We start from the raw sequence: 144,179 nt of genomic DNA on the forward strand, positions 1-144,179 counted from the left end.
AACAACACTTCCATCACCGGTTAATGTTGAGAAGGAGCTGCTTTTCTAATCTGCAACATGCAAACAAGGTTTTATATTTAGCTCTCCCTCCAATTTCATTTTTACTTCTCCTCATTCTGCTTCCACTATCAGCTTTCATGTAAAAACAAATTTGAATAAAAATCTTACTCCTTCTAAGTGGTTTGTGAATTAAGCTGAAAGCACTAATTAAATAAGGCCTTATGTGTGAGGCTTATACAGTGAGGTTGGAAACAATTAATATTCATGTAGTTAGCGTATAAGCTACAAATCCCTGATGACGAAGTGCAGTGGTCTTGTCACAACTGGCTGTTTGTGTGGAGAAACAAGCAGGAAAAAGAGCCACAGTCAGCATTTGCCACTTTATTCTAGTGATTACAAAACAAAACTCAAATTTTATACAGCTAGTTATGTATGTGTATAGAGAGAGAGTGGGTCAGATATTCAGATTTTCAACTCATTGGTTTCTACAGTAGCCCATCAGGATGAAAAAAAAATACAAATGAACCATTAAATACATTCTGTGTCTTTATAGATGAGTTACTAATCAGCCTATACATTTATAAATTATTACTATCATTAATTAAAAGTGCCTGAATTAAATATGGTTGAAAAATTAGGTTAGTATCATTAATATTATTATTTTTTACTTCTCTTTCCTTATTGTGTTTATAGAAGAGCCTGGGATTACATTGGTATAATGATTACATTTATGATGTATAATTGCATGAATAATTCATTGTTGTAGTTAAAAAACAAACGCCATCGAGAAATAGTACATTTTTCATGAGTGTCCCTGTGCAGCTAAAAGTAGAAGTTCAGGTCACCCTGGACTTTTAATCATAGATCTGCAAAATTTTAATCTATGTATTGTGCACTATATCTGAATAGGACAATGAAGCATCTGTAGATATGTAAATATAATATTACTCTGAGATGATGTTTCCATTGTGTTTCTTTTCACCAAAAGAAGGTTTATAGTGTACAGTATTGCTAGATGCAGTACATGCATGCTCCATCATCATTGGTTACAGCTAACATTTCTTAAAAGGGACAACGAGGAGTTTCTAATCGGTTATAAAAAAGTCTCACGTTAATGTGGATGAATCTCCGCTACCCACACTTGTTAATGGGCCCATTTTCGATAAATATATCATTCTGTCTCTATCGTTATTTTGTTACTATTAGTGGTGGCGGAGATGCTGGTCGAGCCGACCAGCGTTTCTTTACTTTCAGTTTCGCAACGAGTCATGAGAATAATGTAGCTGAATCGCCGTTTATGGTCGGAACTACGACGGTATGTGAACCTCTTTGAACCTCTGACTTTAATTATTGATGAATGAAAACATGAGTCTGTCTTGCGCCGGTCAAAAGAATTTTACGGTGTGCGCGGAGGCTCATAATTGTAGTGTGAAAACGCTTCGCTTTTCCAAAACTCCTCGTTGTCCCTTTAAAAAAAAAAAACAATAATAATACCTCACGGTGTCACCTCAAACCTTGCACCTTTTGTTTTTTTTAAGCCTTTGGGCACCGGATGCTAGATTTTAATTGGTGATGTTGGATGTCAAATATAAAAACTAGACTCTTACTGCTACTTAAATTTGGTTTTGAAAAATTGAAAGATTCAAACTTAGACAATTTCCACATTATTATTCGAGAACACAAAGAAAAATGTCTTAATTTTTTTTTTTCTTTAAACATTTACTAATAGTCTATAATTTTATACATACATGTATTTAAAAATGTTTTCCATGTCCACACTAACATTTGTTTCTGCCAAAATGAAAACAGTACATACAGTGTTTTTACCACTATAGTATGCTGAAAGTCTGCAGCTTGTGAAATATAAAATGTGTCAGTACGACTTGATCCTACAAGTCCAAGTGACCCTGCAGCTGAACTGCAGCACTATGGGTAGTGCATGTTAAGGCCAAGAGGCTGGTGGTACACAGCTGAGGCTGGAGGATACTTAGCTCGCTGCAAACATCACATGCCAAAGGCATCAGAAAAAGCCATTCACTACCACTAAGAGGTTCAATGGGAAGAAACAATAGCAGGCAAGAACCCCTGGACTTCCATTTGCCCTCTGCTTTCTGCAGCGTGTGTATAAGGAAGACCTGCATAGCAGCCAAAGTACTTCTGGCCACTGGGAGGATTTTTTTTTCAATATCACCTCCTGCAGAATATAATTAGGAAGGATGTCTATGATTTCTGCCATGGCTGCTGGGAGCCCCTCTTCCAGAAGCACCTGTACCTCCAAACCAAAGACCGTGCAGTTTGGCTCAGGCATGAGACCATGTAGCCTTGGAAATGAGCCTAGGGACAAACACACAAAAACATGGCATGCACATTTTCCTCTTTTTCACTTTTGTTACTCCAAATTAAGGGCTGGTAGTGAGGGAAGAAAATGCTAATATAAAAAATATATGTAAAGCCAAATGTGTGAATGTTGAATTTCCCAAAATAAGGCTGAGGCACTTTGGCACTTTAGCCCTCCATGTTTAACAGATTTGCATAATTGATCAACTTGACCTTACATTTCACCTTGACTTAGTGTTTAATGAATGATCTCATTGTGATTCTCTACCTTCAGGCTCGTTTTGCCAATATATGTTCACTGTAAACAGTGTTAGCCACGGTGCCTTTTCTACCTTGATACGGTTGGTTAAAATCACAATATTCATAAAAAATAATATCCACAATACTAACAAGCTAATGACCTTTGCTGATGGAATTTATCTATTATTGTCCGTATCTCTGACATAATATTTTGTAATGGAAAAGAAATGAAGATAAATCACTTGTGTGGTAATATAATATAATATAATATAATAGAGTAAGGAATAAGATACAATGACAGTGCATGGCAATCGCATCGCATCACACCAACTCTTTGAAAAACTCTTGTGTCATGGGATTTATTGACTCAAAGTGATCAGCCCAACTGAAATTAAATATCAGATATCAAACAACAATACAAAAGTATGGCACACTTTTAAATGGAAGTTAATTAGTTTTGAATATAAAGACTCACTCAGGAATCAAGGCCACATGAGGCCAGCCGACACAAAAACGACCATTCAATAGCAGCCATGCCTGGGATAGCTATTATCCAACTGGGCAGGAGAGATACACTAAATGGATTCCTGAAAAACATAACTGACTTGTGTGTAGCTCCACTCATCTATGAAATTAAGAATAAGCAATATAATGAAGGAGTTTTGTTTCCAAATTTATATTATGGCTTTTGTGTAGGCTATACACCACAGTGACCAACTCAGCATCAAGCGTATACAGAAAACTCATCTCAATTCACCTCAACACACAGTGGAGCTTTTGTTAGCTTAATACTTTACTGGCAAGCAGAAGAATACTGCTAACTTTAACTGCACATGTATGTATGCTTAATTGATAATGTAGTGAGGATTATAGTAGCTTTAAACTAACAAGCCCCCATTAGCAACACATTTTACACACTAACAATGTTAAGAAATAAATTGCATGGTCATCTACAGTAAAAGTCCTATATTCAACAATATTTAACTCTCACATTTGGCATTTCAGGAAATAAGGTGATTTGCTACAAGCTAACATAGCTTAGCTCAAAGACAGGAAATATAACCTAACCATCTCTTCAAAGAAAACAAAATCCACTCATCAGTGACTGTGTAATGTTTAGCAGACTATTTATCTGCCTTGGTCTGCAAGCAAGAAAGCAAATAAGCGAATTCACCCCAAACTTCAGACTTCTCAGTTTGATAAAGACTTGCAAGACGATTAGCTTGTTACGTCAGGTTTGTAGTTAGTGATAAAATAAAATACACCATGACTTTTAGATAAAGTACTGTATATTTTTCAAAAGGTGTGACAGGAGCCCTGTGAAGCTTCATAGTAAAGCGGCTGGTGGACAGGTATTAATATTTGCCTTTAACTTGGACTACAGAGGCACAATTCCTAACTCCTGTTTTCAGCCAGGATAATTTTTCATTTTCAGCAACACAGAGGCATCAGAGGTACAAAATGAGAGGCGACAAAGACTTATGCAGAGGTCTTTAATATATCAAAATCAAAGACATCCCAGGTGTTTTTTTTCCATACTTGCAGTCAGACATAGAATTGGAAAACATACAGGGCTTGAATACCAAATCTTTCTCCATACATTTCACAAATGGCCTTGAAAATCATAAGGACAAATTGACAATTTTTCTACCACATCCACTGCTGAAAAATAATGACACTACCCATTACATAATCTCACTTTTGTGCAGTATGTTCAGTCATACCTAGCAGCTCCTTTGCTATTATGGGCACTCAGAAAAGAGCAAAGAAAGAGAGGAGGCAGCAATCATGTCCATCAGCATATATATTCAACCATGCAAAGGGTAATCCTATTTTATATTGCTACTAGACCCAACACTGTGTGTATTTAGCACATACTGTAGACACACACACACACACACACACACACACACACACACATACATACATATAAATATATATTCCAAATATAATTAGGCATGTATCTATAATATTGTTGCCTAAATAGGCAAAAATAACCTTTGGCATGTTGAGTAAAATGAGTATAACTAAATGCTTCAGGGGTAACACACATATACAAAACGACATATGAGTGGATAAGGAGGTTTAGGTGACACAGGAAAAACCAGTGACCTGATATCGTTTTAGCTACATGCAATTTAGTCCCTACTGCAGTCACAGTTGGACCAATTTCATGCTCTTGTGATTGAACAAAATAGTTAATTGACTTAGCATTTCCAAAGATTCCCATCATTAGGAATCCAAAGAAATCCTGTCCTCTACCTGTACTACTGTACGCGTAATGAAATGAAGTTGTAGAGAATAGTCCTGGCACACAGCAGAACAGTAATGCCGCATGCAAACAAATTAACTGTCATGTACTTATGTTAATTAATTATCAAAAGGGCACTACATCCACACGGTACAATCAACCTGTCTCAGTGCCACAATGCTCCCAGCCGTGTGGCGGCTGCCTGCATGGGAGAGTCCAGCGACTTTGTGGTGAAAAGGTCAACCTGCCTCAGTCTCGGCGGGTGCCTGTGGCAGTCACACTGAAATGGAAATGTCCCAGCGCGAGGTGACAATTAATCTGACTGCTGTTAACAAGGTAAGTACATCAGATGTGCTGCATGCATCTGCTCAGAGGAACCTTTCTTCCTCCTCCTCCGCGTCCTCTTCTTCCTTCTTCTTTCTCCTCTTTTGCGATTCAGTCCAGATGGAGCTGTGACACTGTTTACCTCCTTTTTCAAAGCCAATTATTTTGTTCATCAGAATGTAACGTTGTGAGCTTTTTTTTTTCTTTTTCTTTTTTCCAGCTCCTTGTCACTGACTGAGCGCAATTAATTCAATGCAGAGGCCAACATTTTCCTCAAGACTCCTCTTTCTCTAAACTTAATTGGAAGCGTAAATGCTTTGTGAGATGGCACTGCAGTGTGCTGTCAGTAAATTGGTAAACTCAAGTTTGGCCCCGTGCGTTAGTGTGTGCGTTTATGTGTCTGTCTGGCCAGCTATTTGACTGTCTGTGAGCGTCTGAACCTTTGACCTGTCAATTCATACTTTTGTTTACCTCTCTTGACAAGACATCAAAATGAGTATTAGGGGGTGGAAGCAGCACGCAGTTTGAGTGAATACGAAACGCCGGTAATTGGGTCTTATTTCACAGCCAGACAACAGAGAGGGGGGATGCTTCGGTTTGCATGAGAATTACTACTACTGTTGATTTTGATGAGCATGTCTTTGACTGTTCAACCCTAGTAGATACAATATATAGCAGGTAGACAAACAACCAAATGCTGTCTGCAAGGGCACTGCAGGTAGAAAAAAAGAAAAGAAAAGGAGCATCTGACACCCAAGAGGAGTATCAGTCAGGGTTTGGGGATGTTCTCCACTGCCCCCATCATTTAACTCCAGTTGGGAAACAGTGACAAGCTCTACAACGCAAAGATAGATAAATAAAGCCTTACATGTAGTATGGCTAAAGGAAAATTACATATTACACATAGTACCCAACTGGTACCATATTTTGACTGTCTTGTCAACATATGGCTCCTTACCCAAAAATTTGGGGGATGATTTGGGTGTTCCCTACTGTAATGGTCACTTCAGCTTTAAACAGCTGTAGCCTTAAGGACAGATGATTTCAGACATTTATCAGATTTTCCTCCGCTGCCTCTGGAGCCACAAAAGGCTTTTTACAACTTTGACATTTTTTAGCCATCCCCAAAACCTGGAAACTTTGATGTGGAAAATCCAGTGATACCAAACAGTCATTTTTATTTTAACACTATTTATTTTCTACATAGTCCGCCATTCTCATACTTAAACATACAGCATACCATGCTTTCCCCAAGACCTACAGTATAAACAGACTTTGATGTGTAAACTTCCTCTTTAAGGAGTAAACCTAAAGCAGACAAAAAAACAACTGAAAAGACGTTGAAAACACGTTTTAAAGCTGGCATAGCTGCATTTTAACATCATGTTTTAGTCATGAATATGATAATAAACTCAGAATCCTACGTTCATCCTTTAAAGCACAGATATCAAACCAAAGCGTACATAACATAGAGTGAGTTGGACATAGCAGGTACATTTAATGAAGCATAACCTTCTAAATGTCAGGTTCCATTTAACATAAAAATGATCTTGTAGTTGCACAGTATAATACAACTCTCAAACTGGAAATATATCCCCTGAGACTTTTACTAATCAGCATGATGTAGGCTAATATAACCACTGCCAAGTTCCACATAAAAGGCTTTTCTCTATTTACCTGTCTTGAGGAAATGATTTTGGATCATGAATTAAGAGCTTATGTTTCGCCTCCCCAAATGCTGATCCATCAATCTCACTGTGACTTTGATGAAAGTGGCTCCTGATGTACAAATGAAAGTCAGACAGACAGTTCATCTAATGTAAAAGCTTGTACATGCCCTAACATCTGCTTTATTACCATGTAGATCCCATTTCATTGTATGCAATAAGCTGTAAATGTACGGAAACATTTTTTTAAGAGCTAGGGAGCTAAATAAATAAAAAAGGCACTGTCTTGTTATAATATGAACATCCTCTTGTTATAATGAGATGCTTTTATCTTGAGATCATGGGCAGTGAATCTCATAAGCCACAGCTGAAGGTTAGACAGAAAGGCAAAGATAGTAGAACATGCTGTCCCATAAAGAATAATGCAGCTCTCAAATTTCACTTTGCTTCTCTCTCTGATAGAGTAGACAAAGTCCTTTGTAATATCCGCATACTAATGACAGTCCCATTAAATATTATATTGCTTAGCGAGAACTCAGTCTCTTTGTGCGTCAGGGCTGCAAGTGATAAAGACTTGACTAGTTCATGAGTGGCCTCTTCCTTCTTTGTGTTGTATTGCATCTAAATCTGTAGTTTAAAACAGTAATGCAGCTCACTGTATGAAGGAAAGTGTTGCAATGTTTGGCAGCAGCTTTCTGAATCTTTTACAATGGATGTGAGGATTGGACACAGTGATGTTAATCCTTAAAGGGATAGTTCAACATTTTGGCAAATTGGCCCATTGCCATAATTGCTACAGTATAGTCATAGCAGTAGGTTTGTTACCTTTATTTGTCAATGCAAGCTATTTTTAGAACGGCGGAGCGAAGCAGCAGGCTGCTCAGAGCTACGCTAAGGAGGCTAAAGGAATTTCTTGGTTTCCCTCATCAAACTCATCAAATACAAAATCCCAAAACTCAAAAACGCTTTCGTGGACAAGTTGTGACCTGCACATTCACCACGCTATGAGATAATAACGGAACGTTACGAAACGGAGCCGTTTTCAAGGTAAATACAGAGTCTGCTTGCTGAAAAACTGTCCCTGAAGGCAACGCGCATCAGCGGTTTTGCATGAATTTACCTCTGAAACGGCTGTGTCTCGTAACGTTCCGTTATTATCTCATAGCGTGGTGAATGTTCAGCTCACAATTTGTCCACGACAGCGTTTTGGAGTTGTTCGGTTGTGTATTTGATGAGTTTGATGAGGGAAACCAAGAAATTCCCTTAGCCTCCATAGCGTAGCTCTGAGCAGCCTGCTGCTTCGCTCCGCCGTTCTAAAAATAGCTTACACCGACAATTAAAAGTAACGAACCAACTGCTATGACTATAGGGATTATGGCAATGGGCCAATTTGCCAAAATGTTGAACTATCCCTTTAAGCTTTCAGTCCAAGTTGACTTTTGCAACACCTGTAATGGCAAATATAGTTTAATATCTCACCAACCAGCTACTTTTTCAGAAGTACAACAGAAGAGCAACTGGTGTATCTCATCAGAGGGCAGCCAAACAGCTGTGTGACAAGTTGAGGAGAAGTTGGAGGTGTCGCCTGGATCTAACACCTCACTGCTGCTACTTCCATTACCTCTGATTTGCCGTCAGAAATGCCTAAAATATTCATGTCTTGTTATGTTGATGCATTTTTAATCATCAGTCACTGTCATAGCTAACCTCGGTGACAAGTCTGTGACTGCAGAAAATATTTCACCATGTTGAATTTCGAATTTTCTGAAGTTGTGGAAACTCAATCCAACTTGGCTCGGCTGTAGGACAGCTAAGTGCAGACAGTGAGGTTCCTATCAGTGACATAATATTAAAAAATGTTATGTGAATCCCCCATGTTTGTGGAGTCACCGCAAGGGCAAGTTCTGCAAGAAACAAGGAAAACTACTATAGTGAATGGCTAGGGTTGTTGTAGAAAAATGTAGACCATAAATAGTTAAAAAGTGAGGCTGAGCTCATGAAAAAGGAAACTGACTTTATGCATGAAAGGGAGTTTGCAGGGGAGGACTACTTCGGGACGACTGCTGCGTATGCTTTGAGAGAAAAAAGTTGTGTGGAGTCTTTTATGCCTCCAGAGGGAGCGGAGGGAAATCTGATAAGTTGCCTCAAGTGATGTCACTTCTGAAAACTACAAGAAGAAGAAAATGAAAAAAGATCTGGAGTTATTGGGGTTTAAAAAAGTGAGCATACCACACCCCCGCAGTCCGCTCCTCATCGCTGTGGAAGGCTACAGATTCCAAGCTACAGTATATTAGCTGCTACTTGCAAAAAACCCAGATCCCAGCTGAACGTTAAGCAAATGAACTGCATTGTATGTATATGCATATGTGCATGAGGTTTTGTGAAGGATTAAGAATGCAAAAAGACTCAAGAGGCAATCTCCAGTTACTGTATGTCTGCATTACAGAAGTACAATGCTAATGATGGAGTGCTCTTCAGGTGCTGTATAAGTATAACACTGGTTTAACACTGGTTTAACACTAATGACATTACCATGCTAACTTGCTAGCCCTAGCCTAACCCGTCTCGTAATACCTATGACTTTGTATCTCAGTAGATGATTGTCTCACTGTAGAGTCCAGCCCGCCCTCAGTCAAACATGAGGATAAAAAGATTAGGTATGTAGCAACAGCAAAATTTACACAGCTCATCTAACAACTTAGAACAAGCCATTTATTACCTAATTGAATAACATGTTATCTCTTACATTCAGTTGTTTTCAGACTGGTATGGTACTAGATGCCCTTTTTAGAATGATGGCATTTATGTCAGTAAGCCTTCCTCATGTCCCAACAGACCCCTGTGGGTCAGTCAGCTCGGACAGAGTGCAAGCACTGACAGGGACAAAGGGAAGAAGGAAAATGAAGGTGCCACATAAACACATGGGAGATGCACTGAATTGAGTCTGATCCTTAAAATGCATTGGTTGACATTTCTCTAAGTGACCCAGCCCACACAAGCACATTTCACTTTAAAATATGCATAATTGTGGGAAAAAAAGCCTCCCCTGCAATGATTTTTACTAAACCCATATTCCAGTGCTGATATTAGCAAACACAGAACACAAGAAAAAAAGCCTTTCAAGTATATTTTCATTTTGAATTATTTGATATAATCCTTCTACCTCAAGCTCTAGATTTGTAAATGTAACCCATTTATTGTAATGAGCATTAAATCCCCTTACAGTTATATGTGTGCACACTCCATTTATTTTTGATTAAAATATCTTGCATGATTTCTGCAGACTCCTTGTCAAAATGGTAATTAAAGAATACAAATCCTGTCATAGCTTTAATAAAGGAAATTAATTCAGTCCATAGGTTTTTTTTGTATGCATTGCCACACTGTCATGTGCATGACTTCATGTTGCAATGGACCTCAGCTGTGTTGGGAATAGTTGTCCTCCACATACACTATATAAACATGAGAGATACTGTAGTTAGTTAATAATTCCTCTGACTGAAGAATGTCACATAAAAGGCAGAAAAGAAGGGATAGTATATTGTTAAAATGAGTATATTCCTAATAAATTAATTAATTAATGTATTATTGAAGCTCATGGACATTGGTCCTTCTTATAGCAAATAAGAGTTATAGCCTTATTACTCCAATGAATTGCAATGAAAATCATAGTTTTCTAAGATTTCTTTCTCTCTCCTTCTCTCTTTTCCAGATTAGCGCATGTTGCACACAGTTTATAAATAATGTAATAACAAATATTGATTAATGCACCTTGAGAGGAAACACTTTGGATGTGTGGAAAGACCCAAAAGCCCACATGTTTTGAGCTCTGCCTCTGATTGGCTCTTTATGGCTAAAGGCAATGTGCAGTCCCTGCACGGTGCTATACTAATGGGGATTTCATACTAGGCAATGAATTATGATTCTGTTTAGCTTCATATCTTATTTAATTTGTAAAACTATCAATGGCAAACACACCGAGATTCAACTTAGGGGTAAAAAAAAAAAAATCTAATGGGAACTGTGTCTCTCTGTTGTGTCATTTGCTGTGCCCAGGCTGCTGATCAGTGACACCATGTCAGAGGGTTGACATGACTGATATTTCTTGTCTGATAGCCTATTCATAAAGGGCGTCCCCTTAACCTTGTGAGTTTCTCTCTGATGCAGCGTAGACAATAAGCAGCACAGACCTAAATCCTGAGTGTGTACATGACAGATACGCCCATGTTTACTGTCACGTATGTATAAATCATGTTGAGGGAGATATAAATACTTTATTCAGCTGTGTATCTTCCACATCATGCATTTAAAGTTCTGCAGCATTCAACTGGAAGAAAGGTTGAGTTTAGACCAAAGGGTTGTATTGGATTACATGGAATTATGCTGGCTCCGGCCTAATTGCATCATTTTCTTCATCACCTCTGCTCTGCCCACGCGAAGGAACCTATCTCTATCTATTTACGATCCAATTCTCAAGTCAGACCTCTGCAGCATTCTGAATCACCTCATTGACAGTGAGTTAGGTCATGAACACCCCCCGGCATCGATAATTACGGTCTGACATGCCCAACATGGCAACACGCTAACCGTCAAGTCAAGTTTGTAGGCACAGAAAGCGATGTGCTATGACACTGCTGACATGTCACACCGAATGAGATAGAGAAAACAGTGCGATACAGTGCGTTGCTGACGCGACTTAACAGTCTCTGATGGAGAAATGAAAGAAGAGGTAAACACACCCAGTGAAAAAGGTGCAAGATTTCGCTTCAAGGGAAGTTTGATCAGTGTTCCTGGATGCCCAGTGTATTCTTCAGAGACTGTAAAAGCATTTTTACATTGTGCCTCCCAAAGGCTTGGATGTGATCTGAAAAGTAAATTAAATTAGACAGTGCTTAAGGTGGAAACAGTGCACCAACTACAGTTATGATGAATGAATGGTGACAGTTGTCTCCAGCGCTGTGTGTTACATGAACTTGTACTGAATTTTGTCTGACAACTGCAGTCAGATGCTAATGCATCAATAACACATTATTACTTTCCTGTCTGGCGCAATCAGCAATAACCTACATTTCTCAGGTGTATTTATTTAGCAAATGAGAGAGTTTTTACATGAAATCATGTTGGTGCTGTGAAGCCCAACCGACCATTAAGACCTACCTGGATAAAACAAATACACAAACAAAACGATTAAATTGATTGTGTTACATGTCATGTCAGGATGTGTGTTGAGGGGGAGCACAGCGTTGGACAATATTAGCAGTGTGATCCAGCTGTTTGCTCTAAAAAATTGCTCCATATTCTTTGGCTTTGAGGTCCATGGACGGATCTGAACACTGTGTCTACACAAGAGGAGCTCAGGCACAGTGCTGAGTTGCAGTTTGATGCTGTTGTTTGGGCCTAGCTCTGATACTAACTTCATTGTTTGTTGTCGCCGATGTTGTGCACTTCCACATTTTAGCCCCATGGACAAAGCTGACTATTACATAGACTCTAGCTGTGCAAACAAATCAGTCACCAGTCAATATTCTGTTCACACCATTGTGTGCTCATACAATTTTTATTTTATTTTACTTTATTTTGTCGCTACCTGACAGATTGTGTTGTCCTCTACACATACAGTAGTGTTGTAGAGAGTAGTAGATAGTGGATAAGTGAACAATTTTCAATGCAATCAAATAATATTGTTCTGCTTTACACCCACAGTTCCAGTAACATGGACAAAGCTTTGTGATGTTCACACTATCCATACTACTGTGTTGGTTTCCACATAGCTGCTGTTTTCTCCTATAGTTTCAGCACCATGGACAGCGCCCGCCTTCCGTGTTCTGCATGACACTTGTTTCAGCACCTCAGGCTGAGCTGCCAGATGTTTAATAGTCTATACTGAATACTGTTGTTTTGTATTGTTTGTAACAAATTTCACTCTTTTGTGTCTTTGTAACACACTTCACTCTTTTATAAACACAAAACAATAAAGTATGTGCTGACAATGCACATAAACCACCACCTTGCGGAATTTATTTCAATTTCCTCAGCTGTGTACAGGGAATATTTATCAGTCCATTAAAATACATTTTATTTAAGCATGCTGACACCTTTTCTAGTGATTCAGATCAAAATCTGACATATATCAGTAATATATAACGTGTAACTGGGACACAGCTAGGTATTATTGATTGTTATAAGTTTCAGCACCACGGACAGCGCTTATCCACCGTGTGTCTCTTTGCTTGTCCTGGCGTTGTGTTTCAGCACCGTGGACAGAGCTGGGCTGGGTTGCGTTGTTTCTATTGCTGGTTCGAGATTTCAGCACCGCGGACAGCGCCGGCGTGATCTTAATGGTCTGATACTGCTGTTTGTTTTGCCCTGAATGTGCCACACTTCGCACTGCTACGAAGATGATGCCGTTTCTTGTGTGTGTGTGTGCGCGTGTGTGTCTTCATCCATGTGCTACCCGTTGACCAACCCCTCTGTAATCACCCTCCTGCCCCTTGATTCCTCCAGAGAACAGACACATGCAGTGTATAAAAGCCCGATGCTTCCCCTGAATGAAATGAAAGCACGTCTGGATCCCGGCGTGACGCTGACACCGAGTGAGCTCTGCATCTTTAAAACAGAAAAAAAAAAAGCCAAAGAAAAACACACAACCAGCTCAGTCATAACTGTGGGATGATAAGGACTACCTCTTTTTACTTTTGGAGAGAGCCAAGCCGTTAGGAGAGCATTCAGCGTCAGCTGTTCAACACTGGTCTCTTATTGCTGGAAGTCGAGGCTGAATCAGTCACATGACAGAACTGGAGGCAGAGATCTAGAGAAAAGGCACAGCATTTCGGCTTGCACCGCCATACTGTATTTTGAGCCATATCACATTTTTATTGCAACATTTTACTCCCGCTCGGTGAGTACATTTTCAATGGCTTTTTTTGTAAGCATTTTTTGTCTTTTTAATTGCCCCCCTTTTTTTATTTTTCCTCCTTTTGCTGGTGTTTGAATTGAGCATTGACATGGTGGTTTTGAGCGTTTTTCACATCCAGGCTTCAAGTTTTTAGCATGCAGTTATTCTGATGGAGAGTGCCAAGAGGGTGACGGGTGCGTTATCGGTCTTGAGAAAGCCTTTATACTTGCTTGCAGTTTTGTTTCGAGGGTCGAAACCAAGCAGCTTTTGTCAGTATTGAGATTTTTCAAACATTTATTGGTGGTTTTGAAACATCTTTATTTTTTATTTTTTGTTTCTGTCGACTTTTGCTGTTGCTATGCTTTGGTTTGCATTTTGCAGTGTTGTTTGTTGCCTTCGACTTTTGTGATTTTGATGTCGCGGTGAATCTCACCGGTCGAAACCTTGATTTTACTTTGTTCCTCTTTTCTTTGTGAGAGAGAAAAAGGAGTCATTTTTAAAAAAGAAAAGCCGTGACGTTTTAACGTGATACTTTTCTTGCAGCAGAGCTCACAGGTTTGTTGTTTTTGTGTTTCTCTCTTTTTTCGATTTCATTATACTTTTGCTGGTGGCAGTGTCAAGTATTTTTTGGATGTGATCGTTTTTGTTTTTTGTTTTTTGACTAGATGATGCTGGGTGGACGAGGGGAGTTTTGATTCTTGGGGGAGTTCAATGCGTTTTTGTTTTCTGTATCACCGAGGATGAACAGACATTTTCCCTCTTGCAGGTACATAATATAATATGAGTTTCTGTGTTTACAATAAAGACTAAGGTGACAGAATTATGCACCTGTGGCTGACGTGTTATTTTGTAAGGTGCTCATTAGAGAAGCCAATCTGTATCAATGTTATCTGAAGGTTACCTGATACCTGATGTGATCAATCTGTGCGTAATGCTTCAAAAAAAAAACAAAAAAAAAAACACAAGTAACGTGATCAACAATTGAAGAACAAAGGTTGGAAATCACACGCAGGTCGTTTGACCACAATGTTTCCTTTGTGGTGAGTTCAACAGTCTTCACACCTCTGCAACTGAGGACTAAATGTAAGTAGCTTCATTCAGGTCCCTGGGAATGGATGTACTCTAATGATCTCCCACAGATAAAGTATCCAAAACTCCTTCCATACATTCACGTGGATGGGCAGGGATAACTATTTGCTCTGCTGCAGTTAGCGCTTCTTTATACTACAAATTGGGCAAATCATAATAATTAGGATGGACCACAGTTTGCTCTACAGTGCTGGGGCAAAGCATCTTCCCCCTTCCCAAACTTAAGTGCCCTCCTCGTTGCTGAAATCGGCTTTCGTGGGCCTGGATTCATAAATACTCTTGGATTTGTCAAATCTGATTTTGCAGAAAATGAATAGAGCTAATGACAGGGCTCAAAACAGGGGCTTAGGGTGCATTAATCCTTCAAGAGGCAGGTTTAACTTCAGATTATTGGTGTGCTGCAGGATATGCAAACTAATAGATAACATGCAGCCTTAGAAAAGAGTGTGGTTTGCATCCTGTTATACTGTTTACTGTGTTTTGTAGCCTATATGCTGCTCTGTGCATTTTATGTTAGTAGTTTTTGAGCCACTTGTCTGCCAATGAATCTTCTCTATATTCGTCTTCAAGCCCACAACTCATCAGAGATTCACAAACCTTATTTGACTCATTCAGGACTGTTCCATGACTCAGTTCGGTATACTCTCATATTCCCATTGAAGGGAAAGAGTTGAGTTTGTGCATCAGATCCTGTCAGTTTGCTTCATTTTATCCATATGTGTTGAGTTTAACAGAACACAGCTTTTGTCAGAGTCGTACTGTAGGACTATAAAATATACAAGACTGGCCCATTAAGTCTGAGTATAGACTGTTAAGCCTCCAGTGCCATTAAACAGGCTGCCATGGAAGATCAGAGTCAGTGCGGTTTAATGTGGTGAAATGGAATATTGATAAATATTGAAGGCAGAAGTAGGTAGGCAAACTTACAGTTTTAATAGAAGGCAAACTGATTAGCGTAATTGCGGTAATACATTAAATCATGTATTGGAAAGCTGTTATCATGTATTGATTCCCCTGTCTCCTGTTAAATCTATGCAGGTCATAAAGCGGATGTCAGTGAAGAGCCACAGGGGAGGCTTGAATGCTTTTTAAGTTATACGACCATTTAGAAACAATGTGTGGAGTTCAATCAGGAAGGCGTCTCTTACTGCCTTTAACGGTCAGTGTTTAGTTGTGTCAATAGTCCCATAGAAACAGGTTAAAAAGGTTCAAGCACTGGTGTGTAACTTATTGAGAGTCAATCCAATAATTTGATTAAATTGTAAACCAAGTTGCCACTTTTTCCAGGCCTTTGTTTTTAGCTTCAGACCACAGCAGCTCAGAGTCTCTGTATGAGAATTCCAACTGCTGCCTCTCTCCTGTTCAGCTCTGCAGACAGAAGGACAAACATTTGCCTAATTCAATCAAACCCGGGCTGTAACAATAGTTTTTTTTAGCTGTGTAAATAGTCGTCTGTTGGTAACATTTCGGCACAAGCTCTAAAATCAATTCAATTACAAAAAAGACGTTAATCAAATCTTTTTTTTTCTTTTTTCCTGGAAACCTCAAAGCGCAGCCACACAACACGGCGACGTGGCTTCACGCCCCTCTTGGAGAGGAGGTGTTTCTGCCACAGTGTTAGCTCCTGGACCCCTCTCCTGCAGAGCATTATGATAGCTTCTATTACGTCCTGCGGTGTTGTGTCTCCCCTCCAGGCAGATTTTTTTTTTTTTTTCCCTGTTATCTGGGCCAAGCCAGAGCCACACAGGACACTTATGGAGAAATATGATAGCTCATGTGTGGCTATACCTCTGCTACCATGAATAAAACATCACAGGAATCACCAGTTGTATATGCATGCACTAAGCATGTGTTTATATGTCGGACGTATGCATCGGCATGCATGCTTGTCTGAATGCATACAGGACATGTATGTCACTGTGTTTGCACTAAGTTGGTGCTTTTATTAGAATTTGCATCCACTCCACTGAGACAGTATTTTAGGTTTCGGCATGACCGAGTCGGACAAATGGAAACATAATTAATATGTTGTGTACTGCATCTTTCATACACACGTTGCCTGTAATTATGCTGGGATGTTGTACTCAATGCCAGATACTTTAAACGCAGTAAGTTACATGGACACATGCAAGAAGCCCAGATGTGCTTTCTGTTTTATCTTTAATAAGCTTCTCCTTCATCTGGCTTGTTAAGATTCACTCTCAGCGTAGATGTAGTTTATAAAGCTCAATCAGAATGAATGTTTTTGCAGATTATCTGCGCTCCTGAGAAATTTCAGACCGTAGTCAAACTGTTGGAGTGTGAAAGAAGCTCTAAGTTATATAAGAAGCAATGGGAGAAGTGATGGAGTTTTAAGGGGTTCATAGGGTCTTTTATTCCGTAAATGTAGACACTAAGATGAAGGTTTCGGTGTAAAATGCTTTTTCATCACCTGATATCAACTGAAGACGTGGTAGCTGCAAAGTCAATCTAAAGTTTGCTGACATATTCACAAAAAAAAGTCATTCTTTTTTCAGACAGTGAAGGTCTCATCCATACACTGCAGCATGTGTCTTCAATTGTTCAATTCAAAACCACAGATTTATTCATTCATTCCATCACTCATGTATAACTATAATTCAAGGGTGAGGGATTTTTAGTTAGAACATAATGGAAAGATTCTTCAACAAAAGAAAAATGCTTCAATACACCCAATTAAAATCAATAATATGTGTGTGTCTGTGTGTGTGTATGTGCGTGCGTGCGTGTGTCAAAGCTTATTTTCTCCAAGTGCACAGGAAAAAAAAATCAAACTCAGAGCTTGTTTCATCTGGATGTTTCCAGTCTGACACTCCTTGCGCATCACATCGAATTGACCTGTAAAAGTGGCATTTACATCCTGTTCCACTCCCTCATTGAGGTGTCCTCCTCCTCCCTACTGCCCCCCCACCACCACCACCACCACCGCCACCACCTCTTCCTCCCCCTCTCTAACAGATAAACAGCTTACCTTTTGGCACGTCTCATTCCATGTAAAACAAGCGTTAAGCACTTTACTGTCCTTTTCTGAGCTGTTAATTTGATAAGTGAAGGGATCTCGCACTTCATATTCTGGGCAATTAAACCCATATCTGAAGAACGGGGTCAGGCTGAATGACTTTCCAGTGTCTATTATGGGAACCATTTGAGTTATAGTGCATCACTTAAATGAGCCTTCAGTGCTGACACGCTGAGACCTCCAATGTATTTTTAGAGTTTTGTATTCAGTTTCGCTTTAGTTGTATTTCATTAATTTTCGGTGTGAATTCTTTGTAACTTGACAATATGCTAATGAAGGCACCGTGGAGTAAATTAATATTGTTTAGTTGACCTTTGAATAAATATAGAAAACAAGACAGGCTGAGGGTGAAGTGTGTATTCGTGTGATTGTGTAAAGGAGGGACTCACAGCAGTGTCACTGCATTCCAAAAAACGGCCAATTAAGCTGCAATCACTTCCATTTTCTTTTCCTTATCAGGAGCAAACAAACTCTCAGAGGAATTACTTCTTCTATTTTTAGAAAGAAATAAGGTCCAAGCTGTGTGATAACAAGTGGCCCAGGTCCACAGAGAGACAGAGAGAGACAGGGAGAGATGGATCTCAGTTGCTCCACATGTCACGTTACCATGATCTTCTGGAGCTGTTTACTAAAAAGAAGAAAGTAGTGGAGTTTGTGTTGCTTCACTACTTCACTACAGCTCAGCCTGCAGATATCGATCCAGCCAACCTGATAGCTTCCAGGCTACGTCTTGTTCAGGTCGACTTAACATATTCAGTCCAATTTTCTAATCGCACTGTTCATCAAATTACATCCAGCAGCTGCATCGCGCAAGATCAAAACATTCAAAATTAGTTTTTTTTTCGGTAGATTACATATGGATTCATCTTTGCTGCTCCTCCCGATACACCCATGTGTTGTTTTTCTAGACAGGAATAAATCAAAATTCACACAATGAAGAAGCAGCGGCAGTCTCCCCACATCCACCGACCCCCCCACCTGCCCTCCCCCCCCTCACAGCTCCTGTTATTAAACTGTAATTTTAGAAAATGGTGAGTCTCATTGTGGGGACACAAGCTTGTTTCATCACACTTAACTTTTTGGCATATTAATCCATGTTTTTTCCATCTGCTCGCAGAGCGCCATCATTAGTTTAACCCTGAGGCAGGAAGATGACCGCGCTAAAGATGACTTTAGTTTTCTGCTCGTGTCTGTCTTGTCTGAAAATAATGGAAAGTCTCCACTCTGGTATACATATATATAAAATTATGGAAATGTGGCTGAAATGTTTCAGCGGAATGCAACAATGTTTTCCATAAAACATTATGAATATAATACATACACATACACAAACTGAGCACATACATACATGCATAAGAAATTGTTAGAGACAGAACAGGAGAATAAAACGAAGACAAATCACACTTTTACAGTGTTTGACCTTCAAAGGCAGATTCACCAGCAAGATTTTCTGTCACTTCTGACGTGTCTGTGCATTTTATTTTAATCCTACAGATAAGAAAACATTACCATAGTTGCCTGATACCTGGTTGCATCAGATTAACATATGAAAATGCCTTAAAGGTCTCCAGGAAATAGCAATTGCATGCAATCACGCTTTTTCAATAGCAGTGACTTCAGAAAAAGCATTCAGCAAAAAGCAGAACCTGAATGAAGCCATCAGAGAAGGCAAAATGATCAACTATTCAGAAAAGAGTGCAACTTTTTCACTACCAGCAGGGTGAGAAATTGTATTCACCTCAGTGAAATAATGAAAAAAAGCATCAGATATAGGCCCTGTAGCAGAGCAAACAATTGTGGCAAAGCATCTTCAAAGGGCACCATTGAAACCTAAAGGCATTATTAGAAAGGTAATTAACACCAAAGATACAAGATAACATAAGGTAGGTCTTATAGGTCAATTTGTAGAGTTTAAAATTCAGATTATACTTGAAACCAAAGAGAAAGACTCTCTTAACACTCTTAGTTGCCAAAGGCAACCTATAAGGCACGTTTAATTAATTTAACATTAAGATGCAAAAGCGAGCACTACTGGCAATTTAGAAATGACCAGGCATGAAGATAATAAGTGTAGGAACAGCATGCATGGAAAACATCTAATTGGGGAGATCATTTGTGTTTGCTGCTGGGTAATTCCTTGTGGCAATTAGTGCATGGGACTCTCCATGTGGCGTATTTATTGGTGAGATAGACTACGACCTGATCCATGCTTCCCAGACACATATCTAATGCGTCTAAGTGGCTGCGTGATGTTCGCTCAGTCCTGGGCAGGAAAGTTACAAACCAAATCCAGAAATAAAAAGAGGCAGAGGAGCGGCGTGAGGCCTTCCAGAGCAGGTGGCGAAGCCCTCCAGATGCTGCAGAGAAGCAGCGAAGCAGATAATGTCCTGCCTAGATTACCTCAGGGAACCCGATTACAGCGGAGCGTCCTCATCTGGGTCAGCTCCAAGCCGGTTCTGCAGGGATCAGCTGTTCTCGCCGTCGTCCTGCTGTCCTCAGCTGTCTCTCACCTGCTCGTGACCCGTTTGGTTGCAGCGACACAGTCTCAGCAGACGTGAGATACGCTCGCTGTACCTGCCGTATACAGCGACAGCCATATTTGCAAGTTTATAGACACCACAGCTATTGTTTTGAATACATTTGCATAAAGATGCTTCTCGCGAGGCGTGGAAGGATTGCTGAACAGGCCTATACCCCAAGAGGTCAGAGGGCCCATGGGCCACAGCCTTTCGTTTGAAGTGAGCGTGCATCTTTGTTGGCGGAAAGTCAATCAAACAACTACAAAGAGACAACAGGGCGACTACAAAGAGATGAAACTTTTGTTTCTTGTTCAGCGTGCATCATTTGTTGCTTCTCATCTCTTTCAATCTGGGTGCTATGTAGCAGCAGTGGGGGGCCTTTTATATGTTCGTGCCCTCGGGCGCATTGTCTCATTGTCTGTCCACGTTCACAAGGCAGTTCAAGACGGCAGTCAGAGGTTTAAAACTTAAATAGAGTCACATCATGTCAGCCGGCATAGTGGTGTTTACTGTGCAAAAAAGGAGACGTGCACAAAGGGAGTCAAGATCACTGAGACGTGTAAAAGCAACTGCATCTACACAATCTCTCATTTGAATAGTCAGTGTTAAATATGTATGTATGTATACAGTATATATGTATCTTCACATGAAGAAATAATCTGAATGGATTGATCAGATAGAAGGAGAAGTTACCGGAGACCGAGCAAAAGAGAGAGATTTCAACACAGAGGCATCTTGACTCACATACTCACGAGGTTCATGACCTCAATTTTCAGTGTCTGCCACTAGGAAAGCGCAGGTGCACTCAAGTAGAGACGGCTAGCTAGCTAGCTAGCTATTGAGTTTGTGTACCCCCGAGGGCAGAAACATGTCCACCGAGCAAACCTTTTATGTTTCTCTCAACAAACGGTTCACTCAGGGGTAGCGAGGGACTGTTGGTGATGGCAGAAATGTATTCCCCTCCACATTCAAACTTTGATTGAGCCTGACAGGGTATCCTTAACTGACTACAGCATATGGCCAGGCTTGGGGCTTTTCATTTGGGCAGTTATTAGGATATTTTAGGCCTTTGTAGATGTTTTGTGTTGCAGAAATGGGTAGAAACTATGCAGATGTTTGTCATTTTCTTCTTTTTTTATCACATCATCACAATCTCAGCTCCTGATTTATCCTTATGTGACATACAGTACAGTGAGGCCCAGGACATATGGGATAATCCTGACTGTGTATTTGTGTCTGAACTGGTTTGCTGGACTGAGATTAAGAATGGCAAATGTCTGTCTGATTATGGGCTACAGAAGTCCTCTGAGCTAAATCAGAGTTTAAGAAAAAACAAAAAACACACAAAAACATCTGTCTCGCTAAAATGTTGCCTGTGCTTATGGGTAAAAATAGAATTTCCATCGTTTAATTCCCCACTTAGCCTCAAAAAGCATCTTCTCCTGAAACATTAATAGCTTGTTGACATCGCACAGCAAGCCACAGTCTATCAGGTGGCGTGTGTAAATAAGGCTTCATTCTTCATATTGATTTTTTTCTCCAGGTTTTGACATCAGAGGAAATCAAGGAGCTCATTGCTTTGTGTTCTCGCAGATCCCAAGGGCTATCACGGCTTTTATTTCTGTTTCCATCCACTTTCTCTAATAAACATCACTCACAAACCCAACGCTCATCACTGGGGAAAGATGCAGCTTTTCACCTTGTTTATTGAGAATCTAAAAATATATGTAAAAACGAAACATAATACTGTATATATTTATCTTCAATTTATTATGAAGCACCTGACGTCTTGTAATATCCTGGTGTTGTAATATTGGAGGATTGATTTTGCTTAGTTATTAACTCCCCAGCCTCATAATGGTAATTTGTGTTTTACAGTTTTTTGTTTATTACTCATTTTGGCGACATTTTGGTGGTGCTGTAATTTTGAAGCATAGTTGAGAGTACACAGTTAAAAAAAAAAAGTTATTATTATTTTTATTAAAGTTAGATTCATAAAGAAGTAAGACCCAATCCAGTAATTCACATTTGAAGAAGAATGTAATTGGATCTATAATTTTGTTGTTTTTTATTGTATTTTTTTTTTTTGTCATTTGCTCGTATCCCATTAGTTGTCCCATTAGGTGACTTCTAAAATGGGCAGATACATTCCCCCAGGTCTGGAATCATGGCCAAAAACAACAACCAACAACAAGAGAATGAACAAATGAATTCACCCCCCCATATTCCCCTGTTTAGTTTGGTTTCAAGTTGATTAAATGCTAACTTTATTAGTAATGTAACGTATAGCATAGTGTGAAAACTTCTGTTTCCATGAATGCAACCTGATGAATGAATCAGACTCATTGCCTCATTTTAAACCCGAGCCCGGAGCAGCTGTGGGAATATGTTTTCAAAAATCAGCTCAGCATTTTTGAGACTGCACTCATATTTTTGAATGAGTTATACTAATTAGCTTATCTTGGCATAAAGACTGTAAATTGGAAACAGCTAACCTGTCTCTGTTCACAGGTGATACATTTCACTCACTAGCACCTCTAAGGCAAATGTGAAGTATGAAAACAACAATTTTTGGTTTTGTGGACTTTATACCAAGCAAAGCTAAGCAAATCTAAGTGGCCCTGTTTAGCCTGACAGATAGATATCATTATTGTCATCTAACTCTCCACATGAGTGTGATGATGAACTATTCTTTTTGGGGCATGTTGCCCCCACTACTTTGTTCACCTCACCCGCAAATCTACTTTAAAATACAAAATATTTCAAACAAAACATCTTGCAAAACGAAGTGAGTGTATTGAAAGAGGCATAGGAACTAAAGCAGATATTTTCTTGTTTGAATAGCCTACTACAGTAGATTACTGAAAAACGTGCATTAAAGGTCAAGTAATGTATCACAACATTACTTGAGAACCAAAATATCACACGCACTTTTCAGGGTCTATTTTCCAAAAGCCCAATACTGTTGTGACCAGATAAAAAAAAAGAAAGGCTTGTTCATATTTTATTTATTGTTTATATTTGTATTTATTATCTTTTTTTTTTTTTTTTTTAGCATTTTCATTTTCCAGTGTGACGGGGAACTGACTACAAAGAAAATCCATTTCTGTCGGCTCCTAACAAGTCATTGGCTGACAGTGAATATATTTATCACTGGTATGTAGATGTAAAGTCATGCGAGCCATGCGACAGCTCTGTACTGCAGGTAAAGCCACGTTTTTTGGTTGTATGTCTTGAATGAGCGAGACACCTGCTGGGGTCTCTCCTTATTTTACAATAAGAAATACACCTGTCAGTGACATCAGGGAATATAAACATAATTAAGTAATCAAGCAGACACATTACATATGTAAATGACATTAATTGCAGACATGGGTTTGAAATATTCATTCAAATTAGTCACATCATTTAGGCAAGGATCCTTTACCAGTGAGTGTAATCACTGAACTAATTAGGTCAGTCAATGCAAGTTGAAACAATTTGAAACGCAATTTCAGTTTCCAATTAATTCTTCACAAAGAGAATGAAACTAATATAGGATGCAAATGTGCAAAGCAATGGTTGGGACAAAAGAAAGAACAACAGCCCTGAGCAGACTGAAGCTATAGGAGAAATTTCACCATAAAAGCTGAAGCTCAGCTGTCATTATTTCTCACGAATTATGGGTCATGGTGTGCGTTTGCCGAGCGGACAGTCAGTATGGATTTTACACATATCTCAGAACACTGTTCAGCGCTGTAGAGCTGAATAGGGTCAGATGAAAGCCAAACACTCTTTCACCTTTCTCATACAAACCAAACCACCAAGGAGAGTTCCCAACCAGCTGGGGAGAGCACACACTAAACACATGCTGGCTTCTGGAAGGAAAACAACAAAACAAACAAATATATTTTCCAAACTTTGAAATGGAAATGTGAATAAGATACAGTATTTAGATTCTTTAGCATTCAAATAGCACCAAATTATTCTGTTTTAAACATATGCAGGGCATTGTAGGTGTTTGAGTTAGAAATGATTTATTTCTTATTTTTTTATATATTGCTTATAAATGCTAAATAGGGTTACTTGTGTTACCAGCTATACATATATAGTGAATAAGTGTTTTAACATAATTTCTAAAATGTTAATTAGTGCAGAAAATGATGTTTGGGTTTTCTTTTTTGCTGTATCTTATCAAGTTTGCAAGTTTACAATATTGTGAGCACGCTGATGAGGCTACAGTATGTGATGAGGGATGCTCTTAGTGCCAGCATGTAGACTTGGTAATAATGATGTGGCTACACAATAATGATCTGGATTTAAATAAACAAGTTTAGATGAATTCAGAAACATTTTATTCACACCAAGTCAGCAGCTACTGTATGTTGTGGATGGGTCAAAATTATTTGTATGTGTCATTTGTGTGTCCTGCTTGTGTCTAGCCAAACATAAAACGTACGGCTGTGTGTCTGACAGTTAGTCATAATAATAAAGGTCGAGGGGCCGTGAAAATCATGGGAGTTTCCCGAGAGAAACAACAAAGTGAGGAGGGTGCTGGGACTCCCAGGAAGGATGGTAACGTTGGCGCTTGGCAGCTATGCCTCAGTGGCCTCCTGCACTCTCTTTGCCCTCCGTTTCTTCACCTAGTTCCACCTCATTCTCAGTTTCCACCTGCCCATCTCTCCATCCACAGAGATCCCACCAGAAGCCTCCAGAGAGACGGGTGCTTTGTCCATTCATTCGGTAATTACATCCCGCTGCCAGGTCTTTGCAGGCTGATTATTTAGCTGTCTGTCTCTTTCTCTTTATCTACTGGCAAGAACCTTTCTTCCGTGTTAGCTGTGCTCCAGGACAGCGGCGCATCCCCAGATAAGACTCACATCCAGTAGCATCATCCTGACTGCGACGAACAATGAAAGGAGTTCAAAGTGATTGACCTGCCAGATTTTGGGGTTTACTTTAGCTGCCATCCATGGAGGGAAAAATAATCATCATTTTATCGCAAATGACAAATTAATCCAAACTGTTTAACTGCTTTGTATACAATGAATTTATTAGAGCACTACAGCGTGGGATGAATCTAAACAGCAGCATATGGAGGAATGCTTGTTGTTGAGCTAAAGCAATTAATCAAGCTCTGTAGCCTATACGATCATGATACAAATGTTTTCTATGGAAAGTTAGTTCTCAGACAAATGGGAAGAAAGGCCTTGGGGCATTACTTCTTGCCTTTTTCTATTTCTGTTGTTTATGTCTTTTATGTCACAGCATCACCAGCTGTTATTGCAGATGGGCACAAGGAGCAACCGGTTCAGCTCTATCCATTTCCTATGCACACACAAGCAGCTGCATATAGCCTCTCTCTCTGTGTCAGTGTCTGCCCATCTCACCCGTTCCCCTTGCTTCAGCCGACTCATCTAAGCTGATTCTCCCTTCCTCCCTTCCTTCCGTCCTTCCTTTGTGCAGGACCCCATCTTTCTTACCCTTTGATTTTGACACACAGATTCGCCAACATCAGCCTTCAAGCGAGGCTGTTAGCATCAAGTGGCGCTGAGAGGAGCGGTGTAGGTGCTACAGGAGGTGTTGAAGAGGTTTAAACGTGGCTTAGAGATTTAGCAAGGTGCAACGGCAATGGGGAGGGAATTGTCGGAGGTGATGCTGCTGCTATTCACAAATTGCCGGGATCATTGTTTAAAGAACACACGGTGTAACATGGGGTCTTTTATGCATATTCTTGCAAAGTAGTCACAGGTATTAAACATTCAGTTGTCCAAGCAATAACTAGCTACCAAACAGCTGCACTATATCAGACAGCCAGTGCATTAACCTGTCTTGTTATTCATGCTGTGGTAATAATGAGAAGCAGTGTGGGCACAACTGCACTGTGATGCAAACTCCACATGCATATCAGGAAAAATGAAAAAGAAATCACGTTAACAGCCAGACAGACAGTCTTACTGTGTAGCCAAAGTTGTTTTACTTTTACGGCGGCCATAGGTGGTGTCCAGTAAGTTCTGGCCTACACGTGTCTCAGCCGCTTGGCGTAAAGTGTGCGAGTGGGAGGACGCAGAGAAGGTCACCTTACTAATATTTGTTCTGGCTGCAGCCTCTCGGTGGAACAGAACAAATGCTCCACACTCAACAAAACTGAAGGAGTTTTTTAATCAATTTTAATTCAGAAGCTCTGCAAGATGTCTCTGAGCTGGCAGCTGATGGAAGGCCGTTGCATAAGGTTTAGATAAAGAGTGGAGAGGCTGGCCATGAGGATGAGACACATTGGTACAAGATGCAGCACAATCATTTGTTCTTTTTCACTCAAAGCAAAAATAATTCTAGTTCAGAGTTCTTTTAAAGGTGAAGTAAACTGTTGTGGCAATTCATTTTTCAAATCGACACAGCCTTGTTCTTCAAGAAGCTAAATAGTACTCTAGTGTATAGGCTCTTTTTTTTCAGAGACAAGCTGCCACTAGTAGAGGTTTAAAGGCCTTGTCTGATATAGTTTACTGTGGCTTTTATGTCAAGTTAGCTTTGCTTAGCTTAAAGCCTTGAAATGGGGTAAAGAGCTTGGCTTGGATATCTCTACAGACCACTAGCTTCTGTTACATTTGTTTGAGACATAGTTCTCTTCTTAAGCATCTGATTTTCTTTGGATTAAAGAACCCTAACCCTAACCCTTTTTACTAAACTTAACCAACTCTTTTCTTCATTGCCTAAACCCAACCAATGGTGGGACCAAAGGGCTGTGGGAACATAGGGCCTAATTTTCAGTGACAACAAAAGTTAGAAATGTGGGAACGTAAGGCTGTGGGAACATAGGAATGACCCCCAGTGGCTAACCCAAAGTGTTGAAGCTGGGTTTTTAAAACTAGATGTTAGATACATAAACACATGCTGAGCTATAATGGTGCTGGTCAACAGATGTTAATTATGGACAAAGCCGGGCTATCAGTTTCCATTTCCAGTCTTTGTGCCATGCTAAGCTAATCATCTCTGCTTGCTATTTAAAAATGTCCAATTATTATTAAAACTTTACAAAGGATAATGATGAGAACACAACATAATACTCCATATTAGTTCCAGGGAAAAAACAGTCCCTACATGTTACAGTAGCTACTGGAAAACAAACAAAGAGGCAGGAGTTTGGTGAAGTGAGAAAATATGTAAATGCAAATGGGACAGGAGGAGGAAAAGGTTGAAAACAATGATTCTTTTCTGATTTTCTTTTATGACTTATTTCATTAGATGTGGTGTTGAAAATCAACTGAAAAGCCCTTAAATGCAGGGGTTGTTAGGCTGGAGAGCACTGGGAAGGAATCATTCAGATCAACTGGAGGGTCATTACATTTTCTGAGTGCTATGTGGATACTGACTAGACAGTTCCTTTACCCAGGGCAGTGAAATATAGCCAAGAGCAAGTCCAAAAATATGCCACAGGGGTTTCTGGGATTGGGCCTGCCTTCCAGGTATAGAGCTGAACCTCACATCCACAGACATTACATTGAACATGTTGTATTTTAGTATTCATACAGCATGTCTTTTGTTTATTCTTGAATGTATTCTTTTTTAATTTAGTAGTTAGTTATGTAACACTATGAAATCTTTAAATAAAAAATAAAAATGAATTTAATTAATAAGTAACAGAGTTCAAGAATTTAACTGTGTATACAAAATACAACCAAAAGGACATGAAATTAATCCTGGAGGGTATATATCTGATTTCAGCGCAAGTCTGGTTTTTGTAATATTCATATCCTGTGGAAGGACTTTTTGTCTCTATGGGGAAGCTGAGCTGGACTCTCCTTTAAACTCATTTATTTGTATCTGTAAAAAAGGCTTTTCATTGAGCTGATGCGAACTATGTTTTCTCCAACTCTCCTTGTCGATACTGAATTTCTTCTCTTAGTAGAATATTAATTCTACTATGTTCCATGCTGCACCAGGATGGCGTCATTGTTTTCCAGCACTGCAAAAACTTGGTAACACTCAAATGTGCTGGTGAGTCATTTGAACAGAAGTTTAAGAGGCTAATAATGCAACACAAACTCACAGGCTTATGATCAGTTCACAAAACTTTGCACTTCACTCACTTCAAGAAAAGTGAGTCTGACAGCTATAAACTTTAGCTGTGATTAGATCTAAAATCGCAAAATCAATGACTATAAACTGTTCTTTCATCATAAGCCCAGTTTAATTACATCAATTTGTCAGTCTCACATCAGGTCAATAAAATTATCTACTGTAGTTCTCACATTTTTGAAGATGCTCCAGAAGTTTTATCTATCAGCACTGATCCTGATCTGAATCTGGCCGCTATAATTAAAAATCACAAACTGATAAATCCATGACATTTAGTTAAATTGTGTACCCCATTTTGTTGTTTTGAATTTGTACCTCTTTCATGTTTACAGTGCACCGCATAAAGAAGATTTCACAATCTGACTTTGAGTCACCTGGCTGTTGATTAGCACATTACTAGGGACAAAGTGTGTGACTCTGTGTGATTCAGGAGCCTCCTGTTCATTTCTTACAGACTAGAGAAGTAACTCTGCATCGACATGTGCTGATTCATGATAGTTGGTGCACACGCTGATCCACACTCATCTGCAGCAGCACATCTTGCTCATCTCAGTCATAAAATCCAACAAAATATCCCTTCACTCCTGGAGAGTGTGAAGGAATTTTCCTTCTTTTGTTAGTATCAGATCCATGAGTGTTAGAAGTCGGCCCTAAAAACTGTGAATGTCTGGGATAGCTGTGAAGATACTGATAGGGTCCAGCTGGCCTATACTCAGCCGGCAGTTGTCATAGCAACCAAGGTCGCAGTACGAACCCTATGCTCGTCAAGATATAATATACCGAGTCTCCAGATGGAGGAGTAAACAGTCATAATAAGAGAATAAAGTAAATGGTCAGTGCAGGGTCACAAGTCATTCAGTCGTCCCCTGGAGAGAATGTAGGTATTACGTACAATATCCAATTTTATATAATAGGCTCCAGTTATAACATATAATGTCTTTAGAAATCACGTCTTCCATATCTTTGTTCAACTCACGGTTGAAAAATCATGTTTGTGCTCGACACAAAAAGCTCCACTCTGTTATATAACTTTGAATGTTTGACCTCACACTGTGTAGCCTCATGTGCAGCATCGCCCGCCCCAAACCTCTCAAAACAGACAAAATGAGTATTCATTGTATGTGTACTGATGCATATTTTACCATTCTGATCAGAAATGACAATCCTGCAGCACATTTGTAACTTCTAGAGGAGCTCATTTCACCAACAAAACTGCCCCTGAAGTGAGGCACAAAAAAAAACAAATGTTATGCTGTTCTGAATCATGTTGTCTCATGTGGGAAATCAGCACATTAAAGACAGCAGAAATTCCTCATGTCAATTCTCAAGATGTTTTTTTCCAGGGCCTCGCTGCCTCCTGATGGTGATCTTTGCCAGAGTCATAGTAATGTGTCAGCATGTGCCATCATCTCATCCGGATGAATCTGTTCAAGACTCCCTTTTTTTGTACAGGATTTAGTTAGTTGTCTACTGCATATGCGCCGTCAGGAGAATTGTTTATTTATAGACTGGCCACCGCAGTGATTGTATTTTGAGTGATTCAATAAGTGCTGAGAAATTTGGAGAAACTTTGCAGGGCTTTGAGACATCAACCTCGGAAAAGGTCAGAAGAAATTAGGGGAGTGGGAGGGAAACTTAACCTTTTCCTGGGTTGACTGACAGAGAGACAGAAGTGGCTTGATTGCAGCCATTGTGTACTCTTGTGTTTGATGATAATTACACATCCTGTTGTTTGCGGCATAAATATTTCATGAGCTCCTATCGTGGTTTTAGAGACGATGAGGTTTTCACTGTCCTATGGCAGAAAATGGCCGTAATATATCTGCAAGGCTGTGTTGCTAAGTTTGTTACAGATAACTGATGACTTCCTCTGGATTTCGTGACCTTTTGCCGTGACTCTTGCCTACTTTTGTAATGTAGCTGTAGCCTGATGGAAATGATCAGCCTCTAGCAACTGCTGACTTCTTCCAGTGTGTGTCACTTATTGTTGTTGAGAGTTAGGGGAGAGGACCGATTGCAATTTCTTATGATTGCACATGATCAAAGCAGAGAGTTAACTAGACCTAGAGACTGGATCACATAGAAACAATTAGCCTATCTTTAATTCCAAATTAAAACCATTTGTACCTTACTTAACACTCAGAAATTGCATGTATCTTCTTTGTTTAGCATTTACACATATGTAAATATGATATTTTCTTCATGAGGGCCTGGACGTCATTGTTTCAACATGAACCGCAAGAATGTGTTACAGCTCATGATTTCTTATAAAACTACAACTTATTTGGTTTATATTTTATTTAATAAAAATGAAAAATAAATGAGTAACAATGTTTTACAGTAGTCAGTGATCTTTGGACCCATTCGGGCTAGTTGTTTCCCCTGCCTCCAGTCTTTACACTAAGCTAACATAAGCTAAGCTAATTAAATCCTGGCTCTTGCTCTATGTGAGTGCTGTTGATCCTCTTATGTAGGGCTTGCTGAGAGAGTGAATGAGCAGATTTACAAAATACAAAATACCACTCCTTTAACACCCAAACCTTTGGTCAATTTTAATTCAAGAAATACGTTATCATTGTAATGTCTGAGGCGTCTTGGATTTACACTGAAGGAAAAAGAAGAAGCAGTGGTTATGTGGAGTTATTTTATGTGCTGTGTTAATGCACTCAAGAGTAACTACTGTGATTTTACAGGCTGTGACATCTACAAAACTATTAATATGCTGTAACCAGGAAACAAGAAGTGACAGGAGATTACACAATCAAATCCAAAACCCAACCAAAAAGCAATTAGAAACACTTTTAAGTACAGATCACAATGGTTCATATGTCAAGGTGACTGTAAGATTTATTGTCATCTTGTCAAATATTAAACCTGTACTAGAATTCATATTGAAAACGTTGAAAAGCATGTTGAATGACTGTAGCATCATTTTACTTTCTAAACATTATTCACAAAGTCTGTAAACACGGGACGGTTGCACTCGGCTACTTACAGAAACCCTGAATCCAGGCTGGCAGCAGCATCAGTTTCTGCCTCCTCCTGTTGTTCAAACAGATTTTTTTTTTTTTTTTTTGCACCATCTACTTGAGATGTGTGTCTGCTAGACAGTATACTGTACAATGAATAGTAAACCTGACCCAGCAGCACAAAACCAGCAGACTTCAGCACTCATATTGATTACCAGTGGAGGGATAAAGAATGTAGCATCTGGGGACACAGTTGGGGTTTGATGAACATACCCCCTTCGGTCAATAGTGGGTAAATTCAGCTGAACATTAAGAATGTCTCTCTTTCTGATGCATTGTGCAGTTCAGCAGAGATACTGCTTTTCAAAACATCCCTGAGAAGAAGTGATTTCACTGCCATCCATTTTTTAAAAACCGTTAAAAACAGCGATACAGCGGCTTAAAAATGGCAGTTTATCCACTTTGATAGTCTGTTGTTTGACACTGAAGAAAAGCTGGTACAGAGCCAATTTAGCAGAGACACAGAGGAGGCTATAGCATGCTGATGACTCTTTAGGGCCCAGCTTTCTATATGTTTGATGTGTAAGCAGTGGCACCAGTGTTGTGTTAATGTTTGCAATGACCTGGTCAGTTAGTTTATATTCAGATCATGCCCTTGTTTCATTTTCACCAACAGAACTAGAATTACTGACCATTGTGTGTCTCTGTTAACCAGCCAAATTGAAATCAACATGTATGTTTGTAGGTTTGGTCAAAAATGTGTTTTGTCACAGTGACCTTGACCTTTGACCTTTTACCACCAAATCAGTCCATCCTTGAGTAGGCTAAGTGTTATACCACATTTAAAGAATGTGAAGGAGGTATTGAGCTATCAGTATCGAGATGGCAAAGTAACTTGTTTGTGATGTCACAGTGAACTTGACCTTTGACCTTCAACAACAAAAACCTAAGTAATCCTTCCTTAAAGTGAACTTAGCAACCCAAATGAACTTTTGTACCAAGTGTGAAGAAATTCAAGAGGGATTCTTTATAAATAATTTCCACAAGAACAGGATGGATGCACATGGATGGATGAACAACCAGAAAAAAAAGGTTAAAACAGAAAATATACAGAAATACAGGTTGATGTTCAGTATTTCCCCAACTAAATCCTAACTCTAACCCAATGACACACTTGAACAGTCCAATAATATACCATGACCTCAAAAACCTGTTTCAAACTCCAGTCTGGACGGCTCAGAACTGTTGCCAGTCACTTTTTATTGCAAATACTCAGCCAAGCCATACTTTAACATTGATTTTCACATAAAGTGATTCACTTTTTATGTTATTGATTACATCTGAGTTATACTGTATATTCACGTAATATCAATATGAAACCAAATATACTCTGATTAGATTTTTTTTTTTTAATATATAATGGCTGTTATTAAAGGCTGTATTGTGCATGAGCGACACACTTTATTGAGCTTATACAAGCATTGTGAATGAAATGAATAATAAGGATGTCTATATGCCCACTCTTGTCCCAGTTATGAGTCATCCTGTTCATAATAATACCCAGGTCAGAGCATGTTTACATGGGATATAAAGTGTCCTGTTTGTCTAGCCCTAATGATTAGTTTGATTGTCAGACACCCTCAGATGTAACTATTGTATCTGCACAGTCTGAGCTTTCTCAGTATTCAGAGATAAGCATGTTTTGGTTTGGATCTGCTTGAAAGAGGAGGGAAGGAAAGCTTAGACCAGGAGCTCAGCTCCTCTGAATCTAGTTTGAGAACAAACTAGGAGTGATGCAAACCTTCCATCACGAGGAAAAGCTAAAACCAAAAACAGAGGCACATATAAAAAGAGTTGAAAGCACACTGGGCCACAAACAAGGTCAGCAGAAAAAAAATAGATCCAAAACACATCTGAATTTCACACAAAACTGAAATCACACCTCCCTAATTCCCGTGCCTAATCGGCTTTCCTTTTTGAAAAGTATAAGTAAAGCAAAGGGAGTTTGGTCGTTTGCAATCCAACAACCAAGGCAATAAAGGCTGGATAATTTAAGACCTGCAAAGCAACGCTGCTGGTGTAGTGAATATTCCTGTAACCATTCCACTGCAAGCGAGAGTGAAATCTATCAGATGCAGACTCAGAGGAGCCATTTAAAGCCTGAGAAACATGAGAACTGAAAAAAACAGGAAACATTTTAATGCTAAAGAGGCCATATACTGTATGTCAACCTGCAGGCTGAATAGGTACTGCGACAATAATCTGCTGCTTACAGCTCTGTTACAACTCCCAACAACTGCCACAAAATCAATACCTTGGCATTTCTCCCACTCGCCTCCCGGCCTAGTCCATGCGACCGGGACGCAACCTGGAGATGTGACATCATATGGAAGAAGGCAAGAAAAGTGAGCAGGTGTCCTCCAACACATCGTCATCCAGCTGGGAGTCATGGGTCATGTCCTCCACTCATATAAACACAGAGGAGCCTATCTGCAGTGACAAATGACAGACTGATTGACTGCTGTCTAAATGATAAGCATCCTCTCACTTTTCTTTTATAGGCCCTTCATTGTGCCCAGGGGGAAAAGAACTAACATACAGAAAATACCATACATCAATCTATCTTGAAGATATTTATATATTAAATCAGCTTAAAGGGATAGTTCACCCAAAATTCAAATTTCACTCATTATCTACTCACCCTCATGTCGACTAAGAGCTGTGAGAATTTTCAGAGTCCTCCGTGCCTTCTCTGAGTTACGGGGGGGTCCGCGCAGCAGTGTTAGTCCATATAATGGTTGTGAATGGATACCACTTTTCTTCGTCCAAAAAGACACACCAAAAAACATCCAAATACCTCCATACTGCTCGTCTGTAATGTCCCTCTTGTATTGAAGCCCTGACATGAGAAATTGTTCTGAAAAAAATTAAATAAGTCTATATTTTAAGCTTGTTTGTAGCGGAAGCGCCCAGTGTCTCAGTTCACTGCTCATTCAGTGCAAATCCGGCGGAACAATTTTTTATGTCGGGGCTTCAATACAAGAGGGACATTACAGACGAGCAGTATGGAGGTATTTGGACGTGTTTTGGTGTGTCTTTTTGGACGAAGAAAAGTGGTATCCATTCACAACCATTATGTGGACAAATACTGCTGCACGGACCCCCCCGTAACTCAGAGAAGGCACGGAGGTCTCTGAAAATTCTCACAGCTCTTAGTCGACATGAGGGTGAGTAGATAATGAGTGAAGTTTGAATTTTGGGTGAACTATCCCTTTAAGGGACAACAAATTGCATGTCCTTAAACGCCTCTGAGATTCAGTTTTTGTGTGTTTCACTTTATATTTAAATGTTGCATTGGGGAAAAACTAAAACCAGAGCCAGAGTTAGTTAAAGGAATAAATGTATTCATAAGGAGGAAGTGGAGATGGAAGCAAATGAGGTTAACTGAGAGGAGAACCAGGGCAACTGGATGCTGTTAAATCAAAGATCCACATAAGATGACACTAGATCAACAAGAGGTTCAAACCAGCTCTCCAAACTAAAGCTAAAAGATAACAAAACCTCTGAATACATTTGAACCCAAAAGGAAAAAAAAGCCTGTGTAGTCAGTTCTGGTCTCTTCTGTGTCTTGCCCAGTCTGAAGTAACCAGTACCTCATGACGCAATATTCGCCAGTGTTCTTGCTTTGCTACTTGGCTTCTGTACAAATGGCATTGCGTTGATTGATGGGCTGGAAGTGCTGCTCCAATAACAGCGCAGCGAGCGAGGAAGGAGAGGATGCCTCCAGTGGCAGCAGCACCATCCTGCCTCAGAAAATGCCAAATATAGTCACCGACTCCGACTGTGTTAAATCCAAAGTGGTTAAACTAAAGAAAAACACTTTTTGTTATTTTATTCACAGGGTTCTGAAAGTGACATTCAATTTCAGTCAGAGTATCTTTCATCATCATACCCTCTTTCATCTCCTGTCTATTACACCCAAATAAACTTTCATCAATAAGCTCCCGGGTGAGTCATTAGTAGGAGGAGAAAGCCATTACATGTCTTCTGCATACTGAATAACACAGCTAGTGTTTTGTCATTAAAAGGTCCGTAACCAAGATGCACCATTACCCAGTGGATTCAGCGGGATACTCCATATTCTTAGTGAACGCGGTTGAGTCATTCCTGTGTTTCATTTAGTTGTTTCATAACCAAAACAAAAACATTCCACGTATCTTTATGCCAAAATGCTGCTCACATCTTCCAGGATGTAATCTGAACTGACAGCAATGTCAAAAAAGACACACTTGTTTCTGTCCCATTTTTTTTCTCACTTGTCTTGGACACAGTTGCTATGTGCCTTTAAAGTTTTACCCCACTGTAAAACCTTTACCCAAGTACCAGTACCCATTTCTGTTGTTGAAAAAAAAAAAACACTACCGCCAGTATCTTAGTGAGCTGGAATCAGACATACTTCAAGTCACTGCTGACAAAGTCACATTTGTTGCACTGTGTTTCCATGTGACATACATTGGAATCTGACAAGGTGCAGCTCCAAGTATCTTTTCTCTTCTCTTACCATTCATTAGAAGGCATCATATTGTTGTCACGGGAGAAAAAATCTCTTGCCGCAGTTTGTGCATGCTGTTGCTGTCTTTTGAAATAAACACCGTGCTGTTGTCATGAGTGATAGACTTGAAAATGTATGTCATGTAGCCAAGGACTTCAGATGACTAACTTGGAAGACAGACAATAGGCTGAGCCAGTAAGCAGTGAAAAAATATGCTGTATTTCAAAACTATGGTGAAGCATAAATAACTTAAACTCCATTATGCTCATGGTTAATTCTGCGCCAAGCTTTTAGCTGATAAAATACTATTTTAAAACTGGCATTAATAGGTGTGAATTAAAGGTACATTGCGTAAGTTCTCCTGTTATCTATTCACAAAAATCGATTATTTCGTTCAAAAGTCTGTTTTTCATTCATCAGTAATTACCCTCATCAACAAAGTGAAGTGTTCCTTTCAGCTCTGAATGAGCCGTTCATATCATTCATATCTCCATGGAGCGGGTAAGCTCGGTGCTGCTGCCATGTGGTGTCTCCATGTTTTTACGTTCAGTGGCAGCGTGACGGTAGGAAACCACGGAAACTCAGCGGAGACACCGGAGCTGTCGGCTCAGGTGGAGGTGGCGTCTGTGAAAAGTCACCGTGGTAACGCAGTGAGGAGGAATGGAGCGTTACACTGATGCTGCATTCACCTGCAGTCGGGCAGACGGCCGTCGCTAACAAACCAGATGTCATTTTAGTCACAGAAGTCCAGAGAAAGCAGGTAAAACGTGGGTGAGCTAAACAATACCACATCGCCATGACAACATATTGTCACGTGTATTGTTTTGCCTCGTGCTGACGGACCACTTGTTTACTGTACATAGAGGCTTGTTTAAGCGTTACCTGCAGCGGCTGTCGTCTGTCTGCCATCTAACCGATTTCACGTGAATGCAGCATGAAAAATACGACTGAGTTGCTTGTGATGAGTAATTCTTACACAATGTACCTTTAAGAAAAGAAAAAAAAAACATTTTTAATTGATAAAGTTGCAAAAAATGTTCCTCTGACCCCAAACAACTTGAGTAAATATTCTTACATTTGATAAACGGAAACTACTCAATATGTTGGTGGTGCAATAAGAAACTTAAACATGATTTTAATCCCAAAGCCAAAATTAACACACATGATTGGAACCGGTAGTCCCAACCCCAAATTTATGAACAGGTCTTTTTTTTAAGGCGCCCCATAAGAAGCTGGGGGGGTTGGATGGAAATATATATATAGTGAGTGGTGGAAATCACTGAACACATTATTATCAATAAAACCTGTTTGTTCTCCAAATCCTTTAAAAATATTTGTTTGTTTCTTTAAACTGGAGTTGTGGTGCTTAATCCTCCTAGAGAATGGACAGCAACATTATTTTTAATGACCTACTCTCCACTAGAAACCAGCCTTGAGCCTTCACATGTTAAGCTAAGCCAGCTATGATGATTACACACAAACTGTGCAGCGTGTGAGCCGACCCTAAAGCACTGCAGTCGGATGGAGCTGTTGGTATATAATGCAGAGGCTTGTGGACGGGTGCAGTGCAGTAGGTATCAGTAATGATTTAACGGAGAGGAAGGAGCAGAGGTGATGGAGGGAAAAACATCAGGCCTGTCTGTGCTGTACTTCCGAGCTCCTCGGAGAGATGTGAGGCAGTAAACACTAAGCCGCCTGCAGCTCTGTCACACATATTATTGGGTTAGCTATGAAGGGAACCCAGGCTTAATCCTCTTCAACTCTGCGAGGCAAAGAAGAGAATCAGCATGAACTGGTTATCATATGACATTGTTTATAGTTTTATTTAAGTGAATCTACAACTTTTTTGCGAGCGCACAAACGGCACCGTGATTTGATTTTATAGGTGATTTATTTTGTGGTGATTACAGGATTGCGTGGAGAGGCGGAAGACAGAATCCACAAGGGAGGCTTATTATTGTGTAATACTTGTTATTACTCCACCAGCACGACAAATTAACAGGATTCACTCTTCCATGAAAAAGCTGTTTATCTGTGTATTTTAAACTCCCCAGGGTTAGTATGGCGAGGCAAAACAAAAAAACAAAAAAGAAAAAAAAAAAAAAACGAATGTCTGTCATCAGTTTCCCCCACAATTCTTTGATCATTTTGTGACCTCTCTCCACTCCTCCTCCGCCCTCCACTGCTGCAGTAGTTTATTCACATGACAATTCATCCGGCGCTCTATCAGCATTAATAATACTATCTGACAGATATTGTATAAAGCTGAGTACGAGGTGTCACTCACAGCAACAAACAAGTGAGGAAATGGATGATGTGATAAGGGTTGAGAGAGAGATAGAGACAGAGGGATGAGGATCAAAGGTTTAGCAGTTCACTTCACCTTAAGTTATTTTAGTATCTGACAGATATAGAGCCCCTAATCCTCCTGGATAAGATTTCATGTGTCACCATTTTTTTCAACAGCGCAGGAAACAATTTTTATCATTATTTACAGATATATTTTTTATAAGGTGAAGCATCACTTCACCATCTTTATTCAGAGGTTGAGGCATGACGATGGCTTTCTTTTAAGGAGGGTGGGGTGAATGAGAAATAGTAGTCCCACCGAGTGATGACAGTTGTCAAAAGCAGCAGCCGATGGTGTTTCCATTTTAAAGTGGCCCCGTTCCCCCCCAGAGCGACGTTCCCCTCATAAAAACCCGTGCCATTCCAGCGTTGGAGTTCATCTCGGTTCATATTGCTCTTAAGAGGACGTGAGCATTCATCCACAGCTAGTGTGTCATTATGTGTGTGCGCATTTTTTTTTTTGCACAGTGCTTTAAGGCATACATGTCATACACTGTGGCTCCAAGAGGACATGAAGGGTTTCAGTAATTTTCACGGTCAGAAATCCCTTTTTTTATATATTCTAACACAGATGATTCTTCACTTAGATATAAATAAATTCTCGGAAATGATATTTAAACCTTTTTTTTAGCAACTTCTGAGCCTTATTTTTGTGACAGCAGTCATTCTTAGAGAGTGGCTGTCAAAATAAACAACAACCTTGAAATGCATATGATAATTCTGCGAACCGAACCACGCAGCTGAGATGGGTCTTATTTCTATTTTTTTTACCGCCACATCTATTTTTGTACTTTGTTTGTTTTCATCTCATGCAAGTGAAGTTTCTCCGGCTTGTGTAGACTTATGCATAAAGCCATATGGTGTGTGTGTTTCATTACTCTAAGAGGAAGAGAAGTGTGGAGGGCAGCAGACAGACTCCATAAGCCTCCGCCGCCACACAAAAGAAAACATGTGCTGTCAAACTGTCAAAACTTATACTTCAAGGATTGTGATCGGTCCTCCATGTGATGTTCTGGGCTGCTTTTATGTCTGCGATGTTTGTGCGCAAGTGCAAGTGTGAGTGTTGAGCGACTGCGGGTTCATCCATCTGTGTGTTTGCCAGACACATGTTCTTACATTTGTGTGTTTTATGAGTGCATCCACCTTTGAGCGTTTCTGTGCGTCTGGTGTACCCGACTGCTTCTTCTCTGACAAAACCTCACACTCAGATCTATCTTCCTGAAGTCTGCAACTCTCATACTGCATGTCAGTAGGCCTGATAAATGGAAATAAGCCAGGGCAAGAAAAAAAAAAAAAAAAAAAAGCAGAGTGCTACACTTCATGAAGCACGCTGAGGGCTTCATTGCCCAGGGAGGCCCTTGAGGGTTCCCTTGGGCTCCAACCGGCTTTAAAAATGTGCGACAGTGCTTTGCAATTACCGGTTGGAGTAAGTGAGCTGTGGTTTAGAATAGGTGGAATTAGCAGCAATTACTACCTGCCGCACTTGTTTGTGGTGCCTATCTGTAACGGACACAAAAAGAGAGTGTTAAGAGGGGGGTATCAGCCCCTTCATCATGCTCATCTCATTGTCCCTGCACATCTTAATACTGAATTATTTAGACGCCAAGCTAGGCTATTTTAAAGCATATGGCTGTCAGCAAATATTGAGACTGTTTTAATTGTACTTTACTGTTACACCACGAAATGCTGTGCAATTAAAAGGAAATGAAATGAGGTGGGCGTGATGAAGCGTGTATTTACAGACGGAGAGGGAGGCAGACATTTTTAATGGAGACACCACATGCAGCCAGCCAATTAAATAAAGCTGTTCAACACTCAATATCTGCTCTGTAAGGCTGTTAGTTTTTTGTTTTTTTGTTTTTTTTTTCAATCTCCTTTGGCATGACGTTACCATGTGTTTGTCTTTGGATTCATCATGTGTTTTTGGAGAGGATGAGATGTGTTGTACTCTGAGTAGTAACAGTGTTGTGGCTCTTTGAGATTCACACCTTTAATTCAGAGCCTTGTTGCTTCTTTGATTTTTAGTTATGATATACTTCACTCCATGGGGCTGCTTTTGCATGTACATTTTAAATTGAGGGAAATCAATTGAACACCTAGTTGTCTATCTATCTATCTACTGTGTACAAAACTGTCTGTCTGTCTGTCTGTCTGTCTGTCTGTCTACTATACACACATACCCAGCAGTATATTGATTCTACTCGTGTTATGAAAAGCTGCACCTAACTACAGAAAGCTGTACGCCTTGTACTGTGCTTGAACTTCTGACCTTATTACCTACAGTACGTGTAGGTATTCTGTATGTTTGTGTGAAGTAGGTCATGCTTGTTATCTCTGGCTGCCGGTGTTTGGGAGCGATGAATGAAGGGGAGGATGATAACTATAATGAAAGTGGACTGTATAAACCTCTCAGGTCAATATTTATGTCTCAGTTTGTGCACATGTTTCTTAGATGTAGAGCAATTTCATCAGAGGTCACTGCACAGTGACCTCATAGATTTTCTCTCTATAAATTACCAATAGTACCTATGGCCTGTATTTATTCAGCAATAGACAGTCAGTTATTTACCTCAATTTTCTCCTATTTTTCTTCTTTCTTATACTTTATTCCAAAGTATATAGTAACTTTATCTGTGACCAATGCAGTCCACCATTTGAGCATTGGAAATGTGTACCCATGCAGAATGGATTCTAAAGAAACTATACATTCCTACACTGTCATGCAGCAGACAAAAGATGTTTCATGTGCACATTTCACAGAAAATGGACTGCAAGCAAGAACCACCTGAAATCTTTGCTCACACAATTTTTTGACAATATACAGAGTTTGCAGATTTTCTTACATGGAAAAAAACTGTTAACGACCTTTAAAAAATTGTAGGTAACACATTGGCTCAAGTCCACATGGGCTACTTTCACACCAGGCAGATTCTGGCTGTTATCCTAAGGTGTTATATGCCATATTTTTCAATATGTATCATATTTTCTCTTTGTATTTGCCTGAATTGGTCCAGATGTGGCAGTGCGATGAGTAGGAAGTCGTAATGTGCATGGGCCAGACACAGGCAGAAGAACTGCCTTAATGCTTGCTAATTTATTTAGTTATGACAACTCTTCCAGGTCTTCAGATACCACCATTCCTAGACTAGTAAATATTTTTGCCTAGAAATTCAGAAAACAGTTCTTTATTCCCAGGAGAGCACAGCAAGTCTTCTTATACTGCATCTTAAGGCTTAAGTTATACTAATAATCAAACTTAATGAACAGATTTCATTCATCAAGTTCAAAGAAGAAGTTTGTAAAGTTATAAAGTTTTGTTGAACCGGTCTTGGAAATTCTTTACAAACAAGTCGCAGGGGAAATAAATATGGTAAGATCGGTTTAGGATAAGTTTTCCACAATGTTCTGTGTCGGATCCTCTTTAGTTTGTTTGGGTTTGTAGCGAACAGAGACAGACCTTGATCTTCTTTTGCTATTATCTACACAAAGAATGTGTTCCTGCACCTCATGGTCTGAATGCGTTATTTCAAACAGAAGTCCGGGACTTGTGTTATTAAGATACAAGTTCTCAATAAATATAACAAAGCATCGACCAGTAACTCACCATGACAAACGATTTGGGCCACTCTGAGGATTTCATTAGCTGCACCACTGTGGGGATAAAACGCAGAGACAGTCCTCATGACAACTTAAATAATTTGTCAGGGAATTATTTCAGTCTCTTCTGGCCAAAGGATACATCCAATGTCAATTAGTAGGAGGATAATGACTGGACAGGTGCAGGAAGAGAAACTGCAAAGTCCAGAAGTTAAGTAGATAACGATATTTTTCCCAAGGCCATTTTTCCCCTGATAATTTCTTGAGATTACTGCAATGCACAAGGCAGCAACGAGGTAAGATAGATCTACTGTAAGCTTCACAATGAATGGGATAAACCTCCAGGATCACCAATAATTTTCCAATTTACCTTAATGTCTGGCTTCAACCTCTAATGGTGTATCCATTTGACTGATTGGTTCTCTGGCAGTTGTAATTACTAAATGTCTTCAGCCAGGGGCTTTGTATTTCACACAGGCGAGGGACAGACTTTGTCTCAATTAGCTTTTGGTTTTATCTCCTCTCCCTTTCTCTGCACCTCACACCTCACTGCCGCTGACAAGGATGTTTGTACCTGCTATACACACAGCGGCACTATCAGTTCAATCCTTGGCATGACTTTGAAGATTAGTCACTGAACCATGAAGAAGCTTTTGAAGTGTTGGGGATTCTTTGAAGTTTGGGATGTGAGGTTTTTTTTTTTCTTTCTTTCTTTCTTTCTTCCACCCTGTCAATACGTTAGACAAAGTTTGCGCTACCTTTGAACATTTAGCGTGGCAATAAGAGGAGGGAGTAGTCACAGCCATGAACATTACATGATGGAGATTTGTATCATCAAAGTCCATCTGACGGCTGTTTCAAACTGATGTACTCATAGTACAGGTCCCTTCACACAGACCTGTCAGTGCTGCTTTCAGTCATTACGATCTCTTTCTTTGGAAGTGCCGCTGGAAAGGGAACCATGCGGATACTTTCCTGTGGTATATTTATCCATGGTAACCAGCTGTGTGCTTTTTTTTAAAGGAGAATTCCGGTCATTTTTGACCCCTAAATCGTTGTCCTGATGGGGGGAGCAAAAAACGCAACTAAAATTGATGCAGGCAAACCGGAGTTACACCATGGCTAGACAGCGCTAGCAATAGCCACAACGCTAAAGTATGGGGGCAATTTTTTCAACCACAACAAACACTCAAAAAACTATCAAATACATGACTCAAATCCTTATGACACACCGCTGAACTCATAAACTGTACAGTATAAACCGGTATAAACAGTATAAACTTTGTGTTTTTGCATGTAGTCACTCACCTCAGATAGACGAACTCTGACACGTCCTGGAAAGACATTACTATCCCATCGCAGAGCGCCTGCTCTCCCCGCCACAGAAACAAACACTTTTTCCTTGTTGTGATGATTTCTGATATATTCAGATATATTTTGGACATTACCACTGCACTGCTCCACCGTTTATTTTGTAAAGAAATCATCACAACAAGGAAAAAGTGTTTGTTTCTGTGGCGGGGAGAAGGCGCTCTGCGATCGAATAGTAATGTCTTTCCAGGACTTGTCAGAGTTAGACTGTCTGAGTTGAGTGACTATGCAAAAACACAAAGTTTATACTGTTTATACATATATATTTGATTGTTTTTTGAGTGTTTGTTGTGGTTGAAAAAATTGCCCCCATACTTTAGCGTTGTTGCTATCGCTAGCGCCGTCTAGCCATGGTGTGTCTCCAGTTTGCCTGCATCAATTTTAGTCGCGTTTTTTGCTCCCCCCAACACCAGGTGACCATCAGGACAACGATTTAGGGGTCAAAAATGACCGGAATTCTCCTTGAAGTTGCCCCCTTGACCAACAAGTTGCTTGAGCTGCTTCAATCTTGTAAAATGACTTAAATTTCAGTGGTTCTGAGATGTTAAATCTTCTCATATGGGAGGCGATGAATAAACTTCTCATCCATTTTGCACTTGGCAAGCGAAGTGATTATGAATAAAAATGAAACTGACATTGGAAACAGCAAAGCAGGAAAACCTGCCCAATGAAGCCCGATGGCCACATAAAGTGGAGCAATGGCCAAATTTTCTTGGCCAACTCTGCATGTGTAGGCTGAGTTTCTCTGGCTGCTTTACCTCAATATGAAATTAATGAATTTCTGCTGACTTGATTGATCGCGTCGCTCGCGGTGCGAACGTATGGTCGAGGCAGCTGCACTTCACAGCAGACAGCGAGCGAGGCCTCACACACTCTCTGTGCGGCCAAGTCACAGCGCCCTGCCGTAACCGCCAGCAACAGAAATATGTACACGCGCCTGAGGAGGGTGACGGACAAGCGTCTACTCATGAAGCGGTTCTGGCGCCAGGCGGTGCTACAGGCAAGGGCAACTGCTGCTGGACGAGGCCTCCGCTGACACACAGGTCATTTCAAGGCTGCAGATGGCCGACCAGCCCCTCTGTGCCGCACCACCGGAGAAGAGGCAGTGCCAAACATATCCTTGTTATAACCTCTTGGAACTTGGCTCTGAAACAGAACACGCAGCATTTATATGCATAGCCAACATTAAAGCCAAAGTGCATAAAACTGGAAAAAATTAGCCTATATTTTGATGACACCATACAGATAATACTCCTGATTTTCTGCATAGTAATTCCATAAACAAAACCTGTGAATTTTAAGGTCATTTAAATTCCACTGAGCTGCTGCCAAGCCTTTGAAGCCAAAAAATTGCCTGTCATCCTTTTACAATACAGGCTATTGAGCACAGTGTGGCTCACAGGGGTGTCCATAAATAATAAATATTCCTCTGCAAACTGTTAATTGTAGAGAGCTGAGAACAAGATTAAATGAAATGTCCACTTCTTTGACAAAAAAAAAAAAAATACTGCTGTTTGGGCACACGACTGCATTAGGTCGATACGTGGCTGTTTTCATTACAGTCAAATACATTTTTTAAGTGTACACCAGTGCTTCTAATGAAGAGTCGAGACTTTGTTTTACCTCTCCTGCAGAGTAGATGTTAACAAATGCTAATTTGCCCCCATTAAAAATTTGTCCCAGCTGCAGCTGCAACTTGCCGCACTAATGATGACACATCCAGATTTAATGAGGAGAGCAGAACGGTCAATGGCCAGATTCATTAGACCCACCATATCACAGCATACCTTTACAATATTTTGGCATATTTAAACATTTTGGTCTCACTTATGTCCCTGTGTATATTTCTTTTTACTAGTTTCTCCTGTTGGCTTTTATAGTTGGCTGATTCCTGTTGGTTGTAATTTAATTGCTTGAGCAGTGAGAAGAAGGTTGTGTGTGCAGTCCTCTTTATATTCTGGTTTGATGTGGCTGTGATCTGCATTTTTATGATAATGTATCACATGACTACTTGTATATTGACTAAGGTGCCTATGTATAGTGGCCAATCTTGACCCCTGACTATGGAGCTTTACAGTGTCTTCGAGGTCATTGTGGTTCCTTCACACATGCAACTTTGCTGTTTTGGTTGACTCTCACAACTGCATTCTGTGAAAGAAAACTCCTGAATGTCTGTTTCATAAGTTATTAAAGAAGCAAAGGTAAGCAGCAAGTTTGCAGCAGACTAATATTTCTGTTATTTCCATCTGTGCAGCAACATTTACCCACAAAAATCACTTCCTCTCAAGCAATTTTGTCCGCTATTGTGAGCTTTTATTATGAAACATGAAAGAAAGTCCCAGAGGTTATGTGACTCTGGGTAAACAAGCTTATTTTGGAATATTATCTACTCTTTAGAATGAATCATGTGGGATTATTAAAAGGTTTCTCCATTTAGATATTTAATCTTAAAAGGTCAGTCTCTGCTCATTTGACTATGGTAACTGTCAAACAACTAGCCTGCTAATTGTTGCTGGAGGACATCAGTCCTAGTTCTGCTCTGCAGCCTCAGTGAGTTTGGTGTAGCAACGCATGAACCAATTCCCCAACAAGAGCCTCCGTCACCAGCTGCAGCCCAACACAGTGGTGTTGAGAGGGAGCCATTGCTACTTGAGACCAGGGCCGTTGTATAGGGGAGAAAGGTGATGATAACTCTAGGGGCCCAGTGCCCAGTAGGGGCCACAAAAAACCCTGGTATTTTTGTATGAGAGTATTATTCTGCATAAGACCCTGACTAATACTCATAGTAATGCTGCATTAGCATCAAAACAAAGTAGGCTAAATAAAAAATGATAATACATACGTAGTCTAAGAAAAAAAGTGGAAAAGTCAGGGGCCCACTTTAGCATTCTTTCAGGGGCCCCAGAATTCCTAGCAACAGCCCTGCTAGAGACAACCCAGGGAGAGACTAGTCAGGGTTAGCTTGTTAGCAGCAACTGAACTTTGAAATTAAAACACAGCTGTACTGTCAAAATGAATACTTCATATGAAGTTAATAAACAGCATTGGCAGGTACACAAACGATTGTCATAGGTATTATTGCCAGATCTCTCACCCATATATGTGACTGGTGGCCACAGCACCACACATATGAACAGTAACAGAATAAATTCTAGTTGTGTTTTTCTAAATCAGTCCCTTACACTAGCCTTTGGTTATGTTCTTTCTCGCCATCTAATGGACTAGAAAAAAGTTGGCCTGGGGCCAAACTTACAAGCGGACCCCTGCAACAGAGACTCCTTGAAGCCTCCAATCTGCCCTGAAGATGTAGTGCTGCCCAGAGGCTGTATTATAACTTCTTGTCGTGTAAACGCAACAATGGCTGAAGCTTTTGTCAAATACAATCACCAGCACCTGCAGCCGGCGAGAAACCACATTTGACAGGAGAGGAAACTTATTAATAGCCCCTTTAAAGCTGTATCGGAGGGTGATTCAGATGAACATAACATTGTATCAGACTCAGGAAGAAGTTGGGGCTGCAGCTTCTCAAGTGAGTATTAACAGCAGTACAGATAATAACTTTACTCCAGTGATAAAGTAAATGGGATGGCCACGGAAGTTTAAAAAAAAAAAGTAAATGCATTTAGCATGCTAACTTAGTGCAGAGTGTATTAAAGTCTATTCATAGTTTATTCCAGGAGAGTGTGGTTAAGCATGTGTGCTAATATTTATGTTTTTTTCTTTTTGTAACTTCAACTCCACCACAAAATGAAAACCACCTGCATTTAAAACACCTGCCAACTCCATAAAACATATAGCTACTGTATTGCCATACTAACCAATAGTATATGAAGTAGTTACAGCCAGTGCCACCTGACCCTGTTTTGACTGTTGTTCTGCTGCCTCTACTAGAGTGAAGTGTTTCAACACATTTTTACAACAGCCCAAGTGTCTCTATTGTTGATTTTATTCTAAAAAAAAAAATCCTAAAGAGATTTGCTTGGTGTGCTTATAAACATATTTGAACGTCTGCCCTTCCACTTTGAGAAGATGGGAATATCCCACTGTATTGTGGAGAGAAAGCTTTTAAATATCCTGTGGCGCCGTGTTACATGGAGGAGAGGAAGCTTTCAAAACAATCATGCAGAGTGGGTTTTATATCATAAAACACCCTGGTGCTATCCTTACCAATCAAATTGGATTAAGAGCAGACAGAGATTGATCTATTCTGCGCTCGACAGCTCACTGTGTTTGACCAGATTAGTTTCAACTCTGTGCAGCTGTATACCACCACAGAAAGAAATGAAATCTTGTCATTGCAGGTGAAGTGTTCCCCTGTCCATCACAAACAGCCGACTCCCCCTGGACAATAACAAATTCCTCTCATACATCATCCCATGTCTGCCATGCCCCAGCACACAGGAGTTTCTCCCAATGCATATTACCCATTCCTCTGCGCTGCAGGTGAATGAAGGCCAAGTGAGAAATTGCTCCATTTGCATCTTAGCTAATTGTATCATTGCTGCAGGCTTCTTAATAGTCAATGAATTTTCTGAGACCAGAGTTTGGAAAAAATAAAAAACTGTTGGAGCTGCGAAGCAAAGCCACCATTTGTAGTGAAATGAGGTTTTCTGCAGGTAAGAGGAAAAGGCCCTGCTGAGAAAGGCTGTGGTATTGAAGTGAGATAAGATGTATGAGGTACACAGGGTATAGTCTTTCTCCCCAGACCATAAATACAGGAACCACCCAAGTAAAAAAGCATTCTCTAGAACATAACAAAAATACAGAGCATGAAGCGAATTTACCTTGATGTTTCTAAATGTTTTGCGCTAAAGTCACAGAAAGAAAAGAGTCTAACGAGGAGTCAGTAGATTAAGGAGACCTTCAGTTCTAATTCATTCAAAGAAACGCTCATTAACACTGTAAATGCACACTGGGAGGAAAGGAGAGTGACTAAAACTCAGGATTTGTGAATGAAGACACATTTCAGCTCTCTGACTAAACCAATTAACAAAAATATCAAAAGTTACTTGACTAAATTGTCATTATGACCAAGATCCGTCTGTTATTTTTCTCTTGGAACCCAGGACTTGGTTTTGTCCTGCTTTCCTCTAGGCCAGTAGTCTACAGTACATTGTTTTTATGAAGCTAAGAATAATTAGCTTAATGTTATGGTACCTCTTTTACATCACAATCTTTGATCTAAAAGTCAACTCAGATTTGATTTTATTATCCATCTAGACATATCTACGTACATAAAGTTGAATAAAACTTTTATTTGTCATTGCCTAAAAGCCCTGGATTTCAAATTTGACAGCTGTGTTGTTTTTTTAAGGAGCTGCATGGTTCCACTAGATTTGCTGCAGATTTTTCAGCGATTTATCAGGCTGTTCATTCTGCACCACATAAAATATGAATCTAGCAGATCAGCAGAGCAGCTCAGGCCTGGACAGGAAGTCAGGCAGAATCAAACATCCAGTCAATTTCCAAAGTAAAGAACCCAATCATGTGTGATATATGCTATATGTCATAACCAGCAACACCAGGTGAAAGGTTAGAGGATTTGCGCTATCACCAAAAAACACCAAAACAAGTGGGTTGGAGCATGTACAGCCATGCCTACAAAACCATGGACCAGGTGTAATCCACAGGAAATGGTGTTCAGTGTGTGCTCTCCATCAACAAGCTCGCTTCTTTGAATAATATACTCCCACTGCAAACACACACAGGCTGATATCATATCCAGTATTCCTCCAAACAGCATGGAAGGTGATTATCAAAGACACCACAAACAGTAGAGTTCCACGCTGGTGGGTATAGTAGACAAAAGAACACACCCCTCGTCGCTTCCTCACACCATTATAAATAAAAGGCACTGGCCTCTAGAGATTTTGTTCTTTTTCTATGCAAGTACTGTTCAGAGTGAATAATCCCCCTGACTTGTTAGTCATAAATAGTAATGTGTGAATGTCCTGTTCACTGTAACACAGCGCCTCAAGAACCCCTGGCTGGCAAAATTATTGTTCCTTTCCCTTCTCCAGACCATCTGCACCCTAGCTGTCTACTTACTGAGTTGAATTCCAGCCTGTGCGCCTTGACTCATAAAGCCAAAGGGCAGCAACTGATTGAAAATGTGGGGCGAAATTAGGTTTATGTCTGTCTGTCTTGAAGACTAAACTAATTTTTCAAGAGGCAGGTAGAGAAGTAGAGCATGCCATATGGTATACCGTTGCCTTAAAGCCATCCTGCTGCACGGTGATATTAAAATTAGATTCATGGAACTGTTCCTTTACCTTAAAATCAGACAAAATGTGACTGCAGTTTGTCATTGTGGGGCAGAATAGCTTAGGCGTCTGACAAAAGCACACAAATTTATGGCTGGCTACGCCACAGAAATGCTCTGCAGCTTACAATACAAATAGAGGCATTGATTTACAAATAGAGGGATGTTTTTTCTCTCTCAGTCATTTCCATTGCTTTCACAGGCACAGAGACACATTTTCAAGACAAGATATAAATGGAAGGAATTCATGACGCAGTTCTTCCACCTCTGCGGTACATGGCAGCAACACCGGTGGAAATAGGTGTATGGGGCTACCTTTCTCTGTTCTGTCTCAGTGAGCAGCATCTCCTCCAGCCTTTCCTCAGCCCCGTCAAGCTGCCTTGGCAACAATCAGAGCAGAGTGGCTGAGGCATGGCAAAGAGCAATGTACAGTGGTGGAGTGGTAGGAAATTACAAAAGGAATCAATTCAATGAGTTCCCTCCCTCCATGGAAAAATGTCTATAAATCAGGCAGGTGGCCAGGCCCAAACAACAACCATTTAAGAGCCTGTCTACAAAAGCACAATGCATTACAGAGCAAGGAGAGCTCAGTAATATGGCTTCTACTGCTCTACAGTAAATCCCCTATATTTTTCACTCTACCACTGTCCCAACAGAGCCTTCCTGTCAGCAGCACGACCTTGCTGCTTTTTCTGCTGACCTTATCCATATTTCTTTTTTTTACTGGTATGAGATCGGATGCTTTTTTTGTACCATATTAAAGACAGCAATGCCACAATGAGGACTTAACCGTCTTCTGCTCTTCACTGACAAAAAAAAGCACTGTAGAAGCTGTGATCATTTTAACCCTTACATACTGTTCATATGTGTTACCTTCACAGTATGGTTCGGGTCAATTTTGACCCGAACCAAGAATTCCCTCATAGTAAGTGTCTATATTGAATTTTAAACTACAGATCTATTTAGAATGTTTAAATAGCCTATGACACAAAAATGTATGTATGATTAAGTGTTTCAGAGGGCAGGGAGAGTGCATTTTTTAAGTTTTACAACACTCGTTTTTGCAGAAAAACATCTACTATTACACAGTATGACATCCTGTTCTACATAAGACATAAACACATCAAATCCATAATGATTTAAATATATTTCATTTAATTTTAAAATGGCATAAACATTGTGGAACTGTTGGAATTCATAATATGACCATGTTTAACCATTGCAACCATTAGGTGCTATATGTTATATGCTAAATTCTATATCATAAGAAATCATAATTATCAATATTAATTCAACATTTACCACTTAGAACACAAAAACATGAAATAATAACATGCTTATTATTTTTTTAAAAAGCACTCTCCCTGCTTTATATATAATATGGTTTTCTTTGGCATCATCTTCCTGCTCTGACACATCATCCACCAAATCACTATCAACCTCCTCCTTTTGGAAGAGCGGGTTTTGAACACCAGGTCATCATTTTTTCCTCTAAAAGCAGTTTGCAGACTGCGTTTCTGGGATGACGCCCCTTCTTTGTGCTTTTCCATGATTACAAATGTCAAGTCCTCAGAACAATTATTTTGCCAATTACGCTACCGGTGCCCATCACTTCCTGTGCTGTTTTCCCATGTTTCCCATCGTGACGCTATCACTTCATGGGATGTGAGGCTTAATGGGGGTTGTAAATAAACTAAGACGCAAGGTCAGCAGGAAAACCACTGATGGAATACATTAGTGTCCTGCTCTAAAGAAAACAACAGAGAAGACAACATGAAATATAACAGTAGAGAGCAGTAAAAGGCCTCCATGACTGTTACCCACTCCTGATTGATCTGCCAAGAGAGGCAATCTAACCCTTCTCCGCTGATTTGTCATGTTCCCCGTGACCTGTCCACAGACATGAGCGTGGCGTGGTGTGTCAGGTTGTGGGTTTAAACAACCATCATGCGGTCATTGTGGAGCTCATTTGAGTTCACACATGTATTTGTGTGTGTGTATCTCTGCCACATTAATTTTCAGTGTCTGCTGCTGATAAATGTCAAGGTCACTTGAGAGATGGTGAGCAGTAGTTTATCCCCCCCTCAGAGACAACACACACACACACACACACACACACACACACACACACACACACACACACACACACACAGATGCAGTACTGTAAACAGCAAACACATAACAGCCATGAATCATGGTGCACCTGTGGTGGGTGTGGAATAATTACAGGGGAGTCAATAGCATTAGACTTTTTAGATGATGTAATGTTAAAAACATGTGCTGCCAAGTGAAATAATATGGGTTTATCCATGAATGAGCAGCTGGATGTGTATATCTCTGCCCTGTAAATTAAAGGGCTGCTCCCATGTTTCTGGATGACTGGTCACTTTCCTCCTTCATCTACTGTAGGTGCAGCACAAAGTGACCTTACAGTGAAATGTAACCATCCCTCTATTTCAGCTTCACATGCTCTCACTGTATATTCGACATAATCGCATGCCATGCTATAATTAGCTGAACAAACCTGTTATAGCATAGCACTTCACACAGGGACTGCATCATGTAATTGCGAAGATGCCACAGCATAATAATAACATCATGTCAATGGCCTCTTGCAGTGGAAAATTAAGTTAGGAGTAAGGAAGAAAAAGACTTCCACTGATAAAATACGTAAGTGATTGTGTGTGTGCGCACACAATATTCCAGCAGCATCAGTGTTACCTTGGTTACTAATCCTGTTTACTGAGGATTGGATCCATTATTCAGGTTCTTCGTCTCAAAGCTGAATAGTTGTTATCACCATGTGTCAGGGACAGAGACTCAGAGGAGGCAAATATTGAATATTCAGTATTTTCTTCACAATATTTCACAGTATTTAATGCACTAAGTGTAATCCCTTTTGGAATATAAACTGTAATGAAAACCTGGATTTCTACAGCTATAAAAATGAAATCATGTGCTTTCACTAAAAAGAAAATCAATTTTAAAAAGCAATGAGACATGTGGGATGTATTCATCTCTGTACCTATCTTTCTATCTATGACAATTAATTGAATATAAAAAAAACTTAAAATTGCTCCGTAGTGCATCCTTTCCTTGGGTATGTATCACTGATTCTGCACCAAATCATCCTTCATAAAAAATAACATCCAAGTGATGAATGGGTCACTTAGAAATGATTTCAGGAGAGCTCTACAAAAGCTGAGGCTAATATGCGCTGATAACTTGACAGCACAAAAAGTCTGAATAAAACTGCAACATGAATTACAGCCTACGCATTCTGTGATCCGTGAAACGGCACACAAAGCATTAGGGATGCAACAATATGGGTATTGAGATAGCAAAAGCTTTTCCCACTGATAGCCACTGTATTTGGTTTCCTCACAAAACAGACAAAACTGCTGCAACATTCACATATTGTTGCTGTTTCTAATTCTCCCACTCAGCCATACAGTGGTAGCCTCTTAACCATGCAAAGAAAACCTGTCTTAGCAGTTGACTGGCCGGTACGAGAGAGTAAATCTTCACCTACTAAAGCCTTCATCAACAATAAGTGCATTTCCATTAAAGGTGACTGATTCTTATCTTGTGTTTTGTTAAGCCAAAAAGGGTTCAATGTTAGGCATAAAAAAATAAATAATAATAATAATAATAATAAAAAGAAACTTGTTAATATGAAATGCTATTTCATCACTTTTATGTCCTTTCCAGGAGTCCATTTGTTTTTATGTCAAATGCTTTTTCTTTCTTTATTTTACCAGTAACAGTTTTATTCCATGTCACATTTTATTTCATTCTTAGTTTTCACAACAACAGTTTGTCACCATTTTTTTGACCCCTCACTTTTAACGTTATCACACATGCCCAGCCTCTGAGTTTATGGACTGCAAGCTACAGTAGCAAACTACCTGTATCTGAATTACAATTCTCTGACTGAGACAGCTTTTAAAATCACAACACTGCTGAGGTAACACTTATTTAAACAGCTAATCCAAGTTTACAAACCACCATTGGTAGTTAGCAAGGTAGGTAATGGTGCGTTCCAGGCAGGAGTTTGAACCCGTAAGTCACGACTTCAAGTCACCAGTTACGAGTTTGTAGCGTTCCAGGCAAGTTACGAGTTACTAACTGGGAACTGGGAGTAGATCGATCTAGTAAGAGTTCACAGGTGGGAAGTTACGAGTTTGACCGTACGTTCCAACGGGTAACCATAGGAACAGGTCAGAAAAACACAAGTTACGGGTTGTCTGGAGCGTTCCAGGCAGGCTTTTTAACCCATAAGTCACGACTTCAAATCACCAGTTACAAGTTTGTAGCGTTCCAGGCAAGTTACGAGTTACTAACTGGGAACTGGGAGTAGATCAATCTAGTAAGAGTTCACAGGTGGGAAGTTACGAGTTTGACTGTACGTTCTAACGGGTAACCATAGGAACAGGTCGGAAAAACACGAGTTACGGGTTGCCTGGAACGCACCATAAGTAACAGATGGAGTCTCATAAGGGTCGCTTAGCAACCTTAAAAATGTTGAACTTTAAAAAATGGTGAGGTTTTAAGGCCGTTGGTTTTAACAATTAGCTGTTGAGCTTAACTGAAACTCAATGGTTCTCATTAAAAGTTTGGTTTTCAGGCTCTCCATTGATTGTTTTCAGTACACTACACACCCAATGAATCCTGGGATTGGCTGGACCACGAAGACTCCTAGATCCATCATTGTCCAGGAAAAGACGGTTACATTTGTGGCTGCATTTAAAGGACCCTTACAAATGGGACAGCCTAGTCATGCTGCAATTGGCCTTCAACAGCAGCTGCCCTGAATTAGAAAACAACAAAAGCTAGCTAATAAGGTAGCAGGCAGTTGATGAACCTGCTATAAGGCTGGGAACATGTGATAAAGCGAACAATAAAAATACCATTTCATGATATTGAGTTGTAAAATTAGATTTTGTTTATTCATTCATATGTTTATCTGTTTTGTAATGTCAGCAGAGTTAGCTGGAGTTGGCCTGTCCCAAATCCTCTAAAGTCCTCTCCTTCCCTCTGTCTGTGTCCCAGGAGGGAAACTGGAGGAGAATGACTGGTAAAACCCAGACAAGCAACGTGACCAACAAGAATGACCCGCGCTCCCTCAACTCCAGAGTCTTTATTGGCAACCTCAACACAGCCATTGTCAAGAAGACCGATATAGAGGTCATCTTCGCCAAGTACGGCAAGATAGTGGGTTGTTCTGTGCACAAGGGTTACGCCTTCGTACAGTACTTGAACGAGAGGAACGCTCGGGCGGCCGTAGCAGGAGAGAATTCCCGGATCATCGCTGGACAGCCTCTTGGTGAGTTTTTACTCGTCCTTGTGTTTTGTGAGAGATCTGTTTGTTGCTGGCACTGCAGATGCAATTAGGAACCGATGAAGAGCCAGTAAGATACAGTCTACACCCCACTTCCCCAAAACTTTCCTCTTGAAATACAGAATATTTCGTTAAAGCCTTTGCTTTGCTGGAGGAATGGATTGTCTCTCTTGGGAACACAAAATGCCTCGGGCATCTCTCAGACTTTTAGTTTAGAACCTCCCTTGGCTCCTAAATGCTGAAGTGTCTGTGTTTGTTGTCACGCTGTTTTGGAGAAAATCCCTGCAGAATCTGTTAACTGATCCACTAGTGAATGTAAGCACAGTTTGATGTGAACATTTACCAGGCTGCAACTTGCAAAAAGTATGTCAAAGTTCTTGTGACACACTACTACTACAGAGCAGAATGTGTTAAGTGGCATGGGATGCAGCTGCAATTTGCTGTGCAAGCATTGATTTTCTAGCGTGCCTGCTCTTTGTAATGGGTTGTTTTTGTGAATGTTGACTGTAAAATGTTTTTTATTCACATTTATTTTGCTCATGGTTTTGAGGCAAAATATTTCTGGGATCGGAAGATGTGATTCATAAAGTACTTTTGCAGACAATCTGTAGAAATTTAGAGAAAAATGCTGTTTATATACAGTAGGTCTTCCTGTCTTACCTTATGCCCCCAAAGCTAACAAACAAAATTTAATGTGAAAACAGGTTTGTCTATAGAGGGCATCGGGCCTCATCTTGTTAAAACATCTTACCAGAGGGAATGATTGTGAAGGCTCACCAGATCATGTTCTGAGATACTTCTGTTTTAAAACTTTACAGTGATGGTGATGGTACATGTTTTTGTTTCAACTAGGGGGCCGTGGTGCAGGTGTAGAGAGTGCAAATATCACTGGATGTCAGAATGTTGCAGAATGAAAAATATCATCATGAGATGATCAAAGAGAGAATGGATTATTATGTAAATGTTAGATATGTGCAAAGTTTGGCCTCTCAGCTTTGACCTCAACAATATCTCACATTCTGCACAGCGGGGATTAGAGAGTGACAACAACATCTTAGTCCATATGCAAACAAGGTGGACACAGCGGTGGAGGTTGAGGTGCTGTGGGACAGAATTTGTTTGGTGTCCCAAAGAGACAATGGGGGTGACAATGATAACATTTCCCTCTAATGAGTATACTAGACTCAAATGGATTATTATGGGAATGTAGACCATGGTTGATATTTGGCATCTAGGCTCTGACCTCTCTTGCCACATGGATAAATCAAGCTCAGAACAGCAGAAATTGGGAGCGTGACATTTATAACTTTGCCCCCTAAGGAAGCATTGACTCAGAGTGCTGGACTCTGGGTAGAGGAGGGTTCGGATGCTTATAGTTTTTTGACCAGGCAACAAAGCTCTTCCAATCGGGTGAATGTAGAGTACATACTGATTTGATCTTTGGTATCTAGGCCGTCTGACCTCATCGCTCACCAAGTTGCCCAGTGGGCTCAAGATGAATAACTTCCTGCCAACGGGATAGATGCAGAACTTAAAGGTGGACATCAGGATGGAGATAAAGGTGCAGCTGACTGGAACCTGTTTGAGTTTCACAACAACACATAGCTTAGCCAGGAGTTGAAATTGATTATAATGTGTGTCTAGCATATTTCCATATTTGGCATCTATAGGCTCTGACCTCATCGCTCCAGATGCTCATTTAACAAGCTCAGCACAGCAGGGATTAGGAACTAATGGTGGTGATGTCCCCCAAAGGGAGCGGAAACTTGGACCTTGCAGACCGAGTCTATATGGTCAAGATGGAGAAAGCAGTGTTTTGTTTCAACTTGAAATTATGGGCAAGGAAGTAAAGTGCAAATACCACAGTGTGACAGAATGTTACATTGTTAGAGCAGAGTAGAGCACGATGAAATTTCAGCCAGTAACATTTGGCATCTAAGCTTTGACCTCGTCCCACTCCACAGGGAGACACCAAGCTCGGTATTGAAGAGGGATGATAATAACTGTCCCCCCTCAGGGAATTTAGACTTGGAATCTATAGTTGGATGCTGGGATGGGGTGGAGGTGCAGACTTGAGTTGACTGCCAGGAATAGCTTGCTTTATTCACATTTCAGCCATCGTGTTGGTATGAATACAGTGTCTCCACTGGTATTTCAGCAGGACACGTATTTATCAGCTCAGGTCCTCCGGCTTGAAAAATGATCTTTCTAACCGCTCATGCACCCTGCCACACCGTTACACTGTTTCCTCAGGGCAGTTTTAGGGGTTAGGATTGGGACTGAAAGAGGAAAAAGTTTTATTCAAGATAATTAACACGAGTGAGTAAACAATTCCAGTTAAGAGGCATTAGCCAAAATTATATTGCCCACACTTGTAAGTGCTTTGTTGATTAACATTTGCTGGAACTAACATAATTAATATTTGAAAACTGAATACTTGAAAACAGGAAATGCAGAGCTGAATCAAAGGTTGTTGTGTCTCCTCTGACTCAACAGGAAAAGTTATTGCTGTACCTTTTTTTTAGACTGCATTTAGCCAACACAGACCTATGTGTGACTACTGCAAGCAGAGCTGAGCCAGTCAAATTCATTATTTTGGTATTGTCCAATGTTGTCTAAGTTCTGCCAATTAATATTTCATATGTTTTCCCATAAAATCCAAAGAACCATCAGCCTCCCTGATTTGTTTAGTGTGGTGACACAATTGCAATAAACAAAGGCTCTTTCTTTTGCCATACTTGCCAGATAATAAAATTAGTTTTAATGGAAAGGTTGTAATATCATTTCAACAATAGAATAGGGACATTCTGTATAATATTAAACTGGAGGAGATAGGTATAGTGGTAGGAGGTCAGCTGACATATGGCAAAAAGAAAAACATCAAATCAATTGTCCAACTTAGAGACCCATGTGGTTCCTTTAGTTTCCTATTGTTTAGGTGGCATTGGCTGCTTGCCACCTAAGCCACCTCAGACAGGCCTCTTGGCTGCACAATTAACATATGACATTCCCTCTAAAACTGATTTATTTTGGATTTGATTTAACTTTCTGCATGTGTATTGATGATTCAGTTTCTGCATCACAATGATAAACAAGTCCATGTAATGATGTGATCCCTGTTTGCCTGATTAATAGAGGCTAATGGCTTTTTGTACTTTGGGGCTTTCATTAGTTTGATATTTGGCATTATGGATGTGGTAATCAGCGAATCAGCAGGAAAACACATCAGTTATTAAAACCCAGTCACAGCCAGGTCCGGCGCTATCCGTGATTTATTTGTGACTGCAAATCATTTGACTCTTGACACGTGATGGCTTGATTTAGGTTGGGTAAAGCAAACATAATCTAAGGAATTTTCATTACTCTGCCATTTCAGCACATCCTTAATTGACAATTAAGGACACCCTCAATCTCATCCAACCGAGCTGATGCTTTTCATATTAACATGGCAGGGAAATGAATCAGCCACGAAATGACTCGGAGTTGAGGAATGACCTCCACAAAGGATCCGTCTTTCTGTTCTGAAACGTCTCATTAAAAGCGTTATTACCTTGCGAGCTGATTACGCAGAGATCGCACCTGTAGATAACACAATCTGGCTGTGTTACTTGAATAATTGCGTTCATACATGTCGCTGTTTCAACAATCGCTGCCTCTGTTTACTGAGCTCGTCCACCACCCACTTAAAAAAAAAAAAGAAGCAGAACATGTTGTGGAGGCAGAGGTAGGCTACGTTTGAAAAGCATGCTTCTCTGCTGGCTGTGGTCACTGGAAAGGAGGTCAGTGGAATAATCACATCACACTGCGACTGCACAGATCCACTTGAGCTGCTCAGACACACTGCTGATGACTAATCTGTGCACTCAATGATAAACAGGGGTCAGAGGTCACAGTCACAACACAAGATAAGACTATCAGTGTGTGTGTGGGTGGGGTGTGTGTGTTTGAAAAACAGCTGATGAACAAATGCAAAGATTTTATAATAACACAGCTGGCAGCACCTTCCTCTCCTCGCCGCTGAGTGAAAAATGGATGCTCCATTACCCTATCAAATATGAATAGGAGTTCATGAGAATGCATCTAAGATCGTGAGCACAGCAATCATTACTAAATAACAGTGCATGTGACGCTACTCTGGATGGCATAAGTGCAGTATTTCTATAGGATTCAGAGTTACAAGCATGAAGATATTTTTTAAGATATATATTTTTTTGAGAATCACTTCAGATGAATTGTGTTGATGTCGAATATCGAGTCTTACAGAGCAGACGTGGGAATTTTTCCTTCTGTTGTCTCTCTCCATCTCTCTGAGGTTCTGAAACATAAAGGCAAGGCTGTGCCTCAATAAATACCTCAGTATGATATATTGAAAGTAACCTGAGAGAACTATTATGGCAGCGCTAGACAGAAACGGTAGGACATTTTTGGACATCAACCAAATGTTTTGGAAAACCCACTGCTTGAATATTATTAATACTGCCATTAATACATACGATTTATATCATTATTGTCTTAATATGTGCCAAGTGCAGGTCACATTTGTATGCCCCACTTGGAAGAATACAGCAAAGATATTCAGCATATTACTCATGTTGTTGTTTTGTGACACTGTCCATGGTGCTGAATCTGTATGGTAGTGGTTTACGAATATGAATACGAACACAAATTACTTTATTATGGTAATTCCCAAAAGGAATTTAATTTGTATAATAGCAAGTAGTTTGCAATTATTTATCTCTGTGAACTACTCCCTAACCCTCCTATTTCCTCCAAGACACAATTTGTAAATCTTTGTGGAGATCCGTCAATCTAGTTTGTATCCCACTCTCGCCTATAATGTCAGCTGGGATTGGCTCCAACCCCCAAACTAAACAACACAACATGTCGGCTGTGTGGCTCTTTTACAAAGTGTATGAGACTCATTTAACGTAGCCCCCTGCAATGAATGCAAATGATGGTTGGTATGGGTTGTCACTCATAGATGATCAGTATGAATATCAGCGGAACAGAAAACATGATCCCAGCAACCCTACTTAATGCTGGCACTGTTATGTCTCTGTCCATGGTGCTGACACATGCTCAAACACTCAAGTACATGTATAGAGCACTATTTTAGTAGTTATTACACAAGTGTATCCCACCAGTATTTTATATTAGAATACAAAACTGTATGTATTTAATTTCCTATATTAAATTGTGGGATTAAACTGAATTAACACAGATATGAACCATTCAAACACTTCCCACCAATGTAATAATGCTTCAGTTTTGTTTTCTTTAAAATGTCATACCGCTACAATTGATTTCTAAAGACACACAAGTGTCAATTAGGTCTCTGCTCAGGTGAGGGATTTACAAGTGGCCTCACTTACAAATAATTACAGTTAACAATGGAAATCAGCCAGTAAGTATGACGTGGAGTCATTCTCCATTGATAATTAAAAAGCAGTAATGTACAAGCTTTTTAAACTAACAGCCTGTGTTGGCAGTAACACTATAGTCCCATTACAATATGGATTCAAACTAGCATTATATGCCAGTGCTTTGGAGTGTACCCGATTGAGCAAAGTCTGTACATGTAATCAATCCCAAGAAAAGGTCTAATGAGCCAAAATGCTCAAAATGACCTGTGCAATCAATGCATAGTGTGCACACTTGATATCTTAGGGTACAATTAATTTTGTGTGGCTGCACAACGTGTTCAAATCTTGGATTAAAATAAATGTGCAATATGTACACTGTAATTAGGCCACAGCACCACACTCACCACTTTGTCACCAAACTATTTTTAATTCCACTGACAATCACACAAGTAACGTGTTTTCTCCATCTGAGGCCAGCTGCTGTGTTGTTGCATAAGCCACGTTAAGTACAAATATTTCTATGTCTCACTTCTGTTGCCATGTGTTCCCTCCCCCTCCGGCTAGAAGCTGACATGGGGGACTTCCTCGTGACACGGTGACATGATGATTGCTGGCATCCATGCACCTCCGATGCATCTAAGCATTTTCCGTCTTCAACCCGCTGAGATCTATGCGCTGTATCTCCATGGCCCCGCACTTTAGTGGACTCAGTCGGCTGCCATGGAGACAAAGAGTGACAGATTCTTCCAGCTCTGAGCTGTCCCCTGCATGCCACAGGCCTCGTGTTAGTGCTGAGTCTCCAAATGCTGACAGCATACACCCCATATGTTTTGAAAGTTTTTAAAGGGATACGCCAACCTTTTTTTTTCGTGTCTTGTCTCACTCCCTAGTCCATGACAAGCGGATAGACACCATCCTTTCTACTGTGCGTGCAGTAACAAGGGAGAGCCCATATCGCCTGTAATTAGCTTAGCTCAAACGCTGGAAGTGTATGGGTAGTGTTAGCCTGCCTCCACCTAAAGTCATCAGAGAAACTCTTCAGCAACTCTAAACAGAAACCAGCAAGCCGATCTTCGTCTCAGAGCTGACAGAACTCTCCGGTAAGGCATCTTGAGTGGTCAAATGCCGGTAACGGGACGAGATCGGTCAAAACGGAGGGTTCAAGCAAAGACGCTTTATTTTGGTTCAAGCTAGCTACATCGAGGGTAGGTTAGCTTCCTATTTCAAAGTAAAAGCACAAATTTTATCGTTTATCGACAAATTAACGACACACTGCTATCTAAATGTCTAATCTATCTAATCTAAACGGCTACTTTCTCGCCTAAAAATGTTTGAAATGTTGATAAAGTGATATATTTACAGAGTTTAGAGCTAAAATGAAATCAGCTTCTGACTGCTGATTTCAGCTCGGGTAGGAGTCAGGCTAACACTACCTATACACTTCCAGCGTTTGAGCTAAGCTAATTACGGGCGATACAGGCTCTATCTCCCTTGTGACTGCACGCACAGTTGAAAGGATGGTGTCTATCTGCTGGTCATGGACTCAGGAGTGAGGCAGGACATGAAAAAGAAATGTTGGCGTATCACTGTATGGGTTACGATTGTATAAGACTCCTTTTATCCATCTGCACCAAACTTGAATCCATCCCTTCATGGGGTAAGATGAGGATCTATCGTTCCTTGTTTTTCTCATGTACATAGGTTGTTGTTTCAGCTACTCTTGATGTGGCACCGTGTGCTGGTGTGTGTCTGCCCGGAGGCAACAGATGCGTGATTGGCAGGTGGTGATTGAAGCTCTGGTGGAAAAGGACAATAACATCCTATATTTTTCTATGAGAGACCATGAATGAGGATACAAGCTGCTGTGCGACCTGGGGAGCACAGAGAGGAGAGGAGCTCAGCAGAGAGAGGTTAATAGCAGAGAGAGGGCAAACTAACAACATCTCTGGAGAATCCGTCTGGTATAGCAGCACACCTGATAATCGCCCTTCTGTTGACTCCTCTTTTGAGTAGCCTGACCCTCCCAGAGGAGATCTGCATTCCTTTCCACCTGGAAGTTTCATGGTGAAGGTCCATCCCATCGCAATATTAATGACCACACTGAAGGATAATGTGTGATGGATCACCAATCATACTGCCTCCAAATGGCATTGGCAAGAGTTAGGCACATAAATAATAAAGTGATTTAGATGCAAAATCCATCCTAAGCGGATTACAAAGGCAGTGGCACTGCAATCAATCGTCATTTTGGGCCAACATGATGCATAGCAAGCAGCGCAGGACACAGAAACTAAACTATGCCGGGAAGAGGGAGAAGACTGAGGAGGGACAGGTAGGAGGAGAATGTGCAGGGGGAGACTGCCTCAAGTGTGGCTGCAAATAAGTCCAGATCCAGAAATCTGTTTACATTTCATATCAGGATTTCTGGATCTGGACTTATTTGCAGCAACACTTTTTTTCCCTTTAGAAAACTGACAAAACGCAGTTGTATCATTGCTTTGTTTGGAATATTTAGATTTGACTTTAATGTCATAAAAGCTTTCCGTTTTCTCAAAGGACCTAAACAACTGGTGATTTTTGGCCGTCCCAGAAAAATGTTTACAACCGTGTCTTTGTGAAACCTTTTCATGTGGATCTACTGTAGGAAGGTTCGTTTTGATCCACCGACAGCCAGTTTAGAGCTTCACGGATAAAACAAATCTATGCAGCAGGTTATTATTATTGTATTATTATTATATTATGGGCCATAGTTATGTAATATAGTTTGACAACATCCAGCGGCTGTAGTTCTTATAATAGCATCTAACATCCAGAGACATGATAGAACAAGGACAAAGTCCACATAGGAGGAGGGTGTGGTGGATGGAGGGTCAACAGAACGCAGGAATATGACACAGGAGATGTGGTATTCAATTTGCACATGGAAAAGCTTTTTATGTTGTATCTGTTAAATGCTGGACAAAGTTAACCATGTTGCCATGACAAAGATTGTCTTATGTTCAGACAGTGTCAACTTTAAACCACACACTTTTGCTAAACCAAACTACGTCATGACCATTTATTGCTGTAAGCATCCATTTGTGTTGGTACACTCCTCATTGCATCCCTTTTTATTATAATTATGACAAACAACATTAACAGGACTCTTTTATCTGCTAAACTATCAACATTCCCATCAACCTCTATATTAAGTCTTGATTACATAATGACCACATGATAATGTGCTAAACAAGGACACTAAAGCTTGTACTTTCCAGAAACATTTGCATTTCCAATGTGAGTATGTTAGCATGCTGACAGTTTTCATTGGGCCAGTCTTGCACAGATGATATACAATTACTGCACTTCGGATGTCGTAAATCATAGTTTGGTGTAAATCTGGCAGATTTCAAATCTCAAAAATCACCACTTTGCACTGTCTTGATGTCAAACAGAATGTAAAAAAAAAAATCTTCAAAGGCATTCAGATAAAACGTGTCACTCACATAGATAAAGATGAAGCTGTCAATCAAAATGCAAGTACACACCCCGTCAAAGAGCACAGGTAACTCCGTGAATACATTGAATATCACAGGCTTTACAAAATAAAAACCCGAGGGGGGAATTTTCTTTTCTTTTATATCTCTCCAAACTGATTCCTCCTCCTGCATCTCCTCCACCTGGCTGCTGTAATTCTCTCCATCATTCACCATTAGTATTCACAGGCTTGCTCTCACTTGAACATTTGCATAGATAATTCCAACTATGTCTACAATAACTGCACAGCTCAGTAACTTTATTTTGAGAGCCAGGTTCAGAGGCATGAACGGGCATGAGTGAGAGGCCTTGTGGGTATTGCAGTATGCAACTAGATGGGCCAATTCCCCCTGATTCACTGGCCTGAACCATGCCAAAGCTAACCCCATAAGGCCCCCTCTGTGTCTTTGATGTCCCTGTGTTTGCTGTGAGAGTATTCAGTGAGTCAGAGTATGTGTGTGTGTGGGGTTTGCAGACGTTTGGAAATGCATGTGAAATATGTACCTCTTCATTTAGAAAAAGCATTTTAAAGCTAAACACAAATTATAGTATAAATATAGCATTCCTCTTTTTCTTCCTCGTCTTAGTCACTCCTTCTCTCTCATTTTATATCTCTTCTCGTCCTTGTGGGTGATTAGAATGCACCCTGGTCGTCCGTCTCCTCCCTCATTAGTCACACTTGGAGAGACTGGGCTGGACGTTGAATGCACAGTTGGCCTGACCCGGCGTTCGACAAAAAACATCCATAACGCCAGGTACAGAGCAGCATGCAGACTCACACAGTCATACCATAACAACAGGAATACGGCCAAGCCTGGGGATTTATCTGAGCCGTAACGTATTCAGAATATAAGAGCATGTCTCTTTTGTGGAAACAATACTGAAGAAATTTAAAAGATTGTCATTGTGCACTTAATAGGCTTTAATAAAGCCACCAGGAAAACCAGGAAAGCACATTTCCCCGGCTGCCAGGATCTCCCTCTGTCTCTCTGTCTGTCCCTCGCTCTAGCCCTCTCTCTCTCTCTCTCTCTCTCTCTCTTCCTCTTTCATACATACTGACAAATGCTTTAGTGGGGCATGAGCCACAGTGTGGACAAAGTGAGATGGATTACTGTGTGGATTTTGGCAGGGGAAACTGCAGCTAATTCTCTGATTAGAAACCTGGGTTCAGAAGGCAGAGAAACACTGAGCTGTGAATCAGAGTCAGAGCGCAGGGCTCAGTGAGCTCCAAAAAGCTCTCTCTCTCTCTTTCTCCCTCTCTCTCTCTGTGTGGGCATACGTGTGTGTGCGTGTGTGTGTGGGCAGGCATGTGTGTGGTGGTAGGGCAGTAGATGGATCGGCTCATTTACTCATTCAAATCAGAAATCAAGCTTGTTTTATGTATTTGATGTGTATTTTTTTTGTCTTTTATGCGCAGGTATTTGTGTTTCAGTTGATAATAATGACCTCTCACGTTTGAAGCTTAATTTCTTTCATCTCCGCCACAGAGCAAAAGGCCGGCAAATATTTTTTTTTTAAATCACACTCATGCATGATTCAGGGCAGCGTGCTGGTTGTCTGGCAGGTTGCATATTTGATCCTCGTGCAACAGCCGATGTGTCAAAGTTCCCCTGAGCAAAACAAAGAAAGCTGCTTCCTCAGCACGAGCAAGAAATAAAGAAATAAAGAAAAGTAATATCCACTCCATAACGGTCAGATATTCCAGTATGTATCCACAGGATGCAATCATGAATAAATGTAAACAAAAGTAAATTACAGAGAGGTTATTGCTTCCAATTTTGATTGACAGTACGTGACATTTGAAGTTTTTATTTGGCTTGTGAAATATCAATCCTGTTTTTCAATTATGATTATGTAGGATGCTATTTATATCTCGGACATATTTTTCATCAATAAATGTGTGTAAATGTGGCAGAAAAAAATATGTATGGATCAAGCCAGACTGACAGATTTTACTCTCTTCATTACCTCTCTGAGTTTACATGGCAACTCATGTAGCAATACAACCCATTTTAATTTGATTTGTTCATTTCAATTAAAATGGTGTTCCTTTAAAAGTTCCTCCACAGTATGTCTCTGGGCGTAAATTAAATAAAAAACCAGCAGCAAAAACAGAAAATCTTGCATAATCTCCCACAGATGAAAGGCTGCTAATTAGAAACACAATCAAAGTCTGCTTGATACAAACAGGACTGGTGCTGTTTTTTTTATTTCTTTTCTTTCTTTCTTTTTTTAGTATTGCATCACATTGCAATAAAACACAAATGGCAGAAAGACCGTTGTTTGGGTTTATAATCATTTGCTCTAAAATTATATATTATGAACAATATAAATATTTTGTCATTTAGTGTAATGATAAGTGATTGGTAATTTCAAGCCCAGTCACAGCAGATGTTATCTCAAGGCGCTTCTCAAACAGTGCAGATTTAAAGTGTGCTTTTTACAGAGTTGATTACAGAGAAGTGCTCGCTTGTCGTGGGAAAGAAAAACTTGCTTTGAAGAGGCAGAAACAGCAGAACCAGAACCAAGCAGAAGCAAAACCATGAGCCAACCTCTGGGGCTGGGGGAATGAAGCCAACATGAAAGTGCTAAAAAACTGCAGTTCTTCCAACAGCCGCTTGAGGCTGGCTTCAACAAATCCTCACGAACTCGACTTCACCAGCAGAATGAAACTCTTTCATCTCTATAGCTTATTTTCTCCTGCACTACAATTGTACAGGGATGAGTTTTCATACAACTCACCAATTTGATTTTTTATTATGGAGCAAGGTGCCACTTTGAGTGACAGGTGGATGAGTGTGTGCTTGTCACAAACTGGCATGCACAAAGCTGCACACGCCACACCTCTGCCCATTTTTGGATTAGCCAGTAGGTAGGCGGAGTTAAGAAGTGCCAAGAGGAGACTGATTCATAACCGCTTTTCAGAAACTCCTGAGTGACATCACCTTGGCTACGTCCATCTTTACATACCGTCTGTGAATAGAAGCAGACTTTCGGTTGGTTGGACATCTGCCTCAATCGGTTCAGAGTAGAGAGAAAGAGAGACCAGGAGCAAGGAACACCATGCAATACAAATAAGACAGATAATAACATATACTCGTACCTTCAAGACCACATTATAATATAAGTTACACTAAACTCTTGAATTAATCTCCATAGTTTTCTTAGTCAGTGTCCTACTACCATTGATTGGCTAGTTTAGTAACATGCATGTGACCTAGAGACAGGAAGTGTTGTACTTGTGAGATGGATAAAATAAAGAGGAGAAAATGTGTCTCCATTCATTTTCTTTTTAAAGGGATAGTTCAACATTTTGGCAAATTGGCCCATTGCCATAATCCCTATAGTTTTAGGAGTAGGTTTGTTACCTTTAATTGTCGGTGCAAGCTATTTTTAGAATGGCGGAGCAGAGCCGCGAGCTGCTCAGTGCTAAACTACGGAGGCTAATGGGATTTCTTGGTTTCCCTCATCAAACTCATCAAATACACAATCCAACAACTCCAAAACGCTCTGGTGGACAAGTTGTGACCTGCACATTCACCACACTATGAGATAATAACGCAACGTTGTTGTTTTCGAGGCAAATGTAGAGACTGCTTGCCGAAAAACCTGATGGGGACGTGCATCAGCGGTTTTGCATGAATTTCCCTCTAAAACAACTCTTTCTGGTAACGTTCTGTTATGATCTCATAACGTGGTGAATGTGCAGGTCACAACTTGTCCACCAGAGCATTTTGGAGTTGTTGGATTGTGTATTTGATGAGTTTAATGAGGGAAACCAAGAAATCCCATTAGCCTCCATAGCGTAGCTCTGAGCAGCCCACGGCTCTGCTCTGCCGTTCAAACCAACACATATGGGATGTTTACAGTATGTTACAGTATTAATGCAGATGATCGTGATACTTTTTTATGATCGTAGGTGATATATTTTCATGTAGGCTTCTACTTTAATCTGCCTCTACATATGGTAGTAAAATGATTAATTCCTGTCTTCACCTCCGATCATGTCAGGAGTTGACGTATAACACCGATGCTGGCGTGAGTCAGTAGCAGAATCCATCTTCATATCTTCCAGCTGACCAGCCAGCCACCTCAGAGTCTGAGGCCACATTTGTTTCTTTTAGCTGACAGGAGGATCCTTGAAGCTCCTGTCCTTCTCTCTGAGCCGATAGCACTCTGTAAACAAACTGCCGGGAGACAAACGCTCCGAGACGAACAGTGGGGACGCTGAGAAACAGGATTAGCTCAGAGCCTTAACAAGCATCCTGGCTACGATGTGTTCATTCATTAATATTTACATCCATCTACAGAGAAAGAGAGAGAGAGAAAGAGAGGGAGGGAGGCACACGGGCAGTCGGGGGAAGTGGCTTTGGACCACTGAAGGAGAACAGATAATTGTTCTCTGTGCATAATCAAAGATGCTTGTTTACTCCAGAGAGTTTAGGTTCACGTTTAGGGCGTGCTGATGCAAACAGGATGGGCTTGAATTAGAGCTGGACTTTCATATTAAGTAAAAAAAAAAAAAAAAGAGTAACAGCAGATAGATATGCATGCTGGCAGACTGCCTGTTGTGATTAGACAACATATTTGGAATGAGCAATTTAACCAAAGAGGCTTGTCTTCACTCTGCAAAAGTCTGTGCGATGTGTATCAAGAGTAATAAGCCTTTTGTGTAGGATTAGTGTTCTTACAGGCGCTCTACTTGTGCATGCTGGGAGATAATACTTCAATGAGACAACTGTGTGTTTGTGCCAGGTGTGCAGCCTTGCGATGACAGAGACCACTGCAGTGCGACCTTTACACGGAGCGTCAGCTAAACAGACAGACAGACCTTCAGAACAGACTTGATACAGACACCACCACCACATCACATCACACAACCCCCCCACCCTGAATGGAAAACCTGCCCTTTAACACTCCATAATAATTGATCCAGTCAGTCATGTCTGCGTCTTAATTCCAGCCGTAATTGTCGACGCGCACCTCGGGCTGAATGACAAAAGAGAAATCCAGGCGATAAAAGGTGACGTATTGTGTGAGTAATGGTTCGTGACTTGTGATTACACATGCAGTGATAATTACCGCGACCCCCCAGAGGCGTTTTTTCCTGCGGACCGTGTGTGCTCACAGGGCTCTGCAGCGTAACCCCTCTGACTCCCCCCGCTTAGTGTGCGAATTAAGAATCACTGTGACAGACTCACTGGGGGAGTTCTGCCCCCCCTCCTGAATGAAGACGGACAGTATAAACAAAATAACATTAAAAAACAGCCCATAACCTCGCCCGGAGCGATGAGCTGCTCTCTCATGTGTTTACTTTTCCTCTCACATTTCCTTATTTGACTTTGCATTTATTCCCCCCACCCCCCCCATCCCCAACCCATTCGCCCCCTCTCACGCTAGTTTGCCTCCACCTCTTCCTCATTCCTCCATCCTCTTACTCACAAGGCGTCCGCACCAATTACGCCGCAAAAAGCTGTGGGGCCCTCTGTGACTCACAGCCGGAGCAAGGCACACCCGGCCTCGAGCCCCCCACTGTCCAGTAAAGGTCACGTCCAGCATGATGGCGGTTAACTATGTAGGCCCAACTCGCGTTTATTGCAGTCAACACAAGCAGTAACTCCTCTGACACCGTCCAGACACAGTTTACAGTCAGGCCACCATCGTCCTCGAGGCAGGGCCGTTGTATAGGGGAGAAAGGTGATGATAATTCCAGGGGCCCAGCGCCCATGGGGCCCACAAAAAACCCCAGTAGTTTAATCTTTGTATGACTGAATTATTCTGCATAAGACCCTGACTAATACTCATAGTAATGCTGCATTAGCATCAAAACAAAGTAGGCTAAATAAAAAATGATAATACGTACGTAGTCTAAGAAAAAATGTGGAAAAGTCAGGGGCCCACTTTAGTATTGTTTCAGGGGGCCCAGAATTCCTAGCAACGGCCCTGCCTCGAGGTAGCTGGAGCACCGCATGGCAAAAACTGGCCGCTTGGCCGTTTCTTAGACCTCAAACCTGGGCTATTTTTGGGGGGAGTGGAGGAGCAGCAAGAGGGATTATACTGCAACCAAGAGGGCAAAGCATCTGCTGCATTATCCTAATATTATTTTACAGCCATTTTTCCACTTCAATCTCACTTATCTCAAAGCTTAAAATGTCTTTTCTCAAACTCAGCTTCTTCTCCTTTATCTGTCTTCTCCTTCTTTGTGACTGCCATAGATTTAATTAGGGAAATCAGCGGCGTGATAATGACCTCTACCTGAATTGACCTCATTGTGGAAAGTGTCCCGAATATTTTTGCATATTCAGTGTTAAGATTTGATTAAGACTCTGAACTTGCCCATGCCTCACTCGATGAATATACTGGCTTTGGATGAAGAGTTGATTTGTCAAAAGCCATAGCAGCGATACTTAAATAAGAGGAGGAGCGCACTGTGCTGAGGCTGACAGGATGATGACCAAACATCCATTGCAGCTGTTGAGGGGAACGGAAGCAGAACACACAGCTGTCTGCTCCGTGTCTCCGAGGAAAAATTGACAAACGCGAGCTGTATACAGGCAGGGGGGGGGGTTTGTCTTCAATAGACAGCAGCTGCTTGTGCATTCCTGACCTTGACAACTCCTTATGGCTTGTTCGCATATGCTCATTAGCCTGTAGCCTTGGTGGAGAAGAACTGAGTGGCAAACAAGTTGAGGGACTAGTGGTCAGATAAAAAGCAAGAGCAGTTTGCAAGAAGAGTTTGACGATGACTAGAATCCAAATGCAATATGTAATAGATGGATAAAGAACGGCTTTAAGCAGGATTGTTGTCTACCAGTGTAATCCCACATTATGTGGATTCAGGACCAAGGTCTTATGTTCTCAGGCTCTAATGTGTGAACATAGATATTTGGGCCTTTGCAGCTGATGAGTTCTGGGACTTGGAGTGCTTGAGTTGTAAAGTGTGTCGGAGTCCTTCTCAGCAGCCTACCTGTGTGACAGCATTATTAATGAGCTGTGTCTGTATTTATGCACCTCATCTAACCAGTGAAGATGGGCTGCCTTCATTACTTTGAGTTGCTGGAGCCGTCCTGTCAAATGAAATTTGAGCTTCAGCCAAGACGAGAGCTTGTTATAACAAAAGGGGAAATTCATCAAGTGTTCATTTGGTTGGAAATGATGGGTCAAGACAGCGTCGTCCTCGTCTCCTCGTGCGTGGAGCGAAGTGGAGATCATGGACTCGGGAGTGGGAGTGCATCAGAGAAGATGGTCTTTCACTCTGTGGTCACTGAGCACCACACAGTGGTACACAGCTGTTATTACCACCTGTGACTGACATCAGCAATAAGCAACCAGGAGACACACGTATATAAAACACTGTTTTACTGAGACTATTCATTTATTTTCGTCGATTGTCAGAGGATCAGGGAGAAACTGTTGCTCATGTGTCACTATGTGTGCTGTTGGTGTGACACATATCAAACGGAGGTGTGGAGTAGAGATTATGATTACTTTTAAAAAGGTTTAATGTATGATTATACATTTATGGCTGTTTAAACTTAGTTTTTCTGATCAGTCAGGGTTGACATTTACAGAAGCTGGTCAGAGTAAACTACAAAAAGCTTCAGGACATATTGTCATTATGTATGTTTTTGTTTCATACAGTATCAAGGAATTTTTTTAGCATTTCCTTCAAAGCTCTGTCTGAGATTTACAAATCCATAACCGTGTATGTGACACCTTAATGATTTTTTTTTTTTTTGAATGACTTTTTGTGACTGATCTGAGGAGAACCTCTCACACATGACTGTTTAAATCATCAGATTGAAATTAAGAAATAAGGTAAAACTAAAAGACATTTAATTAAAGCAGAAGTAAGCGGAATGTTTGTGTTAATAAAAGTCTTAAATAGTTGTATCTTCCGACAGCAATCATTTACATAGAGTGTTTGGTCTGAAACACGGGTCTGTCAGTCACTCTGCTCTGCTGTAAGCCGAGGAGAAAACTTTCCTTGTATCCTACAACCTTTATCCAATGAGGAGAGAGAACGGCATAAAGGGGCGGTCCTCTCTGTGTGTGCAGCCAAGGGATGCGCGTGAATGTGGTGACGTAGGGACGAGGGCGGGGACTGCTAACTCCATCGGCTGACAAGAAGTTAGCCAAAACCACCGGATCGCTTACTTCTGCTTTAATGTTAGTTTCAACAGTCACTGTTGTTATATTAGCTCCACTACTTCAGCCACTATTACTGTACAGTAGTTTAGCATTTAGCACGTAGCCCTTTCTGTATTTGCCACAGTGCCCATAATGGCTGATGTTATGCAGCAGTTACACAGTCTGACTCAAAGAGCAGGGCTTAGGGCTACTGGACGTGCAATGTGTCAATACGAGTCGTCAGACAGTCTGTGGAGGTATTTATGTGATTGATTGACAGAAACACATACACAGACACTCACACACACACACACACACACATCCTTAACCGCTAAACGCTTCAGAAAAACGCCTCCAGCAACGACGGCTATTCATAAATATGTGTATATAGTGGAAAAAATGAATGTATGCTGTTTGATCTTGTGTCAATGCAACCACTCAGCACTGACCATCACAGATCAGTGCTGCTCTGTGTGAAGTGTAGAAACAGTACAATAAGTGAAACAGGCTTCCAGTTCAGTTCTAAACTGAAGAACATTACTTCCAAAGGGGACTTTGTCTTGTAAAAATCTTTACTTCAGTGAATCTAATAACCTGCCATTCATCATCCTCGGTGCATTAATCCCTCCCCCTGTTCTTTAAGTGCCACCTTATAGCTCGTGGCAAAGCAAACTTCTTAATCCCACATGCTGTAGGTGGAATCAGAAATGAAGTGAAATCCATCAGCCTTGTTTCTTTTTTTTTAAACTTCTTTGGTTGAAATCATTCAGTGGGCGCTGGTTCAGTCATTGTGGCTCCATTACACCCAGGAGAAATGACTGTCTTTGTATTGGGTTTTTCTAACCCTTGTCACCCTGTGTGGTTTGTATTATCTCTGCTGACTGGGTGAAGGGCCGTGGCACTGATAGCGTCTGAGCTGAATTAGATTTGGCAGCCTTTAATGCCTGTATGAATAGCAATCGCGACTAGTTCAACATTTGAATACTCCTTAATGTGATTCTTTGCACTCTGCTGACCCTGACAGATGGAGGGAAAGAGAGAGAGAGAAAGAGAGCAGTAAGAGAGACAAACGAGGAGAGTGAGAGAAGGAGGGAGTGGGGAGGGGAAATAAGCAAAAGGAAGGAAGCAGGAAGGAGGGATGATGCAGACTAGAGCCTAAATAAAAACCAAATGAGGTCTTAACTTGGAGGGCCTGATGAATGTGAATCATGTGAATGGATTCATCTATATGATTAAATGAGGGCACATTAAAGAAGAGGGTGAGAACAGTTCATTTATTTCCAAGCCTTACAACATAATCCCTCAATTTAAAACAGAATTTAGTTGAGTTCAAAGTCACAGATAGTATTTCTATTCAGAACAGGATCAAGTTTTACTTCAGATGATTTTTTTAAACATGTCATTCCCACAGTTTGGATAAAAGCAGCTAACATGTGTTCTAATCAAAATTAACTAATTTATTAGGACAATTTTAGACTTTTTGAACAGAGTGTAACATCTGTCACTAAGGGGTCTCAAGTGTTGTGGGATCATGGGAGTTGTTGTCTTTATCATTATTGCAATCAGCTTCTCCCGGATTGGATTCCTCCAGTTTCAGTGATGAGGTTTTGCGGGAGATGAATTATCTGCAGTGATCTCCACCTCTACAATTCAAATGGATTTACTGATTACAACTGGCAAAACGCTGAATAAAGTCATTTCATATTAAGAGTCAGTATTTTCTGTCTGCTGAATAACAATCATGAGATGTATAGGAGCTGATACTGCTACAGTACCTTTGTTGTAATCGTCCGTGATGATCCATGTGTTCAGGGTGTTTCTAACAGCTGGATTGTCCACAGAACGACAGAAGTGTCCCTTTGTCCATGACGAATGGACCGGGAGATAAAAACTATAGTCAATTTTGACTGGTTCTCATAGGCATGCAATGGACATATGACCTCGCAGACAGGTGACCACACTGTGATGCACATGAAAAGATCATTCCTGTTTGGATAAGTACTGTACATTTGGGATTATGTAAATACACAACTAAGGTCTACTTAGGTCATTTTAGACATTAAAATGTAGAAATGGACCACATTAACTTTAAAGGAGAGACTGGGAGCAAATTCCTGATTACCAAGTTTTATTTACCTTCTCTATTTGCGGGCTATAACCTAGTTTCCTTCCATAGTTCAAAGACATGTTCCCCACTGGTTTGAAAATGTTTTTTTCTGTCTGTGTTTTGGTTCTGTAAATAAACTGTCAGACAGTTTTTCCCTACCTTTGGCCCAGGGTTTGCTGGTATGGGCTCCAGGCCGCAGATGTTTGTTCATTTCACCAAAGAAAAACAGGGAATAAGATGAAGTTGAATCACTGCTAAAAAAAAAAAGAAATAGAATTTAATGTGTAGTGCTCCTATAGTTTTAGACAGGAATGCTACACACAAAATGCTCACAATTACGTCTTTAAATTGAAAAATTTAACAAGTGACAAATTTGGTATGAGGCATGCTGCAAACCCATCACTGTATATGGAGAAAAGAGCCCCAAATGACATTGAATAAGAGTGAATAAACAAGTGAATGAGCAATTTTTACTTAAAGTGAATAAAAATAAATATAAATCCCTATCATTCAATAGAATATTGTCAAATACAAATAATTTGTTCAACTCAGATTGTAAATCCAGATTTATTTTTTACACTAAATGAGGACTTTTTGTCACCAAGCTTTTACATTGAATGTATATTTAATTTTAATTTATTGGTTTATTTGAGAGGGACAGTGCAACACTGATCAAGTGAGTCAGAGTTAGCCAGTAAGGCTAGTTTTCATCTGTTGTCCCTGGCCAGATGTTACAGGCAACCTAAGAACCAAAAGAAACAATTAAGCAATGCATTAAAATACATCTGAAATTACACATCAATTTACCTAAAAGCTCATACTAACAAATAGGACATGTACATAACAGAAGGCAGGCGACACGTAGACGTAGATGTTATGCAGACATAACATGCAGACAGAAAAAGAAAAGTAGATACATATAGTACAGATAATAAATGTAGCTATGACATTAGCACAAATAGTAACAGACATTAAAAAGCAGAACATGCAATGGCAAACATAGAGAAACAGCACAAACAATAGCAAGCATTGGAAAACAGGACATGGACATGTACATAAGACAGTGACAGACATGACAAAGCATAATGTGGTTCACATGATTAGTGGGTACATGATTGATTATTGATTAACCACTGCCTTAAGTATATTAGAATGAATAATATGAAAGTAAGTAGGATGAATGATCACAGCAGATCTCACAGCAGATCTCACAGTTGTCTTACTAAGATGATGTAAAGTGACCCACTGACACTGATTAGAAGATACATCCAAGGGAGGTTTATTCAAATACAGGGCTTAATCAGCTCAACAGGGACATGTGGATTCATGTATATAAAATCCCCAGAGCTGCTTCCATATGATGTGTTTGACATTTAAAGTCTGTAGAGAAGCTCTGGTAGCTGTCTATATCATACAGTCTGTTTGTTTAATGCTCAGTATATGAAGAGAATCCACTAACTAAGCCGCTAATATAGGAGCATCATCAGTGAAATCTATTTTTAGTGTTGAGGTTGATGTTCCTGTCAGCTCTTGCTGTCGTACTGTGTGCTCTCCACTAGAGTGTGCAATTTTCCTTCCCCAGGTCTGAGATGCTCTCAGCACTTGAACCAAAGGGATGCTGCTCTTGTTAAAAACCTGTGGAGACATTTCCTGTGGTTTTCTCTCACAGACACTCATGTACTATTAGCGATGTGTGTGGGGTAGGGTGTGTGTTTTCTCCTTGTGAAACTCTTAGCAGTGATTTTGAAGTATTTCCACAGCAGTTTTTCCTCTGAGTATAAGGTAGACCTTGAGCACAGTGCTCCTTTGAGTATGCAAGACTAATTTACATGTAGAAACTTGGAGAGGGGGACGTGAGAAAGTCACAAAATGACTTGGAATCTTTTTTGCATTTTGTGTCTTTTTTTTCAATCTGGTCTGGCGAATGGGACCAAATCCAACCAAATGAGGCGGTGAGGGTTTGTAAGCATAGTATCAGCAACGAGAGACGATTCACTGTCACAGACTGCTAAGCAGTTGCGGCGGTTGACACATTAGATAGGTTTGCAATTACTCAGTGCCAAAAGCAGTGGCTGTCTAATGAGCTGAGAGAGGCTTAAGTCATAGGCCAATGAGATGTGATGGCTTGAGCAGATTTATATCCATCATGTAGAAAATCTTCCCCCAGGGCAGCCGCTTTATCCCCTCCATCTCAGCTATAAATGAGGATCATTTGTTAACAGGGAGTCTGTTTCAAATGCCAGCAGAGGTACTCTGTGTCTGTGTGTGGATGTTGAGGTCGACGCCTGTTCATCTTCTCAGACGCTGCTCATATCTTAAAAAGGGTAATGATGTGCTCAGTGTGTTGAAGACTTTATCGCTTCCAAGAAACCCAGGGCATATTGCTCTTTTGTTTTCTTTTTTCTAAGATTGTCACACCCGACTTGGTAATTTGACGTCAGCCCTCCGCTCACACCGAGGGAACTTCAGCTCCCTGACTGTCAGGTGAAATTAGTTCATCTGGATTCAACTGGTGCAGGCTAGGGGGGCAAGGGAAATAACAGTGTCTGCTTATGGGAGGACGAGAATATAACACTAGTGATGGATATCAGTGTGGATCTCTGACAGCACTGTGCTCCTTTGGGAGGATGTGTAGATTAAAGTTTGTCACACAAAAGCACTGGAGATTTAAACAATATAACACCTGGAACCAGTATGAAGTTTAATACTAAGGATTATTGGGTTGGGTTCAGTGCTGTTGTCTGCCCCCACTTACAGTACCCTTAAGAAAATATCTGAGTCTGTAGCCGCTACATTCTTTTTTTTAAAAATTATTATTATCTAATCTATCTTTATCTCGCTCTGTCTGCTAATTACTGTAGGTGTTCTTTTAATTGTGAACAGTGAAGAGTATGTGACTGAGAAACCAAAATAACTAGGTCAGAGACACTAAAATATGTTGTAAGTTCTGTGTGAGGATCCATATTGGGTTATAGTTGCATGATCAGCTATTTATGTATGAAGAGTATGATCGGCACCCTTTGTATTATACATAAATATTACATTTATTGATATGAAATCATGGATTTTAGCTTCACTTCAAGATAATCAACAAATTGCAGAGTTGATATATCAAGATCACAGAATGGATATTGGAGCATTAGTTTATTGAGATAAAAGAATAATAATTATTGCATAACAAAGCTCTGTTATCTCATGATAACTGAAAATTGAAATATTTGTGACAATGACTTTCTCTGCATCTGAAAATAGCCTCATGGAAAGTTATGTTCATCATGATTCAAACTGCAGTGAAAAGGCTCAGAGTGCAGAGTGCTCATCTTGAGATATTCAGTACAAAACTTGAAATAAATATATAAAGATATTTTGTATAAACTCTTTAAATGTATTTTTTTCATAAATATGAATACAGTACTTTTAAGTTCACATCAAACAGAAAACATCATGATTATTCACAGTGAAGCGCAGTTGTTTTTCCCGCTAACTACAAGGCTGCTGAATCCTGTTCCACAAAGAGCATTTAATTAAATATTCTACTCTTTAAATAAAGAAATATTAAACTTTTAAAATGAGGAGTCCATATTCACTGGGAGATTTAGTCTGTCTGGGGCTTTGAATGTTAAGAACAGACGGCCTTGTGCAGAACAGTTCTTTAATTTCTCATTTGGAGAGAAAGTCATTACAAAATGGAACACATTAGTAGAAAAGCACTGATTATGGTTGGTTCATATTTTTTTCTTTGTATGCCAACCACGTTGACTTCGTGGCTCTTATTGTATTCACCAGGCTGTTTGTTGTATTAATCCATCATGGACAGCAGATGTCCCTGCTATACTGTTAAATACTGCTTTTGCTCATTGCTGGTGGCTGAGTGACGACATATTTAAATTCTTTATCATAAAACCACAGTTTTAAATATAATTGAGGAACAGATTCACCTCGCCAAAAAGGTCATTTTTACAATAAACGACTTTGACCCACAGCCCATGCAGCGTGTGATCATATCTGCTCTATTGATTTATTTGATTTGGCCATTTTCACAAAATCCACTTTGCAGGATTTCATCTCTTCCAAGTTTCAGAGTAAAAAACATAAAGAATACCATTTGTCATTCTGGAGCATGTGAGAGCAGCAGCAGTTTCAGAAGAGAGCAGTATTGATTGAATTCCTGCTACTTCCATGCAGTTGGCTTTCAGAGTTGTTTGTTTTCACTGCACAATTCATCTTGCCCCTCTACCCCAACCCCAACCCCCTCCCCCAAAAAATTTGTATTCAACCCACAGAACAATAATGTAATAATGTAGTGGAATGAATCGCACAAAATCAGCATCCAGGCTGCTTCCTTATCCCTGTCTCCTTAGCAACACAATCCCCTTTGCAAGTAAGATGAGATGCACCTTTACTGAAGTGTGCCCAGAGGTTGTGGAAGGAGTGGAATATTATTTTTATGCCAATGTCATGTGGCGTAAGATAATAATCAGTGTTACAGTGGAGAGTGGTTAGCTGCTGGGTGAAACCTCCTTGTCGTACAGAGAGGAGCGTAAAGGAAAGGAAATACAGAGTGGAACTGCTTTATAGTTGGGACTATAAGCAGGAGCAGTGTAACCTTGAAGGTCATGGACGCTCCTCAATTTCATGGTTTTGTCCTCTTTCAAAGGTTGAATTGACAGAAAATCTCAAGGCACCGTGAGTGAATCTGAATTAAAGTTACCATCCCAGGCAGCTGGACTTATGTTTTTTTTTTTTTTTCGTATTGCACAACTGAGCACTAAGCACCCACCCCCTCCGTTCAATCAGGAATCACCAAAACCGTTAAATAGGTCGCTAAGTGATTGGAGTGGCACAGAGCAGAAGAACTATAATAACTGTAATAAGCAGGATAATGTAGAGTTAGTCTGTTGTTATGGAGAAATAAAGGTTGAGACATCCTTCATCGTAGCCCATAGGCTACAGTCTATGATCGTAGCTGCGCCGTGGTCCCCGGTAGGTCCTCAAGATGGCGCTGCATGATTTGGCAGTTTGAATGACAGACCGGCCATCCAACCAAAGTTGTCTGAGACAAATTTGATTGCTAGGACAAATTTTGGCCCCTGCTCCTTACACAGATGACCAAATTTCGTCATTGATATGTCAAATCACTTATGTCATCGATTACTGTCTAATACTAACCAGATATAGGACTCAGATTTTTATAATTTTGCCAAAAATGAGCCACCTGGTAGTGCCTTTAACTTATTCTCAGTGGAAATAAAGAATAAATCTAAGGCATTTTTCAAGAATAACAAGCAGCTACAAACATTTGGAGCTCATTGTGCATTTATATCGATTCTAGCAGACCATTTTGGTCCTGACAGAATATCTCCAAAACTACTGGATGGTTTTATGTGATATTTTGGATATTAGCTAATGGTGTCTTATGACTTTGGTAATTGCCTGGCTGTTTCTACAGTCTTAACAAGTAGATGGGATGCTGTGAAACTCGTCAAAGACATTAATCTCCCCCTACAAATTATTGAACTCTCACTCACTCATAACATCAAAATTTAATGGGATAGTGCTAACTCATCAGCACTATCCCAATCTATAACGTGTGTTACATGCTAAGTGGCAGACATTGGCATCCAACATGCTAAGCTAAGATGGAGAACATGTTAACATCAAACCCGAGAAAGCACGGTCAAGCTAGTGTTAACTCAAAATACTAAAGCCTCAGAGAGACGTTATAGGTTAGACTTGTTTTGACATACCTGTCTAGAGTAAAAGGAGTGAGCAGGTTGGAACTTACTCTTTAATATTTCACACACATTTTAAATCTTTCAAGCATAGAAAAACCAACATGGCAGTTTTAGCAGGAAAAAAACAAAAGCTCCAACACTATTGTTTTATACAACGAAAGCATTTCCTATTGCTAACCCATTTCAATATCAAATCAACATTCATACTAACTGTCCTCAATAATTAATCTCTGATAATTCATATATTGTCATGAATATTTCCCTAATGGGCCTACATCTTACTGAACAGATAACTTTGTATAAGCTATAGGCATTTTGACCAAATTTGTTGTCAACATCAAGGAGATAAAATTAAGGGGGGTTCAAATCGGGCGACTTTCCCAAAGTAACACAAACTGAGGGTGGGTGTGATCAGGATGACTACACCGCAGCTGTTTATTAAACTCACATTCGGCTTTTCTTCCTCTTTTTCTCGTCTTCGTCCGCTGTTTTGGTGTCTTTGTGAGGCACCGGGCTGATATGCGTGTGTGGATAAAACACCCCGGTACCGCGGGTCCTCCCCCTCTTCCTCTCCACCTCCCCCTCTCCCGTGTCGGAGCATGGTATGATCCTCGCTCGAGCAGCGGCTCCTTCTCTCTGTCTGAGGGGATAATTTTATTCCTAGTCAGAAAGTATCACCGCTCGCGCGCTCCAAGTCCCGCTGCTCTCTCTCACTCTCTCTGTGTCTCACTCCCACTGTCTCTCGCTCTCTCTCTCCCTCCCTCTCTCTGGCACCTGGACGAGGATCTGAAAGAGCGCAAAGCTGGACCCGTACACAATGACCATGTACAAGGGGAAGCGTCGCAACCATCGATGTAAGTTTACCTTGAGAGCAGGCTGCTATAGCTACAGCCAGGTTTCCTTCCGGCCGCCGCGCGCTTCGCTCTGATACAAGTTGCAAGTGCATTCACGAGCTGCTGTGTATTCGTGCGTGTTAACCCGGGTACAGACTTATTTGTTACAAATTACAAGTTGTTATCATTTGCATTATGAAATGTGAGTTCACGCAGTTTACGGTTGTCAAAGTTAATCTTGTCTTTTGATGTTTTCATCTTAAAAAACGGTTAATTATGTCGATTAGATGGAAGTCAAGTCATCTTGTTGTTGCTGTTGATTTTATATCTGTGTATCTACGTATATAGGCCTGGTTATAAGCTACTTCTTATTCTTTTTTCTTAAAAAAAAAAAAAAATCAAGCTGTTAGACAGGAAAAAGCCACACTCGCACCTGCCCTGTTGTGTGTTGTAATATATTCATTCTGCTGAAGTTAGCATACATTATCTTGAAATGTGTTGACTTATCGCGGCTGAGGTGCAGCTATTAATAATGTTAACAGTCATTTTTGGGTTCAGTTCACACTTGGTTGTGATTAATAGCTCAGAAATATGAATTCCACTAAACAATTGTTCTCTGACACACACACACACACACACACACACAGAGAGAGAGAAAGATAGAGAGAGAGAGGCTGCATCAGATTCTCCTTTAATTATTTCACTGATTGACAGTATTAAGTCTCAACTCATGCAGCCATTTGTCCAAAATTGAGAATGAACAGTATAAAGATACAATATTACTAAATTAATCAATTAGTTACGTGACAAATTGGCTGATAAATGTTTACTGAGACACTTCTCAAGCAGAAATGACAGTCATTGGTTTGATACAATCATCTTCTACCCCCCAAAAAATTATGATGCATCAATTAATCCGGGAAATAATCAGCAGATTAACTGGTGATTAGAATTTAAATCATTAGTAGCAGCCTAATAACTGATGGTATTATGCAGCTCAGTCTAATGCCAGTCTTGCATGAGCTTCAGTATTTGAAGCTTATGGATATTAGGCCCAATAAATATGCCACTGAGTTATTCTGCTTTACTGTTTTTAGGCCAGATTAAAAAATAATTAGGAAACTGGAAAGATAAGTCATCTCTCGACAAGCAACGTATAATGAGTTTCTTGCTAATTAGACTATCATTTGTTGGTGACACAATATTCTGCAAGTGTGTTTTCTCTCCCTGTCTCCTATTATGGCCCATCTGTAACATACAAGCAGATGAAGCTGCAGAGCTGTCTGGATGTGCAGACTGTGCATAGACAAGGTGGAAACTGGTCCGTGGACACTGAGCACAGAGGAGTCAGTGTCAAGAGAGCGAGCTGGTGGAGAAACCCAGGATGTCCTCTGCCAAAGAGCGAGGGAGAGACGGCCACAAAGCCAACGAGGCTCAAATTGGTGAAGATGTCGAGCTTGTTAAAGAGATTGTTCTGTACTTTCTCAGCCAGCCTTTAGTCCTCAGAGACAGAGAGCACCACTGGCTGGAGTCCACGCAGAGGTGTTTTATTAGAAATCTAAAGCTTTTTAGAGAAAGATACGTGTCTATAATAAGAAAACTACAGTTGTTTGGTGTTTCACCTGCAATATAAGCGATGGGCCATCATCAGCTGCACTTTCAACCACTGTTTTTATGTGTCTCATGACTTGGGGCTTCATCAGACCTTGCTGCAGGAATGTACAAGAAGAAAGTACAGGTTTTTACAGCCTTGTGGGTTTTAAAGCCCAACACTGTCAAACACCAGTGGCATCGAGAAGTGATCACAGGGAAGTATAGCGAAGAGGTGCAGGACGAATGCTGCTATTGACGGGTGAAATTTCACTCAGAGAGTCTTGTTGCTCGGCTGCTGTAAGGGTTTTTTTTTTTTTTCTGTTAAGCAGCACAGGGTGCAGATTCAGCAATGTTCCAACGAGGGATGTGTGACTGACATAACTGTGAAGAGGTTTGTGTAGGTGTAACTTTTGGGATGAGTTGGTCTGAGACTGTTGCGATATATTATTTATTTCCTGGCACCAGCAGCTCTTATTTTGAGATGTGATCTGTAGATGCCGCATAGATGTGCTAGAAATGCGAAAGCCGGCATCAATCGTGTATGAACGTTAATTAGAGAGCAATTAATGAGAGAATATCTTTTTTTTTTCTCTCTGTGCTGTGTAAACACGTCCCCGCACAGTAAAAACCCAGTGGGGAATATAACTTAGTGCCTTTCACTTTGTTCTTCATCAGGAAGGTGAACTCCTCCTCACCCGTGAGCTTAATTGTGATGCCGTCTATTGTGACTAATTGCATTAGGAGGAGAAAAAGCTCTCGGCTTCTTTCTTGTGAGTCTCAGCTTAGCACAAGTGTTTGAGTTGAAGTCCATAAATATTTAAGATTTTGCAGCTCAGGAATCTTTGGAGATCAAATGGGGTTCCAACCCTCTGCACCACTGGGATTTGGTCTCCGTGCGTGTGTATGCGTGCGCGTGTTGCAATGTTTGTCCGTGTGCAGCTAGCGCTCATTCTTCAGGCAAAAGCAGACTTTGAAGCCTGGTTAATGAAAAGTGATCACACAAAAAGAAACTTGTTTTAGATTTTCTGCGTTTTGTTTTCCTTTCCACATTCTGGGCTTGGACAGCTCAGCTCTTGTTTCAGTTGTAATTTCTGCTGTGATTGAAGGCTGCAGCGCATGACAGATAAATGTGTGTGTCTGTGCTGCAGATGTTACTTTGTGGTTGTGTGTGTGTGCTGTGGTGCTGATGGTTAAGGGAAGGAGAGAGGAGGGGGGGGTTGCACAAGAGGCAGGCTGTTACATCTTCTGTCAGATGTCCTCCATGTATCTCAAGCCATGTGTCAAGGGCAGTTGTGTTTGTGCGAGTGTGAAGAGTATCTCTTAGTGTGCATGCGTGCGTGTGTTTCTTCTCTGCCTTCCAGACTACTGTAGTAGACTTCTTTTCGGCTTAGCTTCCATTTTGCCCAAAAATTTCACTTTGCATGTCCGTGGGAAGGAATACAAATCACGCAATCGTGCAACACAATGCTGCCGAGAATCCACAGCAGAATATATTACAGAATATAATCTGTTACACACACTCCAGTTGCCACTAAAAATGCAGTTGCTACTAGGGCTGGGCGGTATGACCTAAAATTCATATCATGGTATAAATTCAATCCAGGAGATACTATGACCTGGACAAATGAGAATATGCACAGGCCTATAAATCCAATCCCTTCACGGTAACGGTATATATCGTGGTATAAATTTAAGTGTAAAAATGATAATGGACGTGTTTCTGAATGGGTTTTGTAGTCCCTTGGCAAAGCTAAATTGATTAAAACCTACCTACAAAATTATTATGTAATTTTAAGAGCATTTATTGAACAGAAAGGGGCATTTGAACTGCGCCATCTTGGATTTTAGTGGGAGTCTACTTTCCATATTTGGAGAGGTGTGGCGGTTTTCCGACTGAGAACCCATCCACTGAACTTGAAGCAACCAATTGACGGCCGGTAACTGTCTGCGAACCTGTCACTCAACGTAACCACACCCCCATTTATGTACGAATTTGAAGCCTAAACAATACTAAAACGGTTGTGGAGGTGGAAACTATCGGAGGTGGAAACTATTGGTAGAGACCAAAACAATAAAATGTACCAGGCTGTAAATATGTTTTTTTAAGCTGTAAAGTCAGCTATTTTAACATGGGGGTCAATGGAGAATTGCTCACTTCCGGTCCCAGCCCCCAGAGGCCGCCAGAGAACTGCAGCTTTTTGAACGCGGAAGTGGTCTTCACTTGGAGAACCCACAACTCAACCCCTTGGTTTTTCCGACCTGTTCCTATGGTTACCCGTTGGAACGTACAGTCAAACTCGTGACTTCCCACCTGTGAACTGTACTAGATCGATGTACATGTACTCCCAGTTCCCAGTTGTAACTCGTAACTTGCCTGGAACGCTACAAAGTCGTAACTGGTGACTTGAAGTCGTGACTTACGGATTCAAAAGCCTGCCCTGAACGCACCATTACTTTCACTTTCGTCATTATAGCTTTACAGCTGAACCGAGTTCAAATCACAGACGTAGCACTGTTTGTTTGTTTTTTTTTAACAAGCTCTCTTGCTTCACTGTCTCTGAGGCAGGTGCGATGACATCATCAACGATGGGACGGTAGAGCACAAATCTCTACCGTGGGCCAAATTTTATACCGTACCATATTTACCATATTACCATATTTGAACTTTGTTTGTTTATTAATATTAATATTCAAATATATTTTGATACCCCACTAGGGGTGGGCGATATGACGATATTAGATCGTGAAGGATTAGAACGTGTAGACAATCTGCCAAAGTGCAGAGATCGTGCGGGGCACATTCTATAAGTTGCAGTTCTATGCTGATGCACCAACGCACCAGACATATTACGTCGTCAACCTGGACGATACATATTGTGTGTTGGATGTTGTGCGTACAGAGTGACAATCAATTTCCCTTCAGAGGGATTAATAAAGTAAACCAACCAACCAACGACCAATCATAGCGTGTGTAGCGTGTGTAGCGGTAGCCGCATGGAGATCCATGGCTGAAAGCCAAACCATTGGTCGTTTTTTTTTTTTTTAAACAGCGTTTCACTATCTGTAATCTCCGCCAGTCAGCCCCTCCACCTGCCGCCTCTCTCGCGTGCGGGCGCACCGCACGTACGTAGCCTACACACACACACGGGCGGATAGGTCACTCTTGGCTGCTAATAAACGGTAAATGCGCTATATTGCGCTAATTGTACAGTGTTCAAATAACCGCGAATGCGCCATCCCTCACCCCCCTCGCCCTCGGATAGTCCAACTAACGACCCCCCTAACCCCCCTCCTAAATAAAAGCTACCTTTTATGTTGCAAGAGTGCATTTTGTCAGAGTATGTTTACTTGCATGTTGGCAAAACTGCAGTTATTTAAATGGGCTCTATGCACAGCTCCACTACTTCCTGAATTTCTGAAAGGCAGCTCCCAAACTGATTAATCCAGGAGGTGTGTCTGATCATTGTGACTACTCAGACACACCTGGATTAATCAGTTTGTCCAATAATGTAAGACAGGAAATAAAGGAGCTGCCTAAAGTTCAGGAAGTAGTGGAGCTGTGCATAGAGCCCATTAAAATCTGTTCAGAAAGGCTCTTTGACCTAAATTGTCTGTTTTTCAATTTTCGATTTAAGATCGTGATAAAATCGAGATCGTTATTTTATTTTTTTAAAATCGTGATATGATATTTTTGCCATATCGCCCACCCCTATACCCCACCCCCCCGAAGCGAATGCCAATAAGAAACAGCGCTATGCAGAGATGAATGAACGGAAGACATGCGGCGGTGGTATATTTGCGACAATTAAAGAAAAAAGAAAAAAAAAATTGAAGGAGCGGCCCAATTTAGGAATGGCTAGAATTTAGGAATGGTGGCTCGTCTGTATTGAAAACTACGTTTTCAGGCAAACACCTTTACCAAAAATAATGCTTATTACAGGTTTGTTTTTGTTTTTTTGTTTTTTTTTTGCTTATTACAGGTTTGAATATTTAGAGCTGCCCCATATTCGTTCGAATACCTTTTTTTTTTAATATTCGAATTATATTCGAAGAACGAAGTTCGATGTCAAAGCCCTAATAGCCTACCGCACAGCCCTAGTTGCTACAGATTTAAAAATCCACCCAGCTATGCCTCCACACTTTCTTTTTTTTTTCTTGACTTGGACAATCGACCGCATCACACTCCACTCTGTCCTGCAGATGTGATTTCATCTGTCAGAGAGAGGACCTAATGAGACTCCTCCGTCGATGATAAGATAATCTGACAGAGTTGTCACAAGATGTCGCTTCCTCCCTCCAACCTTCCCACCGCCACCTCCCTCACCCCCCCACCCACCCTCCTTCAGAGTCCTCATCTCTCCCACCAGCAGCTCCACCAGCGTTTAGTAGAGCAAAGGCTGTTTGGACTGTTGCCAGGAGAAGCGTCAATCAGCCTGATGTTAAAAAGACACACAAACACACACACACACATACACAGTGACGCATGGAGAAAACATCAACACTCCCATGTGAATGACACCTTATTATCCACACTCCTTTTTTTTCTCCAGGGGATGTTGATGTTTTTGTTCTTATCGTGAAGAAGCAGAATATTTAGAGCAACAAGCTTTGGTGAATGGCGTGTATTAATATTGGATCTAATGTGCACGGTCGGCTGATATGACTGCAGCGGCGCACCAGTCTGAAGAAAATTAACGTCTCGTCAAGTGTCATGGCGGGCACATTGAAATAATTAGAGAACATGTAACGTCTTGCTTCCCGCCACGGAGCCTCTATCTCTGGCACGCACAACGTCGTTGTGTTGGCGTCTACAGGAGGAGTGACTGACACGGGTTCATGTTTTCATGTATATAGGCCAGCAGCGTGCCTGTCAAATGTCGGCCAATCAGTGATTCTCTTTATTTCCCTGTTTAAATGAAATATAAATGTGTAAGTGGGAATTTTTAAAGACGCATGATGTCAGAACAAGTCAAAGATTTCTGCTTTTAAGAGCCAAAAACAAAGACGTCTATTTTTAGCAGGGGAGGGAGGAAAGTCGATGGTGATAACCTGATTATCAACGGTTGTCACGACTGGAGACTCTTGTTTTAAAATGCTAAAAAAAAAAAAAAAAAAAAATTCACAACTAACTGCTTGCTGTTTGTTTTCATGCCCCGGCTCCCCACCGCCATAAGCTCCCCTCGCCGCGCCATGTTCATCCGTCCAGCAGCCCTAATCGTCCGCTTTTTTTTTTTTTTTTTTTGAAGTGTATCATTGTTGACTCGCGCGAGACAGATCACTGGGTTTTTACAGGTCACACAGAGGGACGTGATCTCAAACCGATGCCATGCCTTTATCTGTGCTGCCGGTGCCTGAAGGGGCCGGGGATTATATGAGCTGATCCCCCCTCGGAGTTTGGGTCCATGGAGCTGAGGAGAAAGCCACTGAGGCAGGCCGGGCAGACCGGGAGTCACACTCCAGTGTTTACACAGTGAGAGAGATGCTCCAGTTTTGTGATGGTTTGCCGTCATAGTCATATATAATAAAAATGGTTCTTCCGTGAACTCTGGTCTGTATTAAAGTGGAAGCGTGGATGGAAGGTGTGAGTTTGGAAGCGCTCGTCAACATCAAAATGAAAACAGACGAGCAGCAGCTTCCTTGATCATCGATTTCTGAAAACAGTTTCAGCCTCTAAAACAGCAACATTTGCTGGTTTACTGTGATATTAATGATTGTAACATGCTGCTTGGACAAAACACATCATTTGAACATGTCAGATTGGATGTTTTGAAGAAAAATCTTTTTGTTTTGATCAAGAAAATAATTGGTAGATGAATAAAAATCAAGAATGATTGATTGTTATTTGTAGGCCAACAACAGAAACTACAAATACACTACAAAGAAAATGAAATCCTTTAGTGTTAAATGGACAAATCAGTTAATCAGTTAGTGGGTTGAAAGAAACTGTTTCAATCTGATATTTCATGAATAATTTTGTGATCCACCAAGCCAAACTAGCAAATATTTGTTGGTTCCAGCCTCACAGACATTTGTTGCTTCTCTCACATTTAAAAACCACTGGATTTGGACAAAAGGTTCTGTTTTGAAGACATCACCTTGGTTCTGCTAATTGGTGTTTGGCATTTGGCACATTTTGCTTCTCTTTTGTGCAGCATTTCACAGAGCAAACATTGGAAATAAAGGTGTGGAGGTGTGAAACCAGTCGTGTGTAGGGAAGCAATCCACTATTCAACACAAACGTACCAGACACCTGAAGCTTGAGTCACCTTGAGAGTAGTGATGGTTTGGATTCTGTACATGCCAGCACAGATGAATGGCTGCAGTTTTTATTTTCAACATATTTATGTTCTTCCTTACTGAGAGTAAATCTTGATGCACAGCATTAACAAAGCACTATATTATAACTGTCACTCGGAGCACTGTGCTTATAGGTAATAACTATTAAAGGAGCTACTGTAAGTATGATACTTCAAGCTACTGAGATATTTGACCCAGGAGTAACCTGGTTGTTTGGTTGTGTTGTGTTTATTGAAAGATGCCATTCTTCAGATGCAGCACAGTGATATGTATTTCTAGGTGTGGGTGCATGTTATCAAAGTCCATTCTTTCCGTTTGAACAACATATGCACAACAGTGTATAATACAGTACTGGTCAGATCTTCGATATATGAAATTCAGTGCTGCTTCAGTGATTATACTCATTATTGATCAAGGTTTGGTTAAGGTTAGCCTGAGCCCAAACTGAAAGCATCAAATCATCATATTTCAGTAACTGGCTGACTAAGCCTGAATAATCTTTTCACATTTCAATTTTCCAAAAGATCAAAGAATTATAAAGTTGATCTTTCCAGGAAAATTGACTGACTGATTGTTAATAGACTAAAGCTGCTTTCCCACTAAAATTAGTGGGTCGACGCAGGGTTTTTAAACGCGGGTCGACCCGCTAACAATTGGCATTTGGCTCCTTTCCCATTGACCAAAATGAGGACCGTGGAGGACAGCGAGTCTGACGCTTTTTTTTTTTTTTTCAATTTTTTTTGGTCTGTGTTGTTTGATCTTTTGATCAAATCCCAGTCTCGAATGTGAGCAGAGCTATGTTTTGGTACGTGATAGACGTGACTGGCGCGATGGCGTCACCTGGGTCTGGTGTTCCCACTGCGAGCTGATCAGAGCCGAGCCGATTGGCCAAGGCGATTTCAACCCACGCCGCTTGCCGAGTCATTTGACGTGGGTCGGTGCGCCTTTCCCACTGCCACCAAAAGCCAGTTGTTAGCGGGTTTAAACTGGTTTTTGACCAGTGGGAAAGGGGTATAAATAACCATGATGTTAATGTATGTGTTGTGCTACCAGTGTTTCCGGGGGGGGGGGGGGGTGCGCGAGACCGGATCGTCGACTAGTCGCTGATGACATCATTCATATTTTTCCCATCATAACTAAAATCACAGGAGGAGGGAAATGCTCTGCAACAATCTGTATTCACTGACTGACAGCTCATGCACAGAAATTAGTCTACAGAACAGCAGCTTTATAAACAACAAGCTGTAAATCAGTGTGTTTTTTTTGTAACACAGGTGCAAAAGAAAATACTGTAGCTACTGTTCATTAAACAATTAGGGAGGAAAACGACACACAGGCCTCGTCACCATCACAGTCCTGCTCAGTCACAGTTTTACTCACAGTTTTAGTTTTTCCTGGTTGGTTGCTGCTGTTGTTGTTGTTCTGCGTGGCGTAAAGCTGTCGATATGAGCGGAGTTTTTTTTTTTTTTTTTTTAATTGCCGGCAGCCCGGACACACTGCCCGCGGAAGCGGCAGTTTCTCCTGCTCTCTCTCTCCACGCCGGTCAAACATCGACCCGTCTGTAGGCTACTCGGTTTTCCACACACACAGGTCTGTCTCTAGCGCTGTATGTAGCCTATGGATGTGTCTTGTGTGCAGACGCAACTGACAAATATTTATAGACGGACAAGCAAACTTAATCATCATCGACTTCCTGTCTGGTACGCGCTCGTTCTATCCAGCTTGACGGCGCTCGTATTTTTTTCATTCAGCGCACTCAGCTGTTGTTTCAAGCCGCTACTCTTGTAGCCTACTGTTACATGATCAGCGACTAGTCGACGTCAAGCTCAAAACGTCATTGTGGAGCAGGGGACTAGTCTGTGCAACCCCTAGTGGAAAACCTGTTTTACATTGTTTTAACATTAAAAAAAAAATTTTTTAAAAATCATCATTCTGAAGGTGTGGCGGCTTTTATTTTGCCGTGGCGGTGCGCCACGATCAATTACATGTAGCGGAAACCCTGGCTACTGAATGCCTGACATTTGAAGCTACTTCATAACATGATGCAAAACTCAGGCAGGTTCAGTATCACCATCAGCAGCAGTTCTGAGCATTGGTTTGCAACCATCATCTGCCATAAGTCATTCAATTAATTAAAATGCAATTATTTTTTTTGCTAACTTGGATGGGAAAGAGTGTTTGTCAACAAAAATATTTGGATTCAAACAGAAAAATGCAGAGATGCATCTCACCTCACCTTGAACTTCAATTCATGGTTCTCTTGAATTGGCCAGTTTGATGTTTGATCTTCAAAGGTTCCTCAAACAACACCTTTGATATGCAGATAGCCCCTTCCACCGCCCTCCCCCCATGTCTCCTCGCCACTCTTTCTCCGTGTAATTAGACAACAGCCATCCACTGCATAGCCTGTTGTGACTCTCGTAGCCGAGGCTTTCATAAACAAGCTCCTAACACGAGTTCCAACATCGACGGAGGAAGAGGTTAACGCTTATTTCACCTTGAAGGGGACCGTGGCAGTACCTTGAGACCTTGATTGAGGGCTCCGCGGGTACAGGAATGCAAGAACAAGGCTGATGTCTGGGAATGAAGTGAATGAAATGTGAGGTCTGATTCAGCAAAGTGCAGCGAGGCCTTTGTGAAAATGAAAAGCTGTCCAGGCACAGTGAGAGCCTGCCGTGATAGCATATTTGATTGTAATTCACTCTGAGATTTTGTGGAAATCTGTCAATTAGGTTGTCAACCCTGTACCTGCGATACGGCCTTTATCAGTCTGAGGAAATATATCAGAGGTGGAGAGATGAAAGGCATACCTGGCGTTTTATGAGGCCCACACCAGCCAGGGCCTCGCCTGCAGGACATGATGTACGGTGTTTGGTATTAGATGAGGCACTTCCTTCATCTCAGACCTTCTGCCTCTCTCGCAGACATGTCCTGGTTTCACAATTCAGCGAGGAGTTTCACGTCAAAGGCAACCAAGATGAAGCCAGAGTGGAGATGAATTTCCCTGAGCATCCCTACCTGTCCCTCCCGCACGTCCATCACCTGCATGATTCAGCTGCTCCGCTCTCTTCTCGTCTCGGTGCTCGTCTCTCCTGCTGAGGAACAATTTGCATGATTAGTTACTTTGTTCAATTAATTAAGACATTGGGGAGATTGGCGGCAGTCGGAGTTTCTCATTCCACGAGGAGATGATCGGCAGCTCCCTCTGCGTCCGGCTCGCTCATTCTTTTTCTCCTCCGTCTTTGCCTTTTAATGTTTATCTCATCAAATAGACAGTTGGTGTTTACAAGGAGAGGCGACTGAAATGAAAGAACACGCAAAAGGGAAAAAAAAAACATGACAAATGTGTTGTAGAGCCATCAGCTCTGGTCTGTAGGGAGCTTTCCTCTGTTTTTTTTGGGAAAAGAAAAGAGCACATTTCTCATTCCTTGAAGGTCCTCGCTGGTATGTCTGAAAGGGAGTTTATTGCAATCACCTGGTCGCCGTGCTGCTCGTCTGTGATACGACTCGAAAGGCTTTTTATGGAATCAGGAGGAGAAAGAGCTTTTTGTGCTTTGATTGTGACAGAATGTTCTAGGCTAAGAAGACTGTCTTATAAATTAAATATAGGTTTGATCCCTTTGGCATGACTGGATCACTATGTTTTAAGTTGAATTTCAAGATCATCATTATAGAAACGTATGGATTGGATACTGTAATAATATAAATTGGCTATATCAGCTTTGCATAGAGAAATTATGTTTGTTTTTTGTTTTTTCATTTTTTGTTTGGCATACTTGATGGCTCTAAATACTTAAATATCCATGAACCTGACTCAGTGGTATCTTACAGAAGAAGTGAGTCAGAGCTGTGGTGAATTAAGCTTTGATGCAACAGCTGGGACACAAACACAGGGCTTCAAGCCATGTTTGCACTAAAGAAGTTCCTGGTAAAGTTTTTCAAGCTGCTCTGAGTACCTAGGGACTCATTTAGCCCCCATAAAAGCTCCGGGAGATGGTTCTTCAGGGGGCGGTTCCTGCTATGGAGACACGCACCAACACCCCGTAAAATTACCCTGAAGTTGCTTCAGTGGAAACATCCCTACTGTTGCTTCCAGTATTGTCCCAGAATCTTTAAAGGGATAGTTCAACATTTTGGCAAATTGGCCCATTGCCATAATCGCTATAGTCATAGCAGTAGGTTCGTTACCTTTAATTGTCGGTGTAAGCTATTTTTAGAATGGAGGAGCGGAGCGGCGAGCTGCTCAGGGCTATGCTACGGAGGCTAAGGGAATTTCTTGGTTTTCCTCATCAAACTCATCAAATACACAACCTAACAACTCCAAAAGGCTGTCGTGGACAAGTTGTGAGCTGCACATTCACCACGCTATGAGATAATAATAGAACGTTACGAGACAGAGCTGTTTTAGAGGTAAATTCATGCAAAACCGCTGATGCGCGTTGCGTTCAGGGACAGTTTTTCAGCAAGCAGACTCTGTATTTACCCTGTATTTACCTCGAAAACGGCTCCGTTTCGTAATGTTCCATTATTATCTCAGCATGGTGATTGTGCAGGTCACAACTTGTCCACGAAAGCGTTTTGGAGTTTTGGGATTTTGTATTTGATGAGTTTGATGAGGGAAACCAAGAAATTCCATTAGCCTCCGTAGCATAGCTCTGAGCAGCCTGCCGCTCCGCTCCTCCGTTCTAAAAATAGCTTACACCGACAAATAAAGGTAACGAACCTACTGCTATGACTATAGCGATTATGGCAATGGGCCAATTTGCCAAAATGTTGAACTATCCCTTTAAGTAAATTGCTAAAAGCTGCTGATTGTGGTATGGTGTAATTATTTGTAGCCACAATAGCAGCATCATTCTAGGCGGGTCTCTCAGTCTGTCGGATCCTCTACTCAGTCCAGACTGGAATATCACCATAATTGACAACGTCAACCATGAAAATCAATCTATGACCATATTTGAAGTTGACAAATTGTTTCCCATAAATTAATTTATTCAGGTTCTATTCACTATGAATCTTAAAATGGCTTAGAGAAACCAGCCCAATCACTTTACTTCAAATCCTGAATTTATTATTATTTATTTTTTAAAGAAGCAGTGGATCAATAAGGATATGGATTAGGTTAAGACAAACTCCTAATGATCCAAATGAAAAACAAGTCTTTACCCAGCCAGTGAAAGTACAACATTTTGCAAAGACTTTCCCTGGTGCTTGCTTCACTTTCTCCCTAAAGTCAGTCAGACATACAGTACTGTATCAACAACTATTTTCCATGAAATTTGCAACACACATATTCACATCCCCCTCAGGAAAAACACTTTGGCGATACCCTGACTTTCAGTCTGGCAGCATCATTGGATCAAATTTGAATTTTCTTCCCATCAACCTCTGCTTGCAACAGTAATTTGATAATGAAACTAACTAATTGACACTAGCATTGTCTCTTTTCTGCTCTTAATGTCCATTAAAGGAGACATATTATGCCCCCTTTCCACAAATTAAAATAGTTCCCAGGTGTCTTAAAGACATGTCTGTGACATTCTTTGGTCAAAATCCCCCAAGGATCAAACATCACAGCTCTTTTCATCCTCTCTAAACAGCCCTGTTCAGAACGGCTGCTTTCAGTGCCTGTCCCTTTAAAGAGGAACTAAGCAGGATTTCTCCCGTGGCTATGCTACATTTTTACCTTAATTAAAAAGCTCTGGAGTAATTGTGATCGTTAACTACATGACTTGTGACTTGTTACGAGTGAGAATGGAGGCTCTCTGTCTTCCACCTGGCGTCTCACGGCTGAAAACCAACCTTGCAACATCAGTGTAGTACCTGGTCCCCGCCCCGGTGTCCCAGCTCTTGTCTCTGCACACCGCGACACAAACGCACTCCATAACCCGTAATCTTTAGTTTATGACGGTTAAGACTACACAAACACACACACCGTAACATCGTTTATGTAATGTAACGTTATCCACGGCTCCATTTATTGATTTTTCGCTGGCTTCGTTGTAAACAAATGCACATGGCCAAGTGGAGGGTTAGCAAAACAGCGGAAAAGCGAGCGGACTTGCATAGTTCCCCTTTAAATGCAAATGAACCACTGCTTGCTCCGCCCCACCCCTTCTACCGGTCCCAGGTAGGGGTGGTGTTATGCAAATTCAAATCCTAGTTACATCACTGGATGACAACTGAGGGAACTGCTCATAAAACCACATGGATTTCAACCTGTAGCCTGCACATTACAGATTTTTTGTCAATTCTCACATTTTGGGGACAGGAAGGCAAGACAAACACCCAGATATCACCTAACACCATACATAAATGAACATGGTGCACACTTTTTGATCTCTATAGTATTTTTCAGCTACCACACAGCTCTAATAGCAGGTCAACACATCCTAAAAATAACTAGTTGCTATCCCTAAAATATAGCACTGACTCATTATCCTCAGTGTCCTCTCTCAAAGACATATCACATCCTGTCAAAAAAATCAACCAGATCGACCACCACAGCTAGTAATTGGTATGTATCTAGGAAGAGACAGAATCCCAACGTGTTTATTTTCAGTCCCTCTGTGAGGGCCCAGACATATTAAAGGTGATAACTGACTCACAACAATTGTTTTGTCAATTATAGATTGTGTGCTGCGCCACAGCGGGCGTCCAAACAGGTCATTTGCAGCAGCACAGACCAACGGGGGAGAGAAAGAAAAAAAAAACGGACTGTGGTTTGGTTGCTATGTTTTCTGTTACTGAGGAAATCTGACATGGAAGGAAGGTAGTTTGACATGCAAATTACTGCTTTTGGTGCGTTTGCAGCCATACAGCTGGGGTAATTCAAAATGAGGGCATGAGTCACTTGTGGGTTTTGATTTCTGCTCTAGATGTAAATGCTACCGAGCCTGTTTCTTTTCTTTTTTTTCTTTTTTTTTAGTGAATAATGCAGTTTGGATGTTTGTTTACCTCCGTCATCACTGGCAGCATTGATGGATGTTAGTGTGGTATGTGTTTAGACAATAGCCTGATGCAGAATTAGCCGCTGAAAGCCGAGGGACTGGATTGCCATTATTCGGTGTTATGGCTGATGAGAAAGCCGGCTCACACAGGAGAAATGCTTTTTAAGGAATCTGCTCTCCTGTCCGTCGTTCAACAACCCTGCCCACACTAATACAAAGAGGTTTTTTGGCTCACCGAGACACAATCTATCCTTCTCTTCGTCTTCCTGACCTTGCGGTGACCCCTGCTACCCCGTGCCTGATAGCATTCCTCTGAAGCCTCGGGCTATTAGCTGGTTTTCTTTCCTCTGTCTGAGAGGGGAAGAGAGAAGGTAGATCTTCCCCTTTCAGGACCAAACAGAGAAGCAGAAAGATTAGAGTCTGATTTGTTGTGACTTTAGCCGGTTTTGTGCCTGCTGCAGAAGTTCATTCATATTCCTTGAAGGAATCCGAGGGTCTTCCTGCTCCCCCTCCTTATGTTTGCTGTGGTCCTGTTGATTTTCACAGGAGTACTCTCTCATCCCAGTGATTCCCCAGCAATATGTTGCCATATGGCTCAGTTTACAGCCGTGATTTATTCAAAGCCTCGGCTGCCATTGCCGTGCTGTGCTGTTATTCATCCCTTACTAATGAAAGGAGGGGAGGAATAAGACTCGCAAAGCTTTCATGGGCGGCACAGGTGTCAAATAGAAAAAGGCCCCACAGGTGACGCTCCGCAGTGAAATGTCTCATAATGAGCTTCCTCGGCACGCACAGAGACACAGGAAGAAATACGGGATGTGAGGGAGAGTGATGGATGGGCGAGGTGGGGTTAGATAGCGTCTTGTGCGAGGGAAGGGGAGGGGGCTGGAGATAGAGAAAGAGACGTTGAGGGATAGGGTGAGGCCGAGGGCAGAACAGGAAGCATGAGCAAGAGCAGTGAGAAGGAGACAGAGACGTAAGGCAACAAATGAGACCAATAAAACACATGGGCAGGTTCCTGCGGGGAGTCACGGATCCTTGTTTTTCTGACAGAGGAAACACAGGTTTGTCTTCAGTGATTACTTATTCCTCCGTGCTTCTGTCTTTCCACTGCAATTTACTTCCAGAACAATTTATTTTCCTCCCAATTCCTCAGCCAATACCTTAAATATTTATTCCTAACCAGGTTGTGTTTGTTTCACTATCTATAGACAGGCCTGATAGACAATCCCTGAATATCTGCGAGAAAGGAAAAAAGAGGGTGCTCAAAAGCTCAAACATATCCATAAATAATTTCAGGCCTGCAAAATTCAAAATGGCATCAAGTGTACGTTCATGCAGCTGCAAGGTCGAGCCCTTTTTTGTGTTTTATTCGCTGCCCAGACAGAGCGGTGCAACAGACCTCAAGAACCTTTTGTAACTTGTTCAGCACCACGGAGAGCTCCAGCTGCATATTGAGCAAGCGGAGCAGCCGATGAGTGCAAAGCAAACCAACGGGAAACAGAAGAGTTACTCACAAAAACCTCGCCAAAGCAAAGCACACACAATCCTTTCGTCCCCCGACCGCGCTGCGTGAGTCCTCACTGCTGCACGGATACAAAATGTTCTGCATCAGATATGAACCTTAAGAGTAGTTAAGCACCAGCTCTTTCACACAGACTAAATTGAGGATGGTGCACACACACACAGCACACTTGAACCCTGCTTGTGGAATTTTGTTTTTGAAGGAGGCTATGTACCAAAAACTGCAAACACAGAATATCCACAAACACAAAAATGAAAACACATTCAGACTTTCCTTTACACTTTTGTCTGAGAAAAGCATGTTTATATAGTTTAGAATTAGTGCTGAAGCAATCATTGCCAGCAGGTGCTATTATACAAAGCGAAAAAGCTGAAGTAAACAAGGTGAAGCAGCATTTATAGAGCTTATGAGTGAAAACATCCAGAGAAAAACTCTGATCTACAACGCTAAGGTACGCAGCTGTCACATGTGTACATGTGTATTATCCTGACAGCCTCTCCATCAGAGGCAAAACTCCTCAGGTTTGGACTGAATAGCAACAGAGTCGTGCACATGAAGCATAGCAACAGTCTTGTTGTTGATGTGTTGGGTTCCTGCAGGCTAATTAAAGGTTTGATCGTCCTATCTCTAAGTAAACCTTCAGCCTAATGAGCAAAATCATAATTATCTCATCAGTCAGCATCATGGTCAATCCCAGCGTGCTCCTTCAAGTACAAACACACACACACACTCATACACACACACACACACACACACTCATTTGGTCATGCAGCTCTGTGTAAAAGTCTATGTTTTAGCATGTCTAAGTAGGTAGTATACACACAGACTGGGGTATAATCCTATTTCTCGTGAGAGCAGCCACTGGGAGAAGGAGGTAAGGAGTTTGCCAGCGAGCTTATTTTTACCCCAGTGCAATTCCACTCCCAGGGATTGGGGCGCTTCCACTTGTTTGGTGTTGGAGGGGGTGGGGGCATGAATTATTTAAGCAAATGTCTGTTGCAGAAAGGGGCAAAATTATACCGGGACCACGGCATGCAAAAAAAACAATTTGTCAAAGAGAGTGCCTTTAAAGCGATCGGTGCACCTATGAGGCACTTAGCCCAGGCTCTTACTCACAGTGACTTTGCAACACTGAGGGGGTTTTGGGTTCTCTCAAGGGCACCTTGTTGATTTGGCGTAATGTTCTCTGTCTTAAATGTTTTATCCTGCTTGTTATGAAATGGCTTTTCTGAGAAGCAGCACCTCATATCTTATTATGCGGGCGATTAGATGCTTGTCCGACTCAAAGTTTGGTCCAACTATGCAAAAATGTCCGCATCCATAAAATTCCTGGACAGTTCTCCTCAGCATTTTAGTGTTGTATTTTGGACCGGGTGCTTATTCTGACCCACTGGCTCCTCTCCCAGGAGCCACTCAGACTGTGTACAAAACACAAGGACCTTGCAACACCCTTGGCGTTGCACAGATAGCGATTTGAAAAATTCTGCATCACTGGCTCAATCACAAAACTGTCCCCCTGATGGTAATATTGTTCTTTTCTCTTTTATTTATTGAATGTATTTTTTTTCCATGAAGAGCAAACATCTGGCTATAAATCAGCTCCTCTATCCAGCTTTTGTTGGTTTCTTCCTTTTCATTGTTTCTGCGTTTTCAAGGATTCTCCATTGCCTTGCAACAAGAAATGTATTTTGTAATCTTTCCAGTGCACAATAACAAGGTCTCCAGCCTCAGATAAAAGGCTGTTGCACTGCACCTCAACATTAGTTAATGTGTCCCACAGAACCGTAGCTTTGTGTGTTACATATTTTTATGTTGCAATAAAATCTTTCAAGTTAACTGTTACTGTGGAAATCACACCGAATGTGAGCTTTTTGCTGGTGTTGAGGCTGCATTGGGCTGCATGCAGCAGCCTCACTGCCACCATGAGCCATCACTGATGGAGAAGACCTTGTTTTGCTTTCAATGACACAGTTCTTGGAGTTTGAATAATGGGCGAAACATTGGTTCTGATACACATCAAATGAAATCCTCCAACATAGCCTTCAAATAGAGGTTCAGTAGAAGTTCAGACTATTCATGAATCAATATATAAACGGTTTCCTTTAATCTCCTGTTGGAAACTAGGCAACCACAATTAGTTGCCACATATTTATTTATACTTCATGACTACCCACATTCCATTGTGTTCTCATGAAGTATGAAGTCATTACAAGACTATTTTATTGTACAGAAGCAAATAAAAGTGGTTAACACTTTACAATAAGGGTCCCTTAATTAACGTTAGTTAGTACATTATTAAGCATTAATTAACTGTTTACAGATTGTGTATTATTTAGGATTAGGAAACACATTAATTAATGTAGCCTATTAGTAAGCAGTTAATTAATGTTTACTACTCAAAGTTAGTTAATAAATTATTAAGTAATAATAAAAGTTGAATAATAATTAGTTATCATTATGTAGGCATTACTCAGCATTAATAAACACATTAGTGTATAAATTAATGCTTAATAATGTACTAACTAACGTTAATTAAGGGACCCTTATTGTAAAGTGTTGTACTTTTGTTTTTGTGTTTATTTAGACAATTTAAAGAACAATTTTAATGAAAATCTTTATTATCTTGTGGAAAATTCAAATATTGGACTGGATTGGATATATAAATTCAGATTTGTTTTAAAAAGATTTTAGAAAGTAAAATACTTTATACAGCATACATAAAACAAAAATATACTTTATAACACAATAAATCCAGCCAAGTAGCTACTGCATTAGGCATTCAGTTGCTTATACAGCTCTAATTAGTATGGCGTCTCTCTGCCTCCATCAATAGGAATGCTTGACATGAGGATTTATGAGAGGGGAGGAGGGGTTAAAACGAGGTCTTGCTAATAAGTTTTTATTTATGCATGATTTATGTAATCGCTGCTCACTGTGGCGCATGAGTGAGTGACAAGTGATTTATCCGTGTGTGTGTGTGTGTGTGTCTTGCTGTTGTTGCAGACATAAACATGGCGGGCGAACCCAAGCCATACAGGCCCAAAGCTGGCTCCAAGCGGCCGCTCTCCGCCGTCTACAGGTAAGGTGGTTTCCTCCTCGCAGCTCACTTCAACATGCTTCACATGCAAAAGGTGCTGCTCTTGTCATAAATATTCACTATCTCTCACATCCTGCTGCTCTCGCTGATGTAAATGTGGAGTAATATTTAGAATACCAGGATTCCTATTATGTCCCCACCCCAACCCCTCCTTTTGAACCTTGAATTTCTAATTGAGTTTTTAAAGCTCGCTCACATTTCTCAGCCTTGACTGGAGTTTGTTCCGCACAGCCCTGCAAAAGCTCAAAGGAGTTGCTGTTGTTATAAGCATCATTAAGCATGACCCTGATTTTCTGGCCCGTACACATCTCCTGGTCACAGACAGATCAAAGCAGAGCTTGTTTACTGAAGTCTAATGTGACAGTGGGCCAGACATGTTTTTTTTTTTTATTCACTGGGACACTTTTCTGTGTACTCTGATAGTTTGTCCATTGGCAAAGTTTATATTACCACCAATTTGCTCCTTTCTGAATTGTTGGTTTTGTTGCACTGCACGTCTCATTTTACTAATTTATTAGTTTGTGTATTGTGTTATTCTAAACCTTCATTTGCATTTTATAGCTGCGGCTGAAAACAGCCAGGATGTAATATGGTAATTATGGAACAGGAGAGGCGAATACCAACACTACACTTCTCTAAATTGAAATAGTAATACATTAATCCTAATTAAAATTCCTGGGAGAATAGCAACATTTCAAAACAGCTCCTTCTTTTCTCCTCGTCTCTTCATTTTATTTCTCTCTCTGAATCCTAAATTACTTGCCATCCTGAGCGTATACTTAACATTGATTTTCCTCTCCAGGGTCTAAGAAAAGTTTTTTCCCCTCCTTTCATTCTCCGACAGTGTTTCTTCTCTGAAACTTTAGTTGTTTTTTTTTCTTTTGTCGATCTGTGCTCTTTGCATGGCAGTAAAAACCCAGGCTTCCTGTTCAACCTGCATGTACTGAGCTTTGGGCGTAAACTACAACATGTCCGTCCCAGTCACAACGGCTTGAATTGATCTGCTTACTTTTGACAGATCCAAAATGGCCCCTCTTAATACGACCTTATCTGTTTCTCCCTGTCCATCTGTGCCACCCCTCCCCCCTCCTGTCTCTCTGTTTGTCTCTCTCCTAGTGGTTATGAATTTGATTACGAGTACTACAGGGATGATTTCTACAGCAGGTATGTATCATTCACATAGTTATCAAATTTGGGATTTAACAAGGGAATGAATGATCCTCAGCTAAACCCTTTACTCCTTTATTACTGTTCCTACCAGGCCCTGTATCCCCAGGTGTTAAATAATGCACTGTACAATGATAATAGTGGCAGATTTATCAACAAAGTCAGTGGGGTATTTTTCAAGTCCAGCTAGCTAGCTATCTAATTAAACTGACAAGTGGTCTGGCTGACCTTTGAATGTTTTCTGCTCATTTTTAAAGCTGTCCTGTGGACTTTTTACATGAACCAATGTCTGTAAGGCTACATTACAGCCACTGCCAAACGAGTTATTAGGATGATCACTGAATGCATCTCCACCACACAACAGTCTCACAACAGTGACATTACCGCGCTGTCGCCCACAAAATGACGCATTCGACGTAGAGTTTAAAGAGCGCTAGCCTCGTAAGCAGCCTCTCGCGGAAATGCATTTTATTTCATTTTGACGGAGAGTCTGGCCTCATTTCCGCTCTAAGCGTTTGGCCTGAAACCGCCGAGCCAATCAGCGTCGCCGCTGTGATTGACACAGCACGTTGGCCAATCAGGGACCGACTGGTGCAAAGCCCCGTCACTACACCAGCTTGCTGATTGGCTGAATGGGGTTGTCTGTCAACGCTACTACTCCCGCCCAGCTCCCACCCACTCCAAACGCTTACAGGGGGAATGAGGCCAGACTCTCCCTCAGAAATGAAATGAAATGCATTTCCGCGAGAGGCTGGTTTACGAGGCTAAAAGAGCGCATGCGCAGTTGGAAATGACACGGTCAGCAAAAAGCTAACGTTAGCATTTGGAAGAGCGATGGACGAGACTGAGGCTGCAAGGTTTTAGTCTGTGGACATCCACTAACAGCTTATCAACTAGTGTCAAAATACACATGCATGTAATGTAAATGGGAAAAAAAACAAAGAAACATTGTCATCAGTTACCTCATCTGACGAATCCATCTTCTTTCTCCCTACCTGCCAGTTACCTGGTCAGGTACCGTTACATAGATGGGGGGGGGGGGGGGTTCCAATGCAGGAGCGTCACTCGTATTGCTGACGTCATTGAATGGCGCACGCCGACAGTAGTTGCAGTACTCAGAAAAAACACGGCAGATGGTGCAAATATGCAAAACTCCACAGGGCAGCTTTAAAGGCAGAAATCCTTTAAAGTGGTGTTTACTGTAAACTTGACAGCCAGCTAATTAAGCTTAATCTGTGTTAGATGAAAACACTCAGGCTGGCTTCTGAATGTTATCTGCTGATTTTTTGTTGTTGTTGTTCCAGGCAAAAATCTTTTTTTAATAGCCTTCACTGTGAACTTGACAACCACATGCATGGTAGTGTGCTAAGAGACAAACTTGTATTAAAGCTGCATGTCCCAGGCCGAAATCCTGTCCATGTAGAGGACAAAAGTAAAGAGACAACATTGTCTTATTACCTTATTATTATCCTTCATTCATCAATTGGAAAGGGAGAGCCGGCTCCTTGACATGTTTTATCAGTCAGAAGTGGCCAGTGTCCTCTGACCTGAACACAAGGAGACTGGACTAGCTCTAAAAGCCTGGGACTGTGTTTGTCTGAACTCATTCAGGACTGTTGAGGATGCATGCAATGCCAGGTTTATTAATAATGGGTTTCAGGGCAACTGAATTTCCCTAATGATTAATTAAGTATCTATCTATTTAAACAATGAGTCCCAGCGTTAGGAAACAGGTTTTCAGACCCTCAACACGAGCCTGTAATTTAGCCAACAAGCCAAATGTCATATTTTATGGTTTGTGGGCTTAGCTAAATCCTATAAAACAAAGAAAACAAAGACTTTGTGAGGAAAGAATACACAATGGCTGTGTAAGTTATGAACATAGCTTTTTTTAGATTAAAAAACGTGACCTATCCCTAAGTCAAATGATGGTTAGCTAGCTAGCTAGACATGCTAACTAATGCTAAAAATTAAACCTGCAAACAAATTTCACACTTTAAACTAGAGCAATGTAAGCTAGAGAAATCCAAAGCTTGACAGCCCTGTCATGTCTGCTTATGGTTTCTAACCAATGATTGGACAATGCCTATTTGGATAAAGCGGTTCACACAGCGGTCAGCAGATTTTTTTTGCTTTCAAGATTTTGCCTGAGTCTTCCTCATTAAAGCGTCCCCTGTCAGATAAGATTTGGTTATACCTTCCCACAGAGGCACCTTCAAATGGTCAACTTGTCAAAACAAGCGGAACGCGCTAAAGCACGCTTCTTGAAAACGCTGATGCAACGGACACTTGTTGACTCTGCCGTTTATCTGCCGGTGATCAGAGTGATTATCTACGCAGACATTTCCCAAATGTCAAACCTCGTTGAGAGCCGTGACAAGACGTCTGAAGCTTGACACCTTCGTTTGACATGGTGGCGCCCTCTTCTTTTTATCCTCTCCACTTCTAAAACGGATGTGAGGATTATTTTTATGCATCTAGTAGTGTGGATAGTGGTACAGAAAGAAGGATATTGGTCGAGTTGAAATGTAATGTCTATACCTTTTTGTTTTATGTATGCTGTTTGAGAACAAGAGCCCAAGAGAAATCCATTGAAAATCTATCCTGAAATACGATACTGGGAACAGATAATAGGCTTTAGAGAGAGGTCATGGTGAAATAAACAGAGAGAATCTTTTTTTTTTTTTAGTTCTCACAGATCAACGTTATCTGAATGCTATACGGCCTTTTATTGAATACAGTGACTTATAGAAGACAAAGAAGAAAGAAGTGCATACGAGGTGAAGTGTAATATTCTAGTTTTCTTTTCTTGAGGCTTTTTGACTACCATGGCAGAGTGGCCCCCCCACCAAGAGCTGTGATCCCCCTCAAACGCTCCAGGGTGATCGCTCCCTCCTCCCGCCGCGGGAAGACCTCCTTCCCCATCAAAACATCCTCCTCTTCCTCCTCTTCATCCTCCAGACCTCCCACATCATCCTCCTCCTCCGGGCTCAAACGTACGTACAATAAGTTGCTTTTCACTTGTCTTGTGTTCACTTTGGCCTGTGTTTTATTCTTTTTTTTTTCCTACAGCCTAATTACGCTAATGGCATTCTGTCCTTTTCAAAAAAACAAAAAAAAAAAGACTGAAGGCTTAATGCAAATCTCCAAACCGTGGCACTCTCAGAGAAAAGGTGGTGGCGTGATTCAGCTGTGCTACTTAAACATGGCGCCACTATAAAAAGCTATTTAATTCACTCCAGCAGCTCAGAACAAGTCACACTGCAATGTAGAGCAAAACACTAAACCGCAAACACAAATATAATGGCGAGCAGCAACCATTTAGCTGTATATTCCTGTCACCCAGGATCCATCTGGATCTCATTTTGGTTCCTCTGATTAACTGTTGATGCATTATGAACGTCCTAAATGTAATTAAAGTGAGATTGGGGGCATCTCTGTGGAGCTGTGGTCAGCTGTGTTTTCCTAAACGTTAGTTTCTATCCATAGCCTGTGTAATTGGCTACACTGTTTGTTCATTGTTGTCTGTCTAGGCCAGTGTTATCAGCGCGAACAGCTTGGTCAGGTCTGTCATGAGGACCCAGTTGCAGTTGGTAAAAAATAAAAATAAAAAAAAGGAGGGAAAAAAAAGAAGCCCCATCTCCCATCTCTTTTTGGATAGAGTCAATGAATTCTCTCCCTCTGTCTAAACAGTGCTGCTATATGTTCGGGAGACTAATTTGCCCCTGCCAGGACCATGAAAAATCACTGCTTGTATCGACTCTGGCCGAGATAGATTGGACAGCAAAATAAGGTTAGCTTGTCCAAACAACGGGGTGGGTTAGTGTGGGCAGTTCCTGCCACTTGGGCTGTGTATGAGGAATAATTCACTTGATTTGACAAAAAAAGAAAGTGGAGGCATCATGGATCACCAGGTGTCTCCACCTTGACACACAGTGTTCACTGTCAGCTCATGAAGACACAATTATTTTGCTACATTAAGAATCCCTCTAACTTTTAAAATGTCCAAAAATAATTCAATTACTTCCAGAACAAACCTCACAACACAACACAACACAATTTCACTAGAAGGTTAATTTAGAAGCAGCTATTTCTGGAGGTTTTGATCATTATTTTCGCCAGTTTGACCAGTTGCCATAGAAACAACGGTCGAATCTTAAAAATTATGAGCACTTTGCAGTGTTCTCATGCATGTTAACATTAAAGCTGATAATAGTCCTAAGTAGACCCTGGGGGGAAATTGTTTTCTAGGTTACTTTGAGATTAAGAATGATTTTGAAAACGTTCTCCTTTCCTAACCACTTTCTCTTGATATTGATGGAAAATTTCACATGTCATTCTTGTATATTTTTTAAAAATTATTATTATAATGGTGATGATAATGTTAACTTATAGTCAACATGCTTGGACTTCTAGACGATCCTCCCTGAAAATCAGTTATGGAACAGTCCTTGTTGGATGTGGTGCAACACAATATAAAGAGCTGCTCTGTTATTCCTACTGCTGAGACACTACAATGGAACATCAGTCTGAATAGTGCAGTTGCAAAGACACTGTGGCCGGGTGCTATCTCCTTTTTTAATAAAGGTCCAGTGTGTCCTATTCTAAAGCACCAACGCTCCTTTCCTTGACATTCAACCAGCTCCTGTCATGGCTGCCATTCAGATTCTTCCAGATCATCTCACTCATTAGGATCCTTCCAAAGCAAAGACGGTCTAAGTCAAAATATATTAACCTGAGTTTATAGAAGCAATGGTACAGTAAAAATTGAAGTTTTATTCTTGCAGTTTCTTTCTGTTTTGTGTATGTTTGCATGTTGAAATGGTTTATTCAGATACTGTTCAGGCCAAATGGATCCCAAATGCAGAATTCAGAGACAGAGAAGGCGAGTCTGAACCAAAGAGAATTTATTACCAGCTTGGTGGTGATGCCGGGGAAAAACAGAGCAGACTGATGGCCGGGAGAGGGGGACACAGGCTGAGGCAGGGACTAATGGCAGAAGGGGGTCAGGGTTGGGGTTTGGTGCTGGAGGATGAATGGAGCAGGATGGGGTCTTTGTGGGAGGCGGCGGGGGGGTTGGCAGGCAGGCAGAGGAAGTCCAGGGTTTCAGGGAAGACAGGAGGGAGAGGCGGTGCTGGGAGTCAAACTGCGGGACACTGTAGAAAGAAGAGCAGCAGAACCATGAAGATAAATACTGTAACTGTGAGATGGGATCTTAAAGGGATAGTAGCATTTTTTAAAAGTGGGGTTGTATGATCTACAAATAGCCCCTAAGTACTTTAATTGCAGTAGAAGACTCTCTACACTCCTCCCGTTAGCAACGCCAGCCCATAGCCCTGCCCAGAGATTTACAACATACAGTGTTGTGAATGGACCCAAAGAAACGGCCTATTTTCGTGGCCTAAAAGAGGTTTTACCTGAAAAAAAAAACACAGTTCCATTGTTCGCTATAATATAATTTTTTCAGCACCTCAAAGTGCAGGAAAAACGCAGTTTTTATTTGGACCTAACCAACTGCTGATCGGCGGGCGCTAACCCTGGGCGGAGGGATACATGAGTTGGTTAGGTCCAAATAAAAACTGTGTTTTTCCTGCACTTTGAAGGGCTGGAAAAAATTATATTATAGCGAACAATGGAACTGTGTATTTTTTTTTCAGGTAAAACCTCTTTTAGGCCGTGAAAATAGGCCGTTTCTTTGGGTCCATTCACAACACTGTATGTTGTAAGTCTCTGGGCAGGGCTATGGGCTGGCGTTGCTAACGGGAGGAGTGCAGAGAGTCTTCTACTGCAATTAAAGTACTTATAGGGGTTATTTGTTGATCATACAACCCCACTTTAAAAAAATGCTACTATCCCTTTAAAGCTGGGGTAGGTATTTATAGAGAGCATGACGGTGATGATGACGATGTGCTGGTAGCATGACTTACTGCACACCTGTCTCCACTCCTGCTCACCAGGCGAGGATGAAGAGAAAGAGGAGGAGAGGGGGGGTGGTAGAAGTCGAAATACATACATAAATTGTATAAAATCAACATAAAGACTCCTAATCTGATATTTAGGGGAGTGATACAGTTTGCTGAAGGCAGTTTGATTGATTTCTTTGAAATGTTTTATTGAATTTACAGTTGTATGTTGGTGTAACAAGCCAACGACTAAAAGATGGAGGATTTTCCAGACAGCACGTAACGCATCAGAAGTAAAGTATTAAGATATTGATGTCAAACATGAATACAAGATCCACACATGAAAATGCATTAAAAGTAGCACAGAAACCATGTTTCCCTTCTTCTTCTTTTAAAATTCCTTCCAAAAATCCAGTGTGAACATGTTCGAGCTGGAAACTTTACAGCATCTATTTATAGTCTGAATTACATCAGCGTTCCCAGCTCTACGACTTTTTTGTCCAGTTTAATCTTCATAGACCAGCGATTCAAAAGATCCTCACTATCCCCAAGATACAAGTTCTGCAGTTCATCGTGAGGCTCTAAAATTAGATCCATGTCTCATCCCCTAAATCTTCCATAATGCGTATTAAATAACAATGGCACTTTTTCATTCTTCTCCCCTTTTTTTTTCCCTTTAACCCCAAGCTTTCTGAAAAAGATGCCGTGTTGATGAAACGACGTTGGATTAGAACGTGTATGTTTTTCTCTCCGTGGCTTATGTGACTGATAGCACAAAAGGAAAAAAGGCCTGGAGGCGGCGATAAATTAGAAAACTGTTCCGCACTTCCTTATCATCAAAGGACGACTAGTAAGCTGCCCACAGCGAGCCCAGATAATGTTGGAATTAGGAAGCCAGTGTGTACGGGGTGGGCATTCACGCATGTTGGTTTGGTACACATGGAGGCAGGTGATACGGAGAGATGGAGACACTTCACTGTGTGGAGATATCATTGTATATCCACTGTTTTCTCCTTCCAGAAAGGTCGATTTTCTGCTTCTGTTTAGCTTCAGGCTTGACGGCTGCTTTTACAAAACACTATTAGACTCATTCTTGGAATTGCCGCACACGTATTATGTATGTATTGCTTCCGGAGTGGCGTCGTGTATGCCACTTCTCTCCGCCGCTTTCTCATGAACGCATTAATCATCATGCACATAATGCATGGACCAAATCCTGTATAGAGCATCTTGCATCCTTACCTTTTTGTTTTTCAGCATCAATTGCAGTGAAAGATTAAAACGTCCTTTAGAGCAGGCTAATATGTCATCCATTTTTATCATGTGCTGACATCTCATCTCCTCCAATTGGAGGTGTGAATGTTTTATGCATTAGTTTATCTCATACGCAGCAGCACACAGACATAGGAGGAGCTCCGCATTGTGATGCAGCGTGGGTGTAAATATACATCAAAGCTAAAACTTAACTTAAAGAGCCGCGTGCGTGCAGACACCAGACCAGACAAGTGATGGTTTGATTCCGTGCGTGTCTCCTGCCTCTACAGCCTTTACAGGAAGTCATGGCTTTGTTTACTGAGCGCTCATCCATCCTACTTTCCAGCCCTGACAGAATCTGATAGGTGTCAAAGAGAATTTTATGTTCTCTCCTCAACTTCTGGTGTCTGTATTTTTTTTTACCCCCTCCTCTCTTTCAAAAAAAAAAAAAAAACACATTTCAGCTGCCAAGGGTTAAGGAGTGAGATTATCTTATTACTTTATGGTTTAAATTCTTTAATCTGCTCAGTTCAAGCTGCTAGGGAGAGCACTCTCTTTTCAGCAAACCATGACACTGGCGAGATTAAATTAATGGTGACGTCCTTCAAATAAATACAGTTTTTTTTTTTTATGTTCAGCAGATGTTATTTGCATATGACACATCAAGGTTAGGACTCAAACTTTGACATGATACTGCTACGCTTCATTTACCCAAAACCACGGATATGTATTGTAGAGTGAACACCGAGAGCAAAGCAGAGCAGGAAGGGGAGACCAATTATTCATGAGGCGGTAAACAGAAGCCGTGGGAGGGCAAATTGTGCCCCCCGTTTCTCCATGCGGCACCGCTGGTGAGGAAATGAGCACGCAAAGTTGCTTTTTAAATATAAAATAGGATCGAACACATTGATACCAGTTCCTTTTTTCCCCGATTAGTTTTCATAACCACAGGTGTTGGTCATGCAAATTTAATTTCAGCCTTACTTCAACGAGAGGAAAATGTTTAAATCGATCTTATACTGAACATGCTACTGGTTACTCACATTTTCATTTGCAAAATGACCTTTTTGGGTTTTGTGCAGAGAAAATAGGGAAAAAAAAAAAAAGAAACACAGATATTTCAAACAGTGAATGAGCTGCTATTCAACTGCAATTGAATCACCTCAGCTCATGGAGTTTCATTTCTTTGCAATGAGCTCCATTTGTGCTCAGTTTAAATACTTTCCTTGAAAGAACTGTTAAAATGAAAAAAGAAAAAGAAAATAAACCTGAACAAATGTTTATTCACATGTGGAAACCACCACTGTATGCTTGCCCGTTGATATTCGTATACTGTATCTTCAATTGATTCAGTGTTCACTGAATAAAATACTTTAAACTTCTAGTTTGTTCAAGGACGTACTGTATATGAATTGTTTACTTCGCAAGTTGCAGTTCTCCTATACTGAGAAGAGTCAAATAAGGTGTCTATATAATTATATAATTTTACTTTGAACAAACATCTCATGCCAGCTGAAAGATATTGGCACTACTGAGCAAAACTTGAGCAGCACTGCACACAGTGGTGGGCGTAAAGCCGTGCACTAATCTCCAAATTGAAAGCAGCAGGTTCACAGTTTCAGCTGGGTAACTTTGCAGTTGGCCAGATTGAGATGTTCTTCCCTGAGGAAAGTGTGAGTCAGAGAGATGATTTGATATCCAAAACTAAAAAAGAGTATTAACAGATGACAGCGTGCAGTCTGTGATAAAAAACTGTATGAAGCGGCATCATTAGAAGAAGGGTACAAATGAACTCAGGGCGAACTAAGCAGCAGCTTAAATAAGGACATCTGCTTATGTGTTTGTGTGCTCCAGCAGTGAAGACGGACCAGCTTCAGACCATCAAACGGGAGCTGACTCAGATCAAGATGAAGATCGACTCTTTGCTGGGACGCCTGGAGAAGATTGAGAAGCAGCAGAGAGCTGAGTCGGGTGAGGAGCAGAGCAGTGGCGTCAGAACTGCACTCTTAGAAATAAAAGTGCTAAGTAGAACCATATAAGGTTCTTCGGCTTGTCCTCATAGGAGAACCCTTTTTGGCTCCAGGTAGAACCTTTTATAAAGGTTCCACCTGGAACCCTTTTGGAGGGTTCGACCTAGAACCCAACATAAAGGGTTATACCTAGAACCATCTGTCAAAGGTTACCTAGAACCCCCAATGAGAGGTTCTACAAAAAACCCTTTTATGGTGTATTGGTTTCACCCAGAACCCTTACTGGGGGTTCCATCCAGAAACTATCCGACTTCTTACGGTTTCATCTAGCACCTACATAGGGAGTTCCACCGAGAACCCTTTAATATTTCAAGGGTTTCATTTAGAACCCACAGTGGGAGTTCCACCAAGAACCCTTTAATATTTCAAGGGTTTCATTTAGAACCCACATAGGGAGTTCCACCAAGAACCCTTGAAATACCCTTTTCTTTGGGGAAAGGGTTTTTAAGGGTTCTCTGGATCAAAGTGGTTCTTACTGGAACCCTTATTGTTACCAAGAACCCTTGAAGAAGAAAATGGTTCCAGGTAGAACCTCAGCCCTTGTAGAAGAACCCTTTTGGAACTCTTATTTCTAAGAGTGTGGCAGAGGGAGGGGGATAAAAAAATAATGAATAAAAAAAGAGGGGGGGTACCAAGCACTGAGGGAGGGAAATTAAGAGCACACACTGCCCATAAGTCTTGGTGACATTGTGGGAGATAAGAGCAGCAGAGCTCTCCGTCATAACAGCAAACAGGTGTCAACGCCACGCTGACTCAGTTTATATGAGAGGTCTTTACAAATGTCCTCCGCTACGGGACAGTCTCTGAGTGCAGCTCCCTGTGAAGGTCAGGAAGTCTTTTGTAGCACAAAGCGCTTGCTACAAAAGCACAAGTGTGCAGCTTTATTCACACTCAAAAGCGTTTTCTGCTTTGCCTTGAGAAAAAAAAATGAATAGCACTTTTCCAAGATTTTGGTTGATAGAAAGTCTAATCTTCGATCTTTTTAAAAAAAATTGAGGAGAGAGAAATGATTCAACCATAGACTGCAGAGTTTCGAGGTTGCAGTCAAAGATGATGCCAAGAGTGATGAAATCTTTTGATTTAATAGGAAAACGTGTACAAATCTAAACTACACTACTGTCAAATTTGCCAAACTTAAGTACTTTCAGCTATTTTTGCATCCATTTCTTCATTTTAAGATTAGATGTAAGCCCTAGGCTGTGACTGTTCAGACAAAACACAAAGTGAAGTCTGCTGGATGAAGCTATAAGATGCTTCATACTCTCATGTACTGTGAGTTTGTATAGATCTCTCTTTAGAAAATGACAGGAAGTGGAAAAGGAGGGAAACTCACAGGCACACTCTTCGAGGCACTGCAGCTTTTAGCTAATGTACAACTAGTACATTTGCTGTTTTTTTGTTTTTTTTGGTCCAGTGGTCAAATTTGTCTCAATCGCACTGGAAGAGACTTTGCTTCATTTTCTGTCTGAACACACCTCAGCGGTTTCTTCTAAGTGCCGTTTTATCCCCTCAATTTAGCAATGAGTGGAATTCCACAAGTATTTAGCCGCGCTTAGCATGGAGTGGTAACACCTTGTCTGCGCCACTCACAATTTGCAAGAGCAACACGGCAGCGACAGTTGGGTTCACTCAGCCGTCGTCCGCCCGGGCTTCACTGACTTGGGTTAAATGGAAAGTAAAAACGAGATGCTTCGGGTTGTATTAATGCTCGAAGCGCGAACAGGATTTTGCACTGGGTGCAGACAGATGTATGAGTCGAAATGGAAGCGCGGTAGATCAGTGAGACACCGCGGGGGGAGGGAGGGATGTGCAAACAGGCAGCAGTGCTACTGTAGCTTGTCGCTTGTCAGTTGTTGAGGTCAAACTACTTCTGTCCAGTTGAGTGTGAGAGAAGCAACTCGGTCTCTAGGGACCGCGTGTGACCGAGTGTTTGTGTTTCAGCACTACTGGGAAATATAGGAAACAGTAGCCAAGTAAAGTAAACTCTGCTGCTGAAGCAGAGAAAACCGAGACTGATCCCATCCTCACTTCATTCTGTGTCCTCATCTCTCTCTCTCTCAGAGGCTCAGAGAAAGTACGAGGACAACTGCGACTCCCTTCATGAGGAGTCCGTGTCCGAGACGGCAGAGAACTCCGGGGAGGAAGCCGGCGAGGGGGCTCTGGATGTGGAGGCGGGAGAGATGACCGATGGAGGTGAGGACGACTACGACGAGGAGGGCAGCCACCATCTGGTAAGAGAAACGGTTGACAGGGCTGACGGGGAGGGAGAGAGAGTGAGGCACTTTGGGAGCTCTCAAGTGGGCAGACGGTCTTTGCTTTCTGAAAGTTAATTTTCCAGAATTATTCATGGCCACAGATCTGAGAGAGCGGGGCTTCACATGAGTGAATGGTGAGGGCGCCCGGACTGACAGTTTCTCCCTGTCGACCCCGGCTCAAACAGTGGAAGCAACGCTCTTCACAAGCCCACACACTGGCACAATCTCACACATTTACACACACTTACAGGCTATACAGTAATTAAAGCAGAGGACTGAGTTGCATAGGAAGAGGTTGAAGACCAGATGGCTACGGACTGTTGTCGATCTGAAATGGTAAATGTGAAACAGAAATGATTTTGGCTGAGTAACATCTTTGTATTATAGTTTAATTCACCCACATTCCCCAAAAGATCATGTTTTTTTTCTCATATCTAACTCATACATTAAAGGGATAGTTCACCCAAAATTCAAATTTCACTCATTATCTTCTCACCCTCATGTCAACTAAGAGCTGTGAGAATTTTCAGAGTCCTCCGTGCCTTCTCTGAGTTACAGGGGGGTCCGCGCAGCAGTATTTGTCCATATAATGGTTGTGAATGGATTCCACTTTTCTTCATCCAAAAAGACACACCAAAAAACATCCAAATACCTCCATACTGCTCGTCTGTAATGTCCCTCTTGTATTGAAGCCCCGACATGAGAAATTGTTCCGAAAAAAATGAAATAAGTCTATATTTTAAGCTTGTTTGTAGCGGAAGCTCCCAGTGTCTCGGTTCACTGCGGAACAATTTCTCATGCCGGGGCTTCAATACAAGAGGGACATTACAGACGAGCAGTATGGAGGTATTTGGATGTGTTTTGGTGTGTCTTTTTGGACAAAGAAAAGTGGTATCCATTCACAACCATTACATGGACAAATCCTGCTGCGCGGACCCCCCCGTAACTCAGAGAAGGCACGGAGGACTCTGAAAATTCTCACAGTTCTTAGTCAACATGAAGGTGAGTAGATAATGAGTGAAATTTGAATTTTTGGGTGAACTATCCCTTTAACTGTTGAATGAATGAAACCTGTATTTAAACTGTAACAAATGATTATTACTACAGATTAGTTATTGAATGACATGTTTAATGTTGTCTTGACACATTAATCAATTATTTACAATGTCAGAATTGGATAAAAGATTTTGTCTTGACAAAAGTCAGTTTAATAATTCAGTATATACACAGCAGGACCAAGAAAAGTAAGAACAGAGAAGCGAAGTAGTGCTTTTACTTTAAAAACCAACCAAATGTGTGTGAAAGGCGGTGTGACAGACTCACACAGCCTTTCAGTTCATCAACTAATCTTTCAAGGTCTTATTTTGTAGCCGTATTCATCAATCTTTTTGTCAACATGATCATGCACACTCAGCTCATATGAGTTGTATTCACTCAACCACAATCAGTTGATCTTAGTGGGCAATGGCTCAGACATGGCACATACAGTATATATATATTTCATCATCACTGCTCAAAGATGTACTTTACTGACAAAGCCGGTCTCTGTGATGGAATATTGCACTTCTCAGTTGTAAAATGGGCTAAAGGAAGAGTAGGCTGGAGACATGGTGATGGCCTGGGGCTGAGAATATCATGTTAGCGTTGTGTTTCTTTGAACAGTGTGTTCAGTTTTTTTTTTTTTTTTTTGCTTTGAATATTGTAAGAATGTATGTCAATGTACAATTTCAACCAAACAATATAATTACCATCCTCTTTACACTGCTATCTGCGTGCTTTAAAACACCCACAGTGACAAATTATACAGCAGTTATACATATTATTTTGAACAGTATTAATTAGATAGAGCTAGTCTGTTATTTTGCATCTCATATAGTTCTTTAAGTTCAGGCAGAGCCATCAGAGTAATTATCCTGAGCTGTGCACAGCGGCCTCGCATTTGACCAGTCTTTCTTCATTATGCTATATTTATTAGCCATTAACCAGGTGAGCATGGGCATGTCATCCTTGATGAAAGCCTTCTGTCCTCGCTAATCGAAGAGATTATTTCTCAGAGACATGTTGGGAGAGATTTATTTGTTTCCTGAAGGTCACATTGATCACTGACTGTGATAATGTACGACAAAGACCGTTCCACAGGTTGACATGGCAGCTTTTGTTGAGTGTATTGACCTTTAGAAAAGATTGAATGCAAGCTGTGCTCTCTGTTAAAAAAAATCCTACCCTTGATTTCAGCTCTCCTCTCTGTGCTCTCCTTTTCAGATAGAGAACCACGTATCGGATATTGACAACTGAGATCAGGTGAGAGCTTAAATCCGAGTGTCCGTTACAGCATCTGTGAGGATGTTCTACAATCCTGCTAAAGGTCCTGGAGGCTCTTACAGCCAGTCCTCATTAAAAGGCCTTACATCTGGTCCTCATTAAAAGCCATAACCACTGAGCTGTGTCTTGAGCATCTCTAAACATTCGTTAATCATCTCCTAAGACATAAGCTCCGTGACATTTGGAAGCCCAGCTCCACTGAAGGGCGGCTAATGCTGAATTCGACAGAGGGAGCAATAATGGCATTCCAATGGGCCAGAACTGCCCATAAACAACATTCATCTAATTGAATTGTGTAGAGGGGGGTATGAACGGCGAAGCCTAAGGTAAAGAGTTTCCTGCCTCTCGCCTCTCAGGGTGTGGGTAATGATGCAGCCACATCATCAGTTGGCTCAGTGCCGGCTGGCTTTTCATAGCAGGGGTACTTGATTTCACTTTTCTTTTACTGCTGGATTAGTAAAGAAAATCTCAGTTCATTAGAGACTGTAAATATCACACGTTGGCACATCATTTTCGTTTAGTTTTTTAGCTTTGATCAGAGTCACTTGAGATCATTTAACAGTTGGTAAAGAAAGACATTTCAGTTCATTTTACTGTTTGAAATCACTCCCTGTGGAATTATCTGACAAATGAACAGGTGTAGTGTTGCCTAAATGTAAAAAGCAGAGCATTGCATTGTGGGATTGTTAACACAGGTGTACTTTTTGTACCATTGTGGGAATTTTTGAGGGCAATGTGACTTTCACGCAGAAATTACACTCAAAAATAAATATGGCAGATTGTTATTGTGAAAGCATCTGAAGTTGTTACACATGTTTGTGGAAAACGCACAAGTTGGCCTACAAAAAGTTCCAGTATGTAGCCTAACTCTACATAAAACAACAATTTATGATGTTCACACTTTGATTCTTGTATGAATGGATCACACAACATATTGATTTGTCAACTTTTGAGATTCTGATACCAGGCTGTTCCCCTCCACTTGCCTTTTTGAAGCCAAGCTGCTAGCCTGCAGCTTTCTGCTTTCTATTTAAAGCTGTACAGAAAAGAAAATTGAATTTGAGCCCACTATGGGTCTTAACATTAGTGTAACTCATCTATCAGACGATGTAGCCCAAACGTTGTGCAAAATTCCAGTTTTGATTAAATCCGGGGTGAAAGTGTGGTATTTTTTTTTCGTATTGTATAATGCAGGCGCACGGATTATACGTCAGCCTGCTCACGATTCATCAGCCACTGATATTGGATCCGTCATCCGTCAATCAAACGTCTGAGACACACACACACACACACCGAGCTCGGTCTCGCCCCAAGCTTTGAATATCCCGCCGGCTCGATAACGACCAATCAAATTTGTGTTCCTTACTCGGCAAAACTCATACAGCAACTCGTGACAACTCGGCGCTGTACACCTTTAAGAGAGTAGAAGTTAGGGTCAATCAAATAACTATTTATGTCTTTGACTGTGTTAGTCATGAATTAATTTCTGTTATTCCCATAAATAATGGACGAGTGAGTTTAACTTCGGTACCGCTAACCGCCACACGTCCTCACTTCTCCTCACTGGTACCTGGTGACTGTGGCTACACCCGCAGACCTCCGTTACACTAGCAAAGCATTCTCAGAGATGTTAGCATCCTGACTACTTGTTTCATTTCTGTTGTCTTTTCTTATTTAATCTGATAGTTGAATGAGATTTACAAAATTAAAACAATTATTGATTACTACACCGTACTCCTATTGTTATTGTTTTTATGTTTTTTTTTTATCATCCACAAATATTTTGTAAGACATTCTGCTTACAATATTGACACAGCTAAAAAGTTTGTGTGCTCTAGCAAAAACGCTCGCAGCTAACATCAAACCATAGCCGTCCAGGCGTCTGGTGTCCCAGTTCTATCCACCGCTTTAGAAACCACATTACACTTCAGTTTCCCCCATTTCCATATGTCTGCTTTTTCAGAATTCTATCAGACTCACAAAAACCTCCTTGGCACATACATTTAAAAAAAACCTGAAAATCCCTCTCGAGGTCGTGGCGAATATATGAATGTTTTGCTTGCAGGCCTACCAAGGATAGAAAATCACATTGAGAAGAACCTCAATAAGTCATGACCAGAAGGATTAGAGAGGCAGCTCTGTCTACCAGCAAATATTTCTGCACTTCCCAAGATATTTCTGGGGCCATTCAAAAACGGACAAGCTTTAAAACTCTGCTTAATCCTCATCAGATTTACAGCTTTATAAACAGCCACCATGTTTGAGGAGGGGACAGAGTGATATAATGTGTTTTCATCTGGTTGTTTTTTTTCCTCTTTTATCACTACAGGGTGAGGAAGCAGACACCTCTGCTCGGTGGTATAAGAATTCATCATTACCTTCAAGAGACAGAAAAGGATCTCTGAGGGATCAAGACAACCATTCTGGACTGTAAGTTGTGTTCAAGAGATGATGAATCACATTTTAGATGCCCAACTGTGCAGCACAAACCGAATGTGATTTGCTCTCAAAAGAAAAATGTATTCAAGATCCATTTTAATGCATTGGCCCAAGTTGACCTCATGGATATTTTGTGCAATTCCTATTTCATAGCAAGAGGCTGACAGTACCATTATCCTGTTCCTGACAAAAAAATAAATAAATAAATCAGAAGTGAAGTAAATGAATAGGGACTTTTGAAATTTGTTAATTGAGTTACGTTGCAAGAAGGGAACTTGACATTTGTCGATCAATTGTTGCTGCTTTTATGAAGTGTATCTGTGCTGTAATTTCACAAACTGTTTTTTCAATGAATTTCTGTTGTTGCTCAAAAATCTAAATGAATAAATGACAGTCAGAACAATCTGTGAGCTCAGTGTAATGTTCAGAAAATGAATGAAACATCGGTGCCGTCTGGTTCGGATTCGACTCATACATAAGCCAATAGCTGTGAGCATGACTTTATCCCGCTTTATCCATTTATCACACAAATGCCCTGTGGGGCTGTTCCATCATATATTCCAACTCCTGCCAAGTTTTCAGAAGCAGAAAGGGCTTCCTGTGGTAGAGAGCCAATACTGGCACAGGCCTCCTGCCAGGGAGCATTGCCCTAGCGTCTCAGTGCGCTCCGCCCTGCTCAGCCTGTGCATCGCAACATGGACTGCTGCTGTTCAGGAGCCAACGCCTTTTCTCCTTCTCCTTCACCATCTCCTCTCTGCATTGATTCTGTCTAATGTAGGTGAGGGAGCAAGGCCAGCTTTTTTGGAAATGGTGGAAATGTAGTATTTTCAATGATACATTCAAGGCAAGACTTGTATTGGCTTTGATTTTATCCAAGTACAAGATTTGATTAGATTATTGAAAAAAATTTAGATTAATTTGCCTAAAAATCTGCCAAAAAAGAGGCAATATAAAAAAAATACACAAAACGTGAGCTTAGAATTATAAGGTTCTATCTCCATTTTTTTCAATATTGAGTTTTTTGCATAATATCATCCATTAGTGGTCTGTTAATGCCTGTGTGGTGTTATTTTTAAATTTTCAACATGTTTTAATTAGTTATTCATAAAATAAAAAGGTTCTGTCAACCAAAACACAAGCCGAGTTGGAACTTTGATGCTCAATATCTCGGAACTACCCTAAACGGAGATAGAACCTTATAATTCTAAGCTCACGAAAAGTCATGTGACTGTAAAGAACGAACACATGCGATAAAGCTGAACTGGTCGGCAACGTCACTCATTTGGTTCAGTTTAGCAACATTAACGATCACAATTTCACGATTACGCCTCAGCTGAGCAATTATAATTAACCTAATTACTACAAAATGAATTTTGTCACCAGTGATTGGGTGTCAGCATGTTCTACTGTTAACTATTCACTTCATGTTTGCTCCATGTTTTTCTGCTAAGATGTGGCCGAGGTAGTTGTTAGAGTAGGAACTTGAGTCAGCTGATATAAACCAGATGTCCCCAGCTGAATGCTCAGTAGCATCAATTTGATTTGACAGTTTAAATGATGGAAAAGCTTTCAGAGACCAGAGGTTGTTGACCAGGGCAGTTGCAGCTTAACCCTTGTGTCCTGTTCTCTGATTAGCTTCAACATTTGCATTGCTACCACACTGAATAAAGATTATTGTATTATTATTATTATTAGAGATTAGAGATTTGTTCAGGTAGGTTTAAATTTGTGTCCTTAAAAGATGTGGTATTCTGCTATTAAGACGGTAAGAAGGTTCAAAGTAAAGATTTAGTTGGATGCATGCAAACAGCTCAGCCAGTGAAATGCTAAGTCACAGCAATGCCCAATGGGTTTTCTACTCAAATGTTGAGAAATTTGACAAAAGTAAATGCATTTCACTCCACATCTGTTTTGTGGAAATTAGGCGTCCAGATATAATGGAGGTACATTTCCAGACGAGTGCCATTACAGTCATTGCAGAAAAAGAAGATAAAGATTATTAAAAGACTGAATGTCGAAACTGCAAAAGGGAAAAATGAAGTAGAAAACATGGTTTTTCTGTTTGTTTTGTGCATTAATATGTAAAAAGTCTCTACACAGATCTGATGTTTTCATCTACCGTTATTTTTCAGTCTGCTCAGTGGAGCGGAGGCATCGGTGGACATTTAGGTTACACGCTTCATTTACATCATGATTTATTTGCTAAATCGGTTTCCACTGCACTTTTTTTTTTTGCAATATTTAATTTTCTTTTTCAAATTTCCTGCACAGATAGAAAACATGCATAAAACATGTGGATGGAATCTGATCTGAAGCCCATGACATAATCAACCTAATTGATGCCACTGAGCAACAGTACTGTATATATACAGGTTAGGCTGTATCACTTCCTCCGCCCCAGGCTGGTTTGAAAGGGGAAGCATGAACATAAACGGGCCTCTGTCATATTTGTAGTTATAAACTCCTCCATTATTTTAATGTTGAATCATGTGATTCAGTGCTGTTGTTAGTTTAATTTAAACAAAGATATTCCTAGATTAAACCTGATTGGTGTCCAGCCAAGCAGATAGTTGGTTTTACCAGGTTCTTTGCTCCTGAGACTTGTAGCCATGGTTATTCAACATAAAATAAATTTCATCTGTTGCTCTTGTATAATTAATTTGAAATATTTTACTGCTTTGTTCCTTCTCAGACACTGTGCTAATTACTTGGATAATCCACACATGCCGCTGTAGACATTTTCACAATATTATTTGACCTTGAGTGGTTGAAAATGATTCCCATGCAAACAATGAGTTAGTTTTATAGTCATGTAATCCTCCAGCCCTTTGAACATCATAAATAAAATCCCATTCTCTCCTTTGTTGTGTCGTATTAGTTGCACAGAAAATGGGGGAAATAAAACTTTATCACCAGGGGTGAGTGAGAGAATGTTTTAAATCCTTTAAAATGGATTTATTAAAGTTAACACAATTTCATGAACACACCAGTCAACCCTGGCAGTGCTGCCTGAAAAAATACATACGATACAATTAAAATAATGACTGTCCTGCAGCTCATTCAAAATAAATGTCTGGTGAATGATGATAATGTGTAATATTTAGCACTATTTTTGTATCTAAAAAACATGTTTAAAGGGAAAATGGCTCTGCTACTTGTTTATCTTTTTGCTGGTAGCCTGTTATTAAATGAACAGTATGGTGATGTGTCAAATATTTTGCAAAAATAGGAAGAAAAAAAAACAGCCCCATTGCTTTTAACTGTTGTAATTTATCTGGGTCATTTAAGAACATTTCTGGCTCATTTTTTGGTTTGCCATGTAAATAGTTCCTTATCATGATCATTTCCAATACCAATGGATTAAAAAGCAACATTTTATTAAGTTTAAAATAATATACTGACAGTTTGTTGGAATCGTTGTGGGTTTTAACCAGAATTGTGGGGCTTGTAGAGATGTAACTGACAACTGTTGTATAGAAATGTAAATTTTTTGTAAAGATATTTTTATCAAAAGGCATGTTAATTGTAACTTTGTATTTTCAGTTCATGTAGCGGTTGTACGGCTAAAAAGAAAAAAAAAAGAAAAACACTCATTGTCGTTGTAGATAACTATTTGTGTTCTTATCAGTCAATAAAACGTTTGTGTCATAAATTCAACCAGTCAAATGTTTCAACACTTTATTTTACAAATAAACATGAACTAAAGGACAAAGAGACCTTTTGACTTTATTATTAAAGTGTTGCATATGAATACAGACATGATAATTAGTTTCGTACAGATTGTATGTAAATGTTTGGTGCATCATTAAGATGTGCCACTTAAAAATCCATTCTCTCCATTCATTACCATCTTCCTTCAATGCAAAGAACCCATTTAGTCAGGATCTATAATGCAGCAACATGTGCTGCAGTTGACATTAAAATGACACCAAGTGTCTGAATATATGTCAAATTGGCATCAATCAGCAGGAAACTGGACAGCATAGTGGCAGCTTGTCATCTGTGTTTCACTAATGGCGACAGTCACAGCAGCTGCCACTGTGTATCACTGTGTGCCCTCAACAGGGGCTTTTCACAGAATACTACCCTACATGACAATTTAGCAACATAAGTGGTAGAACATTTTAATTCTTGATTCTACTTCTGGCCTCAAGTTGTGGATTTTGGACCACAGGCCTCATTGTGAATAGATTAAGTTTGTTGTCCCCATTTTGAATTGAACAAACCCGTTGAACTAGCCTCTATTGGAAGTAAGTCAGATGAATGACATAGACAAGCAGATTTTCATTATAAAACACAATGCATTTTAATTGTAAAGAAAAAAGGATGAATTATGGTGTAAGAAGCCACAAGACCATTATTTTCACTTGATTTTTTCTTTAACTTTATGTAGCACTAGCTGGTGAAAACTATGCCTAACTGTGGTGACTTTAAGGCTCAAGGGTTTCACAATGTTTTGCCAATGGCGGCTGTGGCTCAGGAGGTAGACAATGGATGGGTGTGAATAAGCTTTTCCAAGCTGTGCCTAGCGCTGTATGAATGTGTGTGTGAAAGGGTGAATGTGACCTACAGTGTAAAGCACTTTGAGTGCAGAGACTAGAAAAGTGCTATATAAGTCCAAGTCCATTTACCATTTTACCAATGTTACCAACAGTTGGGGTCCTTTCTCACCAAAGAACACCAGACAATTTGAATTGAGTGGGCACAGTTTGGAAAAGTTTAGAACACTATGAACCAATCAGAAGAATCAAGACATTGTAGGCCACTCAATAGTAGATTATTATTAGTTCAATATTAGCCTATCTTATTTAATCAGGTAGACCTAAAGGGGGTTTTTCTAAGCTGTGTCTGCCTCTGAATGAGGTTTCTCTCAGGTGGTGATTGTCATTTACAAAACCTTCAGCCATATTTAGATGGAGTTATTATAGGTAGGCCTATGTCTCTGATGGGTGACGTCTTTAGGGGCAAGTTAGCTAGTGAGCAGGCTAATGACAGAAGAAGAAAATGTGGAGAGAAAAAAAAGATGGGATAACACAGCCTACTGTAGGTGTTGTTTTCTATTGTGAGTAAATGAAGGAAGTTTGATGTTGATCTGCAAACACTTACTGGTAAGAAAACAGCTGTTAATGCTAACACTGGATATGTAGCAATAGCAACACATACCTATTTAGCTCCTTAAGCCTAATGTTAGAACAAAACACTAGTTTAAATATATTTTTTAAATAAATAAAAAACAACTTTTAAATAAACTTTTAAAACCCACTACATTGTCTGAAAACAGGGCTCAATATTTAACATACATTTTGGAGGGCACATACACATAATAAGGAAACAGTGAAAATCTTGTGAATTGTTGCTTGGCTCAGCCACACCAGAAAACGTACCCACCTCCTCAACAGAGGTACCAGTAATAAATGTTAGAGTTGTATTGATCCAAGTGAGGAAATAGTTTCTGGTAGCCACTTGAAAAATGTCAGTGTCCAGGGTTAGCACCAACACAAGTGCTAGTAGAGGTCCTAGAGAATCACTGTCACTGGAGGACACATCATCAGGGCATTAAGGACTTCTAACTTGTCCTCTGCTCGAGCCATCACCTCCAAACCCATTACACTTGTCCTCAGTCAGATTAGCAAACAGTCCAGTTCCTCTACTCCGCCTGGGAATGTAGCTACAACGTGATTTAGAGGCTGATGACGACCCTTTTTAACATTGTGGAGAGGCTGCACTTGACTGTGCAAAACTCAGCATGCACAATTGGCTGACATTATCCTTTCCCTCCTTTTTCTCCCCAAATGACTCTCAGAACTGCAAAATGTCACAGCTGGGATGAGCTTTGTTTTTTCTCTAGTTTGAGCTGGAAGAAGAGAACCAAGAAACATCCACAGACATCTCTCTGTGTTCTGCAAGTCATTTCAATGTGTGAGCTGCAGCCTTTTCACAGTTGGATGGGATTTGTAGCCCACATGGACTACAAATGTTTTGACTGCATCTACTCCAGGATTTTTTTTTTCTCCCTTCCCACCACTTTCTGAGCTGCCTGTCACTGAAATCATACCAACTACTTATCTCAAGGGTGTCAGTCTCAAAGCAATTCATGCAATTAATAAAGGGAAAAAAAACATCCTTATTTATGTGGGATTTTTCAGTACATGAAAGGTGCTTTGCAGAAGATTTTAAGACCCTAATCAACAGCTGTTGAAGGAGAAGCAAGAAGTAGGCTATTAAAAGGCTAAAAGCAACAAGACAAGCATGTGACATTAAAGTTTAGTAGTGACTTAAAGACTGCGATGCCTCCTCTGTGTCCGTCCATAAATGACATTAATGTCCTTGAGAGGTTTGGGTGCATCACTTCCACTCCGATGCTTCGACGCTGTAAAATGAAGGTAGGTGGGCAGCAACAGATGGCTGATTTAAAGCCCCCCGCCTGTCTCCCTCCCATTTATCCACAGTTTCAAAAAAAGGTGATGCAGTAAGGTTAATGAGGGCCAACGTTACTGCCACACACAATTAACCCGCCCGTAGCAAGTCCACACCACCAGTGGCTGGCATGATTGCACACAGCTGTTCCTGTTTAACCTATATATGAGAAAACTTGTCACCCCAGCTTAATGCACTGGAGTTTATTCATTCATACAGGGATAACTGAAGCTTCTGAAGTGAGGGGGAAAAATAAAAAAGATTTAGCCATGATAGTTAGCCTTAGGATGAAAATTGCGTACACAAATTTAATTCCTCTGGAGCTGCTAAAGCCTCTGCAATATTGATTTTTTTTTTCTTTCACAGCTGTGAAATATAAATAAATGAAAAAACAGATTAAAATTATCGGCAGTTTTGCTGCTGCTGGCCAGTTGGTCATTACTTTGATTTGAGAGCTTTGGAGATGTGCATATATTCTTAATTTAAGCAAATGTATTGCTCAGTCTGGCTCCTGCAACCCATCAACCCCACATGTGTTCACTGCAACTGACAGATTCAATTCACTAATGTTAAACTTGTCTCCCTCTGTTAAGGAAATAAATTATGTGATCAGCTCTGTTACAAGTTTATTGTTAGAGTTTGCATGCAGATTTGCATCTTTAAATTATCCCACCAATGGAACCACATGGATTACTGGCAGAGAGAATAAACATCACCCTGAGCTGAATTTGCAACACATTTTTGAAGCAGTGTTTTGCTGATAATTCATTCACCATCATCACCATAAAAAGATGTTGAAAATATGTACAGTACAAAACCACGAATACTGTATTCTATTTCAAAAAGTTGAGCCAGACAGACAGACAGACAGACAGACAGACAGACAGACAGAGGGAGGGAGTTGCTTTATTGCAAATATTCATTTCCCCAGCTCACTGCACAAATCTTAATTAACATTTATATTATATTAGCTCAGGGGTGCATGATGAGCATATTCTCAAGGTTTGATTTGAAAAATATTTAAATGAATTTGCATGTGTTGCCAGTAATCTGAGTGTCAGGCTGCAAAACGCAGAATGAGGAGGCTTTAATGAAATCAGCAGAGTTTGTGACAGCAGTGAAAGATGAGGTGTTGCAGTGTCATTAAGTTGAGCTAGAGGGAGGACAGCTAGCATTAGCCTTTAGCTCCTCGCAGCAGAGTAAAAAATCAGTCGCCACTATAGTGAAACAGTTGAGCTTCTTTTTCAAGGTGTCAGATTAATGTTTTTTGGGTGACTTAAAAGTCAAAACGATCGTACTAACTCTGAACTCTGAACACATTCTGTAGCCCACTTGAAGTGCCTGAGGAGGAATGGAAGGATCTGAAACGCTACAGTACATCTTCCCAAATTGTTTTATTACAGGTGCAGTTTTATAGGCCGATTTGATGACATTACATTGATTCAGGAGCGGTGAGGAACAATCAACCCCCCCCCCCCCAGCTGCGAAAGTCATCAGCTGACATCCATCACAGGGTAATTTACGATTGAAAACACGTCATGGTGATATATTGGGGAGGTGGAACAGGGAGCGGGCTGAATCATAAAAGGTTAATCCTGTTAAATCTCAGTCGGAAACAGACAGCCAAACGGTACATGTGTCTTGGATTTGCAGACTCAGCAGAAATAAGAAATGTCATATGAGAAGTGAAAATCAAAACGACAAGATAAAACTGTGAAAGTTTAATGTTCTTTATGCAGAAATCGGAGGACATGGTAGGATTTATGTAAAAAAAAATAGATATAATCCTGGCTGCAGAATATTAAAGTGAAAAGTAAACTAGCCCATTTTTACAAACAGTTTGTCTCAAAGGGCTTCACATGGCATCATAACAACTTCCTCTGCCCTGAAACCCTTTTAACAGGGAAAAATTGGAGAAACCTCAGGGTGAGCAACAGAGGAGGGATCCCTCTGTCATAGAGGAGGGTCTTAAGCCTAGACTTAAATGTAGTTAGAGTGTCTGACTGCCTCTCTGACCCATGGAGAGAGCTGGTTCCACAGTAAAGGAGCCCGGTAACTGAAGGCTCTACTGCCCAGTCTGTTTTTAGAGATACTGGGAGTCACTAACAGACCTGCGTTCTGGGAGCGGAGTGCTCTGGTAGGACAGTAAGGAATGATGAGATCTTTCAGATAGGATGGGGCGTTGTCAGTAAGAGCCTTATAAGTCAGCAGAAGGATTTTGAAGTCTATTCTAAATCCTACAGGAAGCCAGTGGAGAAAAGCAAAAGTGGGAGAGATGTCTCTTACTAACACCTGTCAATACCCTCGTTGCAGCGTTCTACCAGCTGGAGAATCTTTAGAGAGTTTTTCAGACATCCTGACAAGAGAGAGTTACAGTAGTCCAGCCTAGAAGTGATAAATGCATGGACCAGTTTCTCAGCATCACTCCGAGAGAAGATATTCCTAATTTTGGCTATACTGCGCAGGTGGAAGAAGGCGGTCCTATAGTCACATGTTTTATGTGGGAGCTGAAGGAAAGGTCCTGGTCAAAAATGACTCGTTGCAGTTGTACTCGAGGTCAGGGTGATGCCATCTAGAGTAGCAATCTGTTTGGAAAAAGTGTCCCTGAGATGTTTAGGTCCAAACACAATGTTCAGTAGCAAGAAGTTAGAGGACATCCAGGATTTAATGTCTTTCAGGCAGTCTTGCAGATTGATGAGGCAGCTTCTATATATCTATATCGATAAGTAGAGCAGAGTATCATCCGCGTAACAATGAAAATTGATTGAGTGCTTCTGGATTATATCACCTAATGGGAGCATGTAAAGAATGAAAAGAATTGGCCCTAAAACTGAACCCTGTGGTACACCATACCTAACTCTGCTGTGCTCTGAATGGTCAAAATAACACAAACATACAATCCTATACTTGCTTGTATGTTAAAACACTTGCTTATACTTTATTGTTTAGTTTTTGTCAAATTAATTCATTGACATTGGAATGTAGACATAACATTTCTTTACAAAACTACATAATGCGTCTGTTTTGTGTGGATTTTCTTCCTCAAAAATATTTATGAAGCCATTTTTATAGCCTGTTTACTATCATATATACTGTACACTTAATTAAGTTTACTAGCAGAACTCTTCCCTTGTCTTTAATGGCCAAAAACTCCACAGGATGCCTGAGTTCCTCTCTGCTGATGATGCAGGGTATTTTAATCTTTAACACTTTTCTCCCTTCTATCATTACATCATTTCATCAGCAAAAACTGACTGACTTGTTTATCCCCCTGTGCCTTCCTGCTGTGTAGGTTGCTTTGAGAACTGTTATAAAAACTGATCTGACCCCTCTTGAAGTTGTCTCGAAATATGAATTGGTATTCATCGTAATGAGTCACATGTGAATCTTCACGACCTTCATCATCTGTTGTCTTTATATCTCTCTTTGTCACAGTCTATCATGCAAACGCTGAAAGACGGCGCAGTGTGGCATTGCCAAAATCCAAATAGCATGGTGAATGCTGTTAAAAGGCCACAGTGAACCATCACCATTATTGAAAGACACATCAAGGATGTTTGCTCAACAAAATACAATACAAAAGCCTGAAAAGTTAACATTGCATTGATTCAAAACTGCAGGGCATTGATGGGCATTTCTGTTGCTCTGTACCCTGTATATGTTTTTGTGAATGGCCACCAGGGGGCAGAACAAGCTGTGCATACAACACTGATGCTGCCATTTAAAAAAAAATTTTTTTTACATGTTGGCTAACACCTACCAACACGTCTAGTATTTAGTTAGTTTAAGAGCTGTTTTGGTTTGATGTTTGCTGTGAGGCTGAACCAAATTAGTAAATTCTATAGCCATAAAACCAAAACAATGAGCTGAAAGATACTAAAAAGTGCAGTCCGAAAAAACGTCACTATATTTTACATGAAACACCTTCAACACTGTATGTCATTGTTCACCAACACCACGAAACCATGTGCAGCAGCAGAGAAAATACACCTTTAATTTACAATGCAGAAAGTACAAGAGACACGAAATCAGAAACAGAAAATAAAATGAGAAACTTAAATAGTAAAAGAAAAGTGAAAAAAGAAACGCGGAAAGAGGATGAAACATATCAGCCCATACAAAGGAAGATCTGACTGTTGGAAACAAGAAGGGAGTAATCCTCATTACCTATTCAGCTGTGTGGGCTGAGTTATTCCTTCAGTTCTGCACTAATTGCTCTGAATCAATAAAACTGTTTAATCCAAAGGAAAAGTTCTCAGTCACATTCAGGGCATCGCGGCCATGTGAGCCCCTTATGGAGACAAGGCACATTTATCTACGTTTTATGCTTTCCAAAGGAACACATTAGGAATCACCGACTTGAGAAAGCGAGAGCGAGAGAAGGTGAGACAGGCAGGCACACAGAGGGAGATAAAAGGAAGCGGATACATTTTGACTGATCTCCTTTGAAGCAGCGTGGTTTTGCTGCACGCCTCAAGGTGTCACTTCCCAATTGAATCCTTTCCTTTGTACTGTGGTGAGGCCAAAGAGGGCTCGAGGACAGCCCGAGGATGGCAACATGAATGCTTCCCAGGACCCGCAGGCCACCGTTTCCCCCCACCCACCCCCCCCCGATGATAACACTGTATACGAGCTGTATCGCCACCTGATAACTCTCCATGGAGACAGGCTCCTGATGGAAACAAGTCATTATGCATTTCAATGGGGAAATGATAACATAGTACAGAGAATTGTCACATTATAATTATGAGCAGCAAATGGGTAGAAAAGGAACCCTTAAGGTTTTCGTGACTGAATCAGCTCCTGCTCCAATTATATTCTCAAGAGGCCGCTGTCCATTCATGCACAGCCACAAATTATTGTAATTTCAGTCCCAGCTGTCATAATTATTATTTACATTGTGACAAACCATTAAAATAAGTTGGGGAAGGTAGTATGAGGTCTCTAAAGGCATGGATGGCTGTATATTTAGCACTTAATTACAATGTGTTTGTACACAGAGTGTAGAGATTTTCCAGTGGCAGAAAAAGCACTGGGATATATGACTGAAATAAAAAGGTAGCAATGCTTAGAAAGCTTTTTGGTTTAAGTAAAAGTACTATACAGCATTATTGGCTTTTTAACAATCATCATCATCATCATCATCATCATCATCATCAGTAAAAAGAGGTGACCAAGAATCTGATGATGGTTCTGGCTGAGATCCAGAGATCCAATGTGAAGATGGAGGAAACATTAACCAACCCTAAAACATGTCTGGGTCTTCAAGATACGATGCCTAGAACTGAGGCCAAACTGTTCAATATTATTTCATCAGACCAGATAATCTTGTTCTCAAAGTCTTAGGGTCCTTTAGGTGTTTTTTTTTTTTTTTTTTACAAACTTTCATCTAACCACTCTGCCATAAAGCTCAGATCAGTGGAGTGCTACAGTGATAGCAGTCCTCCTGAAAGTTTCCCTGCCCTGATCTCCACACAGCATCTCTGGAGCTCAGCCTGAGTGACCATCAGGTTCTTGGTTATGCCTCTTCTCAGCCTTCTCCCCTGAAGGCTCAGTTTGGCCAAGCAGCAGTTTCAAATGAGAGTTGTGGTTGTTCCAAACTTCCCCAAATATCACTGTGATGGAAGACCGACCAGATTTATTTTTTTTTTTTCTGCCTTATCCATTTTAGACTGCAGTCAGATCCTTCCTTCCTTGTTTTTTTCTGTATGCATTAATGCCCATGCATCAGCTTTTACTTTACTTTATAAACAGTTGCACGTCATTCCAAATTATGTCCAATCAGTACAATGCACCACAGGTGTAGGCAACAAATTAACATGCAACACATCTCAAAGATGATAAAGAAAAATGAGGAGGCTTTCTTTTAGCATAAGGTTGCAACGAACAAGTGAGGGGGTCGGAATATTTTGTGAATGCACCATCCATCATGTGTGATGAAGTCTATGCCATTTCCTCAGCATATGAGATCATACATTTCAAAGCTGCAATTTCACGTAAGCAATCTCACAATCTTAGCCGCACTGCCAAGGTTAGTCATATACAGGCCGATGAGGGATTCACTTCTTTACTGTACTGGTCATAAATGTTCATCATACTTTTCCTGACTTCTCCATTCTGAGAAGAGGAGAATAAAATGAATTTTCCTTGATCCATTCAAGCCTCATTCCAAGGCCAAATTGGCTATTGATCTCTGTCTCTTTGTCTATTAAGGGAGAGCCTTGCATGCCAAAATCGGTCACCACCGTGACGGCTGCCCATATCTCAATGCTGATTGATTCCATGCAAGCTGTGGTCAGCCGGCCCAAACCAAGGTTGATGGGAGAGGGGATGAGGATGATTGTCTGGAGGTTGCCGTCAGCCCAGCAGTCGATGCACATGATCAGTAGAGCAAGAATCCACATAGACCTGATCGTTTTCGCCTCGTTTCTTTGGCTCAGCGTTCCCCGCGCCGTCTATGTTTCTACCAGCAACTGGAAAAAGGAAATTGATACAGAGAGAAACACTGTTTTAAAAAAAATGGCCGGAGAAATTATGGTAAAAAACGGACAAATAGCAGCAGTAAAAGACCGTACAATCCAAAATATTATATCACCATAGTAAATATGTTGAATTGCTGAAAATCAATAAACATGCATAACTTTAATTTCTACGTGCATAATATGTAGAAAACACACGAAAAAGTAAAATTCATGGGAAAATATATCACAAGTGTGTAATTACCCTAAAAAATATGGTATTGTTCTGCCTAAATTACAGATTTTGTTGATGTGTACATTTAAATTTACGGTACAAAGTTGTTAACCACTCAGCAAAATCATACCTTCATTTCTACAGAGATGTTAAAAATATGATACAGTATGTTTGTTAGATAATGTTAATTTCAAGGAAAACATTATGTTTAAATAATATAATTTGCTGTTATTTTATGTAAGGTCCTGTTAAATATTTTTCTTATCTGGCACTCAATACAATACTTTCTTCATTATTACACTTACATACAATAAAATTGGATAGAACAAAGAAAAAGAAAAACACAATGGGCTTATCATGTGGCTCTATGAAATAATCAAAATATACACAGTTTAAAAGCAAATTATGAATATTTGCATGCATGTGGTTGTGGCTCACACCTAGGATCCACTGGCGTCAATGCGATTTCTTGCCGGACGCGACGCCTCCAAAAAAACGGACGCTTCGGTAGGCGGGAACACAGACCGGCGAGTTAACGGACAGTGGACAAACAGACCCCCGCCCCCCCGAGCTGTTCTCTATCTCGCTCCCCATTGGACAGTGACCCTTCGTCGGACGCGTTCATTTGCATAAAGTTGAGCTCCGGTCAACTTTTGGACGCGCCGCAACTGCTCGAACGGACGCGCCGCCTACCCAGAATGCTTTGCGGGCGCGTCATTAACGGTTTGACGCGTCCCATAGAAAATGAACTGGCAGCCGCGTCGCGGCGGACGAGAGAGGTAGAGCAGGTCGTTCACTAACCAGAAGATCGGTGGTTTGATTCCGGGCTTCTCTAGTCCCTAGGCCGAAGTGTCCTTGACACTGAACACTTGCATGTGTGTGTAAATGGTTAAACAGTAAAAATGCTTATATTATATCAAAGTCAAGTGACTTGAGTGAGTGAAAATAACTATGTCAAGGCAGGACCACTTGTCAGGACAGAGTGGGCGTGGCTCTAATTGACAGCTCCCTTGTTTCGATTGACACCTCCCATTCAGATTCACACAATCTCATAGCAACAACACAGCAATGGCGAAAGACTGAGCCCAATAAAAAAAGTTACACCTCCTCACTGGAGGACGTGTATCTGGTGATCGATCGACAGAAAGGTAGATGGATAGCGAGATAGATAGCTTGATAGCAAGCCAGATAGATAGATCAATCGATATATAGCAGTGTTTCCCATTAATTGACGAGACTGGTGACCTGCCACAGTCTCGTTTGGGCCGGCTATAGTCTCTCACTGAAAAGAAAAGGGTTGTTTTTTAACAGTTTGTCCTAAGTCCAAGTGAACATTTCTGCCAACAAATTTAAATTTATTTAAATAGTAATTACATACATAATGGCTCTCAGACTGAATTATGGCTATAGCGCTTTTCATGGCACTCAAATCTCTTTACATAAAACCATTATTCACTCATGGTGGTGCTAAGCTACATCTAGCCACAGCTGCCAATGTGTTCCAAACGGTTCCTCCAACCACCACCAAGCATTCATACACATTTGTACGCATTCACATGAGTTTTGGACTGTGTGCACACAGTATTCGTACATATGGGAGATGGATATATATCTATATGGCAAATACATAAACGTATTTGTATAGGTCATACATATGTTAATATATAAAACTGTCCCATTTTCTGAGGTTTCATATAATTCCAGTTACTCCATTCACCCATTTGGGAGGACTTGAAGCAATCAATAGTGGCAGAGTGGAATGATGAAGCAGTGGCTAAGGCAGTGCAAGGACTTTGGATGTGGTATTGTACAAGGAAGCAGAAGAGAAAAAAGGAAAATCCCCCACTGTGGCCCAGTGAGGGAACAACAGTCACTTTGATTGCTCTTTTCACTGAGAGAGTTTTCAGCTGTGGCTCGTGGCTTTTCACTGGTTTGAAGCAGCTTTGATTGATCCTCAAAAATCCCTCTGAATTTACAGCTTCTTTATTTTAACTGTTCAAATCCAACCATTAGTGGTTGTAAGAACAGAGATTCAGTTTCCTTTTTTCTTTCTTTCTTTCTTTCTTTCATTCTTTTTATTTTTTAAGAACCAAAGGTAATACCATCTCAGATTTCAGATGAACAAAATCATCAACTCCTGCAACATTGGATGGTGGGCTGTACCGGCATGTGGCGGAGGACATCAACTGTTTTGTTGTGATATCAAAAAGGAAATACTGACAGTTCTTGAATGCGTGCTGTGTGTATTTTCTGTGGATTGCACACTGGTATTTTCCACATTGAACTTGGGACATGAGTTATAATAATGGACATCAATATGTTTATACCTTTTTTATGCCTTTAGTGACAGAGGGAGAGAAAAAACAGAGTTGGGAAGAGAGAGATGATGAAATGCAGCAAAGGGCAAGGTGCTGGGTTTGAACCGAGTTCTGTGCACTTAGGATCAATGTAGCACACTTTACTATAGGTAGGCCAAAAGGGGCCTTTAATAGTGAGGCTTTGCAGCATTTCTCCAGCATTCATTCTCCAAGTTACTTTAAAAAAAAAAGATTAGGGGTAATGAGCAGCAATATCTATATTTAATTCATTTCCAGAAAACAGAACCATGAAATGGGATTACTGTATATGTTTATTTGATACACCTAATGATATTGAGTAATGACATCAAACTTCAATTTAATCTAGCTATTAAAACATGGTGTTTTTTTTTGTTTTTTTTACCGACCAGTTGATTTGATTCAGTTAAATAGTCCTGTGAGGAAAGCACCTGGAATAAGTCACACAGCAGGAGGTGGGCTGCAACCAAGTGCATTGGCTGTGCTTCTGACACGCTTATATACAGAAGTTTATATGGCTAAAAAATGTGTATTTGTTTGATTACCTGGAGCTGAGTGCTGGTTAGATAGATAGTGGATTTATTTATTTTCTCTGCTGCAAAATAACTTGCTGAAGATGGGGGAAAAAATACAGATGAGTGTTTGTCATTTTGAATGACAATTTTCACGTAGTATTTTCCATTGTTGATATAACAATATTTGAAAACGAAGCCTTCAAACCTTGCTGTTATGCAGGGTTGTAATGTGGGTGTTTCTATGGTTCACGTTTTACCTTGAGCTATTATGATAGAACATTTATATTTTTGTTAGACAAAGGGTTTGGGTTTTTTTTTCTCAAACAGGGCTGTACAAAAGCATAGCTCAAACAAATGTAATTTGAAAGTGTCTGAAAAACAAGAAAGGTGCAAAGTGGGTAGAAGTCGCTTTGCTCCCAACACATGCAACCGGTGAGATGGAAATAAAGTGTTAATGGAGTACTGGGGGGAAAAAAACATGTTATTTAAGAGTTTGTGTTATCGCTTTTAGATTAATTGTCACAGTTTTCAGAAAAGAGAACCAAGACCATGACAAAGAAGGCACAGATGTAAGAGTACCTTTTTACAAAAATCCAAAACAGGCAAACAAAGGACAAAAATGTCAGGCTGAGGCGCAATCTAAAAAAAACAAGGCCAAGTCAAAATCAAAGGTGTCAGGCAAAGTACAGAGCACTGGAAAACTAAGGCAAATGGCTCAAAGATAATCTGTCAGAGAGCAAATGGAAACAGGCTGATGCAAACATGGGAGCCAATGAGTGGATGGGGAACAGGTGAACAGGTGAGTGGGCAGGTGATTCCCAGGGTGTGAAATGACAGGTCTGAACAAAAAAAGACTGTCCTCCCCGTGTTAAAACATACGCCTGTAAGTCGTTTGTGCAGATGATTATTATGACGCATCGTCACATGAGCCTTGTTCACACTGCCACTCCAAATCGTATTTTTAGCATATCCAGATTGTACCGCTAAAATCTGATTCAGACCACATACAGCGGGTGGTTTCAAATGTGATTCTGACTGGATTTGTACAGATCTCAGTTCAGTTCAGTTCAATTTTATATATCTGTTTCAATGTGAACGGCTCCATTGCTCAAACAGGATTTCAAAGTGTCTTCTTTGTCACTCGCAGCACAACATGTGTCACCGGAGACACCGGAGCTGTCGGCTCAGGTGGAGGTGGCGTCTGTGAAAAGTCACCGTGGTAACGCAGTGAGGAGGAATGGAGCGTTACACTGATGCTGCATTCACCTGCAGTCGGGCAGACGGCCGTCGGTAACAAACCAGATGTCATTTTAGTCACAGAAGTCAAGAGAAAGCCGGTAAAACGTGTGTCAGGTAAACAATACGACATCGCCATGACAACATATTGTCACGTGTATTGTTTTGTCTCGTGCTGACGGACCACTTGTTTACATAGAGGCTTGTTTATGCCGTTTCGTGCAGCGGCTGTCGTCCGTCTGCCGTCTGCCCAATTTCAGGTGAATGCAGCATGAAAAATACGATTGAGTTGCTTGTGGTATACAACCGCAACACTAATTCCTACACAATGTACCTTTAAGCATATAGTCACAGTCAGTAGCACTTCCTGCACTTTGCTGCAGAGACTGTGTTTCTTCCTGTCTGGATTTGATCTTCAGTTCTTCATGTTGTTGCAGAATTGTCTGCTTCTCGTTAGTGAATTACTCCGCTCTGCTGGAAGGAAACAAAAGAACAAAACAAACAAACAAAAAGTAGATTTAAGGAGATTACACAAAGAAAGTTAGTGTGTGTCTTGCCATTACTCTTGTCACTTGCAATATGTAATGTGGACTGTCAGTCAGTAAGATCGGATTCTGATCAGATTTGCAAAAAAAAAAAAATCTGATTTGGGTTGCAGTCTGAATAAGGCCATGTTGTTGTTAGGCAACATCAGTCATTATCCAAGACCCTTTAATCCAGTTCTTGTTATAACCATGACAAAAAAAAATCATGTAATTTTGAGGGCGTACTTATTTTAACCCAGATCATCATTTATTTTTCGTGCCTAAATCTCCACAGCATGAAGATTGTTTGAGTAACCATGGCAGCGAAAGTAGGTAGCCTACACTGACCCCTGTGGAGTTCATATCTTTATTGTTGTACCCATGACAACCAAGGTCTGGTATGCCAACCTAAGTGATTGTTCAGGTTGGAGGCCTTGTTGGCACAGACAAATGGACTGGATGAATCAGTGGATTGAACTTAAAACCACCATGAGCTTTATATTTCACCAGCTGCCAGCTAGCACACCAACTAGTAAATGAAATCTCTTAAAAGCGAGTCATGCTTTGAAGAACTCCGCCATAACCTTCAAAATGTTTCTCTGGCTCTTGGTGGTGCAGCAGGTCAAACAAAGACGTCGTGTCATTCAGCGATGTCGTGCAAATGGGTTGTTTCTGAAATGTCAAATGAAACGGTGCAACCTTTCCAAAGGTTAGGTCTAACAGGGGAAGCCCTACGTTACAAAGCCCAATGACCAACGACCAGCGCAGCTCCAACACAAGATTAACCTCCTATCCCTATCGCTGCAAAACTGATGGAAAGATAATGGAGACATCAGAATGGGAGCCGATCTGAAATTGAGTCAGACGGGGCTTAATCTTAACGACAATATTAATGTCTGCTCCAAAGTATCAATAAATCATGAGATACACTGAAGGTGCCTGCTGAATTTAAATTTTATCTCCATGCATAATTTCATTTTCCCAAACAGCTACTCAGCGTAATGTGGAGGACTTGATGTGGAGGTGATGGAGTGAGCTCTGAAGAATCCAATGGCAGAGGAGGGATCCAAGAGATGGCCTACAGCGCAATGCTCTGATTTAATGACTTTATTTAATTAGACAATGCCTGCGTGTGTATGTGTGTGTGATCAATTTGAGGCCATCTGTGTGTGAAGTAGCTCCTTTTGTTTTGATTGCAAAAAAAGGTTTGGTTTATATAAAGTGAGATTTAACCTCTGTTGTTGGAATTACCCAGCACTGCAAGTCAAATATTCACATTACCCTTCCCCAATTTCGAAACACACCTGAATTCACTTTGCGCTGTCACAGTTGATAATGCGGTTTGTGTTCAACCCCAAAAACTGTGGTGGCGTGTTTGCAAAACACCTTGATGAAAATCGATCGAATTTGGTTGTAAAATGAGACATTTATTTGACAAAAACAGAACACGTGTTTTTTACAGAACACATTTTTACAAAGTGAGGACAGTATTATTATGTCCATTATAGCAGTTATAGCTGTAAAATCTTGGTGTCAGCTTTGATAACAGCTTGAACAAGCAGTAAAAAAGTCTTTTTTCTCGCTGCCCAGGAAATCTTATAAGATCAGTCTTGTCGAATCCAGTATATCTAGAGATGGTCATATTAACTTTTGTTTTGGCACCTGTAACTTTCTCTATTCAAGTCTGAGAAAACACTAGTGTTGGCATTTAATTAGAAGGCGTTGTTTTAAAGGGACATTGTGTAACTTCTCCTGTTATCTATTCACCAAAATCGATTATTTGGTTCAAAAGTCTGTTTTTCATTAATCAGTAATCCCCCCATCAACAAACTGAAGTGTTCCTTTCAGCTCTGAATTTGCCGTTCATATCATTCATATCTCCATGGAGCGGGTAAGCTCGGTGCTGCTGCCATGTGGTGTCTCCATGTTTTTACGTTCAGTGGCAGCGTGACGGTAGGAAACCACGGAAACTCAGCGGAGACACCGGAGCTGTCGGCTCAGGTGGAGGTGGCGTCTGTGAAAAGTCACCGTGGTAACGCAGTGAGGAGGAATGGAGCGTTACACTGATGCTGCATTCACCTGCAGTCGGGCAGACGGCCGTCGGTAACAAACCAGATGTCATTTTAGTCACAGAAGTCCAGAGAAAGCCGGTAAAACGTGGGTCAGGTAAACAATACCACATCGCCATGACAACATATTGTCACGTGTATTGTTTTGCCTCGTGCTGACGGACCACTTGTTTACATAGAGGCTTGTTTATGACGTTACATGCAGCGGCTGTCGTCCGTCTGCCCAATTTCACCTGAATGCAGCATGAAAAATACGACTGAGTTGCTTGTGATATACAACCGCAACGCTAGATGGGAGTAATTCCTACACAATGTACCTTTAAGCATCGGTTCATATCATCAAGGGGGCAAAATTATGACTATGGTGTTTGTTTTTTCTGCTGGATGTGTAATGGGAAAAACTTTAAATGTTGTGTTTACAGCCCATGTGCTGTCCCTACAATGCCAAATAAATACATAAATTATTGCTACTTTTAAAGTTTCTGCCAATTAAAATATTTTAGGCTGTTGGTCCCTGCCTTTAAAATTGACATACTGTGTAACTCTCAAATGCCAAATACCATTCTAGGCTTCATAGACTAGCATTCTGAATAAACTTTAATTTGATCATAACATTTTCTCGCAAAGGAAACAAGTAAATATAGTTCTGTTTCTTGTGTGGTATAAACAAAATCTTGATTGTGTCATGTTGTTGTTGTTTTTTCCAATGTTGCATGAAGAATTGATTTTCTACCCTCATTAAAGATGAAGTTTAACACTATGGCCTCACTTGATCCAGCTGGACATAAACAAATCAATGTCAAGCAGTAGACTGGGTCATTTTCAGCCGTCTCAACAGTCTCTAGATAGACCAAAAACAAACCCAATCTTTTTTTTTGTGGGTTATAGTAAAGTTTTTTATGGCTATGCAGGTTTGTTTTTTTTCCACACTCCATGTCCCAATGTGCCATGGTTTCTTGTATATTTTTCCTCGGATTTACCTTTGAGAATTCAGAATTTCTTTCAGTAGCACTCTGTCATTTTCACTACTGTTGTATGCCTATGCCAAACCATGCAGAACTACACAGTCCTCCAATAAACCACTGTTGCTGGGACTCAAAATGCACAATTCCTGCTGGAAGACTTAAATTCCAGTCAGATTTTACTCCAAATAGGAAAATAAATCCAACTGGTACTTGATCACATGCTTTTTTTCTTCTGGCCCAGATTATGCCCAGTTTCACGGGCCAAATTTGGTCTACATATTCTACTTTCACATTGTCCTGTTCTATTCTCTGCATGTTCTGCTGAACCAAATGTATGGTTCTGTCTCTCTGGCCTGTGGTGTTCCTCAATGATCTTTTCTTGTTCTATTCTCTCTTTACATGTTTCAAATCCTATCCAATGTCGTTTTGGCAGTGTTTCTCATCATGTCCAGCTATATGTGTTTGTGAAACCTGGTGACATACTTTAAATCTGTCCATTTTTCAACATAACTTAATTGGATTAGTGACTGAATATCTTCTGGTCTTTGCATCATGTTGGTCCTTTGACAGTTTTGAACAGTACTCAGGTTCCTTGGCTTCAGACTCAGTGTTCGCCTCCAGAAATCCCTCTGAGTCATTTCTGATTCCCTGTTGAACTTTCAGAAACGTCTTACTTCAGTCACACAGTCTGTCTGTTTTTATTGAAGAAACCAGTCATCCACTATTTAATCTCTTGATGTTTTGTAATGCAATCTATTATTGTTTAGGCCAAGATGCCTAAGAACAGCTTGATCACTTACAGGTTGTGCTCCATTCAAACCACTGTTCAATGTCTAATAACAGACTTTGAAACAGTCTGTCCAGCCACTATAGGTCAGGTTTTTATTAATTTCAGTGTTTGTGTTTCCTGTTTTATTTTGGTCCCATTCCCCTCTTGACCCATTTCCTGTCAAGTTTCTGTTGCTGTTAGAGGACGTATCAGCAGAAAAGTAAGTGCGGGGGGGGGGGGGCTGCGAGGAGGGTGGCTTCATAATCACAATTTAAAGACCACAGAGAATGCTTTAAAATAACCAAAAAGGGTTATGAAAATCATATTTTTTGTGCTTTTCACATGTTAGAGGACATATCAGCAGAAAAGTAAGTGCAAAATTGCATTTCTGAGTTTTTCTGCCATCAAATCGCTGTGAACCAGCGGCAGACACCCTGGGAAATGGCACGGGATTTGTTATTTTGGCTAAAAACTTCATAAACACAATTTAAAGACCACAGAAAATGCTTTAAAATAACCAAAAATGATCATTGGAGGGGGACTTTAAAGAATATTTTGTGGGGGGCTTTAATGGAAAGCACAGTGGAGAGAGAGACAGGTAATGGGGAGGCAGAGAGGGGGGAATGACATGCAGGAAAGGGCCACTTGATCATGTGGGATTCAAACCGGGGCCGTCTGCAGTGAGGACTGTAGCCTCAACACATGGGTCGGCTGCTCTACCAACTGAGCTAAACACCGCCCCATCTATTTAGTCTGTCAGATCTTCTTTATCTTCGTGTGAGAGTTCCTGCATTGTAGTATTGACTTCCTGGTGTGTGTCAACCTTTGCCCATTACTGTACTTGCCCTCTTGCCTGATGATTTAGATACATTTGTCTGTTGGACTGATTATCCATGTACCAACCTGTTCTTGATTAAACACCATTGAAACTTTTCTTGCCTGAGGTCTGCTAGTGCTTTCTGGGTCCATTACCACTTTTAGCCTGATAGACTGCACATCGGGAACACCGGGACATTTCTCAGTGGCGTGGTAGTCAGGCCTGCCTCGATCAGTCAACCTCACCAGCAATATACAACAAGCAAGAATGAGTTGACAGACCAATCAAATCCACTTATCTGGCAAATTACTCATGCCTCTTGGTAAGGCACGGGAATCAAGGGTATTGCAGCCATGTTTACATGCAAGGTGCAAAAAATGGAACGTGAGGAAAAAAAGGAAAGGAGGAGCAGAGAGGGGGGAGAAACATAAAGCCCTGGATTCAACTGAATACTGAGAAATAAGGAACATATTCACTGGGAGGGCAGGTCAGTCAAAAACCCTATAGCTTTCTGGGCTCTACCAACACTCAGTCATGCCACATAACCTCAGGAAAGTGTGGAGCCTGCAAACAAACTACAGTAATGTAACTAATACAGTCTGTGCAACACAATGATGAATAGACCGATTATAGTGATGTTTTGCCATATTCAAGTCATAGTCATACAAACATGATTTTGATTTTGTTATTGAAATGTCCAAATATATAAGAAGTCTTTTGACCATAATATCAACAAATATGGTTAACCATAAAAAAAATTTGAGGTCTGGTGGCCTGCGTGAAAAGTGCAGCACAAATTCCCAGTTTGAGTTTTGTCTCAGTTCACCTCAGTGTGTGAGCATCTTTGTATATTTTTATGGAACACACAGTAAACCCTATTTCAATCTCTTCTCAAAACCTATTTTTTGCTCAGAGGTACTTTATTGTTTGCTCTTTCTCGTATTTAATTAACGTAATTGCTTTATCTTTTTTTGTGACAGTGACAGTGTAACCTCGCTTTTGAAAAGTGATTAAATATGTTTCATTATTGCTGCTTTTTCTGTACTGAATATCTTAGGATGTGTACAAAATAAAATGTACTGTAATATAATGATCAGGTTTTAGTTTTCTTAACTGCAAAACTATTATAAATCAAATGTTCAGATATTAATCAGACTTAAATAGTAAAAGTCATATTTTACGTGAGTACAGTAAATATTATGAAACAGTCCAACACTTTTACACACTTGCTCCTCCATATTTTGATGGTACTGCCTTCAGGCACTTCTTCGTTAATGAATGTAGCTATTTAGAATACATTTTGGACTAACGATAGTAAATGTTTCTTTTTCAAAATGTTTCATTGTGTTTAAAATTGCTTCTAAATGTCATGTTCATGAAGATATTAAAACGCATTCAACTTCATCACAGATCCAGTGTTATGATTCCGTAAATCAATATGTTGTGCGCTGTGAAAGGACGCTGTGCTGCGCCTCACGTTGCATACAAATGTGTGTCTGCGGGGTCATTAATGGCATCGCAAAGATGTGGCAAATTGAAAATAGGAGCACAGATGGGTTTTCGCACAGTTCATTACTTAGATTACCTTCTGAGAACAGAATTGTGGAAATACAGTGCGTGTGCATCGATGAGTCATGTACTGTACGGGCAGCGGCCACCGTCAGCTGCAGCTCGCAAGGCCACAGACGGACTGCTGGGAAACAGAGGCACGGCGCTGCAGCCACGTAGAGGAACATCAGTGGGTGTTTGTTGTCCCGCTGTTGCACATCCACTGAAGAATTTACACGGTTGAATAATGAATCATCTGTGCTGCAGAATCAATAGATGCAGTATTAGATGTCCTCTTGAGCCTTACATTTTAACTGGGGTGCTGATCAATAGGCCTACCTACAGGCTGCTGCTTCCATTTCATTTTCCAGTGTGACCTTAAGAAATCTTAAACCTTCCCAAGCTGTGGTGTGTATTATTCATCAAAATGAAAATATATTTAGTTTTCCATTAATTAAATGCCCTTTTAATAAGAGGTGTGGTGCCTTCAGCTAAGCACACTTTTTTTCTTTCCTTAGACTTTCACCTTGTTTCAGTTGAACTTAAGTCAAACTTTGAAACTTCCAGCTCGAGATGTATTCAGATGTCTTCTTGCAGTTACATTTATTCAACTTGTTTCAGGTTTTTACAATATATAACTTTATCCTCTTTTTTTTCTTTTTTGGTCCAATGCACTTCACAGCGAGAAGCTATGGTAATAAGACATGGCAGACATGGAATGAGCACTGAGACTTCTTTACTTTCCCCCTTTTCTTCAAACATTGTGCACACACATAACACACTGGCTCCTGATGCTGCAAATCAGTAGAAAAGTGTAAGCTACAAGTGATGCATCTTGGGAACTTTCCATATCGCTGTCACTCTCCAGCTGACACAGGTGTGTGTTGTTTGGCTCATTAGTCGTCTCCTCAGGAAAATGTCGGCTGCGTGCATGAAGCTGTTTTCCTGCTGGATCTTGCAGCTCATTTTTAGAGAAACATCTTCTGAACCAAAAACTCCTGATTTTAGACCCCACGCCAACCCATCACACTCTCTCTCTCTCCCTAGCGAAGTATTGTGTTGATAAATGATGGAGGTTCTCCTGCCCTTAACACCACCACCTTGCACTTGGAGCTTCTTGAATAGACTCCCTGATATACACTGAACTGTCCTTCAGCAAAAGCCAGACTTGGCCTTTTATGGATTAAGTGATAGAAAAAGCACTGACTGTGACAGGTACCTTCATAACTGCTCTCTAAATTTGAGTAGTAGAGCTTTGACTTGATTTTATTTTTATCAAACTTATTTGATTTTCTGTTAAATTGAAAGTTCCCACCGTGTAGTGAGATCACAGCTCACAGCCTTTATCCAGACTCTTAAAGGGCAATTATGGGCAATTATGGGCAAATCCAACCTGGATCTCCTAGTATTTTAGGTCTAAATAAGAAGGAATCTGCAGATTTTCTTTGTGATTGCTCCTGTTCTGCCGTTCTGTCTGTCCCCAGATAGCAGCGTATAATGGGAGCTGACCGATCTTACGCTGTTTAGGCTATTAACACTTAACTACACTTACATTTGTACTACAGCTCCGTTTACAAACATGTCAGCTTTCTTGAAGTAACAAACCCCTCAATGTATGTTTGAATAGCCATCTGATGTTGTCTGTGGGAAAAAAATGTAGTTTTGAGGAATGTAAACAGCCTAAACAGCGTAAGATCAGTCTGCTCCCATTATACGCTGCTGTGGCAATGCAGGGACAGACAGCACTACTGCAGAACAGGAGCAGTTAAAAAGAAAATCTGCAGATTCATTCTTTTAGACCTAAAATATTAGGAAACTATAGCCCCAGGTTGAATTTGCCAAGAATTGGTCTTTAAAACAAGCCATCAGGACTTCTGTAACTTTGTGATGTAACAAAGCAGTTACCGCCCCCAGCCATCCCCTAAGCCCCACCCAACTTCAAATAAAACACCCCAAAAAGTCTATGGATATTCTCATTCATCCAGGTCATAGTTATCTCTGGACAACAAATTGAATCAAAGGCAACTGGACTTGTATTAGTGGCATGACCCAGCACACCATCGATGTGAATCCGCCCAACATTCAACGAGTGGTGGTTGAACATATTCAAATACAAGTCCAGTTGCCCTCAATTCAATTTGTTGCCCAGAGGACCCCAAAAAAGCATAATATATGGGACATTTTTAACAGTGTGATTAGTTAAAGCTGCACCATTCCCCTCAGTGTTTGCAACAGTTTTCAGTGAAAAAAGCACAAAATCCTGACCAGCACTGTGTCAGTGAGAGGTGATGAACACAATAAAACTTTTAGAGACCAGTTATGTTCCACAGTGATTTAGCGAAACAGTGCTAAAATGTGCAAATAACCCACTGATAACCATATTTTTAATTGGGGTGAGAAATAAATTGGTGTAACTCTGAATGCTAATATACCTGATGGTGATTTAAGTGAATTATTTTGAATAGTTTTAAATCTGTTTTTTCAGAGTATTTATTGGTGCATTTCTTTTCCTGCATTCCTTCCTTGTTGACAGTGACTGACTATTGATATGAAACTTCATCTTATCTGCAGCCTCTCCTCCTCCCTCAGACTCTCAGCTGCACCACCCCATTGTGTCCTTGATGTTTTACCTGTGTGCACCTTCACTCGCCTCCATTTCATTCTTCTCGGTGCACAGCCGCGCTCCTGAAATCCATCTCTTCGCAGCACCTGTGGCTCTTCTCCACACTCCCTGGGGGTGAGGTGAGCCCTGCTGTCACCATCTTCTCTCAGCTTGTTTGCAGGTTGAAAACTTCCATCTCTTATCTGTGGGTGTCTGAAGAGGCCTAAACGCCAGGCAGAAACACAGGGTTTTAAATCTCACTCAGTCGAGGCAAACCTCATCCAACGCGGATTTTCCACTCAAAGTACAAGTGCCTG

At 40.7% G+C, this 144,179-nt stretch overlaps 1 protein-coding gene across 4 annotated transcripts; it reads left to right on the forward strand.

The window, feature by feature from the left end:
• Positions 1-13,437: 13,437 nt before the first annotated feature.
• On the forward strand, positions 13,438-117,774 carry ralylb (RALY RNA binding protein like b). 4 transcript variants are annotated; one of them, XM_085763058.1, is made up of 9 exons: positions 13,458-14,480; positions 54,567-54,840; positions 99,908-99,983; positions 101,118-101,165; positions 103,983-104,164; positions 110,183-110,296; positions 112,417-112,586; positions 114,873-114,911; positions 117,262-117,774. In XM_085763058.1, exons 2-8 carry the CDS (start codon positions 54,585-54,587, stop codon positions 114,903-114,905), a joined length of 879 nt encoding a protein of 292 aa, XP_085619184.1. In that variant the 5' UTR covers positions 13,458-14,480; positions 54,567-54,584; the 3' UTR covers positions 114,906-114,911; positions 117,262-117,774. The 4 variants fall into 4 exon arrangements, with proteins under 4 accessions (XP_085619185.1, XP_085619184.1, XP_085619182.1 ...); XM_085763056.1 differs by having other exon boundaries at positions 13,460-14,480; positions 110,180-110,296; XM_085763057.1 differs by having other exon boundaries at positions 13,461-13,717; positions 110,180-110,296.
• The last annotated feature ends 26,405 nt before the right edge of the window (positions 117,775-144,179 follow it).

Source organism: Trachurus japonicus, chromosome 20 (assembly GCF_045865225.1).
Source record: "Trachurus japonicus isolate A0001 chromosome 20, Traja_1.0".
Lineage (NCBI taxonomy): Eukaryota > Metazoa > Chordata > Actinopteri > Carangiformes > Carangidae > Trachurus > Trachurus japonicus.

Excerpts from the sequence above, each read along its gene's own strand:
- ralylb (XM_085763056.1), top strand. The coding sequence starts at position 54,585 with ATGACTGGTAAAACCCAGACAAGCAACGTGACCAACAAGAATGACCCG. Across the intron at positions 101,166-103,982 it reads AGGGATGATTTCTACAGCAG|GCTTTTTGACTACCATGGCA; the intron begins GTATGTATCATT and ends TCTTTTCTTGAG. Across the intron at positions 110,297-112,416 it reads GCAGCAGAGAGCTGAGTCGG|AGGCTCAGAGAAAGTACGAG; the intron begins GTGAGGAGCAGA and ends TCTCTCTCTCAG.